The 144,179-nt window shown below is 41.1% G+C and overlaps 1 protein-coding gene and 1 pseudogene across 3 annotated transcripts; both read left to right on the top strand.

The window, feature by feature from the left end:
* The first annotated feature begins 43,914 nt into the window (after positions 1-43,914).
* Positions 43,915-97,834, top strand: ZNF496 (zinc finger protein 496). 3 transcript variants are annotated; one of them, XM_077137887.1, is made up of 10 exons: positions 43,915-44,125; positions 44,330-44,551; positions 47,928-48,044; positions 48,426-48,805; positions 49,185-49,368; positions 52,160-52,236; positions 82,197-82,329; positions 83,128-83,235; positions 84,403-84,516; positions 95,140-97,834. In XM_077137887.1, the coding sequence occupies exons 4-10, from the start codon at positions 48,476-48,478 to the stop codon at positions 95,910-95,912; spliced, it is 1,719 nt and encodes a 572-aa protein (XP_076994002.1). In that variant the 5' UTR covers positions 43,915-44,125; positions 44,330-44,551; positions 47,928-48,044; positions 48,426-48,475; the 3' UTR covers positions 95,913-97,834. The 3 variants fall into 3 exon arrangements, with proteins under 3 accessions (XP_076994002.1, XP_076994000.1, XP_076994001.1); XM_077137885.1 differs by having other exon boundaries at positions 48,375-48,805; XM_077137886.1 differs by having other exon boundaries at positions 47,928-48,805.
* Positions 97,835-106,307: 8,473 nt separating this feature from the next.
* LOC143664375 (pachytene checkpoint protein 2 homolog pseudogene) lies at positions 106,308-114,255 on the top strand (annotated as a pseudogene).
* The last annotated feature ends 29,924 nt before the right edge of the window (positions 114,256-144,179 follow it).

Below are 144,179 nucleotides of genomic sequence, written 5' to 3'. Positions count from 1 at the left end.
GCAACTGAACTCTTTCCACATAGACTGATGTTTTTACCCATGGCATTTGTTGTTCCTCCCTGTGGTATAGTTTCTGTCAAGTTCCTCTCACTGGGTGGGATGGGAAGGACTCAAATCAGTCTTGACCATTTCATGGCCAAAAGTAATTCAGAAGTTTTTATAGCTACTTAATGGATGCTGTAATAGGGCTCCAGCCCAATTTACTCATGAACATTCCAAAATTTGTCTTAGTTTTTAGGGCTGCTGTAATGAAGTGCCACAGAGTAGATGGCTTAAACAACAAAAATTTGCTGTCTCATAGTTCTAGAGGTCAGATGTCTAAAATTAAGGGGTTGTTCTTGACCAAAAGGGGGAAGAGTAAAATGAGACAAAGTGTCAATGGCTGAGAGATTCCAAACAGAGTCAAGAGGTTATCCTGGAGGTTATTCTTACGCATTAAGTAGGTATCACCTTGTTATTCAAGATGTAATGGAGAGGCTGGAGGGAACTGCCTGAAAATGTAGAGCTGTGTTCCAGTAGCCACGTTTCTTGAAGATGATTGTATAATGATACAGCTTTCACATTGTGACTGTGTGATTGTGAAAACCTTGTGTCTGATGGTCCTTTTATCTACCTTGTCAACAGACGAGTAGAACATATGGAATAAAAATAAATAATAGGGGGAACAAATGTTAAAATAAATTTAGTTTGAAATGCTAGTGATCAATGAAAGGGAGGGGTAAAGGGTATAGTATGTATAATTTTTTTTCTTTTTTTTGTTTTTGTTTTATTTCTTTTTCTGAGTAGATGCAAATGTTCCAAGAAATGATCATGATGATGAATATGCAACTATGTGATGATATTTTGAATTACTGATTATATATATGTAGAACGGAATGATCAAAATAGGAATGTTTGTGTTTATTTGTTTTTTTGGTATTTAAAAAATTAAATTAAATTAAAAAAAAAAACAGAAATGCTACATTTCCAAAAAAATAAAATAAAATAAAATAAAGGGGTTGGCAGGACCATGCTTTCTCTAATGTCTGTCTAGCAGTGGCTTGCTGACCAGAGATTGATATAACTCAATCTTTGCCTCCATCCCGTGGATGTCTCTCTTTGTGTCTACATCAGCCATCTGTGTCTCTGACCAGATTTACACTCCTTAGAAAGACTCTAATCATATTGGAATATGATTATTCCAATCTAGTTTTTCATCTAAATTAATCACATGTTCAAAGATTCTATTTACAAGTAAATTCATATACACAAGGGTTAGGATTTCAACTACTTATTTTGGGTAAAATCCTTAAGAACCAACTCTCAGGACCCCAGAAAGCCACGTTCTTCCCACATGCAAAATATATTTGCCCCATCCCAACATCCCAAAAGCTTCTCCTCTAAATAAGTTATGGGTGTGGTCCATCCTGGGATGAAATTCTCTTCATATGTAGACCTGTGAAACCTAAAAAACATTCTTTTTCTTTGTTTGTTTTCAAGTGCCCAAACACATAGATACACTTGTTTGTGATATAAAATGCATGCATATAGCATGATGAAAATACACATACTTGTTTACTATGAACCACAACTAAAATAAACAAGAACATATAAACATCAAAAAGCTGTAAGAAAGTACTAGGAAGAGGGGGAATGAGAAGTTATTACCTGAAAAAGTTTTGGTAATGGATGGTAGTGATCATAGCACATATTGTGAATGTAATCAATATCACCTGATTGCACTCGTGATATGGCTAAAATGATAAATGTTGTATGTATTACCTATGGAGCAAGGTGCTACAATGGTGTGTCACAGGTTCAGGGTACAACAGAAATTTTTGGCAAATGATCTCTTCATGCACATCAAAGAGTCCAGAAGGCAAATAACTTCTTCGTTACCTACACAGTACAGAGAGTCCAAAAGGACAAGGGAAGAAATCCTATCACAGCTGGTCTCCCAGAGAGGCCCCAAACTGCTTTTGGTTGGGGTCAATGGATGGTAGCTATGCATGTTTCACTTTGCACCAGAGAAGAGAGACAAAATTAACTGTTTGAGTATGGTTTTCATCCTCCTTGGTGGGTGGGGGCCCTGCCACTGAGAATTCCTGCCTTGATTAGCATCTGGTTTGCTTGCTCCCAGGTCCAGCCTTTTCATTAAACTTAATATCTCCCCCAGATTGTGGAACAGAAGTAGACTAACACACCATAGAAGAGGGAGTGGGGGGTAGGCAAGAGCAGGGAGATGGCTGCTTAGTATGAGTCCGTGACTTCTCCAGCATTACCAAATTTAAAAAAATTTTTAATTAAAAATAAAGCTGTAAGCAAATTCCCCAAAGTATAGACCTTTGTTATATTTGTGTAATAGGACTATGTATGATAATTTTATTTTTACTCAATTTTTGTATTGCTACATTTTTAAAGTTAAGGTCTTTTTTAATTGTGCTGTAAAAACTAATGGTATATAATATTATATAGTAATATTTTAAGATTAGGAGATTAATTATGCATATGGAGATTCATAATTTATGATCCTGTAATAGCCATCAGGGAATAGCCATGAATATGAATTCTCACGGAGCGTGCTCCCTCCCCATCAGCCCTGCCCATTCTTATGGGCACAAATGCAGGGAAAGTGTCACTAATAGAGAAAGGATACCGATTTCGCGCACACCAGTTCAGTACATCCTTACCATCCATGCGAGGATGGCAAAATTGGAATACTGGTAAATATCCAGATTAAAAGAGCAAACCACAACGGGGAAGTGAACAGGCCCGTGCACTGAATACCAGGGAATGTAATCCTAACTAGTACCTAAGAATAGAGCAGATTAGACGCTAAATATGCTTTAAAATTTTTGAAGTGGTAAATGGTAGACAAATAGGACGTGTCATATGATATACAAAATCTTAAAAGGGGCTGAAGATTTCCTAAAATATGTGAAAATTTAAGTTTCAGTTTTACCATTTTTGGGCAAATGTGCCATTAAACAGATTGGTCATTAGGCAAACTAGTGCTAGGTGAATTGACTTTTGGCCTAACCGGCCTGCTTCCAATTGCAAGGGCATTAGGGACGAATACCTGTCTTAGAATATATTTCCCCAAACTTCTTGATTCATGTCTAGAATTTTCTTTTCAGAAAACAAATCCTTTTATCCAGTGTAAAGGGAAAAAAGGAGCTGCTTAAACTCACATTAACTATAAAGGATCCATCCATTCCATCTCTGAGAACAGATGTTGGTCAAAAGAAGGGTAGATTTAGTTTGTTTGTTAAATTTTTTTAAATTAATAAATAAAAAAAGAAGAAGGGTGGAGTTGTATGTCTGGAAGGAGAACTGGGATGCGTGGAGAAAGTTGCTTTAGAAAGGGGTATTTAGTTGGGGGGGCACACTTGGACCCTATCATATAGTTGCTCATTGATAGCTTTGATGAAAGATTAAGAGACACAGTGATAGATGAGGATGCACAGGGAATAAACATGAAAGAGAAAAAAGAACAGATGTTAGCCAATTCCCTGAGCAAGCCAAAAGCAAGCACCTGCCATTTTAAGATGCAAGAGATAACGAGCCTGGGTACTAGACCAAAGCTTATTCACCTTCAAAAGTGCCCTCTGAGATCTGATCTGGGCTGTGATGGAAGGAGGGGGAGTTATGTACTCAGAGGGCCTTATGCGCTTGACATTTGAATTTACCTCCAATGAGATTTCATCTCCTGTCATACAACTGTAAGCATGTGTCCATTTTGAGGCCACGCTACATGCAGGGCAATATGCCTAATACTCTTTTTCATATTCTTGTAATTATTTTTATACAAAGCACAACATTATTGCAAGATATTTGTAAGTGTGATAGGATGTTAAAATAAATTAAGATTTTCAAATAATGGTAAACAACTGTCATTCAAGCTCTTATTGGTATAATATACTGCAGCTCATCAAAAGTTCTAGGGTGAGAGTACTTTGCTAAAAAAATCTCTGAACTTTTGAATCAATCAGACATTTCAAACACAGTCTTTTCTGAATGCATTAAAGTAAACATGTCATTGCACTAGATCCCGAGTTTTCAGTAAAAGGAGGTCTATTCAATGTAAACATTTAAAATACACCACATTTTCGTAACCCTGCTTTGTCATTTCTTCTTTTTTTTAATGCACCCAGATTCTCAAAAAGAAAAATGGAAGTGGCTTGGAATCAGTGTTGCAATACTCCTGACTACAAGCTGAGTACTTCTCATTTCCTGAGCTGACTCTGGCTGCTGCCCTGGCTACATCTTGAGCTAGGATTTCCCACCACTTCTCGCTCCTGAACCCTTTCTGTCCCCTCCGAGAATGTAAGCATGACCTGGTTTCCTGACCTGGTTTTGCCTGGGTTCCTGGTCTCTGGGTCCTGACAGCTGACTTCATTGCTTAACTGGGGGGTTCATACTTTGGCCAATAGGCAACATGCCACTTTTGCTGCTCTCTGCTGCTCTCTGCTGGTTCTGGGTGTCAATGGCGATTGAGAGAACAAGAAAAAAGTAAGGACCAGGGAACTATGAAAACCCAAGAAGGATTAGAGTAAGAAAAAAGTCTATCACTGACAGAAAGAGTGGAAAAGTTGTTGACGCTTACAGGAAAGAGGTGAAGAACATCTATTGGGGAAAGATGGCGTTTCCTGAAGAACACCGTGTTGGTTTGCAGGTTTATGGACCCTGGAGAAGTTAATACTCTTAAAGCTAATCCACTCCTGTGGGTTTAGACCCATTGCAGGTGAGACTTTTTGATTATTTCAGTCGAGGCATGCTCCAGGCAGGTCTAAGTTCTCTTAAGAGTCCTGTGTGAAAGCATGGAGTTGAGAGAAAGCACAAAAGCTGAAAAAGGATACAGACAGAAGCTCAGAAAGCCTCAGACAGAGCAGCCAGATGCTAAAAGCAGTGAATATCAGGGGAGTCAGACCAGCAGAGGCTGCCATATGCCTTGCCATGTGTCAGAGGAGTCCAGAATCACCGGATCATCTGTTGATGCCTTGACTTGGACATTTCCACAACCTCAAAAAAGTCTGCAAGATTGTAAAACTAATAAATCCCCCTTATGAAAAGACATCCCATCTCTGGTACACTGATTTCAGAAACTTTAGAAAACTAAAACAAACACTTAAGAAAAGATTTACATAAAGGATGCAAAGAAGGAAAAGGATGCATGACAAAAGTGAGAGTAAGTCTACCATTTTTATTTTTTTATTATGTAAGAAAAGTTTGCATTTGGCCACAAAAGCAGTCAATCTAGCAACTGAATTATACAAGTCAGTGAGCCTAATTCCCTTTCCTGGAGAGCATAAGCATTTCCAGAAGGGAAGGGAAGTGACTCTCTCCCACACTTGTGGCTCAAGTCTTGCAGACTTGGAGGCCCAGGGATCACAGTCTGGGAGGCTGTGGTAGCCCTTCCTTTGCCAAGAAGTTGGACCAAAGGCTCTCTACAGCCAAGTCTAACTAGTGAGAGAAATAGCACTGGTTTACCTTTTTTGCAAATTTTTTTAATATCTGACATCATAGAAAATAGTTGGATTTCCATGTCTGCTTCTACATTCAGTCTTTTATAAGATCACAAGTACTCTACTAAATATTCCATTGTACACTTGTGAGAAAAGAAGAGTGAAAAGGTAATGTCTTAGTACTAGTACCAAAATAATTTGATCTTGATGACCCCCCAAAAGGATCTTCGGATTCCCAAAGCACACTTGGAGAACTGCAGTCTAGAATAAGCAGGAGTCAGTCTAGAAGCCAAGTCTCCTAACTCTCTATCTATGGCCTTTTTATATCCTGCTAGAATATTATGGATTACGTTATCTCTTACCTATCTAAAAGAATCAAAATTTCTGTTCACCCTTTATGGGAAAATTTGGAGAATATATTTGGTATTTTGTCACTGAAAAGAGAAGTTACATGAGTCACTCCAAAAAGGTAAAGCAGTTGTCCCTTCAGAGAAACTGAACTTGAATTACGAAAAATATTCAGATGTTACCAAAGACAACCAGAGCAAACAGTGATTTCCAGTAGAAGCCCCAAACACATCTACATGCTTATAATGTCAGATAGGATGTATTCTGCCAGCGTTGAATTGCTTTCTGCATGGACAACTCTAAGTTGTACACTCCTGGCTGAAAAACAGTACTGCTGTCTTTTCTTGAACTTCATGATAGCCCATGGTTTAGGCTAAGCAGTTTAGGCCAGCCAATGAGGTGAGTATTTTTAAGTTTCCATCCTATTATTAGAAAGCAAAGGTTACTCCTGGGAGAAAGTTTTCCATCCTGTGACCTTCAGAATCACTAGAATTCTCTGTCCTTCCGAAAGGGCTCTGCAAAGCCAGCTACCTGCCTCTTCCCAGATCTCTGACTCTCATCTCTGCTTAGCCATACCTGGCTCTACTTTCTCCTATGTACTCATTCTGTTCTATAAACCAAAGGAAGGTGCTTTCTCAGCTAGATTGACAGACACACTGAGTATAGATGCAAAACTGCCTAACACACAAGCACCCAGAACCCAGTAGCACATCAAAGGACTTAAGGGGGAAGCGTTTGGGATGGGGTGGGCTGGCTAGGTAATTCCAGGGTCCCGAGGATGTTTTTGTTTTTTTCCCAAGGATATTTTAATGCTAAAAAGTAATTCACTATATTAACAGGACAACAGCAAAAATCAAGCATATGATCATATCCACTGAGGCTAGCAAAGCACTTGATAAAACTCAACATCTATTTTTTACTTTAAAGTACTCTTAAAAATAAGATTATATGACTACATATATAATATGATAATAAAAATACTTACCACCACCCATACACCAAAATCATGCTGAATGAAAAAACGCTAGCGGTGTCTCAATAAAAGATGGGAACAAGTCAAGACAATGCGCAATTCCTAGTCTTACTTAACACTGTTCCAGAGGGAGTAACCTACAGAATTGGATAAGAAAAAGAAATAAGTATAAAAATTACAGTGGAGGATATCAAATTATCATTCTTTGCAGATGATGCAACTGCTTACTTAGTAAATATAGGTACATACAAGAGAAATTATTTAAAAGTAAGACAATTAAAAATACGCTGAATATAAATTAATACACAGATATCAAGAGATTTTATGTATAAAAACAAATTAAAGATGTAAAGGATGAAAAAATACATTTATAATATCGAAGAAAAATTTCAAATATCAAATAGCAGGAATTTATTTAAAAAGAAATATGTGGGAGGGCAAGGGTAGTTTAGTGGTAGAATTCTCGCCTGCCATGCAGGAGACCAGGGTTCAATTCCTGGTCCACGCACTTCCCAAAAAACAAACAAACAAGTAAAACAAACAAAATACCAACCAAACAAAAATTCAACAAAATGGTGCTGCTGTAACAGGGCACTCACATGGAAAAAGAATGAAATGTGATCCGGCCATATAGCAAACAAACAAACAAAAATGAGACATACAATGCAACACTGTAAATGAACCTGTGGTACATTTGGTGAGGCTAAACAAACCAGATGCAAAAGAGCAATTACTGTATGGTCTCATTTAGAAAATACTTAAAAGAAAACAAGGGTCTAGATTGTAAACTCTTATAGCGTCACATTTAGTCCGGAGCAGTAATTGTTACTTGGCTTTTGAGAGGCTGTTTAACGTATGTATAACTTGGTATTCTGAGATAAGAATGAAGCCGACCAGGTTGAGATTAAGGTAATTCAGAACACAGGGGTAAGGAAGGCATTGTCTATATTTTAGCACTTCACCTATTCTTTTTTTATTATTTATTTGTATTTTTTGTAAAGCAGGTTAAGGAGTTGTGTATTTTCTATGGGTGAAGTATTTCAAAATTAACATACTAATATCCGGTACCCATATAGTCTTTAGTCTTACATATATCTAAAGTTATGCTGACTTGATTGAGACTGAGAGGAATTCAGAATACCAGATATGAATGGTAATAAGATGCCAAAGAAGTAATAATATGATCACACAAAACAGTCCTGGCCTTCTAGAAATAATCAGAGGCCTTTTTAGATGGCCTAAGAACACATGAAGTCTTTTCTATAGCTAGCTTTTTATTTCAATTTCTTGATAGATGCATGGCAGCTGAAACAAAATTAATCTAAATGAGAATTCTTACAGTCTATCAAGAAAAATAAGAGCAGTTTAGATTGACTCCAGATCCCAATAGCCCTCAACACCACCTGGTTTTAACCTGTGAGAAAGGGAAGGTTTTAATTAAATAGTTTAAGCATCTCATTTCAATAATCAATCATAGCAAAAATGAAAAAGTCCTAACTGAAAATAACTTAGTCTCTCTTTCAAGAGAGTATCATGAACATTTCTAAATATAACACTCTTAAATAGTGTGATGTATATGGAATATGACCAGTCATCAGCTGATTACAGGCAGAAAAGAGAACCTACAAGCTCTATGTTGATTCTTGCTGCATTTTGTAATAATTGCACCTTATTGGTTAAATGAGCTGGAATGCCAATCTATGCATTACAATAATTACTCTGGAATAGCTGAAAGAAGTTACGGATCAGAATTTCTTCAGCAAAGATAAAAACTGAACAGTGGCAAGGATGGTGCCAGTAAAATTGGAAAACTGTCTACATTAGAACTAAGGCTTAAATATGTCAAAACACATTTAAAGGACTGATATTTTATTCACATTGAATCCACATTAGAATTGTGTATTTAGTTCATACTTCCAAAAGTCACGAAGTTAATAACTATTTCAAATTGCACTTGCTATTAGAATAATAGTCATAATAGCTTTCCATAAAAACGACTTGATTTTAATGACTCTGCAGCTTGATCTGAGCACAAAAGCTATGTAAACACAGTGAAACACCCCTTGTGATTATGTACTAGGGAAGAGGACTGATACTTGCCTAACAGGCTGTTTTTATAAATAATAATTCAACTCTATTCACCAAATACTGACTGAAGAGTTAATTATGACAAAGCACAGACTGGGCTGGGGTGTCTCAGAGAATAAAAAGCTGGCAATGCCTTACATTTGTATTAGCTTTCAGTAAGTCTAATTTGATCAGCCCCACAAATACATACATTTGTGAGGCCAGTAATATTATTATCTCCATTAGATAGACGAGGAAACTGAAGTTCAAGAAAGACCACAAAAATAGTAAATGATAAAGCTGCCAATACAAATCCGAGTGATGCAAATGTTCTAAAAAATGATCATGGTGATGAAGACACAACTATGTGATGATATTGTGAGCCACTGATTGCACACTATATGGAATGTACGCATATGAAGATTTATCAATAAAAATATTTTTAAAAAAATACAAATCCGATATCCTTTATATAAATATTTGCTGCTTGGCAAAGCAGAACCCCTCAGTTCTCAAGAACTTGGGGGTGAGGAATAAAGGATAGAAAAATTATACAACTAAGTATAACACAGGGTAGAATTCAAAAGGAGAGAGGTCATATCTTTATTTGTGGTGAGGATGGGTAAAGTAGGTCAAGCAACTATTTGTGGAAGTTAAGATAACAACAGGGAAAGAGTAGAGGGCGAGGAGAAAGACCTTTCCATTGATGGAATAACCTGAGCAAAAAAACTATTGCTTTTTTTTCTTTCTTTGCTTTGTATATATGTCATATTATATAATTTAAAAAGTTAAAAAAGAGAAAAAAAAAAGAAATACGCAAGAGTTTAAAAGATACTGAGGGGTACCCCAAAAAAGGGAACAAAGCCAGGGTAAACTGTGACCTTGATTAGCATATTAGTTTTCCAGGGATGTCATTACAAAGTACCACAGATCAGGTGGCTCAACACAATATAAATTTACTGTCTCACAGTTCTAGAGGCCATAAGTCTGAAATCAAGTCTCCCTCTAGAATCTGAAGGGGATAATCCTTGCCTTTTCCTAGCTTCTGATGGTTGGCCAGCAATCTTTGGCATGCATTGTGTTTCAATTTGCTAAAACTACCAGAATGCAATATACCAGAAATGGGTTGGGTTTTTCAATGGAGGCTTACTGGGTTACAAATTTACAGTTCTAATGCCATGAAAATGTCCAAATTAAGGCATCAAGAGGAAACACCTTCTCGGAGGAAAGGCTGCTGACATCCGGGAGGTCCTCGGTCACACGGGAAGGCACATGGCGATGTCTGCTGGTCCTTCTCTCCAAAATGTCTCTGGGTCCTTGCTTGTTTCTCCCAGGGTATTTCTGTCTCAGTTCCCTGAGCTTTTACTGTCTCTTATCTACTCATAAAGGATGCCAGGAAAGGAATAAGACCCACCTTGACACCTTCATATTTGCAGCATGACTCAGAGTGTCAATTTCCCTGGCGACATGGGACATGACTCCTGGGGATGAGCCCATCCCTGGCCTTGTAGGATTGAGAAAGTCTTCTTGACTAAAAAGGGGAAGAGAAATGAAGCAAAATAAAGTTTCAGTGGCTGAGAGATTTCAAATAGAGTTAAGAGATTATTCTGGAGTTATTCTTATGCAGTATATAGATATCCCTTTTTAGTTTTTAGTATATTAGAATAGCTGGAAGGAAATATCTGTAACTGTTGAACTGTATTCTGGTAGTCTTAATTCTTGAAGATGATTCTAGAACTATATAGCTTTCATAGTGTGACCATGTGACTGTGAAAATATTGTGGCTGACACTCAGTTTATCCAGTGTATGGAGAGATGAATAAAAAAATAAGGAAATTTAAAAAAAAGGACCCACCACGGGCTGAGTCACATCTCCTTGGGGACAACCTCAGCAAAATGTCCCACCCACAATAGGTCTGCACCCACAGGTTGGAGTAAAAGAACATAGGGTTTTCTGGGGTACATAACAGATTCAAACCTGCACATTTTCACTCAAAGCTGCAGCATTTCAGTCTCTGCCTCTATCATCACATGGCCACTTTCTTTGCCTCTATCATCACACTTCTCCCTTTCTTATAAGGATACCTAGCAGTCATAGTGCAATATGGTCCACATTACTCCTTCTAACATAACTAATTCCACCTGAAATAACTCTATTTCCAAATAAGATCAGATTCACAGGTACCACAGTATTTACAAAGATACATTTGCACTGAAAATTAATCCCAAAGAGGTTTTTTTGTTGTTCTGTTTTGTTCTTTTTCTTTTTGGAGGTGCAGAGTCTGGGAACCCAACCCGGGTCTCCTGCCTGGCAGGTGAGAATTCCACCACTGAGCTACCCTTGCACCGTCACCCCCCAAAGGGTTTCTGAAAGGACTAGTCCCCTAGTATCATTGAAATTAAAGCCTACCTAGTCATTATAAATACGTATCTGTCAATTTTGACAGAGGGACCAGCTTGGTGTTTTAAATCTTCATCCCTGTATGAAAATTTCAGAGGCTTATTTAATTTTTTACCATTTTAGTGAAAATATTTAAAATCTGTTTTTATAGTTTTTTTTGTAATCTGTGCCATGGTATTTGAAACCACCAAAAAATAAGGGAAACTTTGTATTTGCTTCCTTTTTTTGATATAATATTAAGTTATATAGATTATTAATATATGTCCACTGAATATAGCCCTGGGTTTGTGATATAACCGCTTAGATTTTATTGGCAACATTAGATAAGTGGTTGCATTAAATAACTAAATTCCAATTGTGATCATTAATTGAAATTTTGTCTTTAAGCAAAAAGTCGTTTGTAAATACAACCTTTGTGCTTAGAGAATGTTATGTATGTTTATCTGTCAATACAGGTGGATGCAAATTCTTTGCATCATTAGTGAATTCATTGGATGTGTAATCCTTTGTGAAATGTAATTATAGGTATTTGATAGAGGAAAAAAGTTCACAGGTACCAGGGTTAGCATTTCAACATACATCTTTGGGCACACAATTCAGCCCATGATTTAATATCATAAAACTGCCACTTTTCCCTAAGTTAATCTATATAGTTAATGTAAAACTTTTTTGGAACTACATAGAATTATGTGTGAAATACCATAAAACTCTAAAAAAGAAGCATATAAAAGAAAAATTAATTGAAATATTTTAGCAACCAGTATGAAATGCAGAGTTGACATTTAGGTGAGGCGTGAAAGGCTTACTTTTCTGTACCCATTGTGTTCTTTAAGTCTTTATTTGGGCATGTACCGTATTGTCTTTGTTTTTGTCTGACTCCCCAACTAGATTTTGATGTCCTCGGGTTCAGGAACACCATTTTATTCATGTCTGTATACCTAGTGCCTAGTAATACTTGACACATAATGGCTGTTCAATAAATAATCCAAGGGGTGACTTCTTTGTTGCATATTTTCCCACTTCCCAGCGTATGATGCCACACGTGTAAAGGGAATGTAAGCAGAGAAATGAGGCCAGGTTGGCAGCATCCAATGCATTCCCCTAAGGGATTCAATAAGTATTTCCTTACTCAAATAGTTTCAGGTGTTGTGGTTAGAAGCCATGTGTTCCCCAGAAAAACATGTTCTTAAACTAAATCCATCCCTGTGGATGTGAACCCATTGTAAGTAGGACATTTTGATGAGGTTACTTCAGTTAAGGTGAAGTACCTCAATCAGGATGGGTCTTAATCTTATCTAGGCAGAAAAAAATTCAGAGAAAGAGAAGGCCACAGACAGAGCAGCCAGAAGCTGAACATCAACGGAAGCCTGAAGAGAAGGGAGAGACCAGGAAACAACATCATGTGCATTGCCATGTGACAAGCTAAGGACTGAGGATCTCCAGCAGTCAGCCCCTCTTCAAGGAGAAAGCATCACCTTGATGATGCCTTGATTTAGACTTGTCCTTTAGCCTCCAAACCATGAACAATTAAATTTCCACTGTTTAAGACATCTCTTTGCATAGTATTTGCTTGAGCAGCTAAGGAAACTAAAACAGGTGTCATCAGTATTAAACTTCCAAATTTTGAAAGCATAGAAATTGGTGAACCTCTTCATTCACATTCCAAGAGACTTACTGACTATCAAAAGATGTTCTTCCAGCCAGATTTCTTATTGCCATGATTAAACAGCCAAATTGTCCAACTTCCTATCCCAACCGAGGGTGTTTTGGCAGAGCTGACCTACTAAACAAGATCAGAGCATAGCACAAGATTGTAAGGACAACAAAGAGCTTTCCCTCTGCTACTAAAAACCCTCTCCCCCACAAAATCCAATAGGATTCCTTGAAGTCCCCATGCACTCTGAAATACATATTGGGTGCCCCTGGTAAAATGATCATGTTACTTGGAAGTTCAAAGTATGGCAGACCATTAGCCATTAATACTCAACTGTCTTAGCAGCTCCCATATTCAATAGGGGCCAAAGAGAATGGGATAGGGCAATATCTCCCCTAAGGAGAGCTGTCAGTAACAGACTTTGCGTGTGTTAGAACCTGAATTGTCTGCACTCATTCATTGCAAGGCACTCAAAGTAAGATTTTGATTTAGACTTAGGTGAGGGTCTCCAACCCTCTGAGATTCCAATTCTTCATAAATAAAATGAAATGGTTTTTTGCTTTTTTATTTATTAAACATACCAACATATAAACACAAACATATGATCATTCCATTCTACATATATAATCAGTATCTCACAATATCATCATAGTTGTATATTCATCATCATGATCATTTCTTAGAACATTTGTATCAATTCAGAAAAAGAAAACAGAAAAAAATTCATACATTCCGTACCCCCCACTCCTCCCTTTCATCAATCACTAGCATTTCAATCCACTAAATGTATTTTAACATTTGTTCCCCCTATTATTTATTTATTTTTAATGCATGTGTTTTACTTATCTGTCAATAAGGTAGATAAAAGGAGCATCAGACACAAGGTTTTCACAATCACAGTCATATTGCGAAAGCTATATCATTATACATTCATCTTCAAGAAACATGGCTACTGGTCAGGAGGGGCCAATATGGCTGCTTAGCAATATGCGCGTTTTAGTTCGTCCGTCCGAACAACTACTAAATAACCAGAAACAGTACAGAACAGCTCCCGGAGCCATGATAGTGACCGGAAACACAACATACCCCAGGCTAGACCAGCTGGACTGGCTGCGAGTCTCCGGAACCGTGAGTTCCCCAAGCCACGGCAGCCAGCACCCGGCGCCCCTCCCCCACAGGCGGCTTCCCAGAGGGAAAGGAAAGAGACTCTAACAGTAGCAGGGACTGAGTCCAACCAAACACCAATTTTGGCTTAATAAACAAATTCTGACTACTAAAAATAGGCCCCAGCTCAGACGAAACTGGTCAAGGCGAAGGTCGCTTATTGGGCTAAATGAAAAAGAGGAAAGGGGATGAAACAGGTTTTTGTGGCTGTTTCTACGGAGGCTTGGCTGCCTCTGGATTCAGCGGTGGGACTACTCGGGCTGCAACTGCCCCAGGAATAGTCAAAAACAGACTGCTTTCAGGGCTGTCTCCCACGTGTGCCTTCCCCAGGGGAGGGGTGAAGCCCAACTTAGGTGGAATCCCTCTCTCAAGGAATTCAGACCCCAGGACTTGGCAATTTGAAGCCATTAAAACCAGCCTACAACCTCTCCTCTGTCTCCACCATGCCCCCAGCAGGGAGAGTCTTCCAAAGTTAAAGGAGCCACAATATCTTTTACTGATGGGACCTGCAGACAGACAAGAGCCACATACTGGGCAGGATAAGAAAAACAGAGCCCAGAGACTTCACAGGAAAGTCTTTCAACCTGCTGGGTCTAACCCTCAGGGAAAACTGAGGCAGGTGACTCCTTCCCCCTGATAGGAGGCCAGTTTAGTCTGGGAAAACCCGGCTGGAGTCTGTAATACCTATGTAGAACCTCCTAAGGGTGGGGGCGGTGGCGGGGGGAAGGCACCTTACAAGCAGGACAAGAAACAAGAAAACAAGAACTGAAAAATTACCCTCTGTTAAACAAAACTTAAGCTAGAGGCCCAGAAAAAGCTGAACTGAAGGTCAAAGAACAGATAGACAACAAACTCATCTAGCAAGAAAACTCTAGGTAAGATAAGTGAAAGCAATCTCCAGAATAAACTAATTAAGGTAATTAAATGTCTAGATGCCAGCAAAAAATAACAAATTACACCAGGAAAATTGAAGATATGGCCCAGTGAAAGGAACAAACCAATAGTTCAAATGAGATACAGGAGCTGAAACAACTAATTCAGAATATACGAACAGAAATGGAAAACCTCATCAAAAACCAAATCAATGAATTGAGGGAGGACATGAAGAAGGTAAGGAATGAACAAAAACAAGAAATGGAAAGTCTGAAAGAACAAATCACAGAACTTATGGGAATGAAAGATACAGTAGAAAAGATGAAAAAAACAATGGAAACCTACAATCATAGATTTCAAGAGACAGAGGTTAGGATTAGTGAACTGGAGGATGGAACATCTGAAATCCAAAAAGAGACAGAAACTATAGGGAAAAGAATGGAAAAATATGAGCAGGGACTCAGGGAATTGAATGATAATATGAAGCACACAAATATACGTGTTGTGGGTGTCCCGGAAGGAGAAGAGAAGGGAAAAGGAGGAGAAAAACTAATGGAAGAAATTATCACTGAAAATTTCCCAACTCTTATGAAAGACCTAAAATTACAGATCCAAGAAGTGCAGCGCACCCCAAAGAGAATAGATCCAAATAGACGTTCTCCAAGACTCTTACTAGTCAGAATGTCAGAGGTCAAAGAGAAAGAGAGGATCTTGAAAGCAGCAAGAGAAAAACAATCCATCACATACAAGGGAAACCTAATAAGACTATGTGTAGATTTCTCAGCAGAAACCATGGAGGCGAGAAGACAGTGGGATATATTTAAATTACTAAAAGAGAAAAACTGCCAACCAAGAATTCTATATCCAGCAAAATTGTCCTTCAAAAATGAGGGAAAAATTAAAACATTTTCAGACAAAAAGTCACTGAGAGAATTTATGACCAAGAGACCAGCTCTGCAAGAAATACTAAAGGGAGCACTAGAGACAGATATGAAAAGACAGAAGAGAGAGGTGTGGAGAAGAGTGTAGAAAGAAAGAAAATTAGACATGACATATAAAATACAAAAGGCAAAATGGTAGAGGAAAGTACTACCCAAACAGTAATAACACTAAATGTTAATGGACTGAACTCCCCAATCAAAAGACTGGCAGAATGGAATAAAAAACAGGATCCTTCTATATGCTGTCTACAGGAAACACATCTTAGACCCAAAGATAAACATAGGTTGAAAGTGAAAGGTTGGGAAAAGATATTTCATGCAAATAACAACCAGAAAAGAGCAGGAGTAGCTATACTAATATCCAAAATTAGGCTTCAAATGTAAAACAGTTAAAAGAGACAAAGAAGGATACTATCCACTAATAAAAGGAACAATTAAACAAGAAGACATAACAATCACAAATATTTATGCACCAAACCAGAATGCCCCAAAATATGTGAGGCAAACACTGCAAATACTGAAAAGGGAAATAGACACATCTACCATAATAGTTGGAGACTTCAATTCCCCACTCTCATCAATGGACAGAACATCTAGACAGAGGATCAATGAAGAAACAAAGAATTTGAATATTACAATAAATGAGCTAGACTTAACAGACATTTATAGGACATTACACCCCACAATAGCAGGATACACCTTTTTCTCAAGTGCTCATGGATCATTCTCAAAGATAGACCAGGGCGGGCCGCGGTGGCTCAGCGGGCAAAGTGCTTGCCTGCCATGCCGGAGGACCTCGGTTCGATTCCTGGCCCCAGCCCATGTAAAAAACAAACAAACAAACAAAATACAATAAAACAAGAAAATGTTTAAAGATGTTTCCCTTTCTTCCTCCCTTCCTTCCTTCCATCCTTCCTTCCTTCTCTCTGTCTTTCCTTCCCTTCCTCCCTCTCTCTTTAAAAAATAAAAAAAAAAAAAAAATAAAAAAATAAAAAAATAAAAAAAAAGATAGACCATATGTTGGGTCACAAAGCAAGTCTCGACAAATTTAAAAATATTGAAATCATACACAACACTTTCTCAGATCATAAAGGAATGAAGTTGGAAATCAATAATAGGCAGAGCGCCAGAAAATTCACAAATACGTGGAGGCTCAACAACACACTCTTAAAACAACCAGTGGGTCAAGGAAGAAATTACAAGAGAAATCAGTAAATATCTCGAGGCAAATGAAAATTAAAACACAGCATATCAAAACTTATGGGATGCAGCAAAGGCAGTGCTAAGAGGGAAATTTATTGCCCTAAATGCCTATATCAAAAAAGAAGAAAGGGCAAAAATTCGGGAATTAACTGTCCACTTGGAAGAACTGGAGAAAGAACAGCAAACTAACCCCAAAGCAAGCAAAAGGAAAGAAATAACAAAGATTAGAGCAGAAATAAATGAAACTGAGAACATGAAAACAATAGAGAAAATCAATAAGAACAGAAGTTGGTTCTATGAGAAAATCAATAAGATTGATGGGCCCTTAGCAAGATTGACAAAAAGAAGAAGAGAGAGGACGCAAATAAATAAGATCAGAAATGGAAGAGGAGACATAACCACTGACCTCACAGAAATAAAGGAGGTAATAACAGGATACTATGCACAACTTTATGCTAATAAATACAATAATGTAGATGAAATGGACAACTTCCTAGAAAGGCATGAACAACCAATTTTGACTCAAGAAGAAATAGATGACCTCAACAAACCAATCATAAGTAAAGAAATTGAATCAGTCATTAAAAAGCTTCCCAAAGACTTCCGGGTCAAGATGGTGGCTTAACAACATGCGCATTTTAGTTCGTCCCCCAGAACAACTGCTAAATAACCAGAAACAGTACAGAACAGCTCCTGGGGCCACATCAGTGACCAGACACACAGCGTACCCCAATCTGGACCAGCTGGACCGGCTGCGAGCACCCCCCAAAACCGTGAGTTCCCAAAGCTGCTGCAGCCAGCGCCACTCCCCCACAGGCCGCTTCCCAGAGGGGAAAAGAAAGGACTTTACCAGCAGCAGTGACTGGGCACAATCAAACGCCAATTGTGGAACTAATTAACAAATTCTGACTACTAAAAATAGGCCCCCAGCTTAGGTGAACCCGATCAAAGCGGAGGTTGCTCATTTTTGCCCTGGCACCAAGGGGGCAGGACTGACAGAAAAAGGGGGAAAAAAAAGAAGGAAACAGGTTTTTGTGGCTGTGTATCTACAAAGGCTTGACTGCCTCTGGATACAGCAGCAAGAATTTTCAGGCTGCAACTGCCCCAGGCATAGGCAGAAGTGAGCTCTTTTGGGGGCTTATCTGGAGCCTGTGCCTTCCCCAGGGGAGGGGTGCAGGCCCACCGAGGTGGAATCCCTCCATCAAGGAATTCAGACACCAGTGCTTGGTAATTTGAAGCCATTAAAACCAGCCTACAACCTCTCCTCTGTCTCCAACAAACCCCCAGCCAAAGTTAAAGGTACTGCATCATCTTATGCTGGTGGGACCTGCAGTCAGACAAGCACCACATACTGGGCAGGATAAGAAAAACAGAGTCCAGAGACTTCACAGGAAAGTCTTTCAACCTGCTGGGTCTCATGCTCAGGGAAAAACGATGCAGGTGACTCTTTCCTCCTGATAGGAGGCCAGTTTGGTCTGGGAAAATCTGGCTGGGGTCTATAATATCTAAGCAGACCCTCCTAAGTGTGTGGGGGGGAAAGGTACCACACAAGCAGGGCAAGAAACAAGAAAACAAGAACTGAAAAATTCTCCTCTGTTAAACAAAACCTAAGCTAAAGGTTCAGATAAAGCTGAACAGAATGTCAAAGAACAGATAGACAACAAATTCATCCAGCAAGAAAACCCTAGATAAAAGAAGTGAAAGCAATCTCCAGAATAAACTAATTAAGGTAATTAAATGCCTAGACGCCAGCAAAAAATAACAAATCACACTAAGGAAATTGAAGATATGGCCCAGTCAAAGGAACAAACCAACAATTCAAATGAGATACAGGAGCTGAAACAACTAATTCAGAATATACGAACAGACATGGAAAACCTCATCAAAAACCAAATCAATGAATTGAGGGAGGATATAAAAAAGGCAAGAAAGGAACAAAAAGAAGATACTGAAAGTCTGAAAAAACAAATCACAGAACTTATGGGAATGAAAGACACAGTAGAAGAGATGAAAAAAACAATGGAAACCTACAATGGTAGATTTCAAGAGGCAGAACATAGGATTAATGAACCGGAGGACAGAACATCTGAAATCCAACAAGAAACAGAAACTATAGGAAAAAAAAAAAGGAAAAATATGAGCAGGGACTCAGGGAATTGAAGGACAATATGAAGCACATGAATATATGTGTTGTGGGTGTCCCAGAAGGAGAAGAGAAGGGAAAAGGAGGAGAAAAACTAATGGAGGAAATTATCACTGAAAATTTCCCAACTCTTATGAAAGACTTAAAATTACAGATCCAAGAAGAGCAGTGTATCCCAAAGAGAACAGATCCAAATAGACATAGTCCAAGACATTTAATAATCAGAATGTCCAAGGTCAAAGAGAAAGAGAGGATCTTGAAAGCAGCAAGAGAAAAGCAATCCATCACATACAAGGGAAGCCCAATAAGACTATGCGCAGATCTCTCAGCAGAAACCATGGAGGCAAGAAGACAGTGGGATAATATATTTAAATTATTAAAAGAGAAAAACTGCCAACCAAGAATTCTATATCCAGCAAAATTGTCCTTCAAAAATGAGGGAGAAATTAAAACATTTTCAGACAAAAAATCACTGAGAGAATTTGTGACCAAGAGACCAGCTCTGCAAGAAATACTAAAGGGAACACTAGAGACAGATACGAAGACAGAAGAGAGAGGTGTGGAGAAGAGTGTAGAAAGGAAGACTATGAGTAAAGGTAAAAGGAAGGAAAATTAGATATGACATATAAAATCCAGAAGGCAAAATAGTAGAAGAAAGTACTACCCATACAGTAATAATACTGAATGTTAATGGATTAAACTCTCCAATCAAAAGACATAGTCTGGCAGAATGGTTTAAAAAACAGGACCCATGTATATGCTGTCTCTACTCAAAGGTCACGAGGCCAAGGACACAAATGGACATTTACATTTTATAGCAGCATTATTAACAATTACCAAGTGATGGAAACAGCCAAAATGTCCATCAACAGACAGTTGACTAAACAAAATGTGACATTTACATAAGATGGAATATTACGCAGTTGTAAGACAGAATAAAGTTATGAAGTATGTAACAACATGAATGGACCTTAAGGACATTATGCTGAGTGAGATTAGCCAGAAACAAAAGGACAAATACTATATGGTCTCACTGACATGAACTGACGTTAGTGAATAAACTTAGAATATTTCCTTGGTAACAGAGACCATCAGGAGATAGAAATAGGGTGAGATATTGGGTGATTGGAGCTGAAAGGATACAGATTGTACAACAGGACTGAATATAAAATCTCAGATATTGACAGCACAATACTACCTAACAGTAATGTAATTATGTTAAAACACTGAATGAACCTGTATGTGAGAATGATAGAGGGAGGAGGGCTGGGGACATAAATGAAATCAGAAAGAAAGATAGATGGTAAAGATCGAGATGGTATAATCTAGGAATGCCTAGAGTGTATAATAATAGTGAAATGTACAATGTACAAATTTAAGAAATGTCTTTACCTGAGGAAGAACAAAGCAATGTCATTATTGCAGGGTGTTGAAAATAGATGATAATTAATACTTTAAAATGTCACCTTATGTGTAAGACTAAAGCAAAAAATGTTTATTTGTTACAAAATTTATATTTTGACTAGAGCATTTTCTAATATAACTCATGTACATAGTTTGAGTGAATTCCTAAGTACTTGGAATCTCAGGTAGCATATGAGATTTTGTTGGTTTGTCCAGAGTGATGCCCCGATGAATCCCAGAGTGATTTGATCAGTGACTGGAAAAGTATTTGCAAGCCCCCTTCGGGGAATGGTGAGAGTGGGGAGAAATTCAACTTCCCCAGGTTGAATTCTTAATATTCTCACAAGCAGTGTGGACAACCAAAGCTATAGGCTGAGCCCCCAGTCTTGGGGTTTGTTCACATGAAACTTAACCCCACAAAGGATAGGTCAAGTCTACTTAAAATTTAGGCCTAAGAGTCACCCCCAAGAGAGCCTCTCTTGTTGCTCAGATGTGGCCTCTCTCTCCAGCCAACACAACGAGCAGTCTCACCACCCTTCCCCTCTCTGCGTGGGACATGACTCCCAGGGGTGTGGACCTTCCTGGCAACGTCGGAGAGAGATCCTGGAATGAGCTGAGACTCACCATCAAGGGACTGAGAAAAAACCCTAGAATGAGCTGAGAATTAACATCAAGGGATTGAGAGAACCTTCTTGACCAAAGGGGGAAGAGTAAAATGAGACAAAGTGCCAATGGCTGAGAGATTCCAAACAGAGTTGAGAGGTTATCCTGGAGGTTATGCTTATGCATTAAGTAGATATCACCTTGTTGTTCAAGATGTAGTGGAGAGGCTGGAGGGAACTGCCTGAAAATGTAGAGCTGTGTTCCAGTAGCCATGTTTCTTGATGATGATTGAACAATGATATAGCTTTCACAATGAGACTCTGCGAATGTGAAAACCTTGTGTCTGACGCTCCTTTTAGCTACTATATCAGCAGAAGAGTAGAACATATGGAATAAAAATAAATAATAGGGGGAACAAATATTAAAATAAATTTAGTTTGAAATGCTAGTGGTAAATGAAAGCGAGGGGTAAGGGGTATGGTATGTATAATCTTTTTTTCTCTGTTATCATTTTATTTCTTTTTCTGTTGTCTTTTTATTTCTTTTTCTAAATCGATGCAAATGTTCTAAGAAATGATGAATATGCAACTATGTGATGATATTAAGAATTACTGATTGTATATGTAGAATGGGATGATATCTAAATGTTTTGTTTGTTCATTTTTTTAATTAATAAAGTTTAAAAAAAAAAAAGAAAGAAACATGGCTACTGGAACACAGGCCTACATTTTCAGGCAGCTCCCTCCAGCCTCTCCATTACATCTTAACTAAGGAGGTGATATCTATATAATGCGTAAGAATAACCTCCAGGATAACCTCTCAACTCTGTTTGAAATCTCTCAGTCACTGACACTTTATTTTGTCTCATTTTGCTCTTCCCTCTTTTGGTTGAGAAGGTTTTCTCAATCCCTTGATGCTGAGTTCCAGCTCATTCTAGGATTTCTGTTCCACATTGCCCGGAAGGTCCACGCCCCTGGGAGTCATGTCCCACATAGAGAGGGGGAGGGCAGTGAGTTTGCTTGTCATGTTGGCTGTGAGAGAGAGGCCACATCTGCAACAAGAGAGGTTCTCTGGGAGTAACTCTTAGGCCTAATTCTAAGTAGGCTTAGCCTATCCTTTGCAAGGTTAAGTTTCATATGAACAAACCCCAAGACTGGGGACTCAGCCTATTGCTTTGGTTGTCCCCACTGCTTGTGAGAATATCAAGAATTCTCCACTTGAGGAAGTTGAATTTAATAAAATGAAATGTTAAAGTAGCTCCAAGATCTCTCCCAGCTTTTGTATCATATGATTCTTTAATGCCGGCTCCTTACCACCATCCCCATGGTTTTTTCCTACACCACCCGAGCGTTTCCAGTTAGGAGTAGTACCGGCATTTTAAAAGGATTCTTCCTTGGGGATGAATCTGGTCCTGGCCCACAAAGTTCTAGTCATGCTCCTCAGTCATTGTGACAGCTCAAAATATCCACCCACACTTCCCTACCTTCCCTAAGGGTACCATTAGGTGACATTGCTTTATGATTCTTCTATTTTTGTCAACGTATTTCTGAGGCCATTTTTTTTTTTACTATGTGTGTTATTAAAAGAGTATCAAAACAGCTTCTTTATCCCCTAAGAGTTCTGGTATCATCAATATTCATTTTTCCTTATGTTGCGCTTGTTCTGATTATATTTATTGAAATGCAATTTTATATTTGCCAAATCTAACCATAAACACTTTAGGCTTGTTAAAAAAAAAGGTACATGCATCTATGTGATGATGTTAAGAATTACTGATTGCATATGTAGAATGGAATGATTTCTAAATGTTGTGTTAATTTCTTTTTTTCTTTAATTAATAAAAAAGGTACTATTAAAAACAAAGACAAATGACTGAAAAGATATTTGTGAAAAATTCTCATTTTATATTATAAAAATTAACATCTAAAATACATAAAGAACACCTATTAAAAATTTTTAAAAGACAATAAGGCATTGTATTATCTGTTTACCGCTGCATAACAAATTGCTCCAATCATGTGTTGTATCAGTTTCTGTGTGTCAGGAATCTGCGAGTACCTTCTGGCTGGGGTCCCTCAGGTTACACAATCAAGGCTTAACTGGGTTTAGAGAATCCTCTTCCAGTATCACTTCCCGTATCACTCACATGGCTGCTGGTTGAAGGCATTAGTACCTCACCATACAGGCTTCTCCCCTGGGCCACTCATGACGTGGTGGCCGGCTTCCCCAGAGCAAGTCATCACAGAGAGAACAAGCAAACAAGGGAGCTAATATGATGAAAGTTGCAATCCTTTATATCCTAATCCTGGAAGTGACATACCATCTCTTCTGCCATATGTTACTGATGACACAGGTCAACCCTGGCACAATATGGGACAGAACCACAGAAGAATACAGGACTGTGCCAGTTTGAAACTATTGTGTAATCCAGAAAAGTCACGTTCTTTAATCCTGATACAATATTGCTGGGCAGTATCTTTTTTATTAATGGAGATATGACCTACCCAATCATGGGTGGGACCTTTTGATTAGGTGGTTTCCATGGAGATAGGTCTCTACTCAGTCAAGGTGGAATTGCTTACTGGAGTCCTTTAAGAAGAAACCGCTTCAGAAAAAGCTTCAGAGCTAAGAGCCAACCTCTCCCAGGTTTCCTTGCTTCCAGCTTCTGGCTTCAGTGGTTTCCTCTCTCAGCTTCTCTGGGCTTTTTTCTGTGTTCTCTCTGTCTTTTATCCTTTCTATAAGGACTCCGGGAAGACGATTAAGGCCCACCCTGAATGAGGTGGATCATATCTCAACTTAAGATTCTTCTCACCAAATGATCTACTTACAATGAGTCCATACCCACAGGAACGATTTAGCTTTAAGAGCATGCTTTCCTAGGGTACATAACAGCTTCAAACTACCACACACACACCATGTAAACTTCAAGAGAATAGACGATGTGTGTGCTTTGTTCACAGCTCAAACCCCAGTGCTGTGAATAGAACCATCCTGGATAAAGATATCCCCCAAACTAGCTGAATATAAATAAAGATTTATGTAGAAAGATGCACGATAAATTATAGAAGAGTGTAACGAGGAAGGTATAGAAAGATTAATGAGGAAGCGTTCCATTCACATTTAGGTCTAGTTTTTTTTTTAAACAATAAATACGTACTTTAGTTTTGTGGTTTATTTCCTCACACCCAGTCAAAGCAAAAACTGAGACGACATAGTCAAGCAAGAACCCTCTCAATAGTCTTCTCAATCACAAATCCAATATGTTTTGCAAAAAAGCAAAACAAACAAAAACCTTTTTCAATCTTTTCATTCCTTTGCTTCTGTACAGGAAATTCCCACCCGAGAAGGGTCACCCGTGAAATCTTTTCTTATCGGCGTGCAGAAAAGAGAATGCTTTCCCACGAGAGGGCGCAGGAAACGTGCCTCGGACTTGCTCAGTGGCAATCCATCACACACTTCTCAGAAAAAGGGGGCGGGGGTCCGAGGGAGTGGAGGAAGGGCGGGAGAGGACCGACGGAAGGAAGGACCGAGAGAAGGGACGAAAGGAGAACCTAGCGATGCCCAGGAGCCAGCGTTTGAGGGAGGTCGCCGGCTTCCGTGTGGCCGGGCACGCGGTGGGTCCAGGCTTCCCTTCCAGCACCCACCCCTCCCCGGGCACCGGGCGTGGGCGCGGCGCACGCACCGCGGGAACACGTATCTTTGTGGCGTGTCTTGCCCGGAATCCCAGCAATCCAGATCTGAGATGCTGCGCAACACCGAGGGAAGCCCAGACTTCAACGTATAACCCTCCCCGAATAACTTTCAGATCGAGAGACTGCGCACACGAACTATTGTTTTTTGGCCGACCGTGTTCAGACCATCTTCACCGCCCTCTTGTGGTCACGGCGAAGAGAAACTGGTGAAAGAAAAACTATTACCTCCCGCTAAAATACGACGTGCAAGAGATTAATCTGTGATTTCTCTCGGAGTTAAATGCAAAATAGTCCAAAGCATGCGGTTATGCTACGTCCACCCGAATGTGCAGGCCCCAGGTGGCCATGTATACACGGGCCTCACCGCGCGGCTGCAGAGCCGCTTTACGGTCCCTGTCCCCGCAGGGAACATCTGGTCGCCTCCGCTACAATCCTGTAACATCTGTCCTGTTCTAGGACCTCGGCGTGTGTGACGATCACACATTGGTCCCTAAGCCAGGGGAGCGCGGAAAGGGCGGTAGATTAGCTGGATTCGCTCCAAAAACACCCCACTACTACACGGATCTGCTCGCCGAACCTCGCAACTGCCGCGGTCCCTGCCAAAAGAAGTGGCGGACTCAGGCACTGCTTCTTAAAACGCTGTTTAAACCTTTGCCTCACCCACATCACACGGACGGAATTGCGAGTGAGTAATAAAAGTGGATACTTCTGGAGGGAGCGCCCCAGCTGAAAAGCCCCGCTCTACTACGGGAAAGTTTGTTCATCCTTTTCCGAGAGAGGGAAGGTCAGGACTATGTCACTGGCCTGTGGGCAGTGAAAGAAGCCATGCTTCTAGGTTGATTGCCCCTCCCTTCGGGGAATTTCCCATTTGTGCCTCATTATAGTGGGACTTCTAATCCCTGGAAGGGCTACAAAACTTTAGTGTGCCCCGGAATCACCTGAGGCGGTGGTTCTCCAACTTTTGTGTTTAGGAAAGCTACCTGGGGAGCATATATCAAAGAAAATTTCCTGGCGCCACCTCCAGGCAATTCCGGTTTCGGGAGGCTTTGTGTGGACCCCAGGAAATTTTATTTTTAATAACCCCAAATCGTTGTGATGCAGGTGGGCTTCAACCGCACTTTCAGAAAATACTGCCCTAGGGGGTGTTGCAATGCAGATTCAAAAGCCTCATGGCCAGTTCCTTCTTTGGTTGGGTAGTAGACGGGGCCCAGGAATCAACATTTTCACCACACACACACACACACACTACAAACAAAAGTATTCTGCAGACAGCTCTTTAAGAACCTATATGGTACTGCTTTTAACGCCTTATTTAATTGAAAGCCAAAGAAATGCATGTTTATATAAGCTGAGAAGGAATTTCAGGAAATAATACTTACCCTTGCCAGGGTGTGGTGTGATAGGCTAAATCAGCTCTTCGCATAACCAGAGCTTCCAGCCATATATTCTATAAGTTTAAGATTCAACAACAAAATTCTACTGCTCCCACAAGGTAGTGCAGTCCTTGTTCTTCTGAATAAAGTCCTGACTGTTCCTGACTCCCCCAACTGAAATGTGTCTTTGAATTTCTTTTCAAATTTATATTTTACCCAATGAATGGTTACTTCCCTGGTTTTCAAAATGTATATTTGAATAGCTTTTCAAATGTAGATTAAAAGTTGTAGCTCTGCAAACCAAATTATTTCTGGAAGGAGTAGGGAGCAGGTATCTAGGGCTGCTCTCAAAGGGCATGCATAATATTTGGAAATAAAAACTTTGAAGTAATTTTGGTTTCCGGCTGTGGAAGCTTCCCTCTTTCTTCCTTCTAGGGCTTCCGGAGAAAACAAAAGCCTCTTTCAGAAGTATCTGAGTCCACGGAGCAATGCACCCTGACACCGTACCTCCTCTAGTCTTTCTTTAAAAAACATCACTAGTATCGGCCTACTAGGTTGATTAAGCAATGCACCATGCACTGAAAGGTGTCACCAAAAAAAAAAAAAAATCTAAGATTTGTTAGGAAGGAGATTTATTGCAAGGTTTCAGGTTTAAAAGAAGGCATCATTTGGAATCTCTGCGTCTCCAAAAGGTAACTGGGCCCATTTTCCAGTCCTCAAAAGGAGCTGAGAGTTCAGCAGTTTCCCCAGAGTTAGGCTGACAACAGTCGAAAAAACTGAACTTGGGGAACCCTTCCAGAAATCCTCTGTAGGAAAGATGTGTGGGCAAAAGGTCTAGCAAGTCTGGGCCTGGGCCTGGGCTTGGGCGACACTGCTGCAAGAGAACGGGAGGGAAGGAGGCACTGCCCCTAAATTCACTAGAACGTGGTGGAGGTATAGTTAACAAGGAAACGGTAGCTCGGACCTTGAGGCAATTCGCCCTCAAGCAAAGGTCCTCAGATTTGGGAGATCAGCTTTTTATGAGACAGTCTTGGCAAAGGCGCACACCCGCTGCCAGCAGGGGCCTTATTCCATGCTCTTCGCTCCCACTTTCTTTAGTTCCCGGCACCAACAAATCATCAGGATAATCTAAGGACATATCCATGTTAGTATCCTTTCAAAGCAGATTTTCTAGAGAAGCTATTTACTTTCTTTTTTTCACAACTTCCTGCCCTAGAAACATGATGTCTGAAGTTCTAGTTAATTCTGATTTCAAATATCCTCACGGGAAGTGACACCCCGAGGCCTCTCCCATTTATCAGTGCAAGGGGCGCTAGGACCTGCGCAAGCCCTCCTTATAGCGCCGTCCCGAGACCCAAGTTGGTGACCAGAGGTGACCCACGGTGGCGGGAGGCTCAGGGACTCCAGCCGCCGGGCAGAATCAAGGCCCAGGGACACGCTGTCCACGATGCAGCGCCGACCACAAATCCCGGGCTGGCGCCCACCAGGCCAGACGGGGGTCTCCTTTCTTTCCGCAAAAAGCCTCCGACCCAAGCGGGACAGCTGCCAGGCGATCCCTTCCAGACCCCTCCCCCGCTCTCGGCCACCTCTTCCTCCGTTCTTGCGCCCCGGCCTAGCTGGCGAGGTCGCGTTGACCCAGTGAGGTTCGTCCGCGGGCTCAAGGAAGAGCTCCTAAAGGGGGACCTTATGGGTCAGCACGGGACCTGTGGGCCGTAGGACAGCACGGTATGTCTGGCGCACGCAAGGTACTGAGTGCCCGGGGACCCGGACGCGGCCAATCAGCTTCGCCCCCTCTCGCCCGAGGGAGGGGAAAGGCGCTTTGCGGGCGGTGCTCAGGGACACTGGGCGGAGCGGTGAGCGCGCACGCACACCATAAGGCCCTGAAAGTCGGGAGCGAATGTTCTGGCCCGGCAAATTCCTGGAGGCTTGTTAGTCCTTAACCTGTCCAGGCTTCGGTAACTCCTTAGTTAAGGAGTTTAATTCTGGAAGTTTAGGGTCTTAAGGTATTAACTTCGTAGAAACAGCACATCTTTTAAACTCTTGAAAGAAATCAATCCAAGTAATTGTTAGAACGGAATATAGCTGATCGTGAGACATGCCAATTTTTTAAAGCGATGCTAAAGACAGAAGTAAATTTTAACTCTACACAGGAAAATAAATAATGTAAAGAAAGAAAGTACAAGTACAAAGTAACATTTAAACTATTTTCAAAACCCAAAACCTGAATCATCAAAGCCACACAAGAAGGCAGCTGTGTGTGTCAAGTTCATTATAAAGGCACGTCTGTCACTCGGGTTGAGGTCCGTTGGGGGCCCATTTCCCCAGGAAGAACATCAGACCCCACATTGCAGAGGCAGACCAGCTCAAGACCAGGCTGGGAGAGGTTTGGGTGGCAGGCAAAATGCACCTCCCAATACTGTGACAGCAGCCCTGCCTTTTCCATCAGAACAGAATAGGACAGAAGTCATCAGTGAATCATGATGTAAAGTGTGTACTTTTCTCGGTTTCAGGCAAGAAGTTTGAGAAATGCTAGTCTGCAGAGTGAAATTCAAATTCTTTAATTCCTGTTCAAGGATCTCCCATCCTAATGGCTTGATTTGTCATACATTTGTTTCCCTCCAAAGCAGCAAGATTCTGCAACTTTGTGTAATCCTCTAGGAATGCCTGTCACTCTTACTTTTCACCCAGGGAACCCCCAAAGAACCTGAAACCCAATGTAAATGATGTCTTCTTGAAGCCATTCCAGGCTGATTTGGCAGGGAAGTCTGAAGCTCCTCTTTGCCCAAGCTATCTGCTAACTGTCCTCTTCTCGCTGTGCTATGATCTCCTATACTGCAGCCTTTTTCACCTGCTGTAAACAACTCCTGATCAGACAGAGGCTTAAATGTGCCTATCTTGCACAGTACCTTACAAGGACGTTGTGGGGACCCATGGTCGGAGATTCCCCTCCATACTGAGAGCAAGTCACATCTGACCAGGACCGACATTAAAGGTCATCAGGCCTCCTTGGCAAAGGAAAGCGGGTGAAGGGGAGGAATGTACAAATGGTATCCTGAACAAGGCATTTAGACTCCTCTCCCTTAAACACTGTGGATAACAAACCCCTGCGTCAAGAGACCCTGCTGAAACCCTGTTCTCATATCATTGTCCTAAACCCTTATAAGCCCTTGCACTTCCAACCCCACCCCACCTGTCCCCTTTGTGGTGCATTCACCTTCCTTTTCCATAGCAGCCACCACCATGGAAGATCCTCTCCTGTTTGTAAGTCCTAATCAAAATTCATGTCTAACTTCCATGAAACCTTTACTAACCCTTCCCCCTCCTCGCCCCCAAAATTCTTCAACTCCTACAAATCTTGAGTTCCTCTCCCATGGCAGTTATGTTCCTTGTGCTTTCGTTATAGTTTTTTATTTAATTTTCCTCTTGTCCTCACTGGCTTTTCAGGTCTTAGAGAGTGGGTACCACCACATCCACCCTTGAGCATGTGCTGCCCTGGGCTGGCACTCTGCATATGCTGAGTTGAATTAAATCAGGGAGAAGAGAGATTAGGGGAACTATTTTAATATTCCAGGGGGAAGTCTCCACAAAGACAAACAGAATGCAAAGGAGAAGGTGGACAGGGTATGCTGTAAATTAAAACATTCATGATTCAGGGATCAATTCATTGTGAGAAGTAAAGTAAAAAGCTGAAGTTGACAGATTTCAAGTTTTTCTAAACCTGGAATGTAAACAGGACTCTAGAAATGATAATTATTAAGAAAAGCACAACATTGTAACTGAGAAGTTAGGATTTATAGGATGATTATGATTACTGAATCATTATATAGATATCTCTTTTCACTTTCTGGTATGTTAGAGTAGAGAGAGGGAAATACCTGAAATCTCTGAACTGTATCCCAGCTGCCTTGATCTCTGACAATGATTGTATAATTACATAGTCTTTATCTTGTGATTGTAAAAACCTTGTGACTGACCTTCACTTGTCCTCCTTTATCCTGTTTTTCAACTTTAGAGTCTAATGATCACTAAAAAGCCCCTAATGTTTATTAATGAAGGGTCTTCAGGCAGCCCAGAACTCACCTACCCCAACTCCAAACTATCTTGCTACACCTGTTCCTCTCAAGCTCTGTGCTCATTATCATAAAACCTGCCCATCGTTTGATACTTTAAAACCATGAGTTACTACAGTTTGGGGACACAGATATTTAGGCTAACAGACCATCTGATCTGTTGCTTTGTGCCTAGCAGTAAACTCTTTCTCTCTTCGAAACCCTGGTATCTCAGGAATTGGTCATTGTAAAATTGGTCATCGGGCAGAGAACCCACTGCTTTTGATCAGTGTCAACATTGTAAACGTAATTAATAGCACTGAATGATACAGTGCTATTAAAAGGGGAAATTTTAGGTTGAATAAGTGTTACTAGAATAAAGTTTTTAAAAACAGACATAGGATTGTACAATACAAACAGCCCTAATGCCAACCATGGACTATAGTTAGTAGTATAATTCTAATAACATTCTTTCATCAGTTGTAACAAATATACCAAGTTGATGCAAAGTGTCAATAATGGGGTGGGGGGAGTATGGGACTCTGTATTTTGGTATGATTTTTCTGTAAATCTACATCTTCTCTAATTAAAAAATAAGAAAAGAAAAGCAGAAAAATAATATTTTAACACCTTTCCTAGTATGGTAGGCCATATAGTGGGATTGCGTGGAGGGTGTGTCACGCCCTAACATGGCTAGCCTTGACTAGGGCATGAGGGAGGTGGGAGGTGGAGGGCTAGGGACTGGCAAAATAGGAAGTACTGGTGCCTAGAGTATCAGGGAATTCTAGGAATTGATCATGCTGTATTTGAAGGATTTAGGGAAAGTATTTTGAGGGACTTAGGAATGAGGGGTAATTTGGAATGCTTGGTGCCTGAAGCTTAAGACCAGAAAGGAAAACTGAAGTTGCAATAAAATGCAATATATAAGGGGTGCACAGGTAGTTCAGTGGTTAGAATGCCCACCTTTCATGTGGGAGACCCGGGTTCCATTCCAGGACCATGCACCCCCCGCACCCCACAAATGCAATATATAGGGGCATGCAACCAGGTAAATGAACTTTTGGGACTGTATGTTGAGGGAAATGTCAGAAGCAGAAAGACAAATATTATTATGTCTCGTCATAATGGAATGACTATGATATAAAAACTTGGTGAACTGGGGCCACCGTGTGTCGCACGGAGAAGGGGTGTCCACACCACACGTAGCAACCACCGCAGCGCGTTAGGACCCGGAGCCCAGTCCAGGCTCCGCGGAGGGGCTCCTGGGTCCCTTCTACCCCCGCACTTGCAGCCCCGCTGAGTGTGGCGCAGGTGGTCACCCTGCTGATTGCCTTCAACTGCGTGAGGAGCCCTCTGTGGAATGACTGCAATGCCTTCAGCTACTTTGAAGTCATTGCCATTTCCTACTTGATCATGATCCTCACCTTTTACCTGGTGCCCCTCTTCCGCCTCTACCTTGTGCTCACCTGTATCAGCTGGCTGCTGCTGGAACTTCTGCATTATTTAATCGATGCTCTGTTCCTCCTCACAGCCTCGATCTGGCAGCCTCCAGAATTACAGGCAGAGCTGACTGGTAGCCGGAGCGGTCTTTGATTTCCAGGCCACCTTCCTCAGCATGGCGAGCACTGACTGTCCTACAAGATGTCTCGTGTGACTCAGTCAATAGATGCAGCTGTGCGAGGATTCCAGGGCCACCAGGCACTCATGGGAGCTTCTGCTGGTAGCTGGCAGGACCTGCGGACTAGTGACTCAAGGAGAGGTTTCTGAACCTGTGTTCCCACACCAGAGTCCTGCTTGGCTGCTGGCCAACAGGAGAGATCCCTCCGTTTTCCTCCTACCCAAGAAGCCACTTTTCTGGGCTCCTTAGCTGGTTCTAGGCTCTTTGTGTTCCCGCAACAGAGTCCTGCTTGGCTGCTGGCCAACAGGAGAGATCCCTCCGTTTTCCTCCTACCCAAGAAGCCACTTTTCTGGGCTCCTTAGCTGGTTCCAGCCTCTTTATTGAATCTTCCTGGAAGAACATTCCTCCCGCTCTGGAAAAGAAAAGCAGCCTCGAGGGAAATCTGGTCTCTTCCCTCCGGCTTTTAGAAATTACCCAGCTACCGAGGACTCCACATAATACAAGGGAGGGTGTTCTGAAAATTCATGCATAAATTTGCTTCTCTTTCATATTCCTCATGAGAGTGCAGCTGCCTTATGTCCTAATAAATACAAAGCCTCCTTCTGCTTTATTCAGCCTGTGAATCTGGTCTTGAAGCTTGAAAGTGAGGCGTGTCTGCAAAACAGGATGGGGCCAGCTCATCCTTTCCCTGTCTCTGCCTTCGATACCATTGTGTGCGTGTTCTAGTTTGCAGGCTGTCAGAAGGCAACATACCAGAAACAAAATGGCTTTTAAAAAGGGAATCTAATCAGTTGCTAGTTTACAGCTGTAAGGCTGAGAAAATGTCCCAATTAAAACACATCTATAGAAATGTCCAACTTAAGGCATCTAGGGAAAGATACCTTGGTTCAAGAAGGCTGATGACGTTCAACGTTTCTCTCTCAGCTGGAAGGGCACATGGCAAACATGGTGGCATCTGCTGAGCTTTCATGTGGCTCTACCAAAAGGGACTCTCTCCAAAATATTTCCTCTTTTAAAGGATTCCAGTAAGCAACGCCACCTTCAATGGGTGGAGACACACCTCCATGAAAATCATCTAATCAAAGTCACCAGCCACAATTGGGTGGGTCACATCTCTATGGGAACAATCAAAATGCTCCCACGCAGCAGTATTGAATGAGGATTAAAGGACATGGCTTTTCTGGGGTCCACTATAGATTTAAACCAGCACAGCATATTTTTAAATAAAATACCGACTTGGTCATAAACAGAAAACAAACTTGGCGAACTGAAGCTGAGAGCATGGGTTGTCAGGTGTGAAGGGTCCTAAATTGTAAGCCCTTACAGCAACACATATATTCACAAGTTTTAACTGTTAATTCTAAATTCTGAGATACTGAGCTATTTGCTTATAACCTGGTTGTTCCCAGAGACTTTGGGTATTTATGTGACACCTGAGACTTAGAATCAGAGCACTGAAGCTAGGAGTCAGTACCCCATTCAGGAACTGTTTAAAAAGTTGAAAAGGGATCTGATTTTGAATAGCGATATGAATGAAGTTGATCTGAAAGGACTGAGATAGATCAGTGTGCCAGTGTGAAACTACTGTTTTCCCCAGAAAAAACATGTTTAATCCTGACCCAATCTTTTTTTTTTAACATTTTTTTATTATGAAAAATTCATTCTGTGAATGAAGCTGATCTGGATATGACTAAGGTAAGTCAGAATACAGGGTAAATGATGATATTGTCCATATTTGAAAACTTCAACTTTTGTGTGAGACCAAAGGGAAAGATGTTTATTTGGTGCAAATTTATATTTTGGGTAGTCATTTCCTAATTTACCTTGTATGATCAGTTTCGTTGAACACCGTAAGTACATGGAATCTTGAATAGGACATGAGACTTTGTTGGTTTGTCCAGGTCAGTGTAATGCCCTAATATATCCCAGAGTAATTTGGGCAGTGAATAAAGAGTATTTACAAGGTCATCTTGGGGTACTGGGAAGAAAAGAAGAAGCGTTCAACTTCTCCATTTGAAGAATTTCTGATGTTCTCACAGGTAGTGGAGACAACCAAGTCAAAAGGCCGAGCCTTGATCTTGGGGTTTATCCCTGTGGAACTTATGCCTGCAAAGGATAGGCTAGACCTACTTAAAATTGGACACCCTCAGAGAACCTCTTTTGTTGCTCAGATGTGGCCTTTCTCTCTCTAAGCCAACTCAGCAGATGAACTCACTGCCCCCCCTCCCACCCATCCCCACTAGGTAGGACATGACTCCAGGGTTGTAAAACTCAGAAATCCCATAATGAAACAGGACCCAGCATCAAGAGATTGTGAGAGCCTTCTTGACCAAAAAGGGGAAGAGAGAAATGAGACAAAGTTTCAGTGACTGAAAGATTTCAGAGTCAAGAGGTTATCCTGGAGGTTATTCTTATGCAGTATATAGATATTTCTTTTTGGATTATGGTGTATTAGAGTGGCTAGAGGGAAGTACCTGAAACTGTTGAGCTGTGTTTCAGTAACCTTGATTCTTGAAAACGATTGTAAAACGATATGGCTTTTACAGAGTGACTGCGTGATTGTGAAATCCTTGTGTCTGATGCTCCTTTTATCTAGGGTATGGACAGATGAGTAAAAAGTATGGGTAAAGAATGAACAAATAATAAGGGGGACAAAGGTTAAAATAAATTGGGTAGATGGAAATACTAGTGGTCAATGAGAGGAAGGGGTAAGGGGCATGGTATATATGAGTTTTGGTTTTTGTATGAGTTTTTTTCTTTTTTCTTTCGGTTTCTTTTTCTGGAGTAATGCAAATGTTCTGAAAAATAACCGTGGTGATGAATACACATCTATGTGATCATATTGTGAGCCCCTAATTATATACCATGTATGGAATGTTTATTTTTTATATGTTTTGAAATAAATATTTGATATAAATGTTTATTTATTGATAAATGTTAAGATTTATCAATAAAAATAAATAAATAAATAGAAAAAAATGCAACGTATATGACTCCCACGGGTGTAAGTCTGGCAAAGTGGGACTTGACTCCTGGGATGAGCTGGGATCCACAATCATGGGACTGAGTAAGCCTTCTTGACCAAGAAGGAGAAGAGAGAAATAAGACAAAATAAAGTTTCAGTGGCTGAGAGATTTCAAATAGAGTCAAAAGGTTATTCTGGAGGCTATTCTTATGCATTATATAAATACCCCTTTTTAGCTTTTAGTGTATTAGAATAGCTAGAAGGAAATACCTGAAATTGTTGAACTATATTCCAGTAGCCTTGATTCATGAAAACTATTGTATAACTTCACAAAGTGGCTGTGTGATGGTAAAAACCTTGGGGCTGACACTTCCTTTATCCAGCGTATGGACACATGAGTAGAAATATAAGGACAAAAAAATAAAAAACGGGGGGAAATAAGGGGTAAAAAAAATTGGGTAGATTGTAATACTAGTGGTCAATGAGGGGGAGGGCTAAGGGCTATGGGATGAATGGGGTCTTTTTTTTTCTTTTTATTTCTTGTTCTGAAGTGATCAAATGTTCTAAAAATGATCACGGTGATGAATACACAACTATGTGATGATATTGTGAGTCACTGATTGTATACTTTGGATGGACTGTATGGTACGTGAAGATATCTCAAAATATATATTTTTAAAATGCAATGTTACCACATGCTAAAGAATATAAAAGTTCACTTGCAGGCCAGGGGACAAAGAAGGACTATAATATATAAGCATCTATTAAAAGCTTCTGGGCACTATGCTGGGATACTTACATAAAAGATTTTATTCATTTTAGCCAAGTGTTAGTGTATCATCAGTTATGGATGGAGAAATTTAACCACCCCCTCCCAACTTTTAAGTAACATAAACAAGGGGCAGAAATGTGATTTCCCCATCCATACCTGGTCAGCAGGGATATGTACCAGGTGTAGGAACAGTAAGGTCATGTGGCTGAAACTACAGGCAAGAGCACTGGCTGGATGGAGATGGGGAAGCCAGGGAGTAATCAGTGCCTCTAACAATGAGAACCAGGACAGAAAGTACAGTGGGAGTGGGGATGCAAACGAGGAAGTAAATGCAAGGAAAATTTAGGCAGGCGGAGGTCATAGGACTTGGCAATGTTAGATGCGAGGACAAGAATGCAGCATTGTCACAAGGTGACTTGAGTTTTCAAGAAGGTGCTGTAGAAAGAGCAAGTTGAAAGAAGCCTGGGTGGGGAGAACAGAATTGTGAGTTCAGTTTTGGACATTTCTAATTTTCAGTGCAAGGAGACACCTGGAAATGAATATTAACAATTATGAATAAAGAAGTCCTTCCTTGTCCACTGGCTCACCAGAAGCCTTTCCAAAACAAGTCCTGATCTTCATTTACTCAGTCAACTACTGTATGCCTCATTTGGGATTGTGGGGTAGAGACTTAGAAGCCTGCAGTGTCCAACCTCCTTTTCTCAGAAGACAGACTCCAAACCCTTAACCTTACTCTGAGGGCCCTAGACTCAAGGGCCGGTGCTGAGAATTTCATGATTAATGTAGGGAAAAGGCCAAGCAGATGCCTCTTATTCTGGGCAATGTCTCCCTTCCTCACAACACATCTGTGCACGCATAACCAGTTTTCTCACTATAAGCCTCCTCTCCAATTCTTAAAATTCTACCATGCTGGGATTCAGCTCATTTAAGGAGAACACAGCAAAGGAGCTCAGAAAGGTCCAAACTGAAATAAATGGAAAAATCCAGGGAACTGCAATGATCAGTGCATTTCCCATTTTTTAAAAGTCCAGAAAATATCCAAGAGTAGAAGAGCAGAAATCAGCTAGGACTAAAAAAGACACACACAAAAAGATACCTGATGTTAATCAGGCTGTGAGGACAGACAGATCGGGCAGCTGCTAAATTCACAGGAAATTTTTCTCCCAAGGTCTTAACAGAAGTTGTGAAATGCTGTAATTACCCAGGCTTTGAGTATCTTCAGCTTTCTTATCAGAGTTTTCCCAGACCCATTGCTAACCCACTCTTGCCTTGGGAGAGCACCCAGTATCTGGCTAATCCCCATGACTCCTAAACTCATTTTAAAAATAGCAGCCAATCCAGAGGTGACCCACTGCCCTTAGATCCTGCTCAGACTCCTTAGCAGAACTCAACCCTAACAAAATATGTGTCCCTTCCCCTCCCATCAAGTGACATTCTAGGCTCCTCTGGGTATAAATCTGGTTGTTTCAGTAAATCTGAATTTGTCAGACTATGGCCTTGTCCCTGGTAGTCTCTGGCTGAGTAGGCTTCACCACTCCGGGTCTCACAATCAGGTCACAAATCCCAATATTTGGGGTCTTTGTTTTGTTTTCTTGACCGCAGCACCCCACATATAATTTCAAGGAAAAGGAGCGTGTGTACCTCTCTTGAGAGATGACGAGGCCATTTTATAAGTGCTTTCCCTGAGCAGCTGGTTACATTGGCCTTCACACAGGCCAGGAAGTCTTTTGTTTCCAGCAAAAGAAGGAAGAAGAAAAAAAAAGGTTAAACAGCCCTCTGTTGCTCCTTTCATCTAAGGTACGGACAGATGAGTAAAATTTATGGATTAAAAATAAATAATAGGGGAACAAATGTTAAAATAAGTTTAATAGATTGAAATGCTAGTGATCAGTGAAAGGGAGTTGTAAGGGGTATAGAAAAAAATAGGGGAAACAAAGGCTAAAATATACTGGGTAGATGGAAACAGGAGCAGTGAGTGAGAGGGAGGGGTAAGGGATATGGTATGTATGAGTTTTTTTCTTTTTATTTCTTTTTCTGAATTGATGCAAATGATCTAAGAAATGATCATGGTGATGAACATACAACTATAGTGATGACATTGTGAGTTATTGATCATGTACCAAGAATGGAATGATCATATGGTAAGAATGTTTGTGTTTGTATGTTGTTATATTTAAAAAAAAACAGCCCTCTGTAATGGCTAAGAGGCCTGCATAGTAAGAAAATCTAATTAAGCAAAGCTCCTTCACTTAATGAATCCTTTCTGAGTTTTTTTTCTTCTTAATAGTAGATGATTTTTATTTTCTGCAGCAAAAAACTTATTTTTTTAAGTTGTTAAAAATGGAATAAAATAAGGGTGGTGCAATGGTGGCTCAGTGGCACAGTTCTTGCCAGATTCGATTCCTGGTGTCTGCCCATGCAAAATAAATAAATAAAAACATAAAATAAAAGTGGGCCCCCAGCACCCAAGGGCCAGTACAGGCAAAAATGAGGCCCCAATAATAAAGTTGCAACTAGGGAAGGGTGCACTGCCAAGTTGTGTACTTATCCCCCTTTACCCATTTTACCAGGCTTATGCTTGAGGGGAAACGGGGCTAAAAGTGCTCCATGGTCCACACCTCCAGGGAAAGCTGGTCAAGAAAGTTCATGATGAAAATTGAGAAGAGGCAAACTCTTGTCTTCAGCAGTCCATCAGAGAGCATAGACGCTGCAGACCACCGTGGCCTCCTTCTGAACCACCCTTCCTTGGGGATCGGCCTCTGTAAGCAAGCTCTGTTTCCTTGGAGGATGGGAAAGTACACTGAGGAAGGATTCCTGTGGTCTGCTTCCAGACCCTCAGGTCATGGGCAAGCCATCTCCACCTGGCCCTAAATGTGCCCACTCAAGCGGTGGAGCACCATCTACTACTGTACCTGCAAGTCCAGGCTGCCACGGTCACCCCAGACACCTGGACCTGACCTTACTGAGAGCCATAACCTCTGCTGGATAAGGGGACCCAAACTGATGGCCAGCTGTCCATGCCCCTGGAAACCTGTGTACAATAACAAATAATTAGCATTACTATTCTCCTTATTATTAGGAAAGCTGCCATTATTGAGCATCTACTATACCCAAGCCCTGTGCTGACTGCTTTACAACAATGCTTCTCAAATTTCAAAGAGCATGCAAATCACCTGGGTGCTTGACAAAACATACAGACACAGGGTGGGCCTGCAAGTTTTGATTTCTAACAAACTCCCTGGGAAGGCAGAGGCTGCCATCTGAGGATTGGGTGGTGAGGATTTATATCTTTCACTCCCTTTATTTGCTGTTAATCTGTGAGTATATTTTGAATATTTAATCCCTGAATATGGCCCCCATCAATGTACTATTAAATGTTGACTTCCTCACCAAGGAAGTTGTAATTACTGCCCTCCGTAGATTACTGGGTTTTAGGAAAGCTATATACTACATGTGCCAGTTTGAAACTCTTGTATACCTCAGAAAAGCCATGTTCTTTGTTAAATTAAATCCTGATTTAATATTGTTGGGTGGGATCTTTTTGATTAAGTTGTTTCCATGGATATGTGACCCACTCAATTATGGTGGGAACTTTTGATTAGGTGGTTTCCATGGAGATGTGTCTCTGCCCATTCAAGGTAGGTCTTAATCTGCTTACTGTGGTCCTTTAAGAGGGAACTATTTTGGAAAAAGCTCAGAGTCCACACAGATAGAGACGTTTGGAGATGCAGAAAGAAAATGCTCCTGCGGAAGCTGTTTGAAACCAGAAGCCAAAGGACCACTTCCCAGCTGACAGAGGTGTTCCAGAAACCATCAGCCTTCTGACTCAAGAAAGGTTTACTCTGGATGCCTTAATTTGAACATTTTTATGGGTTTAGAACTGTAAATTTGTAACATAATAATAAATCCCCTTTATTAAAGCCAATACATTTCTGGTATATTGCATTCCGGCACACACTTGCAAACTAAAACTGTGCACTTCACTATATACAGTTCACTTTCAATATTATGCATAATATGTTATTTCCTTTGCTACATTCAAATCACATTTTCACTCTGTGAAATAAGCCTCACACTTTCCTCTCCAGCTCTGCGCACTGCTCCCACCAGCACCATGCTCTCCTCCCTCTTGGCTGAGGATCTTCCTGGAGCCTAGACACACACAGGAAAAGCTAGCACAGATTCCCACTGTCCCACCATCGCACTTCCTACTGACATGCCTTGGTCCCCAGTCTTTGCCCTTCCTGCTTCTCCCTCCACGGCAGCACTTCCACATGGGCTCTGGACCCCATCTCCTCCACCGGCTCCAGCTCCTGTTCTTGCCCATCCCCTCCCTCATCCTGGTCACGCACTGAAACTTCTTCCATTTTTAAGACGAAACCCCACTTCCCTTAGCTACTTGTCTCTGCCCCACTCGCAATACTTCCTCACCTCTTCTTTCTCTCCAAAACTCTCTGCAGAACCAGTCACCCCACTGCATTCCCTCCACTCACAGGGCCTCTGCTCGCAAATGCCATGACCAGGTTTCTCTCATCTAATTTGATCTCACAGCAGCATTTAACATCCTTGACACCTCCTTTACCTTGAAACACACTTGCTTCTCTGGGATTCCAAGGCAGCACATTCCCCTAGTGTCCCTCTACCTCACTCTGCCTGGTGTTTCAATATTGCTGTTTACCAGGATATAGTCCTTGGGCTGCTTCTCTACTTGGCATTCATTCAAGATCAGGGCCCCACAGTCAATCCCAGGAGTCAATTCTAGCTATGTGCTGTGACTCCCAGATTTCCACCGCCAGCTTCAGCTTTCTCCCGAGAGTCATCACTATTTAGGTATTGGCATCTCAAATCAACAAGTTCAAAACCAACCATGGTTCGCAACTCCTTCCAGAACCATTTTTTCTAACAACCCAAACTGAAAGATGACTCCTCCATCTATCCAAACCCAAAATATAGATCCACTTTTCACTCCTCTAACACCTTACATTAACCATCCAGGAAATCTTCTCGGCCCTGTGGAATCCAGCTACTGCTCATTAACTCCATCTCCATCTCTACCAGCCAACTCTTTAGTTACCACTACCTCTTACCTGGATTTCTGCAATGGCTTTTAATGGGGCACCTGCTTCCACTCTGGTTCCTCCAATCTGACCCCACAGTGATCGTGTTACGATGAAAATCAAATCAGGGCATGCCTCTACCTGAAACCTTCCGAGTGTAAACTCCAATCACCTCCACGGTCCTCTGTGCTGGCTATTTCAGCCTCAATGCCCTCATGCCATTCTTTGACATTGCTGAGCAAACTCCTTCTCCCCAGCCTTTTCACATGCCGTTCCCTCCACTGGCATGTTCTTCCTGCACACACCGGCAAGATTTGCCTTCCACTCAACTTTGCTCTCTGTTCAAATGTCATCTCATCACAGGTGCCCTACCTAACCTCTCAGCAATTTTTTCATAGTACTTATCCCAAATGACATTATATTGCATAGTCATTTATTCATTATCTGATTCCCCTTCCCATTTCTTAAATCTTGAAGTTAGGATCTTTCTTCTATTATGGTGTGTCTCTGAGGATGAAACATCACTGTCACACAGTAAATATTTCACAAAAATATGCAAACTCAACAACATAAAGCCAAATACAGATATAAATTTGATGGTGGCTGAGAGTGTTTGAGCAGGTTTTATGTGGGGGGTATTCCTATCTTTACCTGTGGTATCTGCTTCAACCACATTTAGCACAGAGGAAGACACCTTCCCATAGCCTTTAGTACCCCACCCTGAGCTCTCCGATGTCCCTCTCCCCTCTCATTGGCTGCTCTGCTCTGCCCACCTCAGGGTCTTTGCCTTCCTGTCTCTGTGGCCTCTACTTGGGATCCTGTTAACACAGCTATGACCTTGATAAACACCCTCACCTCAAAAGTCACCTTTCCAGAGATGCCTGCCTTGACCTCATACATCACATGGTTAGACTGGTATCAGGAAGGACATCCCAAGGGCCTAGAGATCACCTCCCAATAGCTGAGGTTAAAGGCCAACCTCGCTTTGGATTAAATTCTTTACTGCAGAGTACTCAATACATGTCTGTTGAACGAATGAATGAACTTTCCCAGCCCCCCAATAAGGTAGATAGCATCATTCCTATTTTCCAGACAAGGAAACCAAGTGACATAAAAGTTTAACAGGTCTGGCATCACCCAGTTAGAAGTGGCAAGTCACCCAGGACTCAGACTCTTAACCACCCTGCTGAGCTAAATAATTAGAAATGCAAAGTAAGGGTGTATTCTGTACTACAAAGGGTTAACACTGAGGGGGTCACCTGCCTAGAGAGGTATTAGTTCAGGGAAGAAACTGGACTGGGCAGTGGGGACTGATACTGTGCTGCACCAACAATCTCTGGGCCCTGCACTTTCTCTGCCTTTGTCCTGCAGAGAGCAGAGCCATGCGTGCCCAAGTCCCAAACACTGGTAAGCTGGTTCCCTGGCTGTCACAGGGTTGGGACTAGGTAAGGCAGGTAGGTTCGGCCTTCACTGATGACAGCTGTGTATTCCTGGTTCCTCCCTGGATCTCTCCTGCTGAAGAAGAGAAGTAGGAGAAAGGAGCTGTGCCTGGCTGAAGCTCCTCTGAGAGCAGTGTGCCTGAATACTGCAAAAGCTGAGGCCAGTTAAATCAGAAACGTGCCTTTCTTACTGGTTTTCTCCTGTTCCAGGTAAGATAAGATAAGTGACTCTGTCCACTTTTGGCTGTCCTTTTGGGGACTCTTCATGAACAAGAGCTTCATTTCTTCGATTTAGTCCATCTGCTGTTAAAGCCACAGAATCTGGGCATTTGACAAATGGTAGCTGGCAGTAACTGTTGATTAGGACGCCTGTGTTGTAGAGGAAGAGACAGACGGAGGCCTCCTGAAGCAAGGACACCAGGAGAGCAGCACTGCTGACGGACCCGGTTCTGGCCTGTCAAATTCATGCTCCCTAAACCTTCTTGGCCAGACCACCTTCTTTTGGGGGACAACTTTTATTCTCCTTGCCCTTGAAACAGGGTCAGAAAGAAAACGAAACCACGGCAATCCAGTCTGCTTGTGGCAGCTGGAGGATTTTCTGTTGTATCTTCTCCTACACTGCAATTTCACTGCAGGATGATGGTGAAAGAGAAGGGGAGGTGGTTTCCCATCTGCCTGGGAATCGGACCTTCTCAGGCCCTTGGGCAAAGCTTTCTCCAGAGCACTCCCAAGACTGGGAAATTAGGAAGACACCTCAGAGCCCTTATGTTATATTTCACCTGCGCAGGTTGGGGGCAAACAACTCTGAATAAAGCTGGAAGCTCTAAGCCCTGTTCACCCCTCACCAAAGATGACTTTGGATGGAGCCCCTTAATCTTTGCGTCCTCCTCAGTTGAAACATCCCGAACCCTCACTATTAAGCAGTGACTGAGCACCCCGACCACCCATTCTGGGCCGATAACATGGCAGCCCCTCTGTCCACACCACGTGTCGTTCTAATGCTCAGAAGGACGATTTGGTGGGTATTCCTGAACTGTGAAACCCCGGAAACGTAAAAATCTCAGTAATCGGTGTCACCCCGAGAAAGGCTGAGACCTCGGGCTTCCCTACAGCGTGGGACTATGGGCAGCAGAGAGGGTATCTGATCTGCTCCACTCCTTTCCTCGTGGGCTGCTGCCGACTAGGCTTTTAAGGGACATTTTAACCGGGAGGTGGGTTGGGCCTGCCTCGGTGGGTAAGGGAAGAAGTAGCTGAAGCGCGTCAGGAAAGCGCCGAGGGCGATTCAGAAATGGGGCCGCCCAAGGAGCCGCGGAGCTCCTCCCTGCGCTCCCCGTCCAGCTCTTCCCAATTCGGTGTGGAGCCGCTGCTCCGGGGTCGGTTCTTGGCGACGCGCCGGCGTCCCCTTAGGGAACTGCACGGGGCAAAATGGGGGAGGCAGATAAGAACCTAGACCTTCCTGGATCCGAAGCTTTCCCGGCGCGGCGGTAAGACGGCACCACACCAGCCCCCCCGGGCCGCGGCGCTCGACCCCACCGCGCCGCCCCTCGCCGCGCCCTCCGCGCCTCCCGCCTCCCGCCCTTCCAGCGCGCACCACACCCCCGGGGCTGCGCCCGCGGTAGGCCCGGCGGCGCGCGGCGCGCCCTGGGTCCCGCGCAGGACAAAGCCCCCGGCCGGGGCGCGGAGGCCCGGGGCCCGCGCGGGGCGGGGCGGGGCGGGGCGGGCCCGGGGCCGGGGGTGTCGGATGTCACCCCCGGCGCACACCTCGGCCGGGGGGCGGGGGAGCGAACCACTGAGATGCGGAGACCTCCCCCGTCCTAGAGCGGAGCAGGAAGTGTCCCAGGGGAGGGAGCCGGAGGGCTCCGGCCTTTCCTTTCCTCCGCGTCCGGCGGGCTCCGGCAGCCGCCAGGCCTGTGCCGCCCGCGAACGGGGACGCGCCGCCGCGGTGAGTGCCGGCCGCGCGGACCTGGCCCGGGGTCTCTGCGTCCCGCCCCGCTCGGCGCCCGCGCGGCTCGGCCCCTTCCGCGCGCCCGGCCCCGGGTCCCAGCCGCGCAAGCACCGCCTCCCATCCCGGAGCGGGTGTCCGGGCGTCTGCGGGCGGGGAGGGACTCTAAATCTACTGGTTTTTATTTTTTATTTTCTTCCCCAGGCGTCTCCATTTCCTCCCAGTCCTTCCCTCCCAGACGGAGAGGCGGCTTTCTGGACGTGCAGGAGACGGAGTCGGGGAAGGAGTCGGGGCCCCTGCGGAGAATCCGCCTCCGGAAGGACGCCGAGGAGCCTGGGCTGGGAGGATGAGGAGCTGCTGCCTTGGACTTTCACCGCAGCGGGAAGGATTCGAGTTAGACGCTGGGAAGGCGTTGCAGGCTGTAAGGTGAGAGTCCTGGAGCCGGTTGCAGCTGCGGGTGTGCATGAGGAATTGTGTGTGTGTGTGTAGGTGATGTATATGTGTGTGGGCGCGCGCGCTCTCCAGCGCCGGAGGATGTGTGTGGGTTTGTGAGACTGTGTGTGTGCTAGGGAGGATGCGTGTTGCAGAGGTGTGTGTGAGTGTGTATGGGTGTGTGAGGAAAAAATGTGTCTGTCTGAGAATGGGATGTAAGGCTTTCACCTTTCTCGGGCCCCAGATGCCCTCCCTTTTCTGTTCTGCTAATCCAGGTCTGGTCCTCCTCCAAGAGCTGTTTTAAACATGCCTGTTCAGGAACCCTTCCCTGATTAACTAGTTCATTCATCAGGCATTTGCTGTTGAGTCTCCTGTGAGCCAGGTGCCAGAGTGACAGAGAAGAACGCCACTGCCAGGCGATCCACAGGCTACCCAAAGGGCAGCTCTTCAGGGCCTGGGAGCTGAAGGTGGGACTGGTCCCCCCAACCTGCCAGAGTAGGGGCCGACCTGAGTGCCCGAGGGAATTGTGGGAAAGAGAGGGCCACTTCGGGGCCCTACAGGTTGGTGATGGCTGAGCTCAGGGAAGGTGGAGACCAGACTGGATTCCAGACACCAGAGCAAACTGAAGGGAGTCTAGGAGTTGGGTAAGCTGATGAAGCAGCTGGCCAGAGACCTTCAGACCCCTCTTTTCCAATTCATGCTTGTTTATTTGTTTCAGACATTTTCTATTGCAAAATATATATACGAAACAGCAAAATTTCAAAGTATATTGTAACATGTAGTTATAGAACAGATTTCAGAGTTTGGTATGGGTTACAGTTCCACAATTTTAGGTTTTTACTTTTAGCTGCTCTTAGACTCTGGAAACTAAAAGAAATATCAATCTAATGATTCAGAAGTCATACTCATTTGTTAAATTTTACCTTCTCTGTTATAACTCCTCTTTCTCCCAATATTTAGGGGTATTTGGACTCTCCCCTTTCTGTTTCATGTTGAAAATGGGTATCAGTGATCTGGGAGAGTGGAATGGAACTAATTGATATTCTTGATGAGGCTGGCCCTTCTGGATTTCAGGACTTATCTGGCCTAGGAACCCATTTGGAGGTTGTAGGCTTTTGGAAACTTTTGTAGATCTCACATAAAGCCCTAGATGTTCTTTAGAGTTAACGGGAATGGTTTTCATTAGGGATTGGCAAACCATGGTAGTTAGCAATGTCTAGCTAAAGCTAGCATAAGAGTAGCCTCTAGAATAGCCTCTTGACTCTATTTGAGCGCTCTTAACTACTAATAGCTTATTTTGTTACATTTCCCCCTTTTGGTCAGAAAGGTATTATTAATTCCACAGTGCCAGGATCAGGCTATCTCTGGGAGTCATGTCCCACATTACCACGGAGACTTTTACAACCTGGATATCATGTCCCACATAGTGGGAGGGCGATGATTTTACTTGTGGAGTTGGGCCTAAAGAGAGAGAGGCCACATCTGAGCAACAAAAGAGGTTTTCTGGAAGCAACTCTTAGGCATTGCTATAGGTAGACTAAGCTCTACTACAGAAATAAGCTTCACAAAAGCAAACCTCAGCATCAAGGGCTTGGCCTATTGATTTGGGAGTCCCTAATATTTGAGGCAGTATAAGGGGTTTCCCTCAATATTTGAGACAGTATAAAAGTTTCCCTCTTGGTAAAACTTAATAGTTCCATATTTTTTCTTCGTTCCTCAAGGGACATTGCCCGACATACTATGGGATGTATCTGGGCATTACATTATGCTATGCAGAATTAGAAGCCCTCATTCCCATTCTGGGCTCCTTGTGTTTGAGTTTGAGCTATCTAGACTGGTTAAGTTAGATTATATGGTACAGAAAATTTAGATTTTGAACAATATAAACCTCTCTTCCTTCACCTAGAATAGGTGAAATTCTGAAATACAGACAGTTGTCCTCCTTACCCCTGGATTCTGATTTACCTTGGTCCTGATTCTTTCGGTTTTGTTCTTATCCCTAATTGAAGCCTGATCTCTTTTTGGTTTCTTTAACAGTTGTTGTATGTAGCAATGCTGACTTTCAGAGCTGCAGAACTCCAACTCCCGAGTCTTAGGTGTCACACAGGTAGCCAGCGTTCTAGGGATATAACAGGTTACATATATAGAGCACAGAATCTCAAATTCTATAAATAATATTAAGATCTCTAGACTAAATGTAACCACTATAAAAGCTTACAGTGTAGGCCCCAGTTTTCTCATAGGTGTTTTGCACCACATAATGTCCCCAAGGTTCATTAACTTTATTCGGTCATATGTATACACCATAGTTTGCCATACTGCTTCTCAGTAAATGTATCCTTCAGCCACTCCATCCATTGGGCATCATATATAATGTCCAAAGTCAACAATCCATCATTTCATACTTATTTTTATGGTAGAGAAACAGGAGTCCAGAGACTTAGGTTTTTCTCACCGACTGCCATGGAGTGGCTTAGTAACTCTTCTTGCTTCGCTTGCATTCCTTTGAAATGGGAGTGAGGTTATTGGATCACCTCCCAGTGGGGACATTGAGGGCACTATGAGAGATACTGGATGTTAAGGTGCTCCGTATTGGGGAGCTCAGAGCAACCAGGGCATGTAGAGTGGGTGGCCATGTGCGTGGTTGTACACGCCTTGTACAGAGGGCTGGGGTGGAGGAAGAGGACGGTGTGTGTCTCCATTTGCCAGTGTGACTTTCGTTGTGACCTGTACTCTGGTCAGTTGAATGCAGGTTACAAGTACTAGCTGTTGGCCCCTGTGGTCCCTTTGCATTTGTACACTGGGTCCATCCACACAATAGCCCAAGACGTGTAGGGTCTCCTGTCTTCCATGGTGCTGGAGGTGAGAGCTGTGGTGTGAGGTTCTGTGATGTGCACAAATATGAGAGCTGAGATTTGAGCTGTGCCACACATTCCTCACTCCTCTGCTCTCCCTGGGGAGGGGCTGCGATGCTTGTGCTGTTCTCTTGAGCATCGTTTGAAGAGGATGTGGGCAGAGAAGGGGGATGGAGGCATAGTCGAAGGTCAGGGCATCTGTAAATATATGATCAAGTTTATTGTTTAGGTGTTCGAATGAGTTGGCTGGAAATCTGGTCTAAAAGCAATGATAAAGTACAGTGAAGCTGTCTTTTGTGATTCTCATTATTTTTTGGCCAGGCATCTTCTTGTTTGTCTGCTTCATTCCCTGCACACAGATTCGAGCAGGCTTCTCTGGGTGAAGCTGTTCTGGCTCTTTGTGTCTGTCCAGCACTGAGCATGGGTGTTAGACCTTTAGCAGTCAGCAGGGTAGGTTTTCTTTTCCAGAGTGCATTAGAGGCTTATCAAATGCATGTCTGCCTTTGTCTTTCCAGTTCAGTTTGTAAAGTTCTTAAGATCAAGGACGGTGATTTCTGCTCCAAAGCCTCAAGATAGCAGTTTGCTCAAGCACATCACCTCCGGTCCTCTCCAAGAGGACCTGGCCACCGAAGGTAACAGAGAGGCTTAATTATGGCTCACTGCATGCAGCCCCGTCAGTCTTCTGGAATGCTGACAAGGCCAGTGTCACGTTTAAATGCCACTACTTCTCTCCTGGATTTCCTGCCTTATTCCTCTCTGCCCTCATAGGGCAGTGCACGTGTAATGACACTGAGAGGTTCTTGAGGGAGGTGAGGGTTCCTTCCTGTCTCATATGTAAGGACCGGTCACATTGACACCGCGCACATTCTCCAGGGCTTTTGCAAAGGGCTCCAATCACTGTCCCCCAAAAACTACTGCAGGAGACAAGAACATTGAAGCCAGCAATTTCTGTTTGGAAATAGGGTCGTCTTGCTGCTGGTGCTGACCCCCATCAAATCCCATCATGCCCACAGCCCTGTGCCCCCGAGTCTTGGCTCCGAAGGAAAGTGAGGAGCCCAGGAAGATGAGGAGCCCACCTGGAGAGAAGCCCAGCCCCCAGGGAGAGCTTCCTAGTCCAGAGTCCTCCCTCCGTCTCTTCCGCCGCTTCCGCTACCAGGAGGCGGCAGGACCGCGGGAGGCCCTGCGCCGCCTCTGGGACCTGTGCCGGGGGTGGCTGCGGCCCGAAACACACACCAAAGAGCAAATCCTGGAGCTGTTGGTGCTGGAGCAGTTTTTGTCCATCCTGCCCTGGGAGATCCAGAGCTGGGTACGGGCCCAGGAGCCTGAAAGTGGCGAGCAGGCTGTGGCTGCTGTGGAGACACTGGAGCGGGAGCCGGGAAGACCCTGGCAGTGGGTAAGCTGAGGGGACCATGCTGGGTGGGTTGGGAACGGTGCTGAAGGTTTTTACCAGCCCTTACACACAGATGCTTTGGTGGGCTAAGCATTCCCTGGATAAAGTTGAGGAATTGTATCTACAGCCCCATGCTTCAGGCCTAAAGAGTTCAGTTTCCTAAGAAAGTAGGCTTCATTCCCTAAAGGCCCGAGTTTGAGACCCAATTATGTCATGCCCCTTTACAGCCCTAAGGACTGGGCTGGGCTTCTGGCATTCAGGAGTGGATTCGATGGTCAGAGGCTCAGGGGAAGGAGGGGGGTTTGCCCAGTACCTTGCAGAGCTGGCTGGCCCTTCCCCTGGCCAGGGATCTCCACCTGAAAAGCCCTCTCTGGGATTATAGCGCAAGCACTGTGAAGACCCCGTGGTGATTGACGATGGGGACAACCCTCCGGACCAGGAGCAGGAACGGCCACCAACAGAGTCCCAGAGTGACTGTACAAAGATCCAGGACGCCCAGCCCATGGCCCTGGTGGAGGGCACTGGGCTCCCGAGCCGACCGCCAGGGCAGCTCTGCGGGGACCAAGGTACAGGGACCATGCATGTGCTGTGAAGAGTGTGCAGGAGGTGTTCAGGCACGCTCTCAGTTGAGTTCTGAGGGGGACAGTGGTTTTCTACTCTCAGTGAATATGGCATGGTGATGGCTCTATAGATCAGTAGTTCTTCCCCATCCCCTGGGAAACTTTGAACCCATATCACAGCCTGGCTCCAGCCTTGGAGCAGTGCAGTCAGAATCTTGGGAGGGTGTGTTTCATCTTCATGGTCTTTCTAGGTCTCCCTGGAGGGAACTCTTCTGGAAAGAGGTATCTGAGGGCGCACTAAACCTGCTTCCATGGGCTTTTACTGATTTAGGGGTAATTCAGGGTATTGCGGTGCTATAAAGGCCTGCAGCGTGGTTCGTTGACATGTCTCCGTGTCTCTCTCAACCTTGGTTTCCCCACCTAAACAAGCCTTGCTCTCAGGATCATTGTTAAGCTGCAAAGAAATAAACGAAAATGCTTTGGAATATATATAGTGGTCTCTTGAAAACCTGGGGCATAAATGTCTGTCTGGATGTACAGTAGTGGGCACAAACAGAAAGTTTTGGCACCAAATAGGCTTGGCTTTGAATCCTCTAGAAGGGACCCTGGGTATATTTGCAGTTCATAAAGCCTCAGTTTCTTCATTGTCACCTTTACTGGTTTTTTTTTTGAGGAGTAAATAAGATAAAACCTGTAAAATGTTTAGCACAGCGCCTAAGCTGCACATGATTTGTCATTGATGTAGTTACCTTAGGAAGTCGTGTGCCCTCAGGCTGGAGGAAGATTAGTTGAGGTAGACTTGCCTCGCTGCACTGTCGGTATTGATGGGAAAAAAGAGTACATGGGGGTCATGAGTGTATTCTTAGGATTCTAAGTTGTTCTTGGCATTATCTTTTCAATGAAAAGTGCAGAGTAATTTTTGCAGTGTGAGAAATTATAGCAGCCTTGTACCAATGAAGTACATTCTTCATCTTCTGTATGTTAAATGTCAAGCTAGGCATAAAGGAAACAACTTTTCACCCAAATAAACAAAGCAGCCAGTGAACCTCCAGGCAGCCAGTGGACACAGCAGGGCTTTTGCAGGATGATTAGGGCTGTGTAGCCAGGGAGTGTTCAGGAGGAAGGGCAGTTTGAGGAAGCACATCAGTCTGCGTTTGCTCTTCTTGGTTAGGTTCTGGAATAACCCAGCCACCACAGGTAGGATGGGCTTTGGAGGCAAATCAGAAGTAATAAATGGCGCAATAATAAATGGACGAGGTAGGTATGAGGAAAGACATAAGAAAGAAGTTAACATTAGGGCAATTTATTATGGAATGAGCTGCCAATAAAAGCTGTATGGTTCCTAATCTTGAAGATCTTCCCCCAAAGCTAGTAAATAGCATCATTCTTAAATGACTTCATCTGAGGGCTAAAAGCTCTCTGAAGTTGCCTGCCATGAGTTCATTTATTCATTCATTGTAACAGAGTATAAGGTAAGGTAGGGTTGTAGTCCATCCACCGGAAGATGATGAAATATGAAGCAGCAGAATTAAATGTCCCTCCCCAAAACCACCTCACCCCCTAGCCTGAACTTCCAGCAGCAAGGTGAAGAGGTTGACTCCCACGGGTTCCACCAAGGACTTCACTATCAGCTGTGCCAACTCTTGTACCCAGTCCCTTGCTGGGTGATGCCAGTACCTGCTATTTCACGAAGGCTGTGCTTCCTGTGGCAGGAAGGTCAGGGACACTAGCTTCTAGTCTCAGTGTTGACCCTTATTTCACATTTAACCTTGAGTTAAATCCTGGGAATTTCTCTGAACTGGGAGATTATAGTATAGCTTTCTAATTTTTTTCCTGTAAAAGGAATATCTTTCAAAATGCAAAGCTCATCTTTAGATGGCTGCACCATTGGCCAGGTACTTAATGCCTGAGCAAGGAGTTGTCGGTAAGCAGGAAAGAGAAATCATGTTAGAGTACGGCAGAGGGCCTTAGAAGTAGTTATGGGTGGGTTTGGTAGCTCAAAATCAGAGTGGTTGAGATGGTTCTAGAGCCATACTTTGTGCAGTTTGGTGTTACGGTGGTTTTGAGCTTTATTTACCCTTTATTGCAGATGATGAAGCTGAGGTTCCTTGACCTGCAGGAGGTCGCATAGCTAGTGGCAGAGCCAACTCAAGCCTTGGTGTTCCCTTTTTTTTTTATTGTGGTAAAATTCATATAACATAACATTTTAACCATTTAAGCTGTATTTTTAAATGGTTAAAATGTATTTTTAAATGCTTTTTAAATACATTTTAAAATTTATTTTAAAATGGTTTAAAGTATATTTTAAAATGGTGTATTTTAAAAGAGTTAAAATGGATAGTGCATTTTATAATTTTAAAGTATGTATTTCCAGGACATTCCCAATTGACGGACATTTGGGTTGTTTCCACTTTTTGGCTATTATAAATAATGCTTCTGTGAACATAGCTTTTTGTTTGAACACCTGTTTTCCATTCTCTTGGGAATAAAATTAGGATTGGAATTGCTGGGTCATATGATATTTCTGTTTTACTTTGTATAAAGTGCACTTTGCTGTATCGTAACAAATCTTGTTTGCAAAGAGCATCTCATATGCATTATCTTCTAATCCTCATTTTAAAAGTGAGAAAAGAGACCTAAGATGTTATGACAGACAGGCGTGTGAAATGGTTTCCTGTGGGCTCTCCCTTGTCATTTTCCTTGACTGCTAAACTGGGAGGTAAGGCGGTAGGGAGATAGGGAGCTGTCGGCAGGAAATCTGGGCCTTTTTGGAACACCCTTTTTTAATCTCTTTCAGTTCTTCAAGACCCTCCCCTTCTTCAGGAAGACAGTTTGAGGAACACACCACAGGTGACTGCCCTCCAGCTGCCTCCGGTGAGTGCTATCTGCAAGTGTCCTTGAAAACCCAAGTCAGTCTTTCCATAAGCTTGTACCTCCCTACAGAGCAGCTTTCCAAGGACTCTAGCCAGCTACTTGTCTGCCAAACAGACTATCCAGCTGCAGCCCAGGAAAACTAAAATGGAAAGTACATGAGTTCCGTCGATACCCTCAACCTCTCTTCTGCCTGCAGAGTCCCAGCTGCTCACAGACCTGGCTGTCTGGCCACTGTTAGGAGACTTTGTGCAGACAGTCCTGGAAGAAAATAAATACCCTCGTCCTGGAGGTTCTCTCAGTGGGCCTCTTCTCAGGGTTCTCCTCCTGTGAAAATGGGGACCTCGTCATGTTTTTACTTCATGGGACATTTTTTATTAAACCATATTTCAGATTTCACTACCATCACACAACCATGGGTTGGTGTAGGCAGGGAGGACTAGGGATGGAAGGAGTTTTCCTGCCTGGAGTAGGAAGCATCTCCAGTCCTTGTCTCTGTTAAGAGTTCTTCCACAAACCCAATGTATTCTTATGTTCAACACATGTTTTAGTTTCCTAGGCTGCTCAAAGCAGATACCATGAAATGGGTTGGTTTAAACAATGGAAATTTATTAGCTTACAGTTTTGAGGCCAAGATGTCCAAATCAAGGCAATGCTTTCTTTCTAAAGTCAGGCTGCCAGCTATCCTTGGCTTCTCTGTCACATGGCCTGGCACATGGTGACATCTGCTGGTCTCCCCATTCTCTTTTTGGCTTCCTTGATTTCAGTTGCTTGCTTCCTGGCTTTCTCTCTCTCATCTCTGAAGTCTAGGATAAAGACCCATCCTGAATGAATGAAGTGGTTCACACCTTAACTGAAGTAGCTTCCTCAAAAGGCCCTACTTAAAATAGGTTTATATTCACAGGAATGGGTTAAATTTAAGAATGTGTTCTTCTGCGTACAGCTTTAAACCATCACAGCATATAACCGCAGGACCTATTATGTCCTGTGATGATTGCTAGGCACAATTGACCTGAAGGATATAAACTTGTTATTCTTATTATGAATCAATATCTGGCAGAGTTAGTTCAGTGGTAGAATTCTTGCCTGCCGTATGGGAGACCCGGGTTCAATTCCCAGCCCATGCACCCTCCCCCCAACAAATAAAAAGAATCAATATCTGTAATCAGTAGGACATTCAAGGGAAAAGTATGATTTTAGTATCTAATGAGGTTTGCTATTCATATTTGAATTCCACCCAAGTCCGTACTATGTGCTTAGCACATAGTGAGATGGGAATGTAAATTTTGATGAATCGGTGCTATTTCATTACTATACTGAAGACAGAGTTTCTGCCCAATACACTAAAAACCATCATCATGCAGATTTTTTCAGTCAGACTCTTTAGATAATTATAGATTCACATGCAGCTGTAGGAAATATTACAGAAAGATTCATTGTACTCTTTTAGCAGTCTCCCCCAATGATAACACCTTAGAATACTACCTAACATCTTAGGATATTGACATTGATACAGTCAAGATACAGAGCATTTGTTTAACAGAGATTTCTCATGTTGCTCTTTTTTTCAGCCAAGCCCACTTCTCTCCCCTACCCACCCCCTGTTTAGTAACCTCTGGCCCCCACTAATCTGTTGTCTATTTCTGTAATTTTGTCATTTCAATAATGTTCTATAAATGAACTCATACTGTGTAACCTTTTGGAATTGACCTTTTTCATTTTTCAGTCAACATTATTCTTCGCCTGTGTATAAGTTGTTGTGTATATCCATAGTTTGTGCCTTTTTATTGGTATGGATATACCATAGTTTGTTCATCCGTTGAAGGGTATCTGGGTTGTTTTACAGCTTTGAGCCATTATGAATAATAAACATAATATATTTTATGTGTGTGTGTGTACAGGATAAAAGATCAGCAATGCAGTTGTTGGGTTCCATGGCATGTTATGTCTTTTAAGAAACTGCCAGTTTTCCAGAGTAGCTGTACCATTCTACACTCTCACCAGCAGTGAATGAATGGTCCAGTTTTTCTGCATACATGCCAGCATTTGGTATCACTAGTTTTAATTTTTACTGTTCTAAAGGATATATAGTTGTTTCTTGTGGTTTAAATTTGCAATTCCCTAATGGCCAATGATGTTGAACATCTTTCTGCATCTCAATTGCCATCTCTTTATATTCTGGTGAAATGTCTCTTAATTTCTTTCACCCATGTTCTAATTAGACTTTACTTTTCTGCTGTTGAATTTTAAGAGTTCTTTTATGTATTTTAGATACTTCCTTTGTAGGATATATGGAACGCAAATATTTTCTCTCCCTCTGTAGCTTGTCTTTTCATTCCCTTTATGGAGTCTTTACTAGAGCAAAAATTCTTCATTTGGATTAAGTCCAGTTTATCACTTTTTTTCATTTTAAGGAATGTGCTTTGAGTGTCAAGTCTAGAAATGCTTTGCTGGGACCTAGATACCAAATATTTTTTCCCCATTTTTTCTGAAAGTTTTTTAGTTTTATGTTATGCATTCAAGTCTCTCATCCATTTTCAGTCGATATTTGAATAAGATACGAGACTTAGGTCAAGGTTTATTTATGCCTATGCACGTCCAGTTGCTTCAGTTCCATTTGTTGGTAAGACTGTCTTGCCTCCATTGAATTGCTTTTGCACCTTCATGAAAAATCAGTTGGGCGTATTTGCATGAGTCTCTTTCAGTTACTCTTGTGTTTCCTTGATCTATGTGTCTATCCCTTCACTAACACCACATAGTCTTGATTATTAGAGTCATATAATAGATCTTGAAGTTTGGTAGACTCATTCCTCCTACTTTATTTTCTTTTCCGAAATTGTTTCACCCATTCTAGTTCCTTTGCATTTCTGAATGAATTTTATAATTTTATTTATAACTATGAGGAATCTTAATGGGACTTTAATAGGAATTGTATTTACTCTTTATATCTATTTGGGGAGAATTAACATTTTAATTATCTTGATTCTTTCAACCTGTGAGCATGTGATGTCTATCATTTATTTGTTTCTTTGATTTCTTTTATTAGCATTGTATAGTTTTCAGCATATGAGTCTCATACTTTTTGTTAGATTTATATCTGTATTTCATTTTTAGCAATTATAAGTGGTATTATATTTTAGATTTTGATATCAGCATATTCATTTCTACTATCTAGAAATACAATTGATTTTTTAATACAATACAATTTTTTTTTTTTTGGGGGGGGGGAGCGTGGTGCAGGAATTGAACCCGGGTCTCCTGCATGAAAGGTGGACATTCTAACCACTGAACTACCCATGCACCCCGGTACAATTGATTTTTGTTTATCATTTGCTTTGTGACCTGTCTGAAGTCAGTAAATAAATTCTAGGGTTTTTTTTGGATTTTGATTTTTTCAGATTCCTCAAGGATTTTTCTATAGACCTTTATGTCATCTGCAAATAGGGACAGTTTTATTTCTTCTTTCCTGTCTGTGTGCCTTTTATTTCCTTTTCTTGGCTCATTTCATTGGCTAGAGCTGCAAGGAGTATGTTGAATAGCAACGGTGAGAGCAAAAGTGGCCTTTTTCCCATTCTCAGGTGGAAAGAATTCAGTCTTTCACCATTAAATACAGTGCTAGCTGTTGGTTTTTATAGATTTCTTTAGCAAATTGAGGAAGTTTCCCCTCTTTTTTAGTTTGCTAATGCTGCCAGAATGCAATATACCAGAAATGGGTTGACTTTTATAAAGAGGAGTTACAGTTTACAGTAGGCCCTAAAAATGTACAAACTAAGGCTTCCAGAGAGTTACCATGATTCTGAAGAAAAGGCAGACAGCATTCATGATTCCTCTGGCACATGGGAAAGCACCATCTGTTGGCTTTCTCTCCCAGCTTCTAGTTTCAAATGGCTTCCCCAGTGGCATTTTCTTTCTGCATCTCCAAATGTCTCTGTCTCTGTCTGCTCTAAGGCTTTTCCAAAATGGTTCCCTTTTAAAGGACTGCAGTAAGCAGATTAAGACTTATCTTGAATGGGCAGAGGTACATCTCCATGGAAACAATTTAATCAAAATGTTATAGGTGGACAGGCCACGCCTGTTCTTGCCTGCCATGCCGGAGACCTGGGTTCAGTTCCTGGTGCCTGCCCATGCAAAAAAAAGAAAGATGTAATAGGTGTGCTCTGACAGGACTGGGTTAGGAAAAAGAACATGGGTTTTCTGGGGTACATAATAATTTCAAATGAGCACACCCTCTCGCCCTACTTTTCTGATAGTTCTTATCATGAATAAGTATTGAATTAGTCAAATAAGTATTGAATTAGCTTTTTCTGCAGCTGTTGATAATGATGATGTGAATTTTCTTCTTTAGCCTGTTAATTTGGTGGAATGTGTACTGTTAATTTTACTTCTCCTTGACCTGGAAGCACTTTTCCATATAATTATAAAAGCACCTGCATATCCTGCAAAATGACTGTCTCAACTTCTGCCAGACAGGAGCCTCTTTCATCCCGCCTGCCTCTGTTGTGCAGCCTTTGACTTTTCCCAGTGCCTTGACTATCTTCCTGTACTCAACTTCGTTTGTATTTCCAGGTTTGGATACATTTTCAGAAGGGAGGTGACTGGGTCAAAGGGAACAAATGACCAGAGCTTTTGAAACATATCCTTCAATTTTTCCTTCAGGAAAGTACCACACACTTCCACAGTGCTTTTTGAGAGTACTGGTTTCATTCACACATCATCAGCGGTGCTGACTGTTTTTCCTCATTAAGAGATCAGCTTTTATCAAAATCATTTTCTCTCTTCCAATCTTTTATAAGGAGATTCAGTTCCTACATGAGGCCCTTGCCTTCCCTTCTGTGAAACTTAACTTGCGATGACAAACTTCAACCCAATATTGATGTTTTTCTGACAGAGCAAACTTATTTAAGGGTAGTTCAAATGCAGAATCTTGGCCTCACTCCAGGGCAGTTGAATCAGAACTTGTATTTTTAACAAGATGCCCAGGAATTCACTTGCAAATCCAAGTTTGAGAAGCCCTTCATTCTAGGTAACTGGTTCTAAACCCTGCTTCAATTTCAGAATTGAATTATTTAATTAATTAATTAAAACTTTTTTGGGGGGGATTAATTTCAAACGTTGAAAAAATTGCAAAAATAGCACAAAAACTACCCAATGCAGTTCACTTTCTTTCCCCTGTTTTCTCCCTTTCTTTAACAGTCCCCACTATCTATATTTTTTAATTTAAATTTTTTATTTCGAAATGCTTCCAAACTTGCAGGACAGTTACAGAAGTAATCCAGAGCCTGTACAGATACCCAGTACAGATACCCGCTCCACCAATGTTGGCATTTTCTCACATTTGCCATATCATTCTTTCTATCCATTAATCAGTCCATCCATCAGACTATCTATTTATTAGTCCTCAATCTGTAACAGTCTCGTTTACATTCATATATGATATTTAACATATATGGCATTTTGAAGAGGACGAAGATTAAATAGGAACTATAAAGCAAAAAAACGGGGTAAATTTTTGGGAGTTGTGTACATTTGAGCCTGACAGTAGGAAAGAATTGATGAGAAAGGCTGTAGAGGAAACAGTATAAGGAAGTAAAGGCATGTCCTGAAGATATGTGGGAAAAGAACCTTTTGTGCCTGGGTGCAGAAGAAATACTGAATTCTAAGTGGGGAAGGCGATTTTCTTTAAAGTTTTAATTTTGAAATACTTTCAAACATACAAGAGAATTAAAAAATAATACAACCCCCATAAAGAGAATGCCAACAAACCCCTAACCACTAGATATTCAGATCAAAAATTTACCATTTTGCCCTATGTGCTGTATCATTCTGGCTACTTATCTATCGATCCACTTTCCCAAAACCTGAGTATAGGCAGTATGCATCATGTTCCTTAAATACTTGTTGCCTATTACATTTACTGAGAATAAGGATATCCACTTATGTAACTGTGTTTAATGTAGTTATCAAGTTCAAGAAATTTAACATTGCTATGAAGTTCACACTCTAATTTATAATTTTTTCATGTGTCCAAACAATGTCCCTTTGAATCTTTTCTCCTCCCTTGCTGTATCCTATCCATGATCATACATTGCCTTTGTCATTGTCTCTAGTTGCCCTTACTTTTTTTTTTAATTGTGGAAACATATAGACAACATAAACCGTCCCATCTCAACCACTCTCGAGCCAGCAATTCAGTGGGATTAATCACATTCACAGTATTTTGGTAATGTCACCAACTTAGATACATATTTTTTTATAATATGCACGTTCTTTTTTTTCATCACATGGTTGTATATTCATCATCATGATTATTTCTTAGAACATTTGCATCAATTCAGAGAAAGAAATAAAAAGAAAACAAAAAATTCATATATAACCATACCCCTTACCCCTCCCTTTCATTGATCACTAGCATTTCAATCTACTTAATTTATTTTAACATTTGTTCCCCCTATTATTTATTTTTTGATCCATATGTTTTACTCATCTATCCATAAGGTAGATAAAGGAAGCATCACACACAAGGTTTTCGTGATCATACAGTCATGTTGCGAAAGCTGTATCATTATGCAGAGGTCTTCAAGAAACATGGCTATTGGAACACAACTCTACATTTTCAGGCAGTTCCCTCCAGCCTCTCTGTTATGCCTTAACTAAAAAGGTAATATCTATTTAATATGTAAGAATAACCTCCAGAATAACCTCTCGACTCTATTTGGAATCTCTCAGCCATTGACACCTCATTTTGTTTCCTTTCTCCCTTTCCCCTTTTGGTTGAGAAGGTTTTCCCAATCCCTTGGTGCTGAGTCCCAGCTCATTCTAGGATTTCTGTTCCATGTTGACAGGAAGGTCCACACCCCTGGGAGTCATGTCCCACATAGAGAGAGGGAGGGCAGTGAATTTGCTTGTCATGTTGGCTGAGAGAGAGAGGCCACATCTGAACAAAAAAGAGGTTCTCTTGGGGTGACTCTTAGGCCTAATTTCAAGTAGGCTTAGCCTATCCTCTTCAGAGTTAAGTTTCATATGAACAAACCCCAAGATTGGGGGCTCAGCCTATTGCTTTGTCACCAACTTATATTATTAGAACTTTCCTATATCCCTAAACAGAAAACCTATACCCATTAGGCATTAAATGCCCATTCCCTCTGCCCCCTACCCCTGGCAAACTGTACTCTAATTTCTGTCTCAATGAGAGTTCATGTTCGCAGATATTTTCTTTGTAGTTAACATTCTAAATCAGATCACTCTCAATCAAGGCAATCTCGTTTGCTTTGATACCAGCTTAACTTCAGTAGCATATACAAGCTATGTCCTGTACCACTCCATACCTCCACCTTTATGTAGTTCTTGTCACGGATTACATGTTCTACATTACGGGCCAACACCACTGTTTTGTCATTACATTTCTTTTTTCAACATTTTTAAATTAGGAAATATTACATACATACAAAAAAGCAATAAATTTCAAAGTACTTTTAAACAAATAGTTACAAATCAGATTTCAAAGAGTTTGGTGTGGGTTACAGTTCCACAGTTTTTTATTTTTCCCTACTAGCTGTTCCAAGACACTGGCGACTAAGTGAAATATCAATATAATGATTCAGCAGTCATACTTATTTGTTAAATCCTATTTTCCCTGTTATAACTCTCCCTTCTCTTTTGAGCCTTCTCCTAATCTTCAGGGGTATTTAGGGTATATCCATTCTAGTTTTTCATGTTGGAAAGGGCTGTGGATAATATGCAGTAAGGGGATGTAACTAGCTGATGTACTTGGAAAGGCTGGCCCCTCTGGATTTCAGTACTTATCTAGCCTAGGAACCTGTATTAGCTAGGATTCTCTAGAGAAACAGAATCAGCAGGAGATATCTGTAAACATAAAATTTATAAAAGTGTCTCATGTAACCGTGGGGATGTAGAGTCCAAGGTTTGTAGGGTAGGCTGTGAGCTGGCAGTTCTAGTGAAGGTCCTCAATGAACTCTCAGGAGAGGCTGGCTGGCTAAAGCCAGAAGAGTGATTGTCTCTTCTGAATCCTCTTGAAAGCCTTCCAGTGATTAGATTAAGCATCATTCATTGTAGAAAACACTCCCTTTAGCTGATTGCAAATCAACTGTGAATATAGCCAACACGATCATGGTTTAAGTCCATGAGATGTCTTTCATAGCACAGACAGGCCAGCACTTGCCTAACCAGACACCCGGACACTATCACCTAACCAAGTTGACACTTGAGCCTGACCATGAGAGAACCCATCTGGAGGTTGTAGGTTTCTGGGAAGTAATCATACTACTTGAAATTTTTATAGAATTTCAGATAGAGCCCTAGGTGTTCTTTAGAGTTGACAGGAATGGTGTTGGTTGGGGTTTCGCAAACGATGGTAAATAGCAATATCTAACTGAAGCTTGTATAAGAGTAGCCTCCAGAATAGCCTCTCGATTCTATTTGAACTCTCTTAGCCCCTAATACCTTATTTTGTTACATTAATTTCCCCCCTTTTGGTCAGGAAGGCATTGTTGATCCCATGGTGTTAGGGCCAGGCTCATCCCTGAGATTCCTATACCATGTTGCCAGGGAGACTTTCAGCCCTGGATGTCATATCCTACATGGGGGAAGAGTAATGATTTTACTTGCAGAGTTGGGCTTTGAAAGAGGGGGGCACATGTGAGCAACAAAAGGGGTCCTCTGGAAGGAACTCTTAGGCATAACTATAGACAGGCTCAGGTTCTCGGCTACAGAAATAAGCTTCACGAGAGCAAGCCTCAAGGTCAAGGGCCAGCCTGTTAACTTGGGAGTCCCTAATGTGTGAGACAGCATCGGGTTTCCCTGGTGGTAAATATTAATAGATCCCTATTTTTTCTCCTGTCCTTCAAAGGACTTTGGCAATACGTTTTCATTTTCTGCTCAGTATACTTTGGGATATATCTGGGCATTTTATTACGCTGTACAGAATTACAAGCCCTCATTCCTGTTTTGGGCTCCATGTGTTTGGGTTGTTTAAATGAGCTATCCAGATAGATTAAGTTAGATTTTTGGCTACAAAAATTTAGGTTTTGGACAAAATAAATCTCTCTTCCTTTGGTCTCATAAGTAGGTGAAGTTCTTAAATGCAGAGACTGTCTTGCTTACCCCTGGATTCTGGTCTACCTTAGTCCTGACCTGATCGGTTTTGTTCTTATTTTTAATTGGAGCCTGATCCCGTTTTTGGTTTCTTTAGCAGTTGTTGTATGTGGCAATGTTGACTTTCAGAGCTGCTGAACTCCAACTCTGAGTCTTAGGTGTCATACAGGTACCCAAGGTTTCTGGGAAATACTAGGTTATTCATATATAATACAGCATCTCAAAATCTAGAAACAACAATTACAACTCCAGACTAAATGTGACGGCTGTAAGAGCTTACAATGTAGGCTCCAAAATTTCTTATAAGTATTTTCTAAAAGCGAGCATACATTATTTGTTCTTTCATTTCTGCCTTATTTTGCATCAATCACATAATGCCTCCAAGGTTCATTCACCTCGTTGCATGCCTCACAACATTGTTCCTTTCTGTAGCCACAAAATATTCCATTGTATGTGTATACCACAGTTTGTCATTCTACTTCTCAATGTATCCTTCAGCCATCTCCATCCATTGGCCATCATGTATAATGTCCAAAGACAACAATCTATGTCTCACATTATTGTCGCTTAATTGTACAGTCATCAACATTCATAATTTTAAACAACTTTCATTGCTCCAAAGAGCAAAATCACCCATTAACACATCCTTACTGAATAGAAATCCGAACTCCCCCTCTTGTCCTTCCCATCGCAGTTATTTACCTCTGGTACTGTTGTGGGACTGTTGATGGTTTCCTGTTAAACATAGATCATAGCATGCAGCAGTTTTCCCCTTATATCCCAATGTTACTTACTCTTTACATAAGATTCGTACCTTTGAAGCAGTTCATGCAGGAACTGAAATATGTAGTGTTAATCAGTGGTATACATGGCTTTATACAACCCGTTTCAGTCATGTTCACTTTAATATGGCAATATTACTCATAGACCTACTAATGAGCTGCTTTCACTTCTGTCCATTCCCTTAGATTTCACTTCATCCTCATTAGCTAATTGTTCACCCATCTTTAGCTTCTGTGTATCTCTAGGTTCCCCATATTCTATATTATAAGCCTCTGAGTTTACCTTTACCAAGGTTATGAAAGTGAAATCATACAATATATCCCCTTTTGTATCTGGTTTATTTCACTTAACATTATTTCCATGCGTCCTATGCTTCAGATGTTGTTTCATCTTACTACTGCATAATATTCCATCGCATGTTTATACCACATGTTATTTAGCCACTCATCTGTCGATGGGGACTATTTTGTCATTACATTTTATTCACCTTTTAGATCCTGTAGGAAGTAGAAAAGGAGTTGTAAACTGAAGACTTAATACTACTGGGTATTTATATTTATCCTTGCCTTTTCCCTCACTGGAAATGTTTATTTGTGGCTTTGGTCTGTGGCCTGTTATGCTTTCCTCCCAACCTGCAGAACTCGAGTACTTCTCATAGGGCCAGTTTTGTGACAGCCTCCCTCAGCATTTGTTTATTTGAGAATATCTTAATTTCTCCCTCCTTTTGTGTGTGTGTGTGTGTTACAGTGAAACATTTTTTACAAAGCAAGCAACAGGCCGGAATTGGTCCATGGGCCATAGTTTGCAGACTTCTGCTCTAGGACCTTGTCTTCCTCTGTATTCAGCTGGTTGATCGCTAAAGAAACAGCATCATAGAAGTAGCACACCTGCTCTTTTTAAAATGTTCTGTAAATATATGTATTGAGAAATACACACACATGTATAGTTCAACCATATTGTACAGTCACTGGCTCACAGTATCATCACATAGCTGTGTAATTCTTCACCATGATCATTTTTAGAACATTCGTGTCACTCCAGAAAAATAAATAGAAAGAAAAAACCAGCACTCGTGAATCCTATGCCTCTTACCTTTCCTTTTCACTGACCGACAGCGTTTCAGTCTATCCAATTTTTCCCCTTTATCTTCCCTATTATTTATTTATTTTCCTTTTTTTATTTTTTTAACTTATCTGTTTATACTCTGGATAAAAGGAGCATCAGACACAAGGTTTTCACAATCACACAGTCACATTGTAAAAGCTAATTATACAGTCTTCAAGAATCAAGGTTACTGGAACACAGTTCAACAATCTCAGCGACTTCCCTCTAGCCACTTGAATACACCATAAGCTAAAAAGGGTTATCTATATACTGCATAAGAATAACCTCCAGGATAACCTACCAACTCTGAAATCTCTCAGCCACTGACACTTGTTTTGTCTCATTTTTCTCTTCTGCTTTTGGTCAAGAAGGCTTTCTCATTCTGATGATGCCAGGTCCCAGCTCAACCCCGGGAGTCAGGTCCCCTGTTAGTGGGGAGATTTACACTCCTGGGACTCATGTCCCACGTATTGGGGAGGGCAGTGAGTTCACCTGCCAAGATGACTTAGAGAGAAGCCACATCTGAGCAGCAAAAAGAGGCTTTCTGGTCTCCCTCCTTTTTTGAAAGATGTTGTTGTCAGATATAAAATTTCTGGTTGGCAGTTTTTTGCATTTAGCACTTTAAATGTCATCTCACTGTCTTCTTGCCTCCATGAGTTCTCTGCCCCAGTGCTCTCCTTCAGAGGTTTTCCATACAGTGAGTTTAGAGAATAGTTGTTCTGGACTAGTGGCCTCCCTGGTCTTTCCACACATTGTCTTACCTGGGACATGCATGTGACACCAGGAAACAAACCTGGGTCTCCAGCACGGCAGGCAGGAACCCTGCCACTGAGCCACCATTGCCCCAGTCACTCTTTTTTAATGCAATTTTATTGAGATATATATATACACTCCTTTCACCTTTTCATGAATATTTGCGTCACTTCTGGTTTGGGCTGTTGTGAATGAAATTGTGGACATATGTTTTCAGTTTTCTTGGGTAATTACCTGGGAGTAGAATTGCTGGGTCAAAGGGCAAGTGTCTGATTAATTATATGGGAAACTATTAAATTTTCAATAGTGGCTAAACCACTTGACATACCCACCAGCAGTGAGTGGAATGAATACAGATCTTGTTTTGTGAAGTGTCCACAGCTTTTCTTCATTTCTTCCCTCATACCATTTTTTTTTACTTCTTCCCTTTTTTTAAAGATTTTTAAAATAATTTTTAAATTAAAAAAAAAATATGATAAGAAAGAAACACAAACATTCTTGACATTCGATCATTACATTCTACATATATACTCAGTAATTCACAATATCATCACATAGTTGCGTATTCATCATCATGATAATTTCTTAGAACATTTGCATCAATTCGGACAAAGAAATAAAAAGACAACAGAAAAAAACTCATACATCCCATACCCCTTACCCCTCCCTTTCATTGATCACTAGCATTTCAATCTACTAAATATATTTTAACATTTGTTCCCCCTATTATTTATTTTTGTTCCATATGTTTTACTCATCTGTTGATAAGATAGATAAAAGAAGCTTTGGGCACAAGGTTTTCACAATCACTCAGTCACATTATGAAAGCTATATCATTATACAATCATCTTCAAGAAACATGGCTACTGGAACACAGCTCTACATTTTCAGGCATTTCTCTCCAGCCTCTCCATTACATCTTGAGTAACAAGGTGATATCTACTTAATGTGTAAGAATAACCTCCAGGATAACATCTCGACTCTGTTTGGAATGTCTTAGCCATTGACACTTTGTCTCATTTCACTCTTCCCCCTTTTGGTCAAGAAGGTTTTCTCAATCCCTTGCTGCTAATCTCAGCTCATTCTAGGGTTTCTGTCCCATGTTGCCGGGAAGGTCCACACCCCTGGGAGTCATGTCCCATGTAGACAGGGAGAGGGTCGTGAGTTTGCTTGTTGTGTTGGCTGGAGGGAGAGGCCACATCTGAGCAACAAAAGAGGCTCTCTTGGGGGTGACTCTTAGGCCTAATTTTAAGTAAACTTGACCTATCCTTTGTGGAGTTAAGTTTCATAGGAACAAACTCCAAGACTGGGGGCTCAGCCTATAGCTTTGGGTATCCACACTGCTTGTGAGAATATCAAGAATTCAACTTGGGGAAGTTGAATTTTCCCCCATTCTCACCATTCCCTGACGGGGACGTTGCAAATACTACAAGTCTTTTTTCACATACACACGTGTATTAGTTTGCTAAACCTGCTAGAATGCTATATATCAGAAATGGAACAGCTTTTATAAAGGGATTTTATCATGTTACATGTTTATGTTTCTAAGTCCAGAAAAATGTCTAAGCTAAGACATCCAGAAAATAATACCTTGGCTCAAGAAAGGGTAATATCTGTTACATGGGATGGCATGTGGCTGGCATCTACTGATACTTGTTACTGGTTCCATTGCTTTCAGTTTCTAATACTACTGGTTTCCTATCTCAGCGTCTGTAAGCCTACACTCAGCTCCTCCAGGAAACCATTGTGGATTCTGACTTGCTTAGCCTCTCATGGGAAGGCACATGACAACATGTGCTGGACTCTGTCTGTGTCTATGCCTCTGGTCTCTCTGCCAGCACTCCAAGCATCTCCAAATATCCATGTCTCTGTCAGCTCTGAAGCAACTCTTCTCCAGGTGTCGGCGTCTGAGGTTTCTCCAAAATATTTCCCCTTTTAAAGACCTCAGGTAACTAATTTAAGACCCATGTAGAATGGGTGGAGTCACATTTCCATCTGATCTAAAGGCTACACCCACAATTGCCTTGCCCCATCTCCTTGGAGATAATCTAATAAAAAGTTTCCACCCTGCAGGATTGAATCAGGATTATAATAAATGGCTTCCCCATATGATTGGATCAGGAGTAAAACATGGCTTTTCTGGGGTAGTTTTAAAACCAGCACAACATATATATACACATATATATGGAATATTTTCTGTCTGTCTGATTTGCCTTTTCTTAGTTTTTGTAGATTACTATGTTTTTGTAGTTTAGGCATCTGTACTTTTGATGACTTCTAATTTGTCAGGTTTTTCTTTGATGATTTATTCCTTTTGTGTCCTAAAAAATCAAACTACTCCAAGGCCACAAATATTTTCTTCTGTGTTTTTACGTCTGAGAATTTCATAGCTGTAGGCTTTATATTTAAGTATATGTTTCGTTAGGGGTTAATTTTTTTTTTTTTATGGTATGAAGTGTACAGTTCATTTTTTTTCACATTAAAATTTAATTGCTTCAGCAGCATTCATTGAAAAAGACTTTCCTTTTCCTGTAGGCTTGCCTTGACATGCTTGTTGAAAATCAGTTGTTCATATATGCGTGATAACCTAGACTCTTTCTGTCTGTAGATCTGTTGTGATCCTTTATTCCAGTACCACACTGTCTTAATTACGGTAACTTGATAGTGACTTTTGTAATTGGGTAATGTGAGTCCTCCAACATGGTTTTAGTTTTCAAAATGCTTTTGACTATTGTGAATGCTCTGCATATCTGTATAAGTTTTAGAATCAGCTGACCACTTTCTACTAAAAAGCTGTCTGTAATTTTTGTTTGCCATTGCACTATTGACATCTTACCCATATGGACTCTTCCAATCCAATTAAATCTTTTATTTGCTTTTCAGTTTGCAGGACTTGTACACACTTTGTAAAAATTTTTCTTAAATGTTTCATCTTTTCTGATGCCATTGTAAATGGTATGGCTTTTTTATATTTCATTTTACAATTATTTCTTGGTAGTATAAAGAAATATAATTGATTTTTATATATTAACCTTATTTCCAGTATCCATTATTGAATTTACTTGATAGTTATGGTAGCTTTTCTGAATATTCCAGAGCTTTTTTTACAACTGGGTTGTGGGGATTTGAGGAGCTAGGTTAAGGTTGTGGTTAAAATGTTTCTAACATGGCATTTTTATGTATAATGACCAGGTGATTGTCATTGAAATTTCATTCGCTTTTTGTATCTTAGATATTTATTGATATATGTCTCTTTCTTGGCCCATTTTTATTTTAAATTTGGATGGATGGCTTTTCTAGTTTTTTTTTTCCCACAGTTAGTAGCTCACAATATTATCACATATTTATGTATTCATCACCACAATCATTTTTAGAACATTTGTATCACTCTAGAAAAAGAAATAAAAAGAAAAACACCATTGCAATCCGCCCAACTTTTTTTTTAACCCTTCCTCACCTCCCTATTACTTACTATTTTGTCCATATTTTTTTTCCTCATCTGTCCATATCCTGGATAAAGGGAGCGTCAGTCACAAGGTTTTCACGATTACATGGTCACAGTGTAAAAGATATATAGTTATACAGTCTTCTTCAGGAATCAAAGCTACTGAAGTACAGTTCATCTTTTTCAAGTATTTCCTTCTAGCTATTCTAATACACTAAAAACTAGAAAGAGACATCTATATAGTATGTAAGAAAAACCTACAGAATGACCTCGCAGCTCTATTTGAAGTTCAAGAAGGCGCTCAATCCCACGATTGTGGGTCCTGGCTCATCCCTGGGAATCATGCCCACCTTTTCATATATTTGCACCCTTGGGAGCCATGTCTCACGTAGTAGGGAGGGAATTGAGTTCACCTGCCAAGTTGGCTTGGAGAGAGAGGCCACATCTGAGCAACAAAAGAGGTTCTCTGAGGGTGACAATAGACATAATTATAAATACGCTTAGCTTTTCCTTTGCAGGAATAAGTTTCATGGGGCAAGCCCCAAGATCAAGGGCTCAGCCTATTAAATTGATCTTCCCCAATGCTTGCAAGAATATCAGGAATCCCCAGGTGGGGAAGTTGACTATTTCCTCCTTTCTCCCCAGCCCCCTAAGGGGACTTTGCAAATACTTCTTTATGCTCTGCCAAAATCACTCTGGGGTGTTTCTGGGCATCACACTAACCTGGGCAAACCAAAAAGAGCTCGCTCCCTACTCAGGATTCCATGTGTTCGAACATGTGTTTTGATTGTGGTGTTTGAACAAATTGACCATACAAATTAAATTAGATAGTATGCTACCAAAAATATCAATTCTGCACCAAATAAATATCTCTTCTTTGGTCTCACACTGAAGTTGAAGTTTTAAAATACACACCATACCCCATCCTTCACCGTGTATTCTGATTTACCTTAGTCCAGTCCAGATCAGCTTTGTTCATCTCTATTCGAAGTCTGATCACATTTTCAAGTTTTTCAGCAGATCCTGTATGGAATACTGGTGACTTTCATAGCTTCAGAGCGTCGACTCTGAGTCTCTGTGTCACATAAATACCCTAAGTTTCAGGGAAAGACCAGGCTATATGCAAATAGCACAGTGTCTCAGAGGGGTTGAGCATGTACCCCAGAGATGGCAGAGATCCTGAGTGCTGCCCTGAAGCTTGGAGAAGGTAGAGCCGAGAGAAGGGTGGTCACCCCATTGTGACCAGCGTTGCAGTTCACCTCAGCATTTGGCGAGAGAGCAGAGCCACTGTGTAGGCCCTTGGAAATGGTGGGACTGCTACTTCTAAAGCCAGGAAGATGAGTGACTTTCAGACCAGTGGAGTTTACCCTGCTGGTTTTCAGAACTGTTTGGTTCTGGTTGATCCCTGTTTACCTTTTGATTTCTCCCTATGACACTGGAGACAAGTATCCTGTGATTGCCCCTCCTTTGTATACTGGCAGCACGTAACTTGGTCTGAGTTGCACAGTCCAGAGCCAGAGATGTATTTTGCGTTGGGACAGACCATGCTTGTAGCTGACTTGGATGAGATTTTGTACTGTTTCTGACTTTGTATGGTATTTGTCTTGTTACTGAAATGGTATAATGCTATTGTGATATTGTGATGGGGAGAATGTATTTTATATACGGAAGGAACATGTCTTTTTTGGACATGTTCATGTTTTGGGATGTGCTGGTTTGAAAATGCTCTGTACCCCAGAAAAGCCATGTTTTAATCCAAATCCAGTTTTGTGGGGGCAGCTATTTCTTTTAATCCTAATTCAATATTGTAGGGCAAAACTTTTGGTTAGGTTATCTCCATGAAGATGTGCCATTCCCAGTTGTGGGTGTGAACTTTTGACTAGATGGAGATGTGACTCTGCCCATTCACTGTGGGTATTGAATAGTTTACTAGAATACTTTAAAAGGGGAAACATTTTGGAGAAACCACAGATGTAGATGTTTGAAGAATGGTTGCTTCAGAGCTGACAGAGGCACAGATATTTGGAGATGCTTGTAGTGCCAACACAAAGAGAGATGTCTAGACACAGGCAGAGCCAAGCAGATGTTGCCGTGTACCTTCCCATGGCACGTGAGGCAAGCCAGAACCCAGAGTTGTGTCCCCCAGGAGCTGAGTAAATGCCCACAAAAGCCACGTGAGGAACCCCCACAAGAAACAGAAGCTGAAAGCAATGGAACCCAAGAGCAAGGGACTAGGGCGGGCCACGGTGGCTCAGCAGGCAAGGACACTTGCCTGCCATGCCAGAGGACCCGGGTTCGATTCCCGGTGCCTGCCCATGTTAAAAAAAAAAGAGCAAGGGACTAGCAAATGCCAGCCACATGCCTTCCCAGCTAACAGCTGCTCTGGATGCCCTCAGCCTTTCTTTCTTTTTTTTTTTTTTAATTTACTTATTAATTAAAAAATATAAAATAAAACAACATACATAATCAGTAATTCACAATATCATCACTTAGTTGCATATTTATCATTTCTTAGAACATTTGCATTAATTCAGGAAAAGAAATAAAAAGACAATAGAAAAAGAAATAAAACGAACGCAGGAAAGAAAAAAAAAGATTATACCTACCATACCCCTTACCCCTTGCTTTCATTGATAACTAGCATTTAAACTAAATTTATTTTAGCATTTGTTCCCCCTATTATTTATTTTTGTTCCGTATGTTCTGCTCCTTTGTTGACAAGGTAGATAAAAGGAGCATCAGACACAAGGTTTTCACAATCACTTAGTCACATCGTGACAGCTGTATCATTATTCAGTCATCCTCAAGAAACGTGGCTACTGGAATACAGCTCTACATTTTCAGGCAGTTCCCTCCAGCCTCTCCATTACATCTTGAATAACAACTGATATCTACTTGATGCGTAAGAATAACTCCAGGATAACCTCTCAACTCTGTTTGGAATCTCTCAGCCATTGACACTTGGTCTCATTTCCCTCTTCCCCCTTTTGGTTGAGAAGGTTTTCTCAATCCCTTGATGTTAAGTCTCAGCTCATTCTAGGGTTTTTCTCAACCCCTTGATGCTGAGTCTCAGCTCATTCCAAGATCTCTGTCCCACGTTGCCAGGAAGGTTCACACCCCTGGGAGTCATGTCCCACGTAGAGAGGGGTAGGGTGGTGAGACTGCTCGTCATGTTGGCTGGAGAGAGGGGCCACATCTGAGCAACAAAAGAGGCTCTCTTGGGGGTGACTCTTAGGCCTAAATTTTAAGTAGACTTGACCTATCCTTTGCGGGGTTAAGTTTCATATGAACAAACCCCAAGACTGGGGGCTCTGCCTATAGCTTTGGTTGTCCACACTGCTTGTGAGACTATCAAGAATTCAACTTGGGGAAGTTGAATTTCTCCCCGTTCTCACCACTCCCCGAAGGGGGCTTTGCAGATACTTTCCCACTCACTGATCGAATCACTCTGGGATTCATCGGGGCATCACTCTGGACAAACCAGCAAAATCTCATGTCCTACCTGAGATTCCAAGTACTTATGGTGTTCAATCAAACTATCTACATAAGTTATATTAGGAAATGCACTAGTCAAAATATGAATTTTGTAACTAATAAACATTTTTTGCTTTAGTCTCACACAGAAGGTGACATTTTAAAATATTAATTACCATCTATTTTCAGTACCCTGCAATAATGACATTCCTTTGTTCTTCCTCATGCAACCCTCAGCCTTTCTCCAGTAAAGGTAACCTCCGTTGGTGTCTTAACTGGGTCTTAGAACTGTAAACTTGTAATGTAATAAATTCTCTTTTTCACAGACATTTCATTTCTGATATATTGCATTCTGGCAGTGTAACAAATTAATATACTCCTTATGCCCCCCTATAATTGACTTATTTTTGTCCTTATTTTTTTACTGATCTGTCCATACCCTGGATAAAGGGAGCACAAGACACCTTTTTCACAATCACATGGTCACATTGTCAAAGCTTTATAGTAGTATAATAGTCTTCAAGAATCAAAGCTACTGGTATACAGTTCAACAGTTACAGGTACTTCTCTCTAGTCACTCCCACATACCATAAACTAAAAAGGGATATTTATATAATGCATGATATTAACCTCCAGGACAGTGTCTCAAGTCTGTTTGGAATCTTTCAGCCACTGAAAATATATTTTTTCTCATTTCCCTCTTCGTCCTTTTTGTCAGAAAAGCTTTCTCATTCCCGTAATGCTGGGTCCTGGCCCGTCCCCAGGAGTCTTGTCACAGCTGGGGAGATTTACACCCTTGGGAGTCATTTCCCATCTAGTAGGGAGGCAGTGAGTTCGCCTGCCAGATTGACTTAGAGAGAGAGACCACATCTGAGCAACAGAAGAGGTTCTCTGGAGGTGACTTTAGGCATAATTTTAAGTTGGCTTAGCCTATTCTTGGAAGGAATAAATTTCATAGTAGTAAACCCCAAGATCAAGGCCTCAGCCTATTGATTTGGTTGTCTCTACCTGTGAGAATATCAGAAAGTCTCCAAATAGGGAAGTTTAATATTTCCTCCTTTCTCCCTAGCCCCCCCAAGGGGACTTTGTAAATACTACTTTATTCACTGCCCAGATTACTCTGGGATATATTGGAGTATCACACCAACCTGGACATACAAAATCTCAAGCCTTTTCAAGATTCCATGTACTTATGGTGTTCACCTAAACTGAGCATGCAAATTAAATTAGGTATTGTGCTACACAAAATGTAAGTTTTGCACCAACCGAACATCTCTCCCTTTGGTCTCACATAGAAGTTGAATTTTAAAAATATGGACAGTATCATCCTTGACCCTGTATTCTCATCTACCCTGGTCTTCTCTAGGTCAGCTTCATTCATAGATCTGGTTGAAGTCTGATCCTGTTTGCAGCTTTTTAAATAGTTATTGTATGGGGTAGTGCTTACATTCATAGCTTCAGAGCTCTAATTCTCAGTCTCAGGTGTCACATGAATACCCGAAGTTTCTGGGAACGACCAGGTTATATATAAACAGCTCGGTATCTCAAAATTTAGAAACGACAGTTACAACTCCTGCACATATGCGGCTGCTGTAACTCCTTACGATCTAGGACCCTTTACAATAAGCCCCAACCTGATAACCCGTGCTCTCAACTTCAATTCATCAAGTTTTCATATTATACTTAGTCCATACCATTGAGGCATGATAATATTTGCCTTTTTGTTTCTGACATTTCATTCAGCATACTCTTTAAATCTGTTGTGGATTTCCATTGTTTTTTTAAATCTCTTCTTTTGTGCCTTTCATTCCCATAAATTCTGCGATTTATTTTTTCAGACTTTTGAGTTCATCTTTTTTGTTCACCCAAAGCAACTTTATATCCTTCCTCAACTCGTTCATTTGATTTTTGATGAGATTTTGCATGTCTGCTCTAACGTCCTGAATTAGTTGTTTCAACTTCTGTATCCCATTTAAACTGTTGGTTGTTTCTTGACTGGGCCATATCTGCAGTTTTCCTAGTATGACTTATTTTTTTGCTGGTGTCTAAGCATTTGAGTTCCTTAATTCGTTTATTCTGGATGTTGTTTTCACATTTACCTAGGGTTTTCTTGCTAGATTGCTTTTTTTTCTATCTGTTCTTTGACATTCAGTTCAACTTATTCTAGACTTTTAGAACAGGTTCTGTTTGATCAGAATTTTTCACTTCTTGTTTTTCTGTTCTTGTCCTGCCTATATGGACACTTTTTTTTTTTCTGGGGAGGGTCTCCTCAGACATTATAAACCCCTGTCATATTTTTGCAGACCAGACAGGCCCATGTCTCAGGAGGAAAGAGTTGCCAGCATTAGTTTTCCCTGAAGGTGAGACCCAGCAGATTGTCAGACTTTTCATAAGAAGCCTCTGGACTCTGTGCTTTTCCTCTCCCCAGCATGTGGCACTCGTCTGCTCACAGCTTCTCATAAGCATAAAGTGATACAGTCAGTTCCTTTAGTTTTAGCAGACTCTCTCTGCCAGATGTGTGATCAAAACAGAGCTGAAGTAGGATGGCTTTAATAGCTCCTGTTTTCCAGTCCCTGGGGCCTGAATACCTTGAAGAAGGGATTCAATTTGAGCTGCCTTGCACCACCACCCCCCCTTTTTTCTTGGGGAAGATACACCCCTTTAGAGAATTAACTCCTTTCACATGACTGGTTACTTTGTCTCTCAGACAAGCTTGAGTTCCACCCTTGCCTGGGGCAGTGCTGGAGCCTGAGAAGTTCTATCTAATGTGCTGTTTAAAGAGTAAAAAGCGGAAAAAAAAATCTTTTCAGAGCAGGACTTGCACTCCTTGAGTTTGGCAATCAAAAGCTTGAGTTGGTATGTGGTTCTGTGTATCTCCGGGCTCTGTGTGGCCCCTTTTCTTGGGGTCCAGCCCTTTTCCAGTATTTTGTGCTGTCCAGCTCAAAAAACCTGTTGTTTTTTCCGTCATTCCCATCCTGTTTCTGCCAGGCAAAAACTCCTAGCTCCTCTAGTCTCCTGTGCCAGTTTATCTGTGCTGGAGACTCATTTGCAGTAGCCAGAATTTGTTAATTCCGCAGCTTGGCTGAGCTAAGCCCTTACCGCTGGTGAAGTCTATTTCCTTTCCCTCGGGGAGCCAGCCTGTTGTGCCCATGGAGAAGAGGCACCAGCCTCTGTCACTTAGGAGACTTCCAGTTGTGTGTGGGGTCTCAGCTGTTTGTTCTACCTGGTCCAGACTTGTGTACAGTGTGTGTCCAATCACTGATGTTTCCCCAGCAGGTGTTCTGTACCATTCCTGGGTATTTCCTAGCTACTCTGGAGGATGAACTAAATTCCACACCTTAAGCCATTAACATTTAATGTTTTTACTATAAAGGCAGTACTATCTTCTTCCATTTTGTCCTTTGGATTTTGTATGTCATATCTCTTTTTTTCTTTTTGCCTTTGCTGGTAGTCTTCATTTCTATACTCTTTTCCACACCTCTGGCTCCTGCCTTTTTTTATCTGTCTGTAGTGATCCCTTTAGTCTTTCTTTCAGAGCTGGTCTCTTACTCAAACTCTCTCAGTGTCTATTTTTCTGAAACTATTTTAGACTCCCCCTCGCTTTTGAAGGAAAATTTTTCTAGGTATAGAATTCTTAGTTGGTAGTTTGCTTGTTCAGAATCTTGAATATACCATACCACTGCCTTCTCACCTCATGGTTTCTGCTGAGAAATCTGCATATAGCCTTAACGAGCTACCCTTGTATGTGATGGATAGCTTTTCTCTTGCTGCTCTCAGAATTTTCTCTCTGTGTTTGAGATTTGATAGTGTAATTAGTAAGTGTCTTGGAATGGGTATATATTTAGACCTATTCTTTTCGGAGTATACTGCACTTCTTGGATCTGAATTTTATCTTTCCTAAGGGATGGGACATTTTCATTGATTATTTCCTCTATTATTCTTTCTGCCCCTTTTTCCTTCTCTTCTTCTGGGATATCCATAACACATATATCCACACACTTAATGTTGGCATTCAGTTCCCTGAGACCCAGCTCATATTTTTCCGTTCTTTTCCATATCTGTTATTTTATGTATAGGATTTCAGATGTTCTGTCCACTAGTACAAATCCTTTCCTCTGCATCTTAAAGTCTACTGTTCTAGGTCTCTGTTGTTTTCTTCATTGTATTGTACCTTTCATTCCCATTAGTCCTGCCATTTGTTTTTTCAAGCTTTCAAATTGTTCATGGTCTACCAGAGCCCTCTTTATATCCTTCATCTGTTTTGTTGTTTCTTCCCTCAACTCGTTGACTTGATTTTTTAAAAAATATTTTCATTGAGAAACATCCACACACATACAGTCAAATCATATTATTCAATCAGTGGCTTACAATGTCATCCATTCTTCACCATGATCATTTTTAGAACGTTTGCATTGCTCCAGAGAAAGAAATAAAAAAGGAAAACTGAAAAGAACTCATAAATCCCATACCCCTTGTTCCTCCCTCTCATTGAATTTACTCAATATTTATCATTTATCCCCCGTTATTTATTTTTTATTATTTTTTTCCTCATCTGTTGACTTGATTTATGATGTGATTTTGCATGTCTGTTTGAACATTCTTTAATTAGTTGTTTCAACTCCTCCAGTTTGAAATGTTGATTTGTTCCTTTGACCTGGCCATATCTTTGATTTTCCTAAAATGACTCGTTATTTTTTGCTGGTATCTAGGCATTCGATTTCCTTAATTGGTTTATTCTGGTGGTCATTTTATCTCTTTTACCTAGGATTTTCTTGTTTGTTGGATTTGTTCTCTCTCTGTTCTTTGGCATTCAGTTCAACTCATTCTAGACTGCTAGCAGAGCTTCTGTTTAACTGATCAGAATTTTTCAGGTCTTGTTTTTCTGGTTCTTGCCCTTCCTGTGTGGAAACTTTTTTGAGGAGGTTCTCCTCAGATATGATCAACCCAAGTCATACTTTCCCAGACCAGACAGGCCCATGTTTCTGAAGGAGGGTATAATCAGTTTCAGGTTTTCCCTGAGGGTGAGACCCAGCAGGTTGTCGGACTTTCCTACGAAGCCCTCTGCTGTGCTTTTCCTGTCCTGCCCAGCATGTGGGGCTTGTCAGTCTGAAGCATCCCACAGTGTAAAGGGAAAACAGCCTTTCCCTTCCAGGGCTGTGTTTGAGGCAGGGGTGAGGTGGAAGGCGGGCTTAGCTTGCCCGTCTGGGGCCTAAATTCCCTCACTGAGGGCTGCCACTCGAGCTGGTCCCTGTCTGCCTCTTCTTGGGAAAGATACACCTTTTAGGGAATTATCTCCCCCACTTGACTCGTTAGTTTGTCTCTCAGCCCCGCTGACAACTGAGAATGCCTGGGGCTTTCTCTAATAAGCTACTTGGAATAGTTTAAAATTAAATTAAATAATGAAAGAAATCCCTTTTCATAGTCGTTCCCCAACCCCCAGGTTTCCAGTACTCGGAGCTCAGCCAGCTCCAACATCCTCTGTCCTTACTCTCTGTCCCTTTTTTTTTCTGTCTGCCCTGCCTTCTCTATGCTGTAATTAAAACCACAGTTGGAGTTTGGCTGAGGTACTTTACCTTCCCTTGCTTCCAGTACCAACTACTTAGAGGTCCGCCCTTTATGGAATTATCCCCATTCACCTGACTGGTTACTTTGTCTCTCAGACATGCCTTAATTCTGCCCTTTTCTGGAGCAGTGCTGAACCCTGAGAACACCTGCAGTTCTAGCTAATGAGCTCTTAAGAGGATTAAAAAAGAGAGAAAAGCCTTTTCGCTGCTGGACCCCAGCCCCCTGGGTTTACCAATCAAGAGCTGGAGTTGGTAGACAGCTCTGTGTGTCCCCAGGCTCTATGTGCCCCCTTTGATGGGGCCCAGCCCTTTTCCAACTCAAAAAGCCTGCCCTCCCCCTCTCTGCCAGGGCAAAAACTCCTGATTCCTTTGTGCTTCCTCCAGTTTTAGCTGTGTTCAGGGCTTGTTTTCAGCAGTCCGAATTTGTTAATTAATTCCACAGTTAGAGTTTGGTCGAGCCACCTTTCTTGCTCCTAGGAGAGTCTGCTTCTTTTTCTCCTGGGGAAACAACTTACCATGTGAGTTTGGGAGGGCGCTAGCCTTCCCAGGTCGGGAGATTTGCAGTTCTGCATGGAATCTCAGCCACTCCACCTATTCCAGACTGGTATACAATGTGTGTCTGGTTGCTGAAATCCCCCAAACAGTTGTTTTATGCAGTTCCTATTTACTGGCTGCTGTAGAAGAAACTGAATTCCACAGCTCCGTACAAACAGTTGTTTTATGCAGTTCCTATTTACTGGCTGCTATAGAAGAAACTGAATTCCACAGCTCCGTACGCTGCCATCTTGCCCCACCTCCTCTAGTTGTGTTTTAAGGGTTCTCTATTCCAAGTGCTCTTAGTCTTTCATAAATGCTGTACACTTTCCCCCAATTTGTCATCTGTCTTTTCATTTTATTCATGCTGTTTTTTTATTGTGGATATTTGTCCTTTTTATTTGAAGAGTCAGACTAATCTTTTCTTCATTGAGTTTCTTTCTCTGTCTTTATTTTCTGTAAGACCTTTTTTCAGTATTAAGGTTTTCATTTTTATATTAGTTATAAATACTATAGGATACTAGAGTATTTATTTATTTTTTGTATACTGTATGGCGGTGTCACATTTTATTATTTTTCCATATGAGTATCCCATTATTGTAGCACCATTTGTTGAACTTTTCTTGTTTGTTTGTTTTGTCTTGTTTGTTTGTTTTTTGGGAAATTCATGGACTGGGAATAGAACCCAGGTCTCCCACATGGCAGGCGAGAATTCTACCACTAAACTACCCTTGCACCTTCGATTATTTTTTATATGAGTTATAAATACTATAAGAGTCTAGGTTTTTTTTTTTTTTTTTTGCTAAATAATCAACCAACCATATCTGCTCATTGATAAAGTCCCTATTTATCTTCCCTTTTTTTTTTTTATACAGTTCTTTTTGGGATGCACTCACATACCATACAGTCCCCACAAAGTATGCAATCAGTGACTCACAGTATCTTCACATATTTGTGCATTCGTCCCCACAATCAATTTTAGAATATTTGCATTACTCCAAAAAAGAAAGAAAACCCAAAACATCCCGTGCCTTTTATCCCCCCATCATTTTGAATGCTAGCATTGGTGGGGTACTTTTGTCACTGTTGATGAAAAGGTATTCAAATATTACAGGTAACTATAATCCGTAGTTTGCAACAAGTACATGTTTTCCCATATGCCCCTTTATTACTAACTCACTCCTTGCAGTAGTGTCATACGTTTGTTCTAGTTCATGATATAACTTACTTATATTTGCCCTGCTAATCCAGTCATCATCCACTGGAAGATTGATGGTGTTTTATGCTTCCAGGTTTTAACCTCCACCTTTCTTCCTGGTGACATACATGACTCTAAACTTCTTTCTGTCACATTCACACATTGTTCAGTACTGTTAATCATTCTCACATTAACATGCTGTTGTCATTTCTGTCCATTTCCAAACACTTAAATTTTGGAAGTTTTTGAAATTTTGGAAATTTTTTTCCCTTTTGATTAATGTTCTGTTCTTTCTTATAGATTTAATTTTATGTATACTAAATTTTGTTTCTAAAATCTTTCTACCCTTCTGTATTGGTCTGATTTTGTTCTAAAACCACAGTACTGCTTTTGTAGGTCTCTTTTCAAAATTCTTACCATTCTAATTCGTTAAACACTTTTTTTGCAGTTCATCCTGTGCTGCTAATTTTACTGTTTCTTTAATACCACCATGAGGCAGTTTAACACACTTTGGAATTTTTTATCTGATTTTAAAATTGAAATAGTGTTATCCTTTCTGTGATACATGCCCAAAAGTATTTATTTATTTTAAAATTTTTGAATTGTATATATAATATAACATATATACAAAGCAAAGACAGAAAAAAGCAATAGTTATCAAAACACTCTTCAACAAATAGTTACAGGACAGATCCCAGAGATTGTCATGGGCTACCATACCATCATCTCAGATTTTTCCTTCTAGCTGCCCCGGAACATGGGAGGCTAGAAGGAATAAATATGTTCTTATCATCACAATTGACTTTCTTTTTTTCTTTTTTTTTGTGAAAAATAGCATAATATAAAATACCACTAAATTTCAAAGCACATTGCAACAATTAGTTATAGAACAGATTCAGAGTTTCATACCCACAATTTAAAAATACGCGTCAGTTAAAATAAAAAAAAGGAAAAGCAACCCATTGTAATACAGAAAAATGGGCAAATAAAATGAATGTACATCTGAAAGACAAAATCTTACTGGCTAATAAACCACAAACAGATGTTCTTCAAAGCAAAGGGTTACAATGTTGGGAATTGCAAAATACCCACAGCATTGCCAGCACAAATATTTGACCGTTCTCAGGCTTGACGAAGGTGTCTGGAGACAAGAGTGCTGATACGTTACTGATCCAAAGAGCACTTTAGATACCCCACTTTGAAAAACAGTGTGGAAACACTGAATAGTGTTGGAGCTGTGAGTTCCCTCACTTCTACACGCACACCTAGGAAACACTCTTGCACATAGACATGGGAGACAGGTGCAGGTGTTCATTGAACTGTCGCTTGTGATGGCAAATAATGGAAACAGCTTAAACACTATCAAGAAACGAGTGAATAAAGTCAGGTGTATATGGAAATTATACTTACTAGCTTAAGTAAATGAACATATCAGCATGAATAAATTTTACCTGTAAGCATGCCAAATAGTACTGTGATACTGTTTATGCCTCCTTATGGCTCTAGTGAAGTTTAAAAAGCATGAATCAAGTAATAAATACCAACTCCAGAATGCTGCTCCTTCTAGGAAGGTGGAGAACCTCAGAGGATGCAGCAACCACATCTGAAACATGTCATGTCCTTTCAAAGAAAATCTGAAGCAAAAACTATTGCTGTTTAACCTTTTGAAAAACTCAAATTAGTATTTTGTTTCTATTTCTAATGATATTCAGATGTTACAAGTTCAGGGTACATTTTCAGATGCCAGAGAAAGGCATAAGGCAGAGGAGAAACCTTATACTTGATTCCACTGCACAGGGAGGATCACCGCTAACACAGGGGTCTGTTGAGGTACTGAGAGGTATTATGGTGTGCCATGGTACATTTCCAGTTTATTTGCGCTTATAAACAACAATGTGTTATGTTTTCTTTATTGTTGTTGTATTTCCTTTTATTTGTATCTTTCTGTAGGCTTCTAGTTGTTTCCTTGGAATAGCTTCCTAAAAATAGAATTACTGGATCACAGGGTATGCTTTTGTTACTTTACTCCCAGGTACTGTCCGAAATACTCCCAAGAATGTATGAGGGCCTGTGTTCCTGCATTCTCAGCAACCCAGATTTGCTCATATTTAGAAAAAAAATAACTGTAACCATTTGGAAGATTGTTGAATTTCACTTTTATTTCTGATTGTCATTGACATTTAAAGACAAAATTCACACTTAGCAGGATTTCTAGGGGCTCTTTAAATACTTTTATCCAGCATTTCCTAGTCCTAACTTGTTATCACAGTTACCTATGGAACTTGTCATGAGTTTTTTTTTCTTGAAAGAACTGTTTCATAACTCAAAAGACATTAGGTGATATTAAAAACCAGTGTTAAATTCTTGAGTGTTGAAGGGCAGAGTTGGGCCAGACAATTGGGGGCGTGGTGTCAGAGGGTGGAGTGGGGATGGGGGTTGATCATCCAGTGTATTTTGGATGTTTAGCAGTATTTCTGGCCTCTACCTTCTGGGGATCAGTCAGACATCTGGTTGTCAGTGCAACAAGCAGAAAAGTCTTCATTGTCGAATCGCTCCCGATTGAGAACTGCCATGCCACAGGAGTTATGATGCTATGGGAGAATGACTTTGTTCTTAGCAGATACATGCTGAAGTATTTAGGGATAAAATATCGTAATGTCAGCAGCTTCTAAATTACCCAGGGTGAATAAGTGAACATACCCACCCACATATATACGGGAAAGAGAGAGGGAAAAGGTGACAGATTTACAGGATGTTAAATTGGTGAAAATAGGTAAAAGGCATGTACATGTTTATTGCATTCATCTTTCCTTTTTTTTCAGTTTAATTTTAAAAAGTAAAAAGTGTAAATTGGTAGGGTAGGGGTGAGAGAAGTTCCAGAAGTGAACAGAGAACATCCATTGCAAACTCTCCTTCCCAGCCCTGTCCCCAAGGCAAACATGTGGCAGTAAGTGGTGTATTCTTTCAGAGACTCATGCAAGGAAGTATTTTTAAAATAGCCTGATTAAAAAAAAACAGTCCTTTTTTTATTTGTTTATTTTTTCCATACAGAGGACTGTATATTACATACAGAGCCCTCCAGGTTGCTTTTGTTTTTTTATTCAAACGGCAATATATTTTGAAGATCTTTCTGAGTGCTATACGAAGGACTTTATTTTTATTGTTGGATTTAATGAAGATATCCTCATTTTTAAAATAAAAATTCAGTTTGGATACATTCCTGTAGTTCAAGTCTGAAAGTGTATAACAGAAGGTCTCCGTGCTACACCTAGCCTCAGCTTGGTTCCCGTCTTCTCACCGATGTTGATGGTACAGTTTCAGATGTCCTGTCTTTGTATGCATGCACATAGTGGCTTATTAGACACACTTCTGCGTAGGTGTTTTTCATTTCTCAGCGTATGTTGGGGATAAATTTCCAGTACAGAGAGAGTCCTTTGTTCTTACTCTGTTTACTGCATAATCTTCCTTTGTAGGTTGTCTTATGGTTTATTTAATCACTTCTTTGTAGATGGACATAAAGGATGCTTTCAGTCTTTATTCTCATCTGTGCTGCAGAGAAGAGTCTTATGCAGACTCATGTTGCAAAGTACATTCTAGAGAGAGAGCTTCTGGATCAAAGTGATGTCCATTGATAATTTTGGCAGCTACTGCTCAGTTGCCTACGCTGGCAACTGGGAGTTGTGTGGTTGTGCAGCCTCCTTGGCGCTGGGAGAAAGCCTCCTTCTCTGCGTCTTTGACCACCCAGTGATGTAGCCGCTCTTTGGACCCTGCCAGATAGAAAGTTACAAGATAGTATCTCAGGCGAGAACTGTTCTAATAGCAGAGTTTTAGAAGGCTTGGCCCTGAGCTAGAACTGTTTTCTTTCTTCTCACCCCATATGCATGTGCTGCTGGGGCTCTGCCCTCAGCCACAGGTTGCCAGCCTCACCCTCTCCCTAATTGTAGTATCATCTCCTAGCCTGTCACTGTCCTGAAGTGTCCCTGTTCTATGGTTTCAGAACCGGGTTTCTCCATTCAAGGACATGATCTTCTGCTTCTCTGAAGAGGACTGGTCTCTTCTAGACCCAGCCCAGACTGGATTCTATGGAGAATTCATCATAGGGGAGGACTGTGGGGTCTCGCTGCCTTCAAGTAAGAGTTAACTCCCCTTTACCCAAGACCATGGAATTGGTGGGGAGGGGCCTCTCTCCTTCCTAGTAAGAGTTAAGTCCTCCTCATCTAAGATCAGGGAAGTTGGGAGGAGAGGAATTTTCTCCCTCAAATAAGAGTTAACTTCCCCTCCCCTAAGTTCATGGAACTGGGAAATCTTTTTCCTTCTGAGCAAGAGTTAACTTCCTCTCCCTTAAGACCAGGGAACTGGGGTATCTTGTTCCTTCTGACTAATAATTAAATCCCTTCACCCTTCACCTGAGATCAGGGACCCGGGAGCCATAGCCGCTTGTTGCTGTTTACCCTGCCTCTAACCCTGGTGGGAGGTTATCTGCACACATTGCCTCTGTGGGCCCTTTGTGGTTGAACTGTATCCTGCCTGCCATCTTACCACACTTCATTCAGGCTTACCTGACTATTTTGCACCAAATGAAAAAGTATTTTCAGTACATCCATTTTTCTTTTGTCACCCTTACCCTATAATATCTTTGCATTTCTGTTTTTAGAGCCTCTAGGCCTGAGAAAGACACCTCACTTTCACCGTTCTCTCTCTTTCTAGTGTACATCTTCCACTGTCCCCTCCCTGTCTTGCTCCAGACCTTTTCAGGTCTTTGCAGTCCTACATGGCACCCATCTTTGCTGTTGTCCATTGTACTTCCCTCCCTGTGCTCTCCTCTGGACCGAATGGGAAGTTACCCACCCTAGTCATATAAAGTTTTTTTATTGTTTTTGCTGTAAGAGATCACTGATCAATATGCCTCCTTCTCTTTTCTGTGACAGATGATCCAACTGCTCAGCCAGATCTCTCCCAGAGAGAGGAGAATGAGCCACGGGTTCCAGAGCTCCAGGACCTCCAAGGGAAAGAAACATCCCAAGTCTCCTACTTGGGTGAGTAGTGATTCCAGAACCAGGTGGGTAAGAGGGGTGACAGCTGCTACTGGCTAGGGGCAATCCCATTCCCTGTCCTCTCTGCAGCACCCTTGCCCTCCTGCGTAAGCAGAGGCTTGCCCACCACCCATATCCTGTCTCTGTAACCTGTATCTTGCCTTGTTCCTGATTCCTAGCACAACAAATTTGGAGTCTTAATATTGCCAGGGTGGGGATTTTACTCCCCTAACTGGGTACTAGAAGAAAAGAGTAATGTCCTTCTCATCTGCCATTATATAACACTTACCTTGTGCTGTGTTGGCACCTATGAGGATCATCCCTCCTTGAATAAGAAAAGTGTCATCAGCTCTTCCGGGGGAGAAAGTGCTCCTGTTAGTACAGTGCCTCCAAATAACTTGCCTCGTTTCGTCCTCCCAGCCTGCCTCGGGGCAGGGTTCTTACCCATCATACATGCGGTGCTGTGAGGAATCTGAGACATGGGGAGTTGCTGAACTTGCCTGACATGGCACAGCTCTTCAGCACCATTTCTAGACCTCACCCCTGGGCTTTCCTTGACTCCAGAATGCTTTTTTAGACCACAATGCCTTGAAATGTCTGCTCCTACAGAGGAAATAACTTTCAGCAAACTAGCCCCTCCTTCCCATTTTAGGACCTCAAACTGACAGGAAACAGAATGTGAATTAACATAAATAACTGACTGTGACAGCGGTGGTGATGAGAGCCTCCAGTGTGGCATAGGAGCTCCTGCTTCCCCTCTGCTCCTGTAAGGCTCATCACAGGCTACACTTGTCAAGCATCTGTTGGGGTGCAAGTCTCCCCATATGCTGGAGCCTATAGAAATCTCATCTACAGGTGGTGAAAGCGAGGACCAGTGATCATTAAGTTCCTTGCCTGACAGTAACAGGTAGAACGGCAGAACTAGGACTCATGCTGCATTTTGTGGAGCTTTTTTTTCAGAACCCAAGTCCGTGGTGTTGCCCCATTTTGCTTGCGAGTTCACTGAGCAGCTATTTACTGTGTAGCATCCATGAGCAGACTGCAGTAGTGATTCAAAGCAGAATATAACTCTGCTTTGAATCACTGCCTAACATTTATTAAGATGCCACCCATGGAGTAAATACTGTTTTCTTTTGTTTGTCTTGTTTTCCAATTTTCTTCCCTGAAAAGATTTTCCAAGTCACCAGCAATTTCAGGTAGAAGAAAGAAGAAAAAATGACGAGCTGCAAGTGCCAGAATTCCAGACACGCCAGCAGATGGCACTCTCTCAAAGTGCCAACCCAGGTAAAGGAGGACATGGTTTCTGAGAGTTAGGAATTGAACTCTTTAAGAACATCCCTGAACTTTATTCCGTAACCAGCTTTTTTTTGTTTGTGTAGGATGTCTCCCCCAGCTGTCTTCCAGTCCCTCCGTGCCTTGCCCTTGTTGACTGAGGCACAGAGTTTGTGTAATACTGTTTGTTGTATACTGAGTGTATTTCTCTCCTAACCACGGAAGGGCGAAACCTAAGATTCTCTTGGAATTGAAGAGCAGATTATTGAAATGCCAAGACTGAAAGGGACTTCTAGAGGGTGCATGTTCCCTAAGTAGCCTGAGGAAAATAGCTAAAATTTACACTAAATCATCTTGGTAAAAGTTGTCCGCCTCCAGAGGCAAAGACTAACACAAAGCCATCTTTCATATACTCATGGTTCAGAAGTTCTTCCAAATACCAGAACCAAGTCTCTTACTCTTATTCAAGCCCATTGTGTCAAAAATGGTTTTCTATGACTCGGGAAACCCACCTTTGTGCATTTGGTCTGTTCTGCTGATGATGCCTCTGAGCATGTCAGTCATCTGTGCTCAATCCCTTATGATGTGTGAGCAAAGCAGATTTTATAATTTGGTAAATATGGAAGGATACTAGCCCCTACCTCGCTTCTCATTGCTTTCAAACTTTTACCCTCACTCTTGGTATGCCAAAACAGTGTGATTCTCCATACCAGGTGGAAAAAATATATTTGTTTTAGTTTTCTTGGCTGCTCAAGCAAAGAGCATGCAATGATTTAGCTTAAACAATGGGAATTTTAATGTCATGGTTTTGAGGCCAGAAAGAAAGTTAAAATCAAGGCAGTGATTGGCATTCTGGGTCTGGCTGCTGGTGACCCTTCGTCCTGGACCCCTGTCACATGGCGATGCACATGGCATCCTCTCCTGGCTTCTTTTCTGGGTTCCATTGAATTTATTTATTTTTAGTTTTATTTTTTTATACTTATTTTTTTATTGTGAAATATAACATATATCCAAAAAAGGCAGTAAATTTCTAAGTGAATTTTAACAAGTAGTCATAGAACAGATTTTAAAGTTTGGTGTGGGTTACAGTTCCATGATTTTTCAGTTTTTTTCTTCTAGCTACTCCAAAACACTAGAGACCCACGGAAATATTAATATAATGATTCAGCAGTCATACTCATTTGTTAAATTCTACCTTCTCTTATATTCCTCCTTCTCTTTAAATAACATATATATATATAAAAGCAATAAATTTCAGAGTACATTGCAGCAATTAGTTGTAGAGCAGATTTCAGAGTTTGGTATGGGTTATAGTTCCACAATTTTAGATTTTGGTGTCTAGCTGCTGTAAGGTACTGAGACTAAAAGAAATAGATGCGTAGCGATTCGCACTCATACTCATTTGTTAAACTTGACCTTCTCTGTATAACTGGTTCTTTTGAATTTTAGCTTTTCACTCCCCTTATAAAGGACTCAAGTTTTGGTTTGCTAAAGCTGACAAAATGTAATATAACAGAAATGGTTTGACTTTTACAGTGGGGATTTATTAACTTAGAAGTTACAGTGCTTAAGCCATGAGAAATTCCAAATTAAGGCATCAATAGCATGATAACTTCTCTGAAGACCAGTTACCAGCAAACTTGAACTCCTCTGTCAGATAGCAAGGCACATAACGATGTCTGTTGATCCTTCTCTCCTGGGTTTCATTGCTTCATGATTTCCTCTCAGATTCTCTGGGGCTTAGTCTGTGAGTTTCTCTTAATTTCATCTTTTCTTCTGCATGGCGTCTGTTCTTTAATAAAGACTCCATTAAGAGGAGTGAGACCACCCTGGGGCAGGTCTCACTGACACAACATAATTAAAAGGTCCCACTTACAACAGGTCTGTGCCTACAGGAACAGTTTAAAAGAATATAATCCTTTCTGGGGCACAAGCAGCCTCCAAACTACCACAGACTCTTACTATAGGACTAAGACCCATCCTGATTGAAGGGTGTCACACTTTAACTGAAATAATGTCATCAAAAGGACCTACGTAGACTGGGTTCATACCAAAAGGAATGGATTAAGTTTAAGAATATGTTTTTCTTGGCTATATACAGCTCCAAATCACCACAATATTCATACTTAGCCAGCTTGTGGTTTGGATTAATTCTTTTTTTTCTTTTTTCATTGTAATAAAATATATGTAACAAAGTTTTAAAAAATATTTTTATTGACAAATCTTCACACACAGTTCATACACAGTCTACAATCAGTGGCTCACAATATCATCACATAGTTGTGTATTCATCACCATGATCATTTTTGGAACATTTGCATCAATCCAGAAAAATAAATAAAAATTATAAATTCATACATCCCATCCCCTCTCTCTCATTGACCACTAGTATTTCAGTCTGCCCAATTTATTTTACTCCTTATTCCTCTATATTTAATTATTGTTTATGCATCTTTTTCACTCATCTGTCCATACCTTGGATAAAAGGAGCACCAGACATAAGGTTTTCACAATCATACAGTCTCATTGTAAAAGTTAACATCTTTATACAATCATGTTCAAGAGTTAAGGCTACTGGAACACAGCTCTACAGTTTCAGATACTTCCCTCCAGCCATTCCAATACACCATAAACTAAAAAGGGATATCTATATAATGCATAAAAGTGACCACCAGAATAACCTTTCTGTGTCCGAACTATCTCAGTCACTGAAACTTTATTTTGTCTCATTTCTCTCTTCCCCCATTTGGTCAAGAAGGCTTGCTCAGCCCTATGATGGTAGGTCCTGGCTCATCCTGGGAGTTCTGTCCCACGTTGCCAGGGAGGTTTACACCCCTGGGAGTCAAGTACTACATAGAGGGTAGGGCAGTGAGTTCTCCTGCTGTGTTGGCTTAGAGAGAGAGGCCATGTTTGAGTAACAAAAGAGGTTCTGTGAGAGTAGCGACTCTAGGCATAATTATGAGTAGGCTTAGCCTATTCTTTGTAGGAATAAATTTCATAGGAGCGAACCCCAAGATTGAGAGCTCGGTCTATTGATTTGGTTGTCCCCACTGCTTGTGAGAATATCAGGAATTCTCCAAATGGGGAAGTTTAATATTTCTTCCTTTCTCCCCAGTCCCCCAAGGGAACTTTGTAAATACTTCTTTATTCACTGCCCAAATTACTATGGTATATAGGGGCATCACACCAACCTGGACAAACCAACAAGATCTCACACCCTATTTAAGATTCCATGTTCTTATGATGTTCAACTAAACTGACCATAGAAGTTAAATCAGGTAATATGCTACCAAAAAATATGTTTTGCACAAAATAAACTATCTTTGGTCTCACACTGAAGTTGAATTTTAAAAATATGGACCATACCATCCTTTACCCTGTATTCTGATCTACCTTAGTCCTCCCCAGATCAGCTTCATTCATATCTCTATTTTCAACTTTTTAAACAGTTGTGATATGGAGTAGTACTGATTTTCATAGCTTCAGAGCTCTAACTCTTGACACTCAGGTGTCACTTAAATACCCAAAGTTTCTGGAAACAACCACGTTATATACAAATGCTCAGTATCTCAGAATTTATATATAACATATATAACAAAATTTGACATTTTGAACATTTTTAAGTGTGACATTAATTCAGTGACATTAATTGCATTCAGTGTTGTGTGACCATCACCACTGTCAATTATCAAAGTTTCTGCATCATCCCAAAGAAACATTGTGTACTCAGTAATCAATAATTCCCCATCCTCCCTCATCCACCCCTTGGTAAGCTCTAATCTGTTTTCCATCTCCATGAATTTGTCTATTCTGGATACTTCATATGAATGCAGTGATAAAGTATATTTCAAATTGCACCTGGCTGATTTTACTCAGAATATTTTCAGGTTCTTTCATGTTGTGGCATGTATCAGAAAGTCATTTTTACAGCTGAATAATATTCCATTATATGTATATATCATGTTTTGCTTATCCATTCATCTGTTGAAGGACACTTGGGTTATTTCTACCTTGTGGCTATTGTGAATAATGCAGCTGTGAAAAGTGGTGTAAAAATAAGTGACTCCTTATTTTCAGTTCTTTAGAGTATATATCTAGCAATGGAATTGCCAGGTCATATGGTTTTTTTGATGAACTATATGACTATTTTCCACAGCAGCTGAAACATTTTACATAGTAGCCTACCAGCAATGCATAAGAATTCCAATTTCTCCATGTCTTTGCCAACACAAAAAATATATATATGTATTTTTTATTTTTAATTATAGCTATTCTAGTAGATATGAAATGAAGCTTCATTGTGGTTTTGGTTTGTATTTCTACAGTTAAATTATATTGAGTATTTTTCCATGTAATTTTTTTTACTGGAGAAACTTTTTTTTTCATAAATGCATTTTATTATATTGAGGAAGTTCCTTTTATTCCTGGTTTTCTGAATGTTTCTATCATAAAATTGTGTTTGATTTTGTCAGAGGCTTTTTCTGCATCAGTTGAAATGATCGTATGTTGTCATACCACACTTGTCCTTTGTATCTGACTTAATTTACTCAACATAATGTCTTCAAGGTTCATCCACATGCTTCATGACTTCATTTCTTCTTATAGGTAGATAATATTCCACCATGTGAATCTACCACAGTTTGTTTATCCACTCATCAGTGGATGAACACTTGGGCTCTTTCCGTGTTTTCACAATGATGAATAATGCTGCTATGAACATAGGCATGCAATTGTGTGTTCACAACCTGCTTTCAGTTCTTCTAAGCGTATGTCTAGTAATGGGATTACTAGGTAACCCTACAGTGTATGTCTAGTAATGGGATTACCAGGTAATCCTACAGTGTATATCTAGTAATGGGATTACTAGGTAACCCTACAGTATATGTCTAGTAATGGGATTACTAGGTAACCCTACAGTGTATGTCTAGTAATGGGATTACTAGGTAACCCTACAGTATATGTCTAGTAATGGGATTACTAGGTAGCCCTACAGTGTATGTCTAGTAATGGGATTACCAGGTAATCCTACAGTGTATATCTAGTAATGGGATTACTAGGTAACCCTACAGTATATGTCTAGTAATGGGATTACTAGGTAACCCTACAGTGTATGTCTAGTAATGGGATTACTAGGTAACCCTACAGTATATGTCTAGTAATGGGATTACTAGGTAGCCCTACAGTGTATGTCTAGTAATGGGATTACTAGGTAACCCTACAGTGTATGTCTAGTAATGGGATTACTAGGTAACCCTACAGTATATGTCTAGTAATGGGATTACTAGGTAACCCTACAGTGTATGTCTAGTAATGGGATTACTAGGTAATCCTACAGTGTATATCTAGTAATGGGATTGCTAGGTAACCCTACAGTATATGTCTAGTAATGGGATTACTAGGTAACCCTACAGTGTATGTCTAGTAATGGGATTACTAGGTAATCCCACAGGTTTGCTGTTTTTTTTCCCTTCTTCCAGCTCAGATCTGATGTTGAAACCATCTAGTAAAATTTTCTTTTCAAATATTGTACTTTTTGGTTTCAGACTTTCTGTAATGTTCCTTTATACAATTTTTATCTGTTTATTTATATTCTTATTTTTTATACATTATTATCCTGGTTTCAAAATTTTAGTTCTTTGACCATAGTTTACTTTAGCTCTTTGAACATATTTAGGACAGTTGACTTAATGGCTTCGAATAGTTACTGCAATTCTTGAGCTTCCTCAGGGACAGTTTCTATTGCTTTGTTTTGTTCTGGACTACAGTTGACCTTTTCTTTATATACTTTGTGCTTCTTTTTATTATTGAAAATCTGGAATTTGAATATTACAATGTGGGAATTCTGGAAATCAAATTTTCTCCCTTCTCCCCGTTTGCTATTGTTTTTATTTATTTACTTTTATTGCTTAAAGCTATAATTGTCCATTTGTTTAGAGATTTTTTCAAACTATTTTGCAAATACTTTCATTCTCAAATGTGGCCATGAAGTTTTTATTCCTTTAGTTTGTGTTCAGTTAATGTTTTAACGAAGATTTCCTTGAATGCCAGGAGCTAAAGCAAAAGCAAAAATATCTCCCATCTTTGCATATTGACCCTCTACCAGGGCACTCCTTCAGTGCTTAGCCAGGCTTTCATTTGAGCCCAGTGATCGTTCTAAAGTGCAAGCTAGGGTCTTCTCACATCTTTTCTTGACATGTGTCTTGCTCAGGATACGCATGGGGCTTTCTAAATGTCACCTGAGTACAGGTGCTCGTGAATGCCCTGATTTGTCAAAGAAACTCTCCTCAGCTTTTCCTCCAGGGCTTTAGATGGTCAGTTATATATTTCTCAGCACAATTCTCAAGAGAGTTGTTCATTAATAAAAGAGAGTTTTACACTCAGATCTCCTTTATTGGGCCCTGACACAGTGTCTGCTCTAAAATGGCAAGATTAAAAGGTTGCTGTCTCATCCCAGAATAATCTGGGCAGAAGATTTAAAAGTATTTAGAAAGTCTCCTTGAGGACCTTCCCCCCCTGGGGAAGACCTGATATTCTTGCAGGCATTGGGGACTGCCAATTTGATGAGTCAGGTCCCTGATCTTGGGGCTGGCTCTTGTGAAATCTATTCCTGCGAAGAAGCAGCTAAGCCTGCTCATGATTATGCCTAAGAGTCACCCACAGAGAACCCCTTTTATTGCTCAGATGTGGCCTCTCTAAGCCACCTCCACAATTCTGAACCCACTCCCCTCCAAGTAGGGCATGACTTCCAGGAGTTTGTGTCTCCCTGGCAAGGTGAAATGTGACTCGGGGGATGAGCCTGACCCTGGCAGTGAGGCAGTGAGAAAGCTTTCGTGACCAAAAGGGAGAGGAGAAATGAAACAAAATAAAGTTTCGTGGCTGAGAGATTTCAAATATAGTCAAGAGGTCTTTCTGGAGGTTATTCTTATGCAGTACATGGATATCCCTTTTCAGTTTTTGGTGTTTTGGAGTAGCTAGAGGGAAATACGTGAAACTATTGAACTGTAACCCAATAGCCTTGATTCTTGAAGATGATTGTATAGCTGTAGAGCTTTTAAGGTCTGTCTGTGTGATTGTGAAAACTTTGTGACTGGCACTCTCTTTTTCCAGTGTAAGGACAAATGAGTGAGAAGATAAAGACAAAAACAAATAATGGAGGTGGGGTGGGGGGATAGGTTGTTTGGGTGTTCTTTTTTTGTATGCTGTATGGAGGGGGTCACGTTTCATTGTTTTTCCGTGTGACTGTCCCATTATTGCAGCACCATGTGTTCATTATTTTTGGTTGGGGGGAAGTGCATGGGCTGGGAATCAAACCTGGGTCTCCTGCATGGCAGGTGAGAATTCTACCACTGAACTACCCTTGCACTCCCTGGGTGTTCTTTTTATTTTTATTATATTAAAAAAAAATGTATAGTTCCTCTCTGGAACAGTGCAGATGTTTTGGTAACGGTTGGCGGTGATGGCAGCACAACATTGTGAATGTAATTAACAGCCCTGAAATATGTACCTGATGTGGTTAAAGGGGAATTTTAGGTTGCATATATGGTAATACGATAAAGTTTTAATTGATGAAACCACTATACAAACAGTGAAGTTAAACCATAAACTGTAGTTAATAGTACAGTTATAAAAATGTGCTTTCACAAATTGTAACAAAAGTATCACACCAATGCAAGGTGTTAATAATAGTTGATATATGAGAATCCTATATTTTATGCATGATTTTTGTGTCAACCCACAATTTTTTTTTCATATGATCATTCCGTTCTTGTTATATATTCAGTAACTCACCCTATCATTACATAGTTGCATATTCATCACCATGATCATTTCTTAGAACATCTGCATCAATTCAGGAAAAGCAATAAAAAGACAACAGAAAAAATTCATACATACCATACCCCTTATCCCTCCCCTTCACCGATCACCAGCATTTCAGTCTACTAAATTTATTTTAACATTTGTTCCCCCATTAGTTATTTTTAATCCATATGTTTTACTTGTCCATCAATAAGGTAGACAAAAGGAGCATCAGACACAAGGCTCTCACAACCACACAGTCACACTGCGACAGCCATATCATCATACAGTTATCTTCAAGAAACACGTGCTCCTACGAGTCACGCCCAAGAGAACCTCTTCTGTTGCTCATATGTGGCCTCTCTTGGCTGACACAGCAAGCAGACTCACTGCGCTTCTCTCTACGTGGACATGACTCCCAGGGGTGTGGACCTTCCTGGCAACATGGAACAGAAATCCTAGAATGAGCTGGAACTCAGCTCCACATTTTCAGGCAGTTCCCTCCAGCCTCTCCATGACACCTTAACTAAACAGGTGATATCTATTTAGTGTGTAAGAATAACCTCCAGGATAACCTCTCCACTCTGTTTGAAATCTCTCAGCCACTGACACTTTATTTTGTCTCATTTTGCTCTTCCCCCTTTTGGTCAAGAAGATTTTCTCAATCCCTTGATGCTGAGCAGCCTGGCCACTTGCTGGCCACTGGTTCCTGCTGGGTGTTGGCAGAACAAGGTCACCAACTCTGAAAATCTCCCTGATTGGCCTTCATTCACCTGAGACTATGGGCAACTTAATCTGTGTTCTTAATTTCTCACCTGTAAAATAGAGATAATATTCATAAGCTGCATTGTAGAATTGTTATTGTTGAGGACTAAATGATTTAATTCTTGTAGAAGCACTTAGAATCACGACTGTTACCTGCTGTTCTAGTTTGCAGGCTGCCAAAATGCAATATACCAGAAATGGAAACAGCTTTTAAAGAGGAGAATTTATTAAGTTGCAAGTTCTGAGGCCATGAAAATGTCCAAATTAAAGCAAAACTATAAAAATGTCCGATTTAGGGCATCCAGGGAAAGATACCCTAGTTCAAGAAGGATGATAGTGATAGTTCATCTATTTTTAGTCATTTATCTTATTTGGCAGGGAGGGATGTTGTCCCATATGCTCTGTTTGTCAAATCATAATTCTGTCTCCTCAGTTAACAAAAGAGATTTTAGTTGTCCGCAGTTACACGTTTTTCTGCCTTCACCAAAATTTAATAAGGACTAAGAGAAGCAAACCTGCCCCATTGCTGATCTAATATCTTATCATTGACAGTTGCTAAAAGCTAAATAATACCTTCCACCATTTGCCCCACAAAGTACACTTATACACAAGACCTTGTTTACACCACCAGCAGCTTGGAGAATAGTCGTGACAGTCATGCTCATCTCACGGCTGAGGTGGTAGAAGCTTAGAGAAGCCATCTGGCTAGAACAAGGCCCTGCACTTGGAGGGATGTCAAACAGGACTTCAGGGGGTCCCAAGTCTGGCAGTTTCTCTCCTCTACACAGCCTGTCTCCTCAGTAGACTCCCTTCCTACTCCCCTGCCTCACGTCCTCACATGTAAGTGCCCTCCCCACGGCTTCATTGCCTCTTACGCTGTCTTGCCTGCTCTCCATAGCTTCTAGGTCTTCCTATAGGTGCTTCTCTTTCTCTGCATCAAATTGAAATCCTTTGCCCAGAGACAGCCCATGCCTGCGCTTAGCTTTTCTAACTGCCAGCACTCTCCCTCCAGTTATTAAACGCAGGCTAACCATAATGCCATCTAGTATGTCTCAGAGGCTAGCACCACTAACCCTTTTTCTTTCTAAATATTGCTGGAAGAGATCTGAGTCCACATTTCACGAAGGTGAGGAGCGGAGGCCCAAGGAAGAACAACGTGCAGTGGCCTCTGGTTAGGCTGCTGGTTTACCGCTCCTCATGGCTCTTTTTTAGTGTCACCAACAAGGATCCATTGATCCAGCTTCTTTGTGAGCAGAGGTTGCCTTCTGTGACTTTCCAAGGAAAACACACTCTAAGTTATAAAATCTAGGAGATATCTCTCTGCCTGTCATTCTCGGTGGCCACTGTCAGGACTCAAGTATCTAATGACATTGAGAAGGAGAAACCGTGGTGGGGAATTCAGACCTTAGGCAGGCTTTCATGCCAGGCAGGAGTAGGGCTCAAGTCCCAACTTTATTCTAAGACTTGGGCAGGTGCTTAGTTTCATCATGCATATAAACACAGCAAATAACATCTCTTTGGGTTGTGTCAAGGAGCATATGAAAGGCTGTGCATATTAAAAGTTTAGCAGTGTTCTTTTTGCATTTAAGTGCTTAGCAAGCAATAGATGGTTCCTTTCTGAAACTCTGTTTATAAAATACAGGCTCTCCTTTTCCCAAGTTCTTTAACATAGCCAGTAGAATTTTTCCCTTGCCTGGTTAAGTCAACTGATGTTAAGTGACGTGTAAATTACCAAGGCTTTATGCTGATAAATACAGATTCTTAGAACTTAAAGGGGCTTAGTAACTAGAAAAATTGGGAGAATTTAGGAGAAAAGAGCAGGGAAGAGGGAGAAAAGGACGAAAAAGGCACTTAGGATGACTTGGTCACTGTTGTGGCTGATGGTAAGGGTTTCCTTCTCTCATTCTAGGCCAGTGGCCCCCATAAGACTGTCCGTGCACCCGGTCACCGGGGGAACATTTTTAAAATGGGATTCCATGACCCCAAACCAGACCTACTAGGTAGGATTCTTAGGGGGTTGAGGGTGGTGGCCTGGTATGGGCACCGCTGATGTTGATGTTGGTTTTCCTTTAGCAAGGGACAGCCTGCTGTCCCAGGAAAATGGTCTCGACGAGGAGGTGTCCATTGAGATCGTGCTGTCCAGCTCAGGGGATGAGGACTCACAGCATAGCCCGTCCTGTACCGAGGAGCCCCGTGACTCCACAGAGAGGCAGCGCGGCCACCAAGGCCCCCACACGAACAGCAGTGCAGACTTCACAGATGTGGGAGGCGAGATCCAGACCTCCTCCAAAAAGTCCTATGTCTGTCCAAACTGCGGGAAGATCTTTCGCTGGAGAGTGAACTTCATCAGGCACTTGCGGAGCCGCAGGGAGCAGGAGAAGCCCCACGAGTGCTCGGTGTGTGGGGAGATGTTCAGTGACAGCGAGGACCTGGATGGACATCTGGAGACCCATGAGGCCCAGAAGCCTCACACATGCAGCACCTGTGGCAAGAGCTTCCGCCTCAATTCCCACCTGCTCTCCCACCAGCGGGTTCACCTGCAGACAGACCGACTCGAGCCCCTGAAGGAGAAAGAGCAAGGGCCATCAGACCATGAGAGCAGCAGTCCCCACTCTCTGCCGGAAAAGAGCAAGGGCAAGTTGAGCTTCGAGTGCTGTGACTGTGGGAAGGTTTTCCAGCGTCCTGACCACCTGACTCGGCACAGGAACAGTCTGCACGTGAGAGACAAGGCAGGGACCTTTCAGTGTCGGTACTGCGTGAAGAGCTTCCTGCAAAATCATGACCTCCTCCGGCACGAGCGCTTGCACATGAAGCGGCGTTCTAAGCAAGCATTGAACTCCTACTGACTCTTTCCTCTGTGTCCTGCTCATAGGGTGCGTCCCTCCACACAGCCCATCTCAGCTGGGCAGCACCTCTCGCAAATTGGTACTGATTGGGCCCCCCCTCCCCCACCTCATACCTACCCCGGAGAAATTCTCATGCTCTCAGGTAGCGTCCAACTTTTGCCTGATGCAACAGCAGTCCCCCTCCAAAGGATGACGTTGTAACCAATTGAGCATTTGTTCTGTACTCTGTTGTGCCAAATAGCAAGGAGGGTGGGAGGGCATATTGCCACCAGCTAGGCAATTTGTTTCACCCCTTGTAACCTGTCTTCCAGACCCCTGCCTAGCACATGCCAAGCTAGTGGAGAGGTCTGGGTAGTCCCCCATCACAGTGATCCTTTGGGTCCCTTGCCAATCAACTCTTCTTTCACTACCTCCCCTTCTCCTTTGTATGAATCCCCTGAATTGTGAGCTTTCTGTTAGACAGTGAGAAGTTGCCTACTAGGTGGCAGGTTAGAAAGAAAGCAGTAATGAATGCAGAGCTGGATCGGAGTGCAGGGTCCTGCCCTCTGCTTGGGGACAGCCACTGAGCACACAACACATGGTGTCTCAGCAGTCTGAACTCAAGGCTGTAACCAATCCCCTTGTTTGCCGAAGCAATGCTGGCCACACACATCATCCTAAATCTCACTGCATGATGATCAGGTGGCCCTGTTTGCATACAGGCCTTGGTGGTAGATCTAGTGGCCCTTCCAATGAACAGAAAACTATCTCATACCTTTCTGATTCAACCTGACAACTGGTTAATGGAGATCATGAACTCACCCAAAGGCCAATGTCCACATTTTAAACTGTGTTGCACACCTTCCCCAAAATGTTTTACTTTTACCCCAGAGGTCCTTGGTAAATATTAATGGAATGGAAGTTGAGCTGTTATTTAAAAGACAAGTTCTTTCTCCCATCACCTCCTCTTGCTCTGTCCTGTCCAAGAATTGGGAGATGAGCAACCATTAAGAGGAAGGAGAGCCTACCATGTAAGTCATGTTTCACATGTATCTTAACATGCCAGAGTATCTGGTGACGTACTATTACCTCTGATTCACAGATGTGTCAGTGAAAGCTTAGGTTAGTTTGCCCATGGTTAAATTGGAAGCCAGGATCTAAAACCAAGTGTCTGCTCTAGGGCCAGCATTCTCTGCACAGAAGGATTTTAAACATTAGTCTTTAAAGTTTGGAGCTTCGGGTTCTAGACTGGGTATGACTGTTTGTAGTGAAACTTGAAGTAATCCAGCCAGTACATCTAGTTAGATAAAAGGGAGACAAGAACGTGGTCTTATTGTTCCTAGAAGACTGATTATATTGAGCTAGGTCTAGGGATGAGAAGGCATCAGGGCTGTGGTGTGTTTTTAGCCGTAGCTGATTTGAAAGCCAGTAACAAAACATATATATATTTTTTATTATTTCTCCATCATTTCCCACCAATGAACAGTAAGGGTGAGTAAATGCTCATTTGCATCCACAGAATTTTCACATCAAGAAGCCCCTACCCAAAACTAATGAAGGAGTTAAAGGTTTTATAAATACAGTTCTTGTGTGTATGTGTCTTCACATACCAAAACAGTAAATGCAATAAACCATCTGGTCATAACCTTGAACAAGAAATAAACTTGGAATTCTTAGTTTCTAAATAGTTTGCCTCTTGAATTAATCTGTCTAAAAAGGGAGAAAATGAATCTTAACACCAAGGGAGGAAAGAATTTGAAATAGAATCAAGGCTCACTGAGTCACATTTACATGCTTCTGTGCCCTTGCCTGGAGGTTCTACTAGTAGCTTTTAGATACTTATATAAAAGAACAAGGCTTTCTGCCCAGTATATGTGGAAAAGTAAGATCATAAATAAGAGTGACAAAGGGAATGTAAGGGAACTGAAAGCCGTGGGGCTGTAAGTCTCTTGAGTCCCCACCAAACTTCTGAGGGAGCCCCCACACCTCACTAATCCAAAGAAGACCAAGGCATCTAGCTAAAATCTGAAGATCAAGTTGCCGTTGGATTTAGAACCCCTCCAGGGTGATGTAGCTCCAATCCTAGATTAACCCCTTGCAGAGTAAGCTGATGAGATTACTGTTGTGGAAACATTTCTCACAAGTGTTCAACCCAAAACACCCTCTCCCCATCGCCCACAGTGTTGCTTCAGCCAAAAAGAGTGATGCATTTGACCACTCCCTCCCTCTCTGGATGGGGAGGGGAGGAGGTTAGGCAGGCAGTTGAGCTATTTTTATCTTGCCTTGGAGGTTTGGAGAGGCCATCGGGCCCCCAAGTCTGAGAAATAGCCCCCCACTTTGCTCCAGTCATAGGCATCATTCCCACAAACCCATAGGTACCTACTAAAAACTCACTAAATCAAGATTCACATTAGCTGTTTTGCTTTAATTTAAGAAGAAACTTGAAATACAGCAAAGTAAGATGACAGATCAGTCTGTTGAGTAAAGCCTGAAGTAGAGGTTGCATCTCTTTGAACTTTGGGCTTTGTCGTCTGAAATTTTTAGGCCTTGAACAGTTCTGGTCACGTGATCTGACATCTCAAGAAGAGAGGAAGCAGCCTCATCTTTTATATGGGGGCAGATTGCAATTGTAACACCTCAGTTGTTTAACCAGTCTTTGGCTATTTTTATATCTCTTTCATTTCCTCAATTCTCACCTCACTTGGAAAAAAGTTATGAGGCCAATGGTAGAAAGGCCCCTTTTGCATAAGTAACACAATGGAGCAAATGGAAGAGATCCCAGCTACGTGGGAAAGCTCCTGATGAAATTTGTAGACCTCAAGCAAGTCGCTGTCTCCCTTGAGACGGTTACCCTCCTCTACCAAAACTGGAATTTGGACCAGTCACAGAGTGCTTCTGCTCGCGGATTTAGTGATAATTTTGTCATTTCACCAATTCCATCCACCAAACCCAGGCTTTTTGGGGGGTGGGGGTGGGGGGGGTGGGGAAGCCTAGAAAGTGCTCTTGAGTCCCCACCAGTTCTCCATGTCAGACAAGATTACAGATCAGGAAACAGGCTAAGTTAAGGTAGGAACAGAGCCTCGGGACTGAAAGAAAGAATGGTTAGGCCCCGCCTGCAGTCCTACCCATATTTGAGCTACCTCATTCCTGTCTGCCCAACAGAGTCCCAATAACCCAGGATCCACAGACCCTGGGGAGCTGTTTGTACCTGTTTCTGGCCATCCTGTACCAATTGGGAACGTTATCTTCTCTGAAAACCATAGCCCACAATAAGGATGTTATAATTAAATTACATTAATCACTAGGGCAATTGAAGTTGTAGCAAATCCTTATGAAAAGATGGAGAATGTTATGAATCCTAAGGAGTGGATATGAGTGGGAAGAGCCTGAAGCCCACCCACACCTCTTGGCCGTAGAATATGACAGCGAGGTTTCTAAACTTCTGATGGCAAAGGGGTGTCTCCAAAGCGTACAACCAAATAACCAAATGGCAGGGGATCACCTTTTTTTCCCATTGGATGTGGTATAGTTTCATTTATACTGGTCCAATTAAATCTTTGTATACTTTGTTAAAATAGGAGGGTCTGAGTACCCTGAAAACATTGCCAGGTCAGAAAAGCTGCACAGTTGGCATAAATCCATCTCATGGAAATCAAGCTGGAACCCCTTTGAAAGTGTCTGCATACCCTGAGGAGAGACAAGGTCCTGCCTTCAGTCCATTGAAGTTAAGTTCAAAGAATGAGATCTACAGGGATTCCTAAGTGTTTCCTGTAGTGCTTTTATCGGCACCAGGGGAAGATGTGGAGTGGGGAAAAGTATAAACTCACATGGAAATAATGCTGGGACAAAACCCACCTACCATAATCAGCAAACATCAAACCTTCCCAGACCAAATTTATTGCATCTCCCTTTTGGCTACAAACATCTTTACAAAATGGCTGGGCTGATGTCAAGATGATATTCTGTGGCCATGATCTGAAACATTCATTAATGACCTCATTTAAACATCTGGTTCAAGGAGCCAACACTCTCACCACATGTGCACTCACCATATTGTAGAAGTGGAATCAGATGATTGGAGCAAAGGTGGCCACCAAGACAGGGGAAATGGTGATCTTCATCCCTCAAGACGGATGTAGCCACCATCACAGCAGCAGAAACTCTAGCTTGTGGTACAGTCCTCTTCATCCTTGTAAAGTGATAGGCAGGTGCACCATTAGAGTTGGGAGGAAGAGGACAGACCCAAACGTGGTGCATTCCTCTGTTAACGTGTTCCTGTGCTGATTTGAAAGGATTTATGCACCTTAGAAAAGCCATGTCTTAATCCTAATCCAATCTCATGGAGGCAGCTGTCTCTTCGAATCTCTATTCGGCACTGTGGTTCAGAAACTTGATTAGATTATATCCGCAGACATGTGTCTCCACCCATTCCAGGTGGGTCTTGATTCGCTTCCTGGAATCCCGTAAAAGAGGAAGCGTTTTGGAGAAAGCTTGAGAACGATACAGAGCCACGAGAATCACAGAACCCACGCGGCCAGAGACCTTTGGAGATAAAGAAGAAATACGTCCCCTGGGGAGCTTCATGAAACGAGGCCTGGAGAGAAAGCTAGCAGACATCGCTATATTTGCCATGTGCCTTTCCAGTTGAGAGAAACCCTGAACTTCATCAGCCTTTCTTGAGTGAAGGCAACCTCTTGTTGATGCCTTAATTTAGACATTTTTATGGACTTGCTTTAATTTGGCCATTTTCATGGGCTTAGAACTGACTGTAAACTTGCAACTTAATAAATTCCACTTTTTAAAAAAGCTGTTCCATTTCTGGTATATCGCATTCTGGTAGCTAGCAAACTAGGACATTCTGTTTATCATCATCTTGCTCAGTATCTGATGCAAAACAGGAGCTTGATATTTGTTGCATAAAGCTGAAGCCCCATCACTTCTGCTGTCCTGGAAACAGACTGCTATCTAAGCAGGTGCTTGGAAACTGGCTTGTCTAAGTGGTGAAGAGAGACTGCCCCGGAAGTTACCTTCCTTGGGCTTTACTGAGATAGGACTCCTTAGTAGCCATGCTTCACCATGCTCGCACAGCCAGACCTAGGGTTGTTGGCCTTCCCTGAAGCCCAGTCACCTTATGTTTGGTGCAGTCTGCCAGACCTTCTTTGCTCAAAGACATCAGCTTGTCAGTTTCTCAAAATGCTGCCATTCTGGGGAGTCAGTTGAGCTGAAAGCCCACCAAGAACTGCATACATTCTGGAAAAGGAGTTTCATGGGTATGATTGGTCTTACTATTTATTAGTACCTTCACACCACTGTGAATTTGGGCAGCTAAGACAATTTTAAAAATTAAAAATTTTAGAGAAGAACACAGTGGCCTCTTAGGAGCTTATTCAAAGAGTGTGGACTCTTCGTTAAGGACACATGGGTTCTTACTGACAGAAGCCACTTTCCTAACCCCACCCTGAGTGTCCTAGTTTGAAGCTATTATGTACCCCAGAAAAGGCCGTGTTCTTTTTTTCATGAGTGATTTTTAACTCTTTTTTATTGTAAAATATAACATATATACAAAGCAAAGAAATAAAAAAAGCAACAGTTTTCAAAGCACTCTTCAACAAGTAGTTACAGAACAGATCCCAGAGCTTGTCATGGGCTACCAGTCTATCCTCTCAGGTGTTTCATTCTAGCTGCTCCAGAATATAGGAGGCTAGAGGGCTTAAATATTTCTTTATCGTCACAATCGACAATCGACTTTTTTTCCTTTTTTTGTGTGTGAAAAATAACATATACAAAAAAGCTACAAATTTCAAAGCACAGCACCACAATTAGTTGTAGAACGTATTTCAGAGTTTGACATGGGTTACAATTTCACAATTTTAGGTTTTTACTTCTAGCTGCTCTAAAATACCGGGGACTAAAAGGAGATATCGATTTAATGATTCAGCATTCATATTCATTTGTTAAATCCTGTCTTCTATGTATAACTCCACCATCACCTTTGATCTTTTCATCCCTCTCCTTAGGGGCGTTTGGCCTATGGTAATTCTAAATTTTTCATATGGGAAGGGCCTATAACTAATATGGGGTAGGGAGATGGAACTATTTGATGTTCTGGAGAGGCTGGGCTAGGTTTCAGGACTTATCTGGACCAGGGACTTATCTGGAGGTTGTAGGTTTCTGGAAAGTTACTCTAGTTCACAGAACCCTTGTGGAATCTTATATATTGCCCTACGTGTTCTTTAGGATTGGCTGGAATGGTCCTGGCTAAGGGTTGGCAGGTTATGATAGGTAGCAAGGTCTACCTGAAGCTTGCATAAGAGCAACCTCTAGAGTATCCTCTCAGTTCTATTTGAATTCCCTCTGCCACTGATATTTTGTAAATTACACTTCTTTTTCCCCTTTTGGTCAGGATGGAATTGTTGATCCCAGGTGCCAGGTCTGGATTCATCCCTGGGAGTCATCTCCCATGTCACCAGGGAGACTTTCATCCCTGGATGTCATGCCCCACGTAGGGGGGAAAGCAGTGATTTCACTTGCAGAGTTGGGCTTAGAGAGACTGAGGCCACAAATAAGCAACAAAAGAGGTCCTCTAGAAGTAACTCTTAGGCATTCCTATAAGCTTCTCTGCTACATACATAAGCTTCACAAGAGTATGCCTCATGATCGAGGGCATGAAGGCAATGTTGTTTTTGTTTTGTTTTGTTTTTTACATGGGCAGGCACCGGGAATCAAACCCAGGTCTCTGGCTAGCAGGTGAGAACTCTGCCTGCTGAACCACCATGGCCCGTTCAAGGCCATGTTCTTTTAAACTGTTCCTGTGGGAACAGACCTGTTATAGTGTGACCTTTCAGTTAGTTTTTTAAAATTGAGACGTGACTCATCCCATTCAGGATGGGTCTTAATCCTTTTCCTGGAGTCCCTTAGGAAAGGATTAGGATGCAGAAAAAAGCCCAGAGAGCTCAGAGAGAAATACCCAGAGAACTTCATAGAGAAAGGCCCCAGAGGAGCAAACAAGAACCCACAGAAGCTTAGAGAAGCCTCAGAGAAGCTGAGAGGAAGTCACTGAAGCCAAAAGATGGAAGCAGTGAAACCCAGGAGAGGACCAGCAGATATCGCCATTTGCCTTCCATGTGACAGAGTGTCCCATATGCTGGTGGCCCATCTTCAGAGTCCAGATATTATCCTGTTGATGCCTGAACTGGGACATTTTCATGGCCTTGAACTGTAAATAATAAGTTAATAAATCCCATTGTAAAAGCCAACCCATTTCTGGTATATTGCATTCTGACAGATTTAGCAAACTGAAATGCTGGGCTCTTCCTCTCCATGTCCCAGAGATAGAGGCCAGGGAGTCAGCCACGTGACACCAGGCTCCAGCTGGAGGATCACGTTAAAATGTTGGAAAATAATGCATAACAGCAAAAGTTCTCATGTGACTTGAATGAAAATTTGTATTAGGAGAGTGCATCCAAAAGAGAATTTTCAAGTAAGTGTTGTTTCATAGGTTTAGGGAAAGGGCCAGGTGTGGGACAACTGTAGGTAATTTGGGCTTGCGGTCTGGCACCAAGCACAGGTGCCAAGTGATTTGAGAGAAACTGTTTCTCTGTACTCACTTTTTTCACCTCTACAAAAGGGAATGCTCACGTCCTCTACCTATGTGAGAAGGCACTTATCAAATGGAAAGGGACAAGGGAGCAGGATAGAGGAAACAAACACTGGACTATCTGCCACCAAGGAAGGATGCCTCTCATGGGACCCTAGGGAAGCTGTGCTGCAGCTCCATCACAGGGAGGAATTCTAGAGTTCACATCACAATTACCTTCCTGGTTTTGCAGTTAAACCTTCTTTGGATTTTAATCATTAAGAATGGGAGCTGAAAGTAAGTATGTGCAGAAGTGACACAGCCATGCTTCCTCAAATATTCAGGTTTTAGAAATGTGATTCCTTCAGGCTTCTTTTGTTTTACATCCCAAGCACATGTTTTCAGATTTTCCATCTGTTTAAGAAAGGAATACGAGAGAATGGGGGAGAATTCAACTTCCCCAAGTTGAATTCTTGATATTCTCACAAGCAGTGTGGACAACCAAAGCTATAGGCTGAGCTCCCAGACTTGGAGTTTGTTCATATGAAACTTAACCCCACAAAGGATAGGTCAAGTCTACTTAAAATTTAGGCCTAAGAGTCACCCTTAAGAGAGCCTCTTTTGTTGCTCAGATGTGGCCTCTCTCTCCAGCCAACACAAGCAAACTCACCACCCTACACCTGTCTACATGGGACATGACTCCCAGGGGTGTGGACCTTCCTGGCAACATGGGACAGAAATCCTAGAATGAGCTGAGACTCAGCATCAAGAGATTGAGAAAACCTTCTTGACCAAAAGGGGGAAGAGTGAAATGAGACAAAGTGTCAATGGCTGAGAGATTCCAAATAGACTCGAGAAGTTATCCTGGAGGTTATTCTTACGCATTAAGTAGGTATCACCTTGTTATTCAAGATGTAATGGAGAGGCTGGAGAGAACTGCCTGAAAATGTGGAACTGTGTTCCAGTAGCCATGTTTCTTGAAGATGATTGTATAATGATACAGCTTTCACAATGTAACTGTGTGATTGTGAAAAGCTTGTGTCTGATGCTCCTTTTATCTACCTTGTTAGCAGACAAGTAAAACATATGGAATAAAAATAAATAATAGGGGGAACAAATGTTAAAATAAACTTAGTTTGAAATGCTAGTGATCAATGAAAGGGAGGGGTAAGGGTATGGTAAGTATAAATTTTTTTTCTGTTTTCATTTTATGTCTTTTTCTGAATTGATGCAAATGTGTGGGAAATGATCATGATGATGAATATGCAACTATGTGATGATATTGTGAATTACTGATTATATATGTAGAACAGAATGATCAAAATAGGAATGCTTTCGTTTGTTTGGTGTTTTTTTTTGGTATTTAAAATAAATAAATAAAAATAATTAAAAAAAAAGAATTCTACCACTGGAAAAATAAAGAGAGGGATACCTTTGGGGAGCACATTTATTCATTTAACATACCGTCACTAAAAGTTCACTGTGATTAAGGTGCTTTCTCTGTGAGACCCAGTACTTGTCTCTCTGCATGTGTCACCCTCCTAAACCGTGCTGCAGACACACTCAGAAGTAGCAGTCACGGAAAAGACAAAACAGCAGAGGACTGCCTTCAGGGAACTTCCTGAGGCTCCTTACTTCAAGAATATGAGAATCAAAAAGCCCTTTGTTATGAAGCAGATCAAAGGCAGAGGCACGTTAAAGATGAAATCATTTAGTCCAAGCTATGTCTACTTGTGATGGTTTAAAGCTGTATGTACCCCAGAAAATCATGTTCTTAAAGCTTCCTGTGGGTGTAAACCTATTCTGGCTGATTCTTTTGATTAGGTTATTTCATTTGAGGCATTTCTCAGGTGGGTCATAATCCTCTTCCTGGGGATTATGAAGGGGATGTGTTATGTGTGTGTGTGTGTGTGAGGGGGGGGAGGAACACACTAGAAGCTGAGAGAGAAAGCCACAGTAACAGAAAGGAATCACTGAAGCTAGAAGCTGGAAGCAATGAAAACTGGAAGAGAAGGGAGAGACTAACAGATGCCATGTACCTTGACATCAGATAGAGGAATCCAGGATCACCAGTATCTGGTCTTTGAGGAGAAAACATCACCTACTGATGCCTTGATTTGGACATTTTCACACCCTCGGTACTTGTGTTAGTTAGATTCAGTTGTCAACTTGGCCAGGTGAGTATACCTATTCTTGTTGCTGAGGACATAAGCCAACAGTACGTGAACCTCATCTGTTGCCAATTACATCTGCAGTCGGCTAGGAGGCGTGTCTGCTGCAATGAGTGACGTTTGACTTAATTGGCTGGTGCTTAAATGAGAGAACACAATGTAGCACAGCCTAAGCAGCTTCGCATTCCTCATCTCAGCACTCGCAGCTCAGCCCAGGCCTTTGGAGATGCAGAAAGAAGTCACCCCGGGGAAAGTTGTTGGAACCCAGGGGCCTGGAGAGAAGACCAGCAGAGAACATCTTGTGCCTTCCACATAAGAAAGAACCTCAGTGGAAAGTTAGCTGCCTTTCCTCTGAAGAACCAACAAAATAAATCCCCTTTTATTAAAAGCCAATCCGTCTCTGGTGTGTTGCATTCCGGCAGCTAGCAAACTAGAACAGTACTGTAAACTTGTAAGTTAATGAATCCCCATTATAAAAGCCAACCATTTCTGGTGTATTGCATTTCATCACCTTTAACAAAGTAAAACACTACTTGACCTAAATTTCTTAATCCCAGGCAATGGATCTTTTCACTTATTTCTAATCACTGTACAATTTATTCACAAAATCCTTGGAAGCAGGAGCTCCTCCATGTAGCTCCCAGCACAGACACAGGTATAAAAAAGGCAATGGAGAGAAAAAGAAGGGAGCAGATAGGAAAAGGAGTTGGCTTCCTTAAGGAGATTCAGCAGGTAGTAGAGCATGAGGATCACGAGCACCTGAGGCAGGGTCAGTTGAGCGGCTGATTTAATGCCGTACCACCAGGACCATTAGCCACAGTAATCCAAATGCCCTCCCAAGGATCACCCATGACTCAAGTAGCCACACAAATCCATCCCTTGCTCTCTGACCCAAGCTCTATTGGCTTCACTTTGACAAGTAAGGTCCTTAGTTCCAATTGAAAGCAAATATTCCTGGGAGATAGAACTTACATCTGATATTTCTGAGAATCTGCCATAAGCAAGGTGGTAATAGTGATAATAGTAATAGTAATAATAACATACCCTGCATAGTAGGACTTCCCGAACCCAGTCTGGCATGTAAAGAGCTTGGAAGTCACCTCTTCCATTCTAACCATAAGAAGAAAGATAAAAAAAAAAACTTGAAAAATAACTCTTCTTAGATACATTAGAAAATTGAGGTCACAGTAAACTATGGCCCTGAAAACAGGAGAGAAATGGATAAAAAGAACCATAAATACCTCACAGGGAGCCCAGAAACAGAAACTCTCTGCCGGAACCAGTACCTGTAGGAATGCTTGAATTGTAATTGATGAATTGGGGACGTCTTAGTGTGGACTAGCTTGAGAGCTCAAGACCCCCTCTGGGGTCAGTTTTGGGGGTAATCCCCACAATTTCCTGTGCTTTAACTCCAACAGCTTTGTCTGGGTCTCATATTAAAGACTAGGAAAAATTCTCCTTGAGTTTCCAGCAGGGGTGGGGGGAATGTAACTATTTTGGAAGTCACCCAGAATAGTCTGTTCTTCTTAATAAAAGACTGCTCTCAGGGGACACTATTTTATCTAAGCCTAACCAACTTTGGTTTTATCAGAGCCTAGGTGATGTCAGGGAGTGGAAATACTGAACTCCAGGCCCCTCTAGCCTTCCTGTCTCACCTAAGGAAGAGGAGGAAGAGAGGCTGAGAAGCAGTTGTGAAGGTCACAAGCTCACTAAGAGACTGAGACCCAATCATAGGATTATAGAATACTTCCCCTCCTCCTACACCTCAGCACATCAATAGGGCGCCTGTGTAGAAACAGAGAATTACCTTGGAGACTGCAGAGCTTAGACACAACAGAGGAGGCAAAAATAAGTACACCAGTGGAAATCTTAGCTTCTGACGTCTACAGTTACAGAAAACAGTAAATAAAAACCTCATACTATAGGTCTATTTATCTAATTTCTTTTTTATGTGGTACATCATTTCCCACTTTCAGCAAAAAATTATAAAGTATACTAAAAGGCAAAAACAAACAAACAAACAAACAAAAAAACACTTCCTAAAGACACAGAGCAAATACCAGAACCAGACTCAGAAGGCAGAGATGTTATAATTTCCAAACTGAAAATGTAAAATAACTAAGTACTATGCTAAGAGTTCTAATGAAAACAGTGGGCATTGTTCAAGAACAAATGGGCAATGTTAACAGAGAGAAGGAAGCTATAAGAAACATTCAAAAGGAAATACTAGATATCAAATACACTATAAAAGAAATGAAGAATGCCTTTGATGGGGTCATCAGTTGACTTGTCATCGTTGAGGAAAGAATCAGTGAGTGTGAAGCTATGTCAAAAGAAACTTCTACAACTGAAATGCAGAGAAAAAATAATAAAAAGATGGAACCGACTGTGAGACAATTACAAAAGCATATATAATGAGTGTACTAGAAGTAAAATAAAGGAATAGAAGAAATATTTAAATAATGGCTGAGAATTTTCCAAAATTATTAATAGACATCAAATCACAGATTCAAAAAGCTTAGAGACACCAAGCAGGATAAACACCAAAAATCCACACCAAGACATAACATGTTGAAACTGCATTAAATCAAAGAGGAAATCTTATAGAATGCCAGAGTAAAAACAAACAAACCAAAAAAAAGACAAAAACAAAAACAAAAAACCTCACCTTGGAGGGACAAGTATAAGAATTATGTCAGATTTCTCCTGAGAAACCATGCAAAGAAGAGGGTGGAAGGAAGTGTTTAAACTGTTGAAAGATAACCCCCCACAGAAACCTAGAATTCTGTATCCAGTGAGATTATCCTTTAAAAGTGAGGGAGAAATAAAATCTTTCTCAGACAACAGAAATTGAAGGAATTTGTCATCAGTAGATCTACTTTGCAAAAAATGTTCTCCAGAGGAAGTTATATGATATGGTCAATATATACACACAGAACTTCAAGCAGGAACTCTAAATACTGCAGTAACTCAATTCAGTTCTATTCTGACTCTACCCAGAGAAGATTGGAGGCATCCACACTTCTGACCCAGTGACTACACATGAGGGAGTTCCCACTAACTCCTCAGTTTCAGTAATTTGCTAGAATGGTTCACAGAATTCACTGAAAGCACTATATATATATAGTACTAATTAAAGTTTTTCTATAGTAAAAAAATACAAATAAGAAGAAGCCAAAAGAAGAGTTGCATACGGCAATGCCTGGGAGGGTCTCAAGCACAAGCTTCTGTGTTCTCTCTGTTGAGAGTTAGAACATGTCACCCTCCCAGAATTGGGCATTCCATTTAGAAAATAGGAGGGATGACCACCAAAGGGTTAGAAAGGGGAAGCTCATATAAGGCAAGTGCTGAAGCAAGTAAGGGAATGTTCTGATCGGCTGATGTTTTAGTTTGCTAAATGCTGCCAGAATGTAATATATCAAAAATATATTTCAAGCAGAGTCAAGAGGTTATCCCGGAGGTTATTCTTATGCATTATATTAGATATTCCATTTTTAGTTTATGGTGTATTGGAGTGGCTTGAGGGAAGTACTTGAAACTTTTGAGCTGTGTTCTGGTAGCCTTGGTTCTTAAAAACGATTGTATAAAGATATAACTTTTACAGTGTGACTGTGTGATTGTGAAAACCTTGTGTCTGATGCTCCTTTTATCCAGGGTATGGACAGATGAGTAAAAAATAGTGCTGGATTGAAATGATGTATGTACCCTAGAAAAACCATGTTTTAATCCTAATCTCATTTTGTAAAGGCAGCCATTTCTTCTAATCCCTATTCAATGCTGTATGTTTGAAACTGTAATTAGATCATCTCCCTGGAGGTATGATTTAATCAAGAGTGGTTGTTAAACTGGATTAGGTAATGACATGTCTCCACCCATTTGGGTGGGTCTTGATAAGTTTCTGGAGTCCTATAAAAGGGGAAACACTTTGGAGAATGAAGGAGATTCAGAGAGAGCAGAGAATGCTGCAGCACCACGAAGCAGGGAGTCCACGACCTTTGGAAATGAAAGAAAACGCCTCCTGGGGAACTTCATGAAACAGGAAGCCAAGAGAGAAAGCTAGCAGATGATGCCATGTTCGCCATGTGCCCTTCCAGCTGAGAGAGAAGCCCTGACTGTGTTCCCCATGTGCCTTCTCACTTGAGAGAGAAACCATGAACTTCATTGGCCTTCTTGAACCAAGGTATCTTTCCCGGGATGGGTACCATTGATTGGACATTTCTATAGACTTGTTTTAATTGGGACATTTTCTCAGCCTTAAAACTGTAAACTAGCAAATTATTAAATTCCCCTTTTTAAAAGCCATTCTGTTTCTGGTATATTGCATTCCGGCAGCTAGCGAACTAGAACAACAGTCTATACAGATGCTGTAAAATATCACAAGTACATGTATTGATAAGACAGAATTACTAAATACAACAGATAATTTTTTTTTGCATGGCACCAAGAATTGAACCTGTATCTCCAGCATGGCAGGCGAGAATCCTTCCACTGAGCCACCATCACACCACCCACAGATAAATTACTTTTTTGTTTTTTTTTTTACTCAAACGATAAATTACTTTTTAACATCATAGGAAAAGAATCCAAAGTATATCACTCATTGCTACTTAAATTAGATAACTTTTTGTAAAAAGATCATATAGACATGAAAAAGATGGGCACGGGAACTGTGTGAGAAGAGCACAAATCATGCATAATGATTATCTACATAATCAGATGTATACTGCACGCATACTGACGGTAGCTGAAAGCAGCCACAGGTAGATTAACTATTATGATTTGAGGTAGTTAAGGTTTAAATATACAAGTTTGAAAGAAACCATAACTTCATTGATTTCCTTGTTACAAATATTTATACAAAAAGAAGATTTTCTGTTCATGGAAATTTTTTAACTTGATCCTTTAAAATAGGTTACTTATTACAGTAGCAGACTTATTAGTATTAAAGCAACATTGTTCATAGGCAATCAGTATCTTTCAGAGGTCATTTAATTGCAAGAACATATCAATGTTCTTGCAATTAAATGCAAGAAAAGCATCAGCTCAGCTGACAGCTTCAGTCTGGAGGATGAAGAGCATTATGGTGGCGTTAAACTCTGTTTCAAAAACTTAGATATATTTATAACTTCACTACAGGTCATGTGTTCCTAGGGAAGGTATAGTGGTGCACACAGAAGAGAGGAACTCTGTATTATGGTAATCAAGGGATTGGAGGTATTTTTCCTCTTATGTTAGATGGGGCCCAGTGTCCAAAAGATCCGAAGTTGGCATTCTGACCTGCATTAAGGGTAAACAATGTATGCAATATTACAGGATCCCCTCCAATTTACAGGTGGGCAATAAAAGCAGGCAGTTTACAAAGGAGAAGCCAAATACCTCCTTGAACAGAAGTAGAATTTACATCTACAAGAGTGCGCTTTCGTTTTCCATTGAAACACAAAATTTCTCTATACCCTTCTTTTGATTAAGATAACTGCAAACAGATTATGCTTAATCATAAAATAAGGGTGATTTCATTAGATTTAGCATTATTATTTACTTAGGTGCAGAAAGAGTGGTGATTTACCACTTTGACCCTTTCAAGTTTGTTTCGCTGGTAGTTTTCTTGACTTTTAAAAGTCCCTTGAGGCTAAGGTGCCAACCCAAGAACTTAATACCAGGTTTCACCTCCAGTACCTATAGATTTGGGTGAATTCCTCTTTCATATACTTCCTCTTATAGTTCCTATGCTTGCCAGAAAATAACTTTCTTTACTGACATGTAAGTCTGGGAACCCTGGAACCAGGTACCAGAGTGTGTTTTCTCAAGACAGTTTTGTAAGTATGGGCTCTATTAAGTCAATGTTAGTTCCTTAAAAGTGTCTGATCATGTCTGATTAATTGCCAAACATGACATTCTAGTCACAGCACTGATTGTATAACCAGTGTCTCCATTTATGTCTGATGACAAGGAGGACAGATTCTTATTGAACCTATGCAAATAATTATTTTGCCATAAAAATAAGAATATTTGGTAAGACCTTCCAAATTCTGAGGATTCAGGCAAGGAGAAAAAAAGAAAGGAATGATTTATGGATTATAGTTCACTTAAGGGAAAAGAGTAAGGGATTTCTTATATCTAAAAATAGAACATTAAAGCATAATCATTCAAGTAAAAGCACTTTTTTACCGGTTCATTCAGTCCCAGGTAATTAATCCTTGATCCACTTGATCTTGTGTTAGCAATCTTATGAACACCTCAGCTTCTTCACTAGAATTCTGGAATCTTGATTCATTCCAGTGGTATGGTCTCAAAGTTATTTCAGTAATGTCTTTAGAAGCCTGTGCCCCAGAGAACCTGGCACAGCCCTTTCCATGAGTCTTAGAGACAGTTCTTTTTGTTGAAGATGAAGTACACTGTCCTGAAGTTGACTGTTTAAGTGTTTTCAGGGATGCATCAGAATAAAAATTACTTGTAGATGACAAAAAACCATGGTTAACATACTGATGTTTTACAAATGCGAAAGTTATGATGAAAGTTCATTACAAAAATAATGCAATTGAGAAGGATATATGTTTGTTTCTGTGACACGTAATTTTTTAAAAATATAACTGAATTGTGGCAATAACACTATACTCTTTTATAATATCAGGCAGATCAGCATTAGGACATCTCATGAGCAGTGAGGTTATTGATAAGTCTCTAGGGCCTTTATACTGTTTCTGAAATGTTTATATTAATAGCATTTTACCCATTCAAATTTAACCAACAGAAGATTAGAAAATACTATTTTGACATTTCCCATGTAACTCAAAATATATCAAATAAACCTAATTATTCCTTCTATAGGGTAAAAGAACAAATCCTTTGTGATTATCCAGTGGCTCTCTGGGAAATCCTAATGACAGCGCAAGGTCAATAGGACATAATTTAAGGTTAGATTTTGAGAACGCAAAATATCAAGATATGTCAGGCTTGCACATTTTGTCAGACAGGAAAATGGATCACTATGAAACAATTATTGGCTCCCTATTTAACCAAAGTGATAATAAAGGACTTCAAAAGTAAATAGGAAAAAAAGAAAAAAGCCTGCCATACTGGACACCGGTTCCATTCCAGGCGGAGGCACCACTCCCCCTCCCAGCAAAAGAAAAGGAAACAGAAGTTGGCTCCGCTCACCCCGCCGTTCGCCCGCTGCGCCCGGCGCTCCTGGACTAAGGGGCGGTGCGCCCAGCTCCGCAGATTTCAGCCGTGGGCTGGCGGACCGGAACCAGCGCCCGCCGCAGGCGCCAGGAACGCGAGGCTGTGGCGGGCAGGCTCCGGCAGGTCCCCGCTGCAACCCGCTGTGGTGCCACGGACAAGGCGGTGGGCGACCTGAAGCAGGCGCTGTCCTGCGTGGGCGAGTCCATGTGGAGGTGCTTCAGTGGGGCAGAAGCACTGCAGAGAAAGAAGATATAAAGCTGAGCGTTAGGAAGCTACTAGAAAGGCATAACGTCGTGTTCGGTGATTATATGCGGTCTGAGTTTGATAGTCCTTTTCTGGCCCAAAATGTGCAGTCTGTGTTTGTTATTGACACAGAATTAAAAGTTAAAGGCCCACAGCCCATTGATTTGAGCACATGTACTGTTGCACTTCACATCTTCCAAATGAATGAAGAAGGTCCCAGCAGTGAAAATTTGGAGGAAGAGATGAAATATAATTGCAGCCAGTCACTGGGTTCTGCCTGCAGCTGAATTCCATGGTCTTTGGGACAGTCTGGTGTATAATGTGGAAGTTAAATTACACCTCCTTGATTACGTGATGAAGACCCTGCCGTTTTCAAACAGAAATGTCAACAGCACCCTGATAGGCTGAACCCGCGTGGCGCTGCTGCAGGGAACTCCAGGAACTGGGAAAACATCCCTGCGTAAAGCATTAGCCCAGGAATCGACCAATAGACTTTCAAGCAGGTACCACTATGGCCAATTCATTGAAATAAACAGTCACGGCCTCTTTTCTAAACGGTTTTCAGAAAGCGGCAAGCTGGTAACTGAGATGTCCCGGAAGATCCCGGATTTGATGGCCGGCAGAGACGCCCTGGCGTTTGTGCGCGTGGACGAGGCGGAAAGCCTGACCGCAGCCGTCGCTCCGGCAGGCGGGCGCGGAGCCCTCGGATGTCATCTGCGTGGTCAACGCCGTCCTGAACCAGACTGACCAGATTTAGGCATTCCAACGTGGTGATCCTCACCACTTCCAGCATTTCTAAGAGGACTGACGTGGTCTTCGTGGACAGAGCCCACATGAAGCAGTATTCAGGGCCTCCCCCTCGTGGGCAGCCATCTTCGAAACTGATCTTTCTTGTTTGGAAGAATTCACGAAGTGTCAGATCATCTTCCCTCCTTAGCGGCTGCTGACCCTCCGGGAGCTGGAGATGATCAGATTCCTTGAAAACAACTCGTCGAAGCTGAGTCTCCTTTTAAGCGAAATTTCAGGGAAGAGCGAGGGCCTCAGCGACCGGGTCCTGCGGAAGCTCCCCTTCCAGGCGCGCGTGCTGGTGGTGCAGGCGCCCAGTGTCACCGCCGAGCGCTTCCTTCGGGCCCTGTCGCTGGCCGTGGAGAAGCAGTTTGAAGAGAAGAGGAAACTCTCCCCCTGCTTTTGAGCCCAGGCACCCAAACGGCTGGACCTGGTGGAGAGAGGCCCGGCAGGGCCCCACTTTCCTCAGCAGCTCCCCCAAAACAGCATCTAGAACGGCACCCAGCTCTGCAGTAGGAAGAGCACGGGAGCGACGGGACGTGGAAACGCAGCGAGGAGGTAAAGGCCTGTCGTTTCACCACTCAGAAGAAAGCTCAGGTGGTTTTTTAAAAAAGTAAATAGGAGTTAATATTATTGTTAAAAAAGACAGCTCTTTTAAAAGTGAAAAGATTTGTTTCTAAAACAAAGGCTGATAAAGTCAATATAAATATCAGTAAGGATATTATTCTGATAAAACATGGAATCTAGGCAGATTACTCAGATGCTTAAGGAAAAACCTTTTACAATTTCTTATTAAAAGCAGATCAATAATCCAAGAAAAGTTTCTCCTTTTAACAGAGAAAAATAAAATTCTAGTTTTGTATGACGATGCTGGTTGATGAGAAAACTTAAAAGTCTGTAAATCTATTAAGTCTTCTCCAACCTTAAGCACAACAATTAAAATTCCTTTTCCACAAACCTCAACTTTCTATATCCTTTCAGGTTTTGTTGTACACATTTCTGTTCTTATTCTGAAACAGCCAGTCATTTTACTTTAGGACAAAACTACTCTCTTTTCCTTAACAAAATACTTACATATTTAAGTCACCAAAAATATCTTTGAAACTGTCTTCAAGCAAACATCCTATGAAGCACAATTATTCTTTATTTTGCATTTTACTTTATTTTATTGAGATATCTTCAAAGTACACAATCAATGGCTCACAATATCATCACATAGTTGTGTATTCATCACCACGATCATTTTTAGAACATTTGCATCACTCCAGAAAAAGAAAAAGACAGAAGAAAAAGCTGATACATCCCATACTCCTTGCCCCTCTCTTTCATTGACCTAAACTATTGCAATCTAACCAAATGTTTTACCCCTTATGCCCCCCATTATTTATTTATTTTTTGTCCTTATTTTTTCACTCATCTGTCTATACCCTGGATAAAAGGAGTATCAGCCACAAGGTTTTCACAATCACACAGTCACGTTGTAAAAGATGTATGGTGATAAAATCATCTGCAAGAATTAAGGCTTGTTTAATTAAGAATTAAACAGTTTCGAATGGCAAGATGGCAGCTTAGTAAGGTACGTGCGTCTTAGTTCCTCCTCCAGAGCAACTACTAGGTGAACAGAAACAGTGCAGAACAGCTCCCGGGGCCACGGCAGGGAATGGACACACAGCGTACCCCAGTCTGGACTGGCTAGTCTGACTGCGAGACTCAGCTGCGGTGAGATCCCTCAGCGGTGCGCGATTTCCCGGGCAGCGGCAGCTGTGGCGGCCGGAGCTCCTCCCTCCCTCCTTCCCGGGCCAGCTGAGAGTCTCGGAGAGGCAAGTTTCCCAAGCCGCGGCAGCTGGCGCCCCTCTTTTGTGGGCGGCTTCCTTGACCGGCTACGAGTCTCGGATCAGAGGGCTACCCAAGCCGCGGTGGCCCTCCCCCGCGGGCAGCTTCCTTGTCCGGTGGCGAATTCCGCAGGCCGCGGCGGGTGGTGACCGACGCCCCTCCCCCGCAGGTGACTTCCTGGTCCGGTGGCAAATTCCCTCGACCCGCTGTGGCCGGTGACCAGCCACAGGGTCCCCTCAAGCTGTGGCGGCTGACCACGCGCGGCCCCCCAAACCACGCGCGGCCCCCCGAACCAACTGAGAGAATTGGATCGGAAATCCCCAGGCTGCGGAGATTGGTGACCGGGGGGATCCCTTCCAAACACGTGAGTCAAACGTGTGCCACGAGCGCCACCTACTGGGAAGGATAAGAAAAACAGAACCCAGAGATTTCACAGAAAAATCTTACAACCTTGTTGGGTCCGACACCCAGGGAAATCTGACTAAATGCCCAGACGCCAGCAGAAGATAACGGATCACGCTCAGAAGATTGAGAATATGGCCCAGTCAAAGGAACAAACCAATAGTTCAAATGAGATACAAGAGCTGAGACAACTAATGCTGAATATACGAACAGAAATGGAAAACCTCTTCAAAAATGAAATCGATAAATTGAGGGAGGACATGAAGAAGACATGGGCTGAACAAAAAGAAGAAATAGAAAAACTGAAAAAACAAATCACAGAACTTATGGAAGTGAAGGATAAAGTAGAAAAGATGGAAAAAACAATGGATACCTACAATGATAGATTTAAAGAGACAGAAGATAGAATTAGTGATTTGGAGGATGGAACATCTGAATTCCAAAAAGAAACAGAAACTATTGGGAAAAGAATGGAAAAATTTGAACAGGGTACAGGGAACTCAAGGACAATATGAACCGCAGAAATATACATGTTGTGGGTGTCCCAGAAGGAGAAGAGAAGGGAAAAGGAGGAGAAAAACTAATGGAAGAAATTATCACTGAAAATTTCCCAACTCTTATGAAAGACCTAAAATTACAGATCCAAGAAGTGCAGTGCACCCCAAAGAGATTAGACCCAAATAGGCGTTCTCCAAGACACTTACTAGTTAGAATGTCAGAGGTCAAAGAGAAAGAGAGGATCTTGAAAGCAGCAAGAGAAAAACAATCCATCACATACAAGGGAAACCCAATAAGACTATGTGTAGATTTCTCAGCAGAAACCATGGAACTAGAAGACAGTGGGATGATATATTTAAATTACTAAAAGAGAAAAACTGCCAACCAAGACTCCTATATCCAGCAAAATTATCCTTCAAAAATGAGGGAGAAATTAAAACATTCTCAGACAAAAAGTCACTGAGAGAATTTGTGACCAAGAGACCAGCTCTGCAAGAAATACTAAAGGGAGCACTAGAGTCAGATACAAAAAGACAGAAGGGAGAGGTGTGGAGAAGAGTGTAGAAAGAAGGAAAATCAGATATGATATATATAATACAAAAGGCAAAATGTTAGAGGAAAATATTATCCAAACAGTAATAACACTAAATGTCAATGGACTGAATTCCCCAATCAAAAGACATAGACTGGCAGAATGGATTAAAAAACAGGATTCTTCTATATGCTGTCTACAGGAAACACATCTTAGACCCAAAGATAAACATAGGTTGAAAGTGAAAGGTTGGGAAAAGATATTTCATGCAAATAACAACCAGAAAAGAGCAGGAGTGGCTATACTAATATCCAACAAGTTAGACTTCAAATGTAAAACAGTTAAAAGAGACAAAGAAGGACACTATATACTAATAAAAGGAACAATTAAACAAGAAGACATAACAATCATAAATATTTACGCACCGAACCAGAATGCCCCAAAATACGTGAGGAATACACTGCAAACACTGAAAAGGGAAATAGACTCATATACCATAATAGTTGGAGACTTCAATTCACCACTCTCATCAATGGACAGAACATCTAGACAGAGGATCAATAAAGAAACAGAGAATCTGAATATTACTATAAATGAGCTAGACTTAACAGACATTTATAGGACATTACATCCCACAACAGCAGGATACACCTTTTTCTCAAGTGCTCATGGATCATTCTCAAAGATAGACCATATGCTGGGTCACAAAGCAAGTCTTAACAAATTTAAAAAGATTGAAATCATACACAACACTTTCTCGGATCATAAAGGAATGAAGTTGGAAATCAATAATAGGCGGAGGGCCAGAAAATTCACAAATACGTGGAGGCTCAACAACACACTCTTAAACAACGAGTGGGTCAAAGGAGAAATTAGCAAATACCTCGAGGTGAATGAAAATGAAAACACAACATATCAAAACTTATGGGATGCAGCAAAGGCAGTGCTAAGAGGGAAATTTATTGCCCTAAATTCCTATATCAGAAAAGAAGAAAAGGCAAAAATGCAGGAATTAACTGTCCACTTGGAAGAACTGGAGAAAGAACAGCAAACTAATCCCAAAGCAAGCAAAAGGAAAGAAATAACAAAGATTAGAGCACAAATAAATGAAATTGAAAACATGAAAACAATAGAGAAAATCAATAAGGCCAGAAGTTGGTTCTATGAGAAAATCAATAAGATTGATGGGCCCTTAGCAAGATTGACAAAAAGAAGAAGAGAGAGGATGCAAATAAATAAGATCAGAAATGGAAGAGGAGACACAACTACTGACCTCACAGAAATAAAGGAGGTAATAACAGGATACTATGAACAACTTTACGCTAATAAATACAACAATATAGATGAAATGGACGGGTTCCTGGAAAGACATGAACAACCAACTTTGACTCAAGAAGACATAGATGACCTCAACAAACCAATCACAAGTAAAGAAATTGAAGCAGTCATTCAAAAGCTTCCTAAAAAGAAAAGTCCAGGACCAGACGGCTTCACATGTGAATTCTATCAAACATTCCAGAAAGAATTAGTACCAACTCTCCTCAAACTCTTCAAAAAAATTGAAGCAGAGGGAAAACTACCTAATTCATTCTATGAAGCCAATATCACCCTCATACCAAAACCAGGCAAAGATATTACAAAAAAAGAAAACTACAGGCCAATCTCTCTAATGAATATAGATGCAAAAATCCTCAATAAAATTCTAGCAAATCGTATCCAACAACACATTAAAAGGATTATACATCATGACCAAGTAGGATTCATCCCAGGTATGCAAGGATGGTTCAACATAAGAAAATCAATTAATGTAATACAACATATCAACAAATCAAAGCAGAAAAATCACACGATCATCTCAATTGATGCAGAGAAGGCATTTGACAAGATTCAACATCCTTTCCTGTTGAAAACACTTCAAAGGATAGGAATACAAGGGAACTTCCTTAAAATGATAAAGGGAATATATGAAAAACCCACAGCTAATATCATCCTCAATGGGGAAAAATTGAAAACTTTCCCCCTAAGATCAGGAACAAGACAAGGATGTCCACTATCACCACTATTATTCAACATCGTGTTGGAGGTTCTAGCCAGAGTAATTAGACAAGAAAAAGAAATACAAGGCATCAAAATTGGAAAGGAAGAAGTAATACTATCACTGTTTGCAGATGATATGATACTATACGTCGAAAACCCGGAAAAATCCACAACAAAACTACTAGAGCTAATAAATGAGTACAGCAAAGTAGCAGGTTATAAGATCAACATTCAAAAATCTGTAGCATTTCTATACACTAGCAATGAACAAGTGGAGGGGGAATCAAGAAACGAATCCCATTTACAATTGCAACTAAAAGAATAAAATACCTAGGAATAAATTTAACTAAAGAGACAAAAAACCTATATAAAGAAAACTACAAAAAACTGCTAAAAGAAATCACAGAAGACCTAAGTAGATGGAAGGGCATACCGTGTTCATGGATTGGAAGACTAAATATAGTTAAGATGTCAATCCTACCTAAATTGATTTACAGATTCAATGCAATACCAATCAAAATCCCAACAACTTATTTTTCAGAAATAGAAAAACCAATAAGCAAATTTATCTGGAAGGGCAGGGTGCCCCGAATTGCTAAAAACATCTTGAGGAAAAAAAACGAAGCTGGAGGTCTTGCACTGCCTGACTTTAAGGCATATTATGAAGCCACAGTGGTCAAAACAGCATGGTATTGGCATAAAGATAGATATATCAACCAATGGAATCGAATAGAGTGCTCAGATATAGACCCTCTCATCTATGGACCTTTGATCTTTGATAAGGCAGTCAAGCCAACTCACCTGGGGCAGAACAGACTCTTCAATAAATGGTGACTAGAGAACTGGATATCCATATGCAAAAGAATGAAAGAAGACCCATATCTCACACCTTATACAAAAGTTAACTCAAAATGGATCAAAGATCTAAACATTAGGTCTAAGACCATAGAACAGTTAGAGGAAAATGTAGGGAGATATCTTATGAATCTTACAATTGGAGGCAGTTTTATGGACCTTAAACCTAAAGCAAGAGCACTGAAGAAGGAAATAAATAAATGGGAACTCCTCAAAATTAAACACTTTTGTGCATCAAAGAACTTCATCAAGAAAGGAGAAAGACAGCCTACACAATGGGAAACAATATTTGGAAGTAACATATCAGATAAAGGTCTAGTATCCAGAATTTATAAAGAGATTGTTCAACTCAACAACAAAAAGACAGCCAACCCAATTACAAAATGGGAAAAAGACTTGAATAGACACCTCTCAGAAGAGGAAATACAAATGGCCAAAAGGCACATGAGGAGATGCTCAATGTCCCTGGCCATTAGAGAAATGCAAATCAAAACCACAATGAGATATCATCTCACACCCACCAGAATGGCCATTATCAACAAAACAGAAAATGACAAGTGCTGGAGAGGATGCGGTGAAAGAGGCACACTTATCCACTGTTGGTGGGAATGTCAAATGGTGCAACCACTGTGGAAGGCAGTTTGGCGGTTCCTCAAAAAGCTGAATATAGAATTGCCATATGACCCAGCAATTCCATTGCTGGGAATCTACTCAAAGGAATTAAGGGCAAAAACTCAAATGGACATTTGCACACCAATGTTTATAGCAGCGTTATTTACAATTGCAAAGAGATGGAAACAGCCAAAATGTCCATCAACAGACGAGTGGCTAAACAAACTGTGGTATATACATACGATGGAATATTATGCAGCTTTAAGGCAGGATAAACTTATGAAGCATATAATAACATGGATGGACCTAGAGAACATTATGCTGAGTGAGTCTAGCCAAAAACTAAAAGACAAATACTGTATGGTCCCAATGATGTGAATCGACATTTGAGAATAAACTTGGAATATGTCATTGGTAACAGAGTTCAGCAGGAGTAAGAAACAGGGTAAGATAATGGGTAATTGGAGCTGATGGGATACAGACTGTGCAACAGGACTAGATACAAAAACTCAAAAATGGACAGCACAATACTACCTAATTGTAAAGTAATCATGTTAAAACACTGAATGAAGCCTCATCCGAGCTATAGGTTTTTGTTTTGTTTTGTTTTGTTTTGTTTTGTTTTTACTATTATTACTTTTATTTTTTTCTCTATATTAACATTCTATATCTTTTTCGGTTGTGTTGCTAGTTCTTCTAAACCAATGCAAATGTACTAAGAAATGATGATTATGCATCTATGTGAAGAATTACTGATTGCATATGTAGAATGGTATGATTTCTAAATGTTGGGTTAATTTCTTTTTTTCCGTTAATTAATAAAAAAAAGAATTAAACAGTTTCAGGTACTTCCAGTCCAATACACCATAAATGAAAACAGTGATATCTAAATAATACATAAGAATAACCTCCAGAATAACCTCAAAACTCTGCTTGAAATCTGTCAGCCACTGAAATTTTATTTTGTCTCATTTCTCTCCTCCCCCTTTTGGTCAAGAAGCTTTCTCAATCCAATCTTGCCAGGGCCATGCTCATCCTTGGGAGTCATATTCCACATTGCCAGGGAGACCTACACCCCTGGAAGGACAGTGAGTTCACCTGCAGAGTTGGCATAGAGAGAGGCCACATCTGAACAACGAAAGAGATTCTCTGTGGGTGACACTTAAGCATAATTATCAGTAAATTTAGCTTCTCCTTTGCAGGAATAAGTTTCATAGGGGCAAGCCTCAAGATCAATTTCTCAGTCTATTGAATTAGTTGTCCCCTTTGCTTGCAAGAATATCAGGAATTCCCCACATGGGAAGTTTAATATTTTCTTCTTTCTCCCCAAAGGGACTTTGGAAATACTTCTTTTTTTTTTTTCAGCTTTTTTTAATTGTATAGTATAACATATATACAAAGCAAAGAAATAAAAAAGCAGTAGTTTTCAAAGCACTCTTCAACAAGTAGTTATAGGATAGATCCCAGAGTTTGTCATGGGTTACTATATGATCCTCTCAGGTTTTTCCTTCTAGCTGCTCCAGAATATAGGAGGCTAGAGGGCTTAAATATTTTTTTTATTGTCACAATCGACTCTTTTTTCCTTTTTTTATGTGAAAAATAACATATATACAAAAAAGCTATAAATTTCAAAGAGCAGCACCATAATTAGTTGTAGAATGTATTTCAGAGTTTGACATGGGTTACAGTTTCACAGTTTTAGGTTTTTACTTCTAACTGCTCTAAAATACTGGGTAATAAAAGGAGATATCAACTTAATGACTCAGTATTCATATTCATTTGTTAATCTTTGATCTTTCCATCCCTCTCTTTAGGAGTATTTGGGCTATGGCCATTCTAACATTTTCATATTTGGAAGAATCTGTCACTGATATGGAGTAGGGAGATAGAACTGTCTGATCTTCTGGAGAGGCTGGACTAGGTTTCACACTTATCTGGACCGGGGAGCCATCTGAAGATTGTAGGTTTCTGTTAAGTTCCTCTAGTTCAAGGAACCCTCGTGGAATCTTATATGTTGCCTTAGGTGTTCTTTAGGATTGGCTGGAATGGTACTAGTTGGGGGTTAGCAGGTTATGATAGGTAGCAAGGTCTAACTGAAGCTTGCATAAGAGCAATCTCCAGAGTAGCCTCTCAACTCTATTTGAACTCTCCCTGCCACAGATATTTTACTAATTACACTTCTTTCCCCCATTTTGGTCAGAAACAGAATTGTTGATCCTGCAGTGCCAGGTCTGGATTCATCCCTGGGAGTCATCTCCCATGATGCCAGGGAGACTTTCACCCCTGGATGTCATGTCCCACGTAGCGGGGAGGGCAATGATTTCACTTGCAGAGTAGGGCTTAGAGAGACTGAGGCCACATATGAGCAACAAAAGAGGTCGTCCAGAAGTAACTCTTAGGCATGAAATAGTTAGTCTAAGCTTCTATGCTACCTACATAAGCTTCACAAGAGTAAGCCTCTTGATCGAGGGCATGGCCTGTTGACTTGGATGTCCATAAAGTTTGACACAGTTTCAGGGGATTCCCTGATGGTAAGGTTTACTAGTTCCATATTCTTTCTCCCTTCCCTCAGTGGACTTTGCCAATACTTTTTGATTATCTGCTTAATATACTCTAGGATGTATCCAGGCATTACAATAATCTATACAGGATTAAAGGACCTCTTTCTTATTCTGTGTTCCCTGTGTTTCAGTTGTTCAAATGAACTGGAAAGATAGGTTGAATTAGATTATGCACTGCAGAAAATTTCAGTTTCAGACAAAATAGACTTTTCTTCCATTGGTTTCAAAGAGTATGTGTGGCTTTAAAATAAAGACACTGTCTTCCTTACCCCTATGTTCTGAATTACTTTAACCCCAACCTATTCAGCTTCGTTCTTAACTCTAAATATCAGGTTATATATATATAAAACAGCCTCTCAAAATTCAGAAATAATAACCACAACTCCAGACTTAACATGTCTACTCTAAAAGCTTACAGTCTAGGCCCCTGTTTTCTTATAAGTATTTTCTAAAGGTGACCATACCATTCTTGTTCTTTTGTTTCTGGCTTACTTTGCCTCACCAAATGTCCCACATGTTCATTCACATCACTGCATGTCTCATGACATTGCTCCTTTTTATAGCACCACAACCTTCATTCATAAGTATACACATTGTTCACCAATCTGCTTCTCCATCATGCATCCTTCAGCCACCTGCATTCATTGGTCATCATGTAGAGAGCCCAATGTCCACAGTCCATTGACACTTTCCATTTTAGATAATTTCATTGTTCCGAAGAGAAAGAAAACAAATGAACACACCCTCTCCAAATAGGAAATCTAAGCCTCCTCTGAACTCTTGTCCTTCCCCCCATAATTTTTTAAAATTAATTAAAAAAAAAAATTTAAGTACCAAAAAACACCAAACAAATGCAAACATTCGTAGCTTTTGATAATTCCGTTCTACCTATATAATCAGTAATTCATAATATCATCACATAGTTGCATATTCATCATCATGATCATTTCTTGGAACATTTGCATCTATTCAGAAAAAGAAATAAAAAGAAAACAGATAAAAATTCACACATATCATACCCCCCACCCCTCCCCCTCACCGATCACCAGCATTTCACTCTAAATTTATTTTAACATTTGTTCCCCCTATTATTCATCTTTATTCCATATGTTTTATTCATCTGTTGATAAGATAGATAAAAGGAGCATCAGACATGAGATTTTCACAATCACCCAGTCACATTGTGAAAGCTGTATCATCTTCAAGAAACATGGCTACTGGAACACCCTCCACATTTGCAGGCAGTTCCCTCCAGCCTCTCCACTACATCTTGACTAACAAGGTGATGTCTATTTAATGCATAAGAATAACCTCCAGGACAACCTCTCGACTCTGCTTGGAATCTCTCAGCCATTGACACTTTGTCTCATTTCCCTCTTCCCCCTTTTGGTCGAAAAGGTTTTCTCAATCCCTTGATGCTGAGTCTCAGCTCATTCTAGGGGTTTTCTCAATCCCTTGATGCTGAGTCTGAGCTCATTCCAGGATTTCTGTCTCATGTTTCCAGGAAGGTCCACACCCCTGGGAATCATGTCCCATGTAGACAGGGGGAGGGTGGTGAGTTTGCTTGTTGTGTTGGCTGGCGAGAGAGGCCACATCTGAGCAACAAAAGAAGTTCTCTTGGGGGTGACCCTTAGGCCTAATTTTAAGGAGGCTTGACCTATCCTTTGTGGGGTTGAGCTTCATATGAACAAACCTCAAGATTGGGGGCTCATCCTATAGCTTTGATTGTCCGCATTGCTTGTGAGAATATCAAGACTTGAACTTTGGGAAGTTGAATTTCCCCCCTTTCTCACCATTCCTGAAAGGGGATTTTGCAAATACTTTTTTATTCACTGCTCAAATCACTCTGTGTCCCCCCATAATTTATCTCTGCTGTTGCTGTGGTAGTGCTGATGGTTTCCTTTTGAACATAGCTCATAGCATGCAATAGCAGTTTCCCCCTGTACCCTGGACTTAAACACTCTTCATATAAAAATTGTATCTTTCAAGTAATTCTTGTGAGAACTAGTTTATATTTCTAGTGTTAATCAGTGAGATGCACAGGTCTATAAAACCCCCTTCAGTCTTGTTCATCTTCAATATGGTAATATTACTTATAGACCCACTAGAGAACCACCTTCACTCCTATTCATTCCCTTATGCTGGAGTTCAACCTCATTAGCTAACAGCTCACCCATCTCTAGTTTCTATGATTCCCTAAGTTCCCCACATTCTGTATTATAAGCCTCTGAGTATATCTTTATGTTGGTCATAAAAGTGGAATCATACAGTATCTGTCCTTTTGTGTCTGGCTAATTTCACTCAGCATTATGTCCTCAAGGCTCATCCATCTTGTAATGTACTTCAGGATGTCATTTTGTCTTACTGCTGCATAATATTCCATTGTATGTAAATACCAAATTTTGTTGATCCATTCGTCTGTTGATGGGCATTTGGTTTGTTTCCATCTTTTGGTGATTGTGAATGATGCTGCTATGAACATCAGTGTGCAAATGTCTGTTTGTGGCATTGTTTTCAGCTCTTCTGTGTATATACGCTCTTCTGTGTATATACCAAGTATTGCTATTGCTGGGTCATAGGGCAACTCGATATTTAGTTTCCTAAGGAACTGCCAAACAATCCTCCACAGTGACTGCACCGTTATACATTCCCAACATCAGTGCACAATTGTCCCAGTTTCTCCATATCCTCTTCAACATTTATAGTTTCCTATTTGTTTAATGGCAGTCATTCTTATAGGTGTGAGGTGGTATCTCATCATAATCTTCATCTGCATTTCCCTTGTAGCCAATAAAAATGAGCATCTCTTTATGTGCCTTTACCTATCTGTGTTTGCTCCTCAGAAAAATGCCTATTCATATATTTAGCCCATTATAATTGGGTTGTTTGTTCTTTTGTTACTGAGTTGTATGATTTCTTTGTATATAGAGGAAATCAAACCTGTCTCTGATATGTGATTTCCAAATATTTTCTCCCATTGAGTTGGCTGCCTTTCACCTTTTTGACAAAGTCTTTTGAGGTGCAGAAGCCTTTGATTCCGAAGAGTTCCATTTATCTATTCTTTCTTTTGTTGCTTGTGCTTTGGGTGTAAAGTGTAGGAAGCCACCTCCTATCACTAGGTCTTGAAGGTGTTTCCCTACATTTTCTTCTAGAAGCTTTATGGTGCTAGTTCTTATATTTAGGTGTGTTTGATCCACCTTGAGTTAATTTTTGTATAGGGTGTAAGATAGAGGTCCTCTTTCATTCTTTTTGCTGTTGATATCCAGGTCTTCCATGCCCAATTACTGAAAAGACTATTTTGTCCCAATTCAGTGGATTTAGGGGCATTGCCAAAAATCAGTTGGCCATAGATTTGGTGCTCTATTTCCACGCTCTTGATTCAGTTCTATTGGTGAATGCTTTTATCTTTGTGCTCTTTTCAGCACTGTGGCTTTATAATAGGTTTTAAAGTCAGGGAGTGTTAATTCTTCCACTTCATTCTTCTTTTATAGGATGCTTTTAGCTATTCGGGAGCTCTTTTCCTTCCAGATGAATTTGGTAGTTAGCTTTTCCAAATCTTCAAAGTAGGTTGCTGGAATTTTGATTGGCACTCTGTTGAATCTGTCGATGAATTTGGGGAGAATTGACTTCTTAATTATATTTAGCTTTCCTATCCATGAGCAGGGAATGTCATTCCACCTATTTAGGTCTCCTTTGGTTTCTTTTAGCAATGTTATGTAATTTTCTGTGTACAAGTCCTTTACGTCCCTAGCTAAGTTCATTCCTAAGTATTTCATTTTTTTAGTTGCTACTTTGAATGGAATTTTTTCCTTAACTGACTCCGCAGCTAGCTCATTGCTTGCGTATAGAAATATTACTGATTTTTGCCATTAATTTTACATCCTGCCACCTTGCTGGATTTGTTTATTAGCTCAAGTAACTTTGCTGTAGGATCTTCCAAGTATAGTATCATATCATCTGCAAATAATGAGAGCTTTACTTCTTTCTTTTCAATTTGGATGTTCTTATTTATTTTTATTGCCTGATTGCTCTAGCTAGAACTTTTAGCACAATGTTGAATAACAGTGGTGACAGAGGGCATCCTTGTCTTGTTCACCATCTGAGGGGAAAGCTTTCAGTCTCTCTCCATTGAGTATGATGCTGGCCATCAGTTTTTCATATATTCCCTTTATCATATTGAGGCAGTTACCTTTGATTCCTATCTATTGGAGTATTTTTATCAGAAAAGGATGCTTAATTTTTTTGAATGCTTTTTCAACATGAATTGAGATGATCATGTGATTTTCCCTTTTTGATTTGTTAATGTACTGAATTACATTAATTGATTTTCTTGTATTGAAACACCCTTGCATTCCTGGTATAAACCCCACTTCGTTATGATATATAATTCTTTTAAGTGCTGTTGGATTCGATTTGCTAGTATTTTATTGAGAATTTTTGCATCTATGTTCATTAGGGAGTTTTGGCCTGAAGTTTTCCTTTCTTGTAGCATCCTTACCCAGTTTTGGTATTAAAGTGATGTTAGTTTCAAAAAATGTATTAGGTAGAGTTCCTCTTTCCTCAATTTTTTTTTTGGGAAAAATTTTAGCAGGATTTGTGTTAGTTCTTTCTCGAATGTTTGATAAAATTCCCTTGTGAAGACATCTGGCCCTGGGCTTTTCTTTGTAGAAAGATTTTTGATGACTGATTGAATCTCTTTACTTGTGATTGGTTTGTTGAGATCATTTATTTCTTTCTGAGTCAGTGTAGCTTGTTTGTGTGTCTCCAGGAATTTGTCCATTTCATCTAAGTTTTCTAGTTTGTTGGTGTATAGTTGTTCATAGTATCTTTTTATGATTTGTTTTATTTCTTCAGGGTCTGTGGTAATGCACCCCTTTTCACCTCTGATTTTGCTAATTTGCATCCTCTCTCTTTTTTTCTTTGTTAGTCTTGCTAGTGGCCCATCAATGTTACTGATTTTCTCAAAGAACCAACTTTTGGTTTTATCAATTCTTTCTATTGCTTTTTATTCTCCCATTCATTTGTCTCTGCTTTAATCTTTGTTATTTCTCTTCTCTTATTTACTTTGGGGTTACTTTGCTGTTCTTTCTCAAGTTCCTCCAGGTTTACTGTTAAGTCCTCAATTTTCACTCTTTCTTGTTTTTAATATAGGCATTTAGGGCAATAAATTTCCCTCTCAGCCCAGCCTTTACCACCTCCCATAGGTTCTGATACGTTGTGTTCTCATTTTCATTCATCTCCAGATAGCTACTGAATTGTCTAGCATTTTTTTTCTTTGACCCACTGGTTGTTTAAGAGTGTGTTATTTAATCTCCACATACTTGTGAATGTTCTTGATCTTTGGTGGTTATTGAGATCCAGCTTCATCTCATTGTGATCAAAGAAAGTGCTTTGAATAATTTCTTTTCTTTCTTTTTTTTTTTTTTTTTGCATGGGCAGGCACCAGAAATCAAATACCAGGTCTCTGGCATGCCAGGTGAGAACTCTGCCTGCTGAGCCACCGTGGCCCACCCAATTTCAATGTTTTTAAATTTATAAAGACCTGTTTTGTGCTCTAGCATATGGTCTATCCTAGAGAACGTTCCATGAACACTAGAGAAGAATGCATATCCTTGTGCTTGGGGGTGCAATGACCTATATATGTCTGCTAGGTCTAATTCATTTATCAAGTTGTTTAACTTCTCTCTTTTCTTGTTAATCTTCTGTCTGGTTGTTCTATCTATAGAGGAGAGTGGTGTATTGAAGTCTTCTACTATTAATGTTGAAACGTCTATCGCTCCCTTCAGTTTTGCCAATGTCTGTTTCATGTACTTTGGAGCCTTGATTGGGAGCATAAACATTTTTGATTGCTATATCTTCTTGGTGAATTGACCCTTTAATTAGTATATAGCGTCCTTCTTTTTCTCTTATGATGTCTTTAAATTTAAAGTCTATTTTGCCTGATATTAGAATAGCTGCTCCTGCTTTCTTTTGATTACAACTTGCATGTAAAATCTTTTTCCATCCTTTCACTTTCAATCTATTTGCATCCTTGTGTCTAAGATGAGTCTCTTGTAAGCAGCATATAGCCGGATTATGTTTCTTAATCCATTCTGCCAATCTGTATCTTTTAATTGGTAAGTTTAGTCTGTTAACATTAAATGTTTATATTAAAAAGACATTTCTTGAATCCACCATCTTATCTTTTTAATTTTATTTGTCAGATCTATATATTCTTTTCCCTCTTTCTCTTTTTATTATTTAAATTACTCTTAGTGGTACTCTTCAATTCTGTGTCCTTCTCCAGACCTCCCTCTCCCTTCTTCTTTTTTTTTTTCTTCAGCTGGTAGAACTCCTTTTAGTATTTCTTTTAGGATGGGCTCTCATTGACAAATTCTTTCAGAACTTCTTTGTCTGTGAAAACTTTAATTTCTCCCTCAGTTTTGAAGGACAATGTGGCTAGATACAGAATTCTTGGCAGTAAGCCTTTCTCTTTCAGGATCTTGTATATATCATTCCACCGCCTTCTCACCTCCAGTTGAGTAGTCTGAACTCAGTCTTAATTGGCTTCCCTTGTATGCAGTGGATTGTTTTTCTCTTGCTGCTTTCTGGAGTTTCAGCTTCTCTTCAGCATTTGACAGAGTGATTAGTATGTGCCTTGGGGAAGGCCGATTTGGATTTATTCTGCTTGGAGTTTGTTGGGATTCTTTGAAGGACATATATTTATGTCCTTCATGGGGATTGGAAAGTTTCCCCCCGTTATATCCTCAGCTATTCTTCCTAGACTTCTACTCCTCTCTTCTCCTTCTGGACATCAGTGATTCTTATATTTGCGCTGTTTGTTTTATCTATCACTTCCCTGAGATCCAATTCAATTTTTTCCATCTTTTTTGCTGCTTGCTATTTTGAGTCTTCAAAGTCAATTATTCTGCCCTCTATATCACTTATTCTTTCAGCTGTCTCTTCAAATCTGGTGTTGTGTGCCTCTGGTATGTTTTTTATGGTCAACAGAGTCTTTAATCTCTGTGATATCTGATATTTTTCTATTTATTCTTTCAAATTTCTCTTTATACTTGTTCTAGTTTTCTAGCTGCCAGAATGCAACACACCAGAGACTGATTGGCTTTTAATAAAAGCGGATTTATTTCATTATTCCTTCAGAGGAAAGGCAGCTTACTTTCAACTGAGGTTCTTTTCTACATGGGAAGGTACAGGGTGATCTTTGCTGGCCTTCTCTCCAGGCCTCTGGGTTCCAACAACTTTCCCCGGGATGATTTCTTTCTGTATCTCTAAAGGCCTGGGCTGAGCTGCGAGTGCTGAGATGAGGTATGCTGAGCTGCTTGGGCTGTGCTACATTGAGCTCTCTCATTTAAGCATCAGCCAATTAAATCAAACATTATTCATCGAGGCAGTCATGTCTCCTAGCTGACTGCAGATGTAATCAGCAACAGATGAGGTTCACATGTCCTTGGCTCGTATCCACAGTGATAGATCTAGACAACTTCATCCAGCCAAGTTGACGCCTGAATCTAACTACCACAATGCTCTCCTGCTGACTTCTTGTTCTCCTTTATGTCATTTGCTATCCCATTTATTTTATTAAATGGAGTTGTATGAACATCTTTGATTAGTTGTTCCAATATATGTGTCTCTGGTGTTTTAATTTGGTCATTAGGCAAGGCTCTATTTTTAGACTATGGGCAGGGGGGCAGGATAGCCTCGGTATGGAGGTTAGTGCCCGCAGCCATTATGCACTTGCAACAGCCTGCAGGGAACAGGGCGGGGTAGATAGTGCTCCAGAGGGGTGCAGAGAGGTAGGTTGGGCTGCACCTGGACTGGGGGTGTGGGGCAGGTATGTGCAGTGTGGCCTGGTGGGATGGGTGCCTGGAGCATTGGAAATGGGAGCAGGTGATGGGGTTCAGGTGCATGGGGTGTAGGGTGAGTTGCCAGTCACCAGGCTGTGCTGAGGAGGGTCGTGTACCCAAAGGATGTGGCCTGGTTTAATTCCCAGTCCCCAGCTCCCATCCATGCTCTCCTGCAAGCTCTGCCCCTCCATGCCAGGCTCCAGCTTTCTGCCTCTCAGTTCCTCAGTCTCTGTAACTAGAGTTGCTCTATGTGGTGCAGAAGAGTCTCCCAGGTCAGCTGCACTCCTGAATCACCACCTCAGTCACCCTTCTGTCCCTTCTCTATCTTTTTCATGGAACAGGGCTAATCTCAAACTACTCTATTTGGCCATCTTCCCAAAAGATGACATTGGCATACTTTTAGCAGCCTCCATCAGCTTCCCCTGGAACAGGGCCAGGTTTTTCTCTTTTTCCTGAGTAACTTTTTTTTTTAGCTTATCATAATTTACTGGCTTGGTGGTACATTTTTTCATACCTTCTAGTAAATGGATGGCCATATGGTCCCTATTCCTGAAGTTTCCTCTTTCTTTGATAGTTCTAATGTGGGTGACAAGTCCTTTCCAGGCCCTTGTCTTGATTGAGAGTCATAAACATCTGGGTTTAGATAATTTCTGATTACTTTATCTGTCCCTTACAGATAGGAGGATGGTATTGTAATTGAGAGTCCCATTGGAGGGCCATGCTTTCTCATTTTCTAGCTTATATTAAGTGTTGGCATTTCCCATTTTCTTTGGAAAAGAAATAGAGAAGCCTCACTAGTGCTAGTGTGACCACTTGGCACACACATGCTAGGGTTGGGATTTTCCTCTCCACCAGCCCAATCTCTTGGGAACATGGGGAGTAAAGTTGCTGGGCATCCCAGACATCTGTCCTGAGAGATGTCTAGACCTGTGCTTTTGGGGATTTCCCATGCCTTATGGAAGAATTCCAGGATAAGTCTCTCAAGGATGCCTTCCTCGCTTGCTGGCCCAATTTCTTGAGAAGCCAGTCATTCCCAGGACATCCCTCCCCAGGAGATGTCTAGACCTATGCCCCAAGTTGGGGGCACTTGCCCAAATGAGGGAAGTCTAGGTCAACACTCCTGGGCATACTTTTGTCTTCTAAGTCTTCTATTTCCTGAGGGTTAAAAAGTGAGCATGCTCTGGTAGAAGGGATGCTGCGTATTTGGCTGCAGTGGGGCTCAATAGAGACTAAATGATGAAGACCTGGAGGGGAGATATTCCCAGTGGAAATAGTCACTTCTCATGAACATAAACCAGAGGTGATGCCTTAGAATGTCAAAGACAACACCTGGTTTTCCACAAAAACCCTTAGCCTAGCATCCTGTGTTATAAAAGATGGAATGTCTCAGAGGAGAGGGAGGCTCATGAAGGGGAGAGGATTTCTGTCAAAGAGGTGAAAACAGGAAGATTCAACTGGAGAAAGGGTCTGGGTCTCCAGAGAGGAAGAAAGGAGAAAATGTGGGAAAGTCTCAGAGAGCCAAGGGGAGAAATGGGGGTGGGTGGGGCGGGGGACTTGATTTGGCTTCCATCATACTCCCGCATGATATGGGGAAAACTCCTCAGTCTGGTCTCAAGGGCAACATCACCTGTCACTCTAAGTCTTTTTGATTCTTCGTGGTGTGGAGACAGGGTCCTACCACCTCTGAAGATAGAGCCAGAGAACTCAAGAGTAGACTGAGATTATGTCATGGGAGAGGCATAGCAGAGTCCTCAGATTCCTAGAGACACAGCAATGCATGAGGACACAGGAGAGAACAACAATGAGCCATGTGAGAAGAAAAAGTGAAAACTTTGTGACCATGCCTCCCAGTCAAAAGGCATGGCTTAGCAGTCCAGATGGCTGGAGAGGGGAAGAACTCCCAGCTGGCTTGCCAAAATGTGTCACCATATTCATGCTTCTAGGTTCTTGGCCATGCCATAGGAAAGAATTTAAGGGCACAGAACAGCATACAGCAAGGAAGTAGGAAGTTTATTAGGTACACCTGTGAGTAGACACGTGGGCACTCGAACAAGAAAAGTGGGGTGAGAAGCAAGAGGCCCTGAAACTGTGAGGCAATCTGCTTTTTTTTTTTCAATTCTGAGTAGTTTATTCTCAAGTCATTACAGTGTTCAACCAGTTTGACATATATTCCTATTCAAAGAGAAGACTTTTCCAGCTTATTATTTCATAGGCAAAACAGAGCCAGCGACCCATGAAGGGACACAGATCAATTCTAAATTGTCCTACGGAGGGGATCAGGAAATACAACAAAAAAAACCCTTTTTTAACAGCTCCCCCAAGGCTGTCCTTTCCTGGCCAGCCCATCAGATGATGCGCTTCCACAAGTTGTTCTCCACAGCCCTAAGGAGTCTCTGCATCTTTAATCCTCCATTTCCTTTGCCCATGTTGATGGACAGGTTGAAGTAATGGCCCTGGACATCTTTGTTCAGGGCAGGATAAACCAGGCAGCAGTTCAGAGTTGGGACTCAGTGAATTAATTTCACAATCAAAAGCTATGATCAGCACTGGACTGTGACCTCGTTTTCTTGGAGAAGAGGGTTTCCATAGCCCTCTCTGTCCACAGCAGCCAGCTAGGGATGAGACAAAATTGGTTCTCCTTGAGAGTGGGCAATGGGTGCTGGCCACTACCATGGAGCAAGTTACTCACAGTTCTTTTTTTTTATTATTAATTAAAAAAAAATTACAAGAAGCACAAACATTCCCAACACATACTCAGCAATTCACAATATCATCACATAGTTGCATATTCATCATCATGATCATTTCCCACACATTTGCATCAATTCAGAAAAAGACATAAAAAGAGAACAGAAAAATAAAACAAAACAAAAAAAACTTTATACTTACCATACCCTTACCCCTCCCTTTCATTGATCACTAGCATTTCAAACTAAATTTATTTTAACATTTGTTCCCCCTATTATTTATTTTTTTCCATATGTTTTACTTGTCTGCTAACAAGGTAGATAAAAGGAGCATCAGACACAAGCTTTTCACAATCACACAGTTACATTGTGAAAGCTATAGCATTATACAATCATCTTCAAGAAACATGGCTACTGGAACACAGCTCCACATTTTCAGGCAGTTCCCTCCAGCCTCTCCATTACATCTTGAATAACAAGGTGATATCTACTTAATGCATAAGAATAACCTCCAGGATAACTTCTTGAGTCTATTTGGAATCTCTCAGCCATTAACACTTTGTCTCATTTCACTCTTCCCCCTTTTGGTCAAGAAGGTTTTCTCAATCTCTTGATGCTGAGTCTCAGCTCATTCTAGGGTTTTTCTCAATCCCTTGATGCTGAGTCTCTGCTCATTCCAAGATCTCTGTCCCACGTTGCCAGGAAGGTCCACACCCCTGGGAGTCATGTCCCACATAGAGAGGGGTAGGGTGGTGAGACTGCTTGTTGTGTTGGCTGGAGAGAGGGGCCACATCTGAGCAACAAAAGAGGCTCTCTTGGGGGTGACTCTTAGGCCTAAATTTTAAGTAGACCTGACCTATCCTTTGCGGGGTTAAGTTTCATATGAACAAACCCCAAGACTGGGGGCTCTGCCTATAGCTTTGGTTGTCCACACTGCTTGTGAGACTATCAAGAATTCAACTTTGGGAAGTTGAATTTCTCCCCGTTCTCACCACTCCCCGAAGGGGGCTTTGCAGATACTTTTCCAGTCACTGATCAAATCACTCTGGGATTCATTGGGGCATCACTGTGGACAAACCAACAAAATCTCATATCCTACCTGAGATTCCAAGTACTTATGACTCACAGTTCTTGATTGCAGTTTCTCAACCTCTTTATCCTGCCTTTTCCTGGATGCTGTACATTGCTTCCCTGGTCACTGGAATCCTAGAACCATGTTTCAGACAATTTTGCCTATCTATTAGCTGTTTTTGGAAGAGGAGTGAGTCCTTTAGTTTCCTACTCTGCCCCCAGAAGTGAATCTCATTCCAGTTTTAAGCATGGTAATTACAACAACATTCATCTGTTGACACCAGAGCACGAGGACTGTCAAACATCTCACTAAATGATGCCAGCTGTGGTATGGTTTATTCGGCCTCCATAGCATAAGGTTAATCTTGGCTGAAAGATTTATTGACTGACAAAGTAAACTCAGTGGTATTTTGGTAAACTATTTACTCAGATTAATTACAGCTATTTTATTCTAACCAAATTTTGTTAATCTAATACCCAAGTTTTCATATGGAATACATGGTATAATGGCTTTGAATTCGATTTACATTGTAATCCAGTCACCCACAGAAAGATCTTCATTTTCAGAAATTTCAGTATTGCAAGGAATATTTGCATTGTATAGGAAAATATAACATATGAGAAATGTGTTATCTCTTGGGGCATGCAAAATATTTTCTCATTCTCTTTGAGAGCCGTGAGCTTGGAATTTAAAGTACTAAATTGGTCAGTTTTTCTAAATACATTAGGGAGAAACAACTTGACAGTACTCTTTAATATTTATTTCCAATATAAAGCTTACTGAAATATCCACTTGATTTCTCACTTTTATAGATAGTTGATACCTGGGAACAACAGATTATACATCAAATAACAACTTTATATTAGTCAAGATTCATTCATAGAAACCACTCTGTGTAATGTAGTTTGAAAGTTTTACTACATGGCTTTAGTGGCTGAAACAGCTATTGGAAATGAGGGGGGAGTAAAAAGTTGAGAAAGTGGCACCATAGAGGTTAGCCTATAGAACCACCACAAAAGGCACTATTAGAGCTTACCAACAACACTTCTGAAATTTTAGGAGTCACCTGAGAAGCTCTCATCAAACATCTCAGTCTGCAGTTTCAAGTAGATGGATGAGTTGGCTTGAAAATACTATGTACCCTAGAAAAGTCACATTTTAATCCTGATTCAATCTTGTGGATGCAGCTGTTTCTTTTAATCCTGATTCAATACTGTAGGATGGAAACTTTTGATTAGATTATATCCACAAAGAGGTGACATGTCCAACTGCAGGTGTGACTTTTTTTTTTTTTTTTGCATGAGCAGGCACTGGGAATCGAACCTGGGTCTCCAGCATGCCAGGCAGAACTCTGCCTGCTGTGCCACCGTGGCCCACCTTCCAGGGTGTGACCTTTTAATTAGATGGAGATGTAACTCCACCAGTACCAGGTGGGTCTTGATTATGTTCCTGGAGTCTTTAAAAGTGGAAACATTTTGGAGAAATGACAGAGGCCTCAGAGCTGACACAGAGAGAGCCTACAGGCACAACAGAGCCAACAGAAATTGCAGAGCAGAGCTGACACAGATACCAACATGTGGAGAACAGAGACATGGATGTTTGGAGATGCTTGGAGCACAGCAGACATCACCATGAGATGTTAAGCAAGCCAGAACTTGGAGAGAGAAAAGGGAAGTCAAGTGATGAAAGTCAGTCCCGGAGAAGCAAAGTGAGGAACCCCCATATGCATAGAGACTGAAAGCAGTGGTCCCCAGGAGCAAGAGAACAGCCGATGCCAGCCACCTGACTACCTAGCTGACAGAGGTGTTCCTGAACCATTGACCTCCCTTGAATTAAGATAACTTTTCCTGGATTCCTTAGTTTGAACACTTTTGTAGACTTAGAACTGTATCTAACTTATTAAATTCCCCCTTTTAAAAGCCATTCCAGTTCTGGTATATCGCCTCCCAGCAAGCTTGCAAACTAAAACAGATTTTGGTACTGGAGAAGTGGGGTGTTGCTGGTTTGCAAATACCTAATATGTCGGAATGGGTTTTTAAATGCATAAGAGGAATATTCTGGGAGGCTTGTGAAGAGCTCGATAGATAAGGCCTAGAATGCTTTAAGATACTGTTGGTAGAAATGTGGACTCTAAATGTAACTCAGATGAGGTTTTAGACAGAAATGATGCACGTGTTATTGCAATCTGGAAGGAAAGTGACCCTTGTTTTAAAGTGGCACAGAATTTTGCAAAATTGTGTACTGCTGTTGGAAGGAAGTCACAATTTAAACAACCTGAGATACTTAGCTGAGGAAATTTCCAAACTAAATATGGAAAATGCAGCCTGCCTGCTCCTTGCACTTATAGCAAAATGGAGGAGGAAAGAGATAAGTTGAGAACTGAACTCTCGGGTACAAAGAAACCAGAAATTCTTAGTACGTAAATTTCTGGACTTCCAGTTGGGGAGACCCCAGAAAAGAGTATCCCATGTGAGGAGTTAACCAAATATGGAACCAGTCAGCTATTTCAGATAAAGCCAGGATTGGAGATGGAGTTATCCAAAAAGGATTTTTGGAAAGTCATTTTGTCTGATGGGCATGATCCAAGTGTGCTGCATAGAGAACCAACAAGAGTGTTGTGGGATTTGTACAAATGGAGCCACTGCCAGCCTGGACACAAATGGATAGAAAAGGGACAAATTGGAGGAAAAGTCACTTCAGAGGCAGAACCATGGAAACTAAGATCTGAAGCCAAGAAACCTTGGGCCACGAGAGTGGGCCACCAAAGCACTCAGAGAGGGTGGGCCTTCCATCTCCCTGCTCTGAAAGAGGGCTGCTTCCTCACATCTTGCAGAGGGAGGAGCACATTCCTTGAGGATTGGAGAGAGCCTGGCTACCACCACATTGTTCTGAGTGAGGGGCTGAGCCCTGGAGATGGCAGCGAGCCCAGGTGCAGCCACGATGTTTGGGGAGGGTGGAGTAGAGGAAAAGGTGGTCTCCCCAATGTGCTGTAAGGTTTCAAACTGCATGTCAGTGTTTGGAGATAGCAGAGCCCTTGTGTAAGTCCTTAGATAGAGTGAGACGGATGCTTTTTAAAGCCCCTAGGATAAATGACTCTCAGATTTGAATTTTAATGGAGTTTGCCCTGCAGATTTCCAGGACTATTTGGGTCCAGTGATCCCTGTGTCCCTTCCAATTACTCCACATGGAAATGAAGGCATCTATCCTGTGACTGTTCCTCTTTTGTATGTTGGCAGCCAGTAACGTTTTCTGAGTTTTACAGGTCCGCAGCCGGAGAATTTTGCCTTAGGACAGACCATGCCTTTAGCTGACTTTTTTTGAGATTTTGTACTGGTTTTAACTTCCCTTTGTATTTATATTGTTACTGAAATGGTTTAAGGTTTTTGTGAAATTGTGATGGAGTGAAAGTTTTTCATGCATGGTAAAAAACTTGTCTTTTTTGGGGATCCAGAGGGTGGAACATGCCAGTTTGAAAATATGTACCTCAGAAAAGCTACATTTTAATCTTTACTCAACCTTGTGGAAGCAGCTCTTTCTTTTAATCCTGATTCACTACTGTAGGACGGAAACTTTTGATTAGGTTATGTCCATGGAGAGGTGACAAGCCCAGTTGTGGGTGTGACCAGCTGGGTCTTGATTATATTTCTAGAGTCTTTAAAAGGGGAAACAATTTGGAGAAATGATAGAAGCCTCAGAGCCAACAGAAAGTCTGAGGAAACAACAGAGCCAACAGAAATTGCAGAACAGAGCTGACACAGATGCCAACATGTGGAAAGCAGGGACAATGTTGGGAGATGCTTGGATCCTGACAGACATCTCCATGAGATGTTACGCAAGCCAGAACCTGGAGAGAGAAAACGGAAGCCAAGAGATGAAAGTCAACCCTGGAGAAGGAAAGGAACCCCACATTAATAGAGGCTGAGAGCAGTGGCACCCAGGAACAAGGGACCAGCAGATCCAAGCCACATGAAGACCCAGCTGACAGAGATGTTCCTGACCCATCAACCTTCCTTGAAGGTTTCCCTGGATGCCTAAGTTTAGACATTTTTAGAAGCTTAGAACTGTAAACTTGCAACTTATTAAATACCCCCTTTTAAAAGCCATTCCAGTTCTGACATATCACATTCCAGCAGCTTGCAAACTAAAACAGTGGAATTAAAGAGCTCTCCATGAAGCTTCTATAAGTATGACCTCTGCTTACATTTATGGCTGCACCTGCCTCTGCATAACCTTTACTCTTGTGTTCACTTAAGGACTAGTTATTTGATAGTCTTGATCTATGTGTGAATCTCAATTCCAGCTCCCTCGACCTTTGTGTGGCCAATGTCTGGCTTCCTGCTGCCTGAAACCCGTGAAGTTCTAGAGGCGATATTCTCGTCACTGTGACAACAGCAAGCTCTGTAGAAGAAATGCAAGGGTTTCAGTTCAGGAAGTCCTCTATAAATCTATCTCTTTCACTTTTATCCACTAGGGATTTTGCCTCGAAAGTTATCTCTTTTGAAAACTGACAAAATTTGATATATACATGGCTATACTGTTCAATCATGTAAATCAAGTTTTCTAATCATTTAAAAATCTTTTTTCTAATTGATACATTTATTTCTGAGAGCTATATTATAAATGTCTTACTGTATATTTGTTAAATATTACTTATATTTTCACTAGATGACAATGAATAATTTTATCAGTTATATTGAATTCCCTGCAATTTTTGGTCTGTGATCCCATCTTTCTAATTATTTAGGTCTACGATATCTTTGCTTCTATTGAAGTTGTTTTCTCTCTCATTTGCTATATATAGTTTGGACATGCTATTTTGGTAATTCTATTATCTAACTATCCTGAACTTTTCCTTATATTTTGACGAAGTTTGCATGTGTTAAGTGATTTACCTCTCATTATCTCATTTTATTCATATAACTCTGAAAACATAGGTACATCCAACATTTTAGTATTCCATATAATAGAGGGTGAATTTTGGTAGATAGATGTTTAAATACAACTACACTGGCATAGAGTATTTGGTAAGACTTTATTTTAAACCATAGTTTTAAAAAATTGTTCTACAAAAAATGTCTTGGAAAACATGACATGCATCCTTATGATCATCACCTCCCTGTTTGGTGACTATGAGCCTTTGAGGAATGCTTGAGAAGTTCAGCCAGCAATCCACAAATGTCTGGCATTTATTCTCATGTGCTTTCCTTTCACTCTTTAGCATTTCCGGTATATGTTTCCTTTTCCATATCCTCACTGAAGTTGTCTTTGTTTGGCACACACCATCTCTCTCTTTCCTGCACACTCATATCTCTGAACTAGCAGATTCTTTCTATATAATAGGGTTCCTTTTTTTTAATTAAAAAAATTTTTAAACATAAGATACAAACATGAACATTCCCACTATGTGGTCATTCCATTCTTGGTGTATAATCAGTAACTCACAATATCATCACATAATTGTATGTTTATCACCATGTTCATTTCTTAGAACATTTGCATCAATTCAGAAAAAGAAGTAAAAAGAAAAAAGAAAAACTCATACATACCATACCCCTAACCCCTCCCTCTCATTGACTGCTAGTGTTTTCATCTATCCAATATATTTTAGCCTTTGTTTCCCTTATTTTCGCTATACCCCTTACCACTCCCTTCAATTGATCACTAGCATTTCAATCTACTCAATTTATTTTAACATTTGTTCCCTCTATTATTTATTTATTTTTAATCCATATGTTTTGCTCATCTGCCTGTACCATGTATAAAAGGAGCAGCAGACACAAGGTTTTCACATTCACACTGTCACAGCTCATTCTAGGATCTCTGTCCCACATTGTCAGGAAGGTCCACACCCCTGGGAGTCATGCCCCATGTAGACAGGGGGAGGGCAGGGAGCTGGCTTGTCGTATTGGCTGAGAGAGAGAAGCCACATCTGAGTAACAAAAGAGGTTCTCTGGGGGTGACTGTTAGGCCTGATTTTATGTGGACTTAGCCTATTCTTTGCTGGGATAAGTCTCATATGAACAAGCCCCAAGATGGAGGGCTCGGCCTATTGCTTTGGTTGTACCCACTGCTTGGGAGATTATCAGGAATTCTCCACATGGGTAAGTGAAATTTCCCCCTTTCTCATCATTCCCCCAAGGAGACTTTGCAATGTTTTTTATTGAACACTTAAAACAGTTTTTAGTGGACAGTTTTGTATTCACTGTTCAAATCACCCTGGAATTTATTGAGGCATCACTCTGGACAAAACTACAAAATCTCATGCCCTACTGAAGGTTCCATGTACTTATGGTGTTCAATTAAACTGTCCACACAAGTTACATTAGGAAATGCAGTAGTCAAATTATAAATTTTGTACCAAATAAACATTTTTTCTTTAGTCTTACACATAAGTTAAAATTTTAAAATATGTATTTACCATCTATGTTCAATACCCTGCAGTATTGATGTCCCTTTGTTCTTCCTCATGCAAAAACATTTTTTAATTTGTACATTTAGTCACTCTAGGCATTCCTAGATTATATCATCTCCATCTTTATCATTTATCTTCCCTTCTGATTTCAGTTGTGCCCCCAGCCCTCCTCCCTCTATCATTCTCACATGCAGCTTCATTCACTGTTCTAACATTATTGTATTACAGTTAGGTAGTATTGTGCTATTCACTTCTGAATTTCTACAATCAGTCCTGTTGCACAATCTGTATCCCTTCAGCTCCAATTGCCCAATATCTACCCTATTTCTATCTCCTGATGCTCTCTGTTCTTAGCTGAAATTCTCCAAATTCATTCACTAATGTTAGTTCATATCAGTGAGACCATACAGTGTTTGTCCTTTTATTTCTGGCTAATCTCACTCAGCATCATGTCCTCAAGGTCCAACCATGTTGTTACATACTTCGTAAGTTTATTCTGTCTTACAGCTGCATAATATCCATCATATGTATATACCACAGCTTGCTTAGCCACTCATCTGCTGATGGACATTTGGGCTGTTTCCATCTCTTGGCAATTGTAAATAATGCTGCTATAAACATTGGTGTGCAAATGTCCATTTGCCTTCATGTTCTCTGAGTAGATACCTAGCAATGGTATTGCTGGATCATATGGCAATTCTATACTTAGCTTCAATAGGGTTTGTTTTACTAGCCCACCAATCAAAGCACCTCACTAAGGTGGCATAATGGGACAGGGCCGTCCTCTAGGCCACGCATGAGGGCTGTGGGGAAGAGGGAAGCTCTTGCTACCAGTGCAGGCACATGGTCTCTACTTCCAGAGGGATAAGAGCCTATTACATTCCAAGTTTGAGGTATATGCATGTTGACCTTGTGGTTTACTGAAGGACTTACTCAAGACTCTTGTCTCTATTATGTCTGTCCCAGTGGTCACATAGAATGGAGAAGCAGCAGGCATAGCTTGGTGAAGAAGACACTATAAGAGAATCAAAGTTCAGTTGTGCTGTGAAAAATTCTTTATTTGAAACATAATTTAGGACTGGGGTCTGGGAGGAATGTCTGTGTAGAGTTCCCTTATAAGGTGGGATAATGTGATCACCATGTATAGTGAGGGATTTAGAAAGCCACATGCATTCTCTGGGAAAGACACAGGTTCAGAAAAGACCTAAGAATTCCTTAAGCTAATTTCACCTTGAACTACCCCCTAGTCTTAGTTCAAGGATAGCTAATTGCTTAAGAATGGCTCTTGTCATAGAGTCAATCTTCAAAAATTGGTAGATTTTTAAGCTCATGATATTCAGGGAACTCTGTCATAACAGTAGCATAATTCAAGCTAAAAGAACAGAGACTTCAGTAACCACACAGGGCAAGGGATAAAGTATTTACAAAAATAATTAGGAAAATTGTCTAAACAAATAGCCTAGTACAGTCTGAATAATAAAGGGGAAGATGAAAAATCTGGAGGAGAGGAGAATATAATTTCCATATACAGCACATTAGAATACTCTAATATCCAGATTTCAACAAAAATTCACCAGGAATATAAAGAAACAGGAAACTATATGCCATTCAAAAGGACAAAGTAAATCAATGGAATTTGTCCTAGAGGATCCCAGACTTTAGAATTGTTGTTCAAAAATGTTGTCAACTGTACTAAATATGTTAAATGAGATAAAGTTGAACATGTAGAAAGAACTAAAGGAAAACAGTAGAATGATAGATGAACAAAACTACAATTTCAATAAAGAAAATGAAATTATAAAATTGAACCAAACTTAAATTGGGGAACTGAAATTGACAATATCTGACATAAAATTCATTAGGGACTTCCGGACCAAGATGGTGGCTTAACAATGTGCTCATTTTAGTTTGTCCTCCAGAACAACTAAATAACCACACACAGTACAGAACAGCTCCTGGAGCCATGTCAGTGACCAGACACACAGCGTACCCCAATCTGGACCAGCTGGACCGGCTGTGAGCCCCCCCAGAACCGTGAGTTCCCAAAGCCACAGCGGCTGGCACCCCTCCCCCACAGGCTGCTTCCCAGAAGAGAAAGGAAAGAGACTTTACCAGCAGCAGGGGCTGAGCCCAACCAAACACCAACTGTGGAATTAATTAACAAATTCTGACTACAAAAAATAGGCCCCCAGATCAGGTGAACCTGGTCAAAGCGGAGGTCGCCTATTTTTGCCCTGGCACCAAGGGGGCAGGGCTGACAGAAAAAGGAATAAAAAGAAGGAAACAGAGGTTTTTGTGGCTGTGTTTCTACAAAGGCTTGACTGCCTTTGGATACAGCGGCAGGGCTCCTCAGGCTGCAACTGCCCCAGGCACAGGCAGAAACAAACTCATTTGAGGGCTTGCCTGGAGCCTGTGCCTTCTCCAGGAGATGGGTGAAGCCCAACTCAGGTGGAATCCCTCTCTCAAGGAATTCAGACACCAGGGCTTGGTAATTTGAAGTCATTAAAACCAGCCTACAACCTCTGCTCTGTCTCCACCATGCCCCCAGCCAAAATTAAAGGTACCACATCATCTTATGCTGGTGGGACCTGCAAGCAGACAAGCACCACATACTGGGCAGGATAAGAAAAAGAGAGTCCAGAAACTTCACAGGAAAGTCTTTCAACCTACTGGGTCTCACTCGTGGGGAAAACTGACTCAGATGACTCTTTCCTCCTGATATAAGGCCAGTTTGGTCTGGGAAAATCCGGCTGCAGTCTGTAATACCGAAGTAGACCCTCCTATGTGGGCGGGGGGGGGGGGAGGCACCATATAAGCAGGGCAAGAAACAAGAAAACAAGAACGGAAAAATTCTCTGTTAAACAAAACTTAAGCTAGAGGTCCAGATAAAGCTGAATTGAATGTCAAAGAACAGATAGACAACAAATTCATCCAGCAAGAAAACCCTAGGTAAAAGAACTGAAAGCAATCTCCAGAATAAACTAA

The sequence above is a fragment of the Tamandua tetradactyla genome, chromosome 20, assembly GCF_023851605.1.
Source record: "Tamandua tetradactyla isolate mTamTet1 chromosome 20, mTamTet1.pri, whole genome shotgun sequence".
Classification (NCBI taxonomy): domain Eukaryota; kingdom Metazoa; phylum Chordata; class Mammalia; order Pilosa; family Myrmecophagidae; genus Tamandua; species Tamandua tetradactyla.
Note: the sequence above shows the minus strand (reverse complement) of the source record. Positions and strands in the feature narration are given on the sequence as shown.

Bases quoted from the DNA above. Each gene is read 5' to 3' on its own strand.
- ZNF496 (XM_077137885.1), top strand. From the start codon at position 48,416: ATGCCCACAGCCCTGTGCCCCCGAGTCTTGGCTCCGAAGGAAAGTGAG. The intron at 49,369-52,159 runs GTACAGGGACCA...AATCTCTTTCAG, and splicing joins GCAGCTCTGCGGGGACCAAG to TTCTTCAAGACCCTCCCCTT. The intron at 52,237-82,196 runs GTGAGTGCTATC...CTATGGTTTCAG, and splicing joins CTGCCCTCCAGCTGCCTCCG to AACCGGGTTTCTCCATTCAA.